General features: G+C 43.3%; 1 protein-coding gene and 1 pseudogene across 2 annotated transcripts; both read left to right on the plus strand.

Moving 5' to 3' along the window:
* The first annotated feature begins 14,557 nt into the window (after positions 1-14,557).
* LOC147447676 (AP-5 complex subunit zeta-1) lies at positions 14,558-99,103 on the plus strand. 2 transcript variants are annotated; one of them, XM_086523404.1, is made up of 16 exons: positions 14,558-14,779; positions 15,355-15,489; positions 75,841-75,932; positions 76,057-76,153; positions 76,238-76,281; positions 95,439-95,527; positions 95,700-95,791; positions 95,897-96,043; positions 96,178-96,325; positions 97,537-97,613; positions 97,692-97,754; positions 97,846-97,893; positions 97,971-98,098; positions 98,176-98,338; positions 98,412-98,616; positions 98,699-99,103. In XM_086523404.1, exons 1-16 carry the CDS (start codon positions 14,660-14,662, stop codon positions 98,746-98,748), a joined length of 1,698 nt encoding a protein of 565 aa, XP_086379530.1. In that variant the 5' UTR covers positions 14,558-14,659; the 3' UTR covers positions 98,749-99,103. The 2 variants fall into 2 exon arrangements, with proteins under 2 accessions (XP_086379530.1, XP_086379529.1); XM_086523403.1 differs by having other exon boundaries at positions 14,559-14,779; positions 97,683-97,754.
* Positions 99,104-127,839: 28,736 nt separating this feature from the next.
* Positions 127,840-130,320, plus strand: LOC147447677 (uncharacterized; annotated as a pseudogene).
* Positions 130,321-144,179: the final 13,859 nt, after the last annotated feature.

Consider the following 144,179-nt stretch of genomic DNA (forward strand, 5'->3'; position numbering starts at 1 on the left):
TCCCAAAAAGCATGTAAATCTGGCGGCAATGATCTCCCCTTGGAATAAAACAAGCCAAGATGTAAAGTGCCACTCAAGTAGTGAAAAATATTCTTGACAGCCTGCTAATGCTTAGACCCCTAGGCTATGCATAAATCTGCCAACCTGTGAGACTGTAAACTGAATACCCGGCCTCATGTTGCATACATAAATATGTTGCATACATAAATAAGGTAGCAAGGTAAAGAGTGACATCGACACCAATATCATGAATACTTAATTTCAAACGTGTTTCCATGGGAGTGGCAATATGTTTGCAATCCTCAAGTCCAAACTTACATAGTAATGTCTCTATGTAACTTGTCTGACACAAGGCAATACCACCATCACACTGCTTAAATTGTATGCCCAAGCTATGATGCAACAACCCTAAATCTTTCATCTTGAAAGTAACATTCAAATCTAGTACATGACATCAAGGTCTGAATAGAATCTTTTACAAACACAACATCCTATGAGACCAAGATAGGGCTTTTTTGCGGGTGATACAACCTATAACCTTTTCTTTCAACACTATAACCAACAAAATAACATTTGACAGCCTTATCATCCAATTTTGTGCGCTGTGTTTGTGGCATCAAAGCATATGGAAATAGTAAAAAACACACATGTGCTCAATAGGAGGCTTTCTATCATGCCATGCTTCATATGGAGTCATAGAATGCAAAGCTTTCATAGGACATCTGTTAAGTACATAAGTGGCACACATGATGGCCTCAAGCCAAAATGAATGCGGCAAAGCTTGACCTTTGACCATGCATCGTGCCATTTTCGTAAGTGACCTGTTTTTCCTCTCATCAACACCATTTTGCTAAGGCATATAAAGCACTGTACATTGGTGTTTTATCCCACGACTAGCCAAAAATGCATTAAATTCATGAGACATATACTCCCCCCTCGATCGGAACGGAGGGTGCCCATAGTACATTTCGAGACATTTTTTAGCCATAGCCAAAAAAAATTTGAAGCACAAAAACACTTTGGACTTCGCTTTAAGCAAATACACCCATGCATGCCTATAGTAATCATCAATGAAATTCACGAAATAAAGGTAATTTCCCAAGGACGGGGTTTGCATGGGACCATAAACATCCCTATGCACAAGTTACAACTGCATGTGGCCCTAACTAAACCATCCTTTGGAAACTTTGAACGTTGCATCTTACCCAAAAGACAACCTTCACAAACATGTTCGACAGGTACTTCAAGAGGTGGCAAAGAAACAACCATATCAGATTTTTGCAAACACAGCCAACTGGCAATATTTAGATGTCCAAAATGTGTATGCCAAAGTTTTGCATCTGAAATAGCCTTAGAATTCACAACTGCATTTGCAAAATTTTGTGCACACTTGTCATACAAAGTGAGCTTATACAACCCACGATATAAAATGCCGCATGCAACAATTTCATCACCAAAACTGAGATAACGTATTGTACATCTGTCATCCACAAATTTGACTACAAGTCCAAGTCTAGCAAGTGCAGATATAGACAAAAAATTCTTCTTGATCCCAGGTGCATAAAGTGCATCAACAAGTGTGAAAGAATTGCCATTTGCAGCAGTCAACACAATCATTCCAACTCCCTTAACAGGATAAGAGGCATTGTTGGCACGTGAAAGAATTCCCATGAGGGACATCCTCAAGGGAGGTAAACAACTCTCGATGAGAGGTAATGTGATTTATAGCACCACTGTCAAAGTACCACACATGAGCATGTGCAGCAATTGACATACATGCATCATGGACAATAGTATCATAAGTGCACTATGCACGAAAATCCCATTATGCATCAACATCAGCATCACAGTCTCCTTTCACAAAAGACTCAACAATAGCTGCATTTATAGTGGAACCAGCCTCTTTTTTTTTAGCCTCTTTGGCCTTCAACTTAGGACACTGTTGATCAAGTGATCATTAGCTTTACAATAATGGCAATGCATCTTCTTTTTGCCCTTATCACCATTTCTAGACGAATTGTTGCTAGCAGAAGCATTAGGAACAGGTGATTTTACCACTCGCAGAAGAACCGTGAGAAGTGGCTACATTGTTGTTACCACCTTTTCTTTGAGCAACAATAAAGGCATGTTCAAATGCATGTTGTCTAGTCCTGTTTTTTCTGGAAAGTGACTCTTTCAATGACAATGTGCATAATGCATCAAACTTGACAACTTCTAGATTTCCTTGGGTCATGAGTCTCCAAGTACTAGCAAAAGTCTCGTAAGAATCTCGCAAAGCATCAAGAACAGTCAGCACAAGGGAACTATCATAAATGACTTCGCCTGTAGAAATAAGTTGCTCATTAATATCCTTGACAATGACAAGGAAAGTGTCCATGTCATCTTCCTCATGCATAATCTTCGACTCCAACTCTTTACGCAGCAATGCAATTTTTCCCTCATTGCGACTTGCATAAAGACCAGCTAGAATATCCCAAACTTGTTTTGTAGATTTTGCTGAACAAATGTGAGGAGTAATAGTGCGCTTCACAGACAACACACTCAATGCATGAGCCATGCATCTTTTACATCCCAACGAGCTAGCTCAGCTGTAGGCAAAACAGCTCTGGCTTAGCAATTGGTAACGGAGGCCGAAATGAGCCCGACTCATAAATTTGAGCAGGCGGAGCTCTACCAATTCTCTTGAAGTATTTTTCAACCTGAGGGTGCTCGCCAAAGCTCACAAAAATCGGAGAAAGTTAGCAGGCATTTGTTGGAGTTGCCGGCGACGAAGCCGGAGAGGACACAATCTACTCTGATACCAATTGTTGGAATTAGGGTTGCAAGGAAACACACACAACTTGGAGAAGACGAAGGAAGCTCAAGGCACACAAATGCTCATTGGACCCCTTGGGAGACTGTTCAATAGTCTTCTAGAGAGCTTAATTTCTATTGGTTCTTTTATCAAGTGTTTTTAAATGAATTAAACTAAATGTACTCTAGCCTAATTCTCATTAGTCCACCTCTATGGCCATCCAATAGGATTTGAATGCACCTTGGGGGCAACTGGGCTAGGCAGCTGACATGTGTCCACTATTCCCTTTGTGTAAAGGGAGCTTGCAAGAGAGTGTGTGTGTTTCTCTCTCATCCCCTACAAAAAGGGCTCTCCCCCTCAAGGATAGGGATGTGGAAATACTTTTGAGTCTTCCCACAAGCATCCAATTTACCCTAAGCTTGACCATTGGACATAAGCTTTGAATTTTGGAACCTTAGCATTTTGGAAGTCTTAGGGTCTTTGAAGCCCATTGATGCACATGTCTCTTTTGCAGATGGCATCCCCTTTGGATCCCTATTTTCCCTCCTTTGGATCCCTACTGTGATCGGTCTACCAGCCTAACCAATATTCTAGCCTTTTCTCCCATGGTACTTCCCCATATTAAATGATCAGTTTAACATGAGAAAATCATTTAGGAGAATTAGATATTAGTTATTATGACATTCTTGAGTTCTCCTTTGGGAAGGAGATGTGTCGTCAAGTAGTAGATTTTTGAGCCCTTCGTACGGATCCTCTTCTTCTTCCCTTATCGGAGAGAGGCCTCTTTTAGAAGTCTCACAAGGAGGCTTCCTAGGTACTCTCTCTTCTTGGTGGGGAGTTTGGAGAATCCCTTGAGCAGGTAGTTGCCGTTGCACTTCACTTTGGAGGGATGGATTACCCATGGCTTGTTGAAGCCTAGAAACAAGGTAATTGACAAGCATAGGGACATCATTAATAGCCTGTTCAGTAGCAAAATCAAGGTTATCAACATTAATTTCACTCTCTTTACTATTGTTAGCCATTCTAACAAATTTTAGGTGTAAAATTTTTAAGCGTACTTTGGCACTTCAAGCCCTAGTTGCTACTCCTCTTAAGCCCTTTAGAAAAGCACTCAAGCTCCTGTACCCATGGCTCGAATATCATTAATTGTAAGGAATAGAAGAAAGGGTCTTTCACCACTAAAACAATACCGGCTCCTGTCAAGCTTCTAATAGCTCAATAGTGGTTAAGCCATAGGCAAGCCCCGTAGGACTCCACTATTAAGACCATAGCTCTCGACGGTGGTGCCCCGTTATCTGCACGAACCAGGCGCACTGCAAGGCTGAAAAATCCCTATTCTACTTACTCAGTTGCAATTAATAATACCAACCATTTATAGTTAGCTTGAGGACCTCTCTTCTTGAGCAAGAAAAGACAAACCTTGTGCTCTGATACCAATGTAACATTTAATGGTCTAGTAACTTGTGTGTAGTGAAAAATAGCATAGACATAGTGAGCATTTCATTAGAATAGATTCTGAATGAGCATAGCAAGAGTGCTTGGATGGAGAGAGCAACAAAAGCATAACACCTAGTTAGATAGGCATGAACAATACTTCAAAAAGAGAGAAATTAAGCTATTGACAACAGTTGAGGACCGGATTTTCATGGAACCGGTCTCCCCTTCAAAAGGCTTTGTATTATAGGTTTCCCCCATCAAGGGAGACATTTACAATACAATACTTTGTGTTCCTTCAATAACTTGCTGGTGCAATGAAGATAGAAGCTTCAAGCACCAAGCTCACACTTGTAAAACACAACATAAATTCCCTCGCGATCTCAAACCCAAGACCTCACACACCTTCGAAGATGGTGAGAGCTAGCAGGGTATGAGAGTAGATCGAGAGGAAGAAGGAGTATTCTTACGAGAAAGAAGCATGTATCCTCACATAATCACTCTTAATAGCTTAGCATAGCTTAGTAATTAGCATGGTAGAGGAGATGAGCATGCATTGAAGCTTGGCTCCTGGTTGGATTTGCATCACTAAGCCAAGAGTTATTGGTGTAGGCCTCCCTTCTCAAAAGCTTGGAGAAGATGATAAGATTTCCATTAAAGCTTGGAGAAGGAGACAGTCTTCTTTTCTTCACACATGAGCTTGTGGCAGTGTGTAACTGATAATGCCTTGCAAAAATCAACCCCCCCTCTCTCTCTCTCTCTTGGTTGACCCCTCTTGCTTTTTACTCATGTTGGCATCCTATTGGCCCCTGCAAAGCTTAGCCAATGATAATTAAGAAGCATAAGTGATAGCCTTGTGACATGTGTCCCCCTTTCCCCTTTTGTGAGAGCTTTAGGTATTTAAATAATACAATTAAACTTTCATTGGACCCTTTAATCTTCTTGCCAATAGGAATCAAGCAAGCCATTGGGCTGTTGAATGCTCATTGGACCCCTTGGGAGACTGTTCAATAGTCTTCTAGAAAGCTTAATTTCTATTGGTTCTTTTATCAAGTGTTTTTAAATGAATTAAACTAAATGTACTCTAGCCTAATTCTCATTGGTCCACCTCTATGGCCATCCAATAGGATTTGAATGCACCTTGGGGGCAACTGGGCTAGGGAGCTGACATGTGTCCACTATTCCCTTTGTGTAAAGGAAGTTTGCAAGAGTGTGTGTGTGTTTGTCTCTCATCCCCTACAAAAAAGGCTTGCCCCCTCAAGGATAGGGATGTGGGAAGACTTTTGACTCTTCCCACAAGCATCCAGTTTACCCTTATGTGAGTGCGCGGATGCTATGCGTGTGCGAGAGAGAGAGAGAGAGAGAGAGAGAGAGAGAGAGAGAGAGAGAGAGAGAGAGAGAGTACACAGGATGTGGGGTGGAGCTCCCAAATCTCACTGTGTGAGCACCATGTGAGAATGTGAGTGAGAGCTCCTTATTCTTTGTATGTATAAAGAATAAGGAGATAAATGTGGGCAGCCGGATACTGGCCGACGAACACGGGCAAAGCACGGTGAGGCACACCGCCTTTACCTAACATTCTCCCACTAAAGGCTGTGTGTCGATAAATGGCGAGAAGACTAGCCTACAACTAGTATATACAAGAGGTGAGAGAAGACGACTCTCAACCTATGCCCACTGGCTCACTCCAAACATGTTCTAGTGTAGATGCAACATGCATACCACTAGGACTAGAGCTACGATGACACTCATGATGCAGGTATTGAGTGGCGACCTGCATGGCTCCACAATGCACAATGCCAGTGTCAGTCATCGCACGACTGACAACTCTCACTGCAAATGCACCAACGCACAAGCAAGATCAGGTCTCGAAACCAAAAGGTCAGACATGAGAGACTCGAAAGCCGACGAAACATGCACTATGTGTGCCAACCTATCCCTGTCAGCAACCTCAGTGCCAAATGCATCCTCATCAGGAACCACCTGACTATGCATCACTATGTCAACATCATCTGGCAAAGGCATATCTGCTGAGAATGACTGCAAAACCGAAAAATCAGCACCATTGCAATCACACACAGCTGTCTGAAGGACATTGTCGCCCTCAAACGTATCAGTCGCATCATAGAACAATGCATCGATCTCTGGCTCAACTAATGTCACCTCAACCGATGACTGGCCAAGCTGTGCATCCCCAAAAATACCACTGTCTGCGTGAACGTCACCACAAGACAAATGCACAACCTGCTCTTCATGCAGCACATCCGCAAAAGAGAAACGCCTCGTCTCTCGCTCCAAACATGGCTGCAAATACACAGAGACTACATCGCCTCGTGTGTCAGAAATATGCAAAGGGTATACCATACCACTCCTAGCACCTCTGGCTATCACCAGTGATCCCCTATGCATCTGAAATGACCACTCTCCAAGCAGTACACGATGTCCACTACTCTGCAAAACTGACGCACTGAAATGAGACTCCGACTGAGTCCTGGTACATAACGTACATCTCGTAGCGTAAGCAATGCACCGCTAGGCAAGGACATACATACATCTCCAGCACCCTCTATGTCGTATGCTGAACCATTAGCAAACTGCACACAACCAAGTCTCCCACTAGAGAAAGAGCAAAACAAATCACGACGTGGCGTCACGTGAAAAATTCCATGCTCATCTAGTAGAAAACGCATAGACAATGTGCTATCCCAAGACACAAAGTAGTATGAAGGCAAGCTAGACTCAAAAGTGACATGCCCGTCATATGCATACTCTATAGCATCTGTCCTCATAGTAGCACCATGCATCTGCCTCTTCCGCTGCCTCATACGCCTAAAGCAACGGCGCCTAATATGCCCATCATGGCCGCAGTGCCAACATGTCAGTCGCGATTGTGAATGAGAATCGCCTTTAACCTGAAGCGTCTCCATGCCAAAACTATGGCAAACAATGCTCGAGATCACAAGACTCTCCCACCCGAGAGCAAACCACTCTCTTAAGCAAAGAAGGATACACAACTTGTCACTCTTGCGAGAGTGGATACAAAAACACAAAACTGTGTCCAAACTGACAAATCTGTCAAAGTGAGAGTAAACACTCGATCACAAACTATGGCGAGAATCTGGGAAAAATCCAACAGAGTTTCCCCAACTCAAGTACAATCTCTACCATAAACCATAACACTACTCAATGCCAATGAGTAGAAATGCCAAAATGGCTCTACATTTTCACATACAATGGCAATCCGCACTCAACGTACATCAACAGAGTGATCGCGCATAAGCAAGCGCCAAAAGAGTTGCGATCTGGAAACTTGATCAATGCGAAAACAATGCTCTTAAGAGAGCTCACCGGCACTTGAAAGTGCTCGCGAAAATGCATGTATAATGGACATCAACCATGCGCCATAACCATATGCAAACCCATTCACAAAGACCATGAATCCAAGCACAAAATCACTACCAAAGTATCCTGTGAAAACCAGTGAAAGAAGCTCCATCTGTGTACTCCAAAAACCGTGTCTCTCAAGAGACCGCTTTGATGGTGTGTAAATGCCTTCGTACTTCGTTGCCCAAATCTACCAAAACACCCTCAAACCATAAGCTCTGCACAAGCTGAAATTGCATCTTTAGCTCAGAATTTATGCACTTAACTTCGAGCACCTGCCGTACTTCCAAAAGTGCATCAATCTCGCACACTATGCGAAAACAAAAAATCTACAATTTCTGTATACAGTCAGTCTGAGCTGAATATCAGCAAAACGGTGAGGAATTTGCAAAACATTTCTTCTGCAAAGTTGTAGACCACGTCGAAATGGATGGGTCTCATGAACAGAATTCTCAGATCTGTATTCTACAAGGAGAAAAACGAATCTGAAAACAGTGCTGCTGCGCACACAGCTTTTAGGGCAGCACCTTCACTTACACACAATCTTCCACACTACTCTCTGAGCTTCCACAAGAGCATACATCACTCTCAACTGAGCTCACAAGCTCCCATTGCATTCTCACAAAGCTTCCAAGCTTTCTTAATCTCTCCACCGCCGAGAGCGAGCGAGCTATCACCTCGAAGCTCTCAAAGCCGTCGTGCTCTCCGCGGTCACCATAGCTCTGATACCAATTGTGAGTGTGCGGATGCGGTGCGTGTGCGGAGAGTGCGAAGGGGAGAGAGAGAGAGAGTACATAGGATGTGGGGTGAAGCTCCCAAATCTCACTGTGTGAGCACCATGTGAGAATGTGAGTGAGAGCTCCTTATCCTTTGTATGTATAAAGAATAAGGAGATAAATGTGGGCAGCCGGACACTAGCCGGCGGACACGGGTAAAGCACGGTGAGGCACACCGCCTTTACCTAACACCTAAGCTTGACCATTGGACATAAGCTTTGAATTTTGGAACCTTAGCATTTTGGAAGTCTTAATGGGCTGAACCTTAAAGTCTTTGAAGCCTATTGATGCACATTGCTCTTTTGCAGATGGCCCCCCCTTTGGATCCCTATTTTCCCTCCTTTGGATCCCTATTGTGACCAGTCTGTCACGCTAACCAATATTCTAGCTTTTTCTCCCATGGTACTTCCCCATATTAAACGATCAGTTAACATGAGAAAATCATTTAGGAGAATTAGATATTAGTTATTATGACATTCTTGTGTTCTTCTTTGGTAAGGAGATGTGTCGTCAAGTAGTAGATTTTTGAGCCCTTCGTACAGATCCTCTTCTTCCCTTATCAAAGAGAGGCCTCTTTTGGAAGTCTCACAAGGAGGCTTCCTAGGTACTCTATCTTCTTGCTGGAGAATTTGGAGAATCCCATGAGTACGTAGCTGTTGTTGCACTTCACTTTGGAGGGATGGATTGCCCATGGCTTGTTGAAGCCTACAAACAAGGTAATTGACAAGCATAGGGACATCATTAGGAGCCTGTTCATTAGTAAAATCAAAGCTATCAACATTAATTTCACTCTCTTTACTATTGTCAGCCATTCTAACAAATTTTAGGTGTAAAATTTTTAAGCGTACTTTAACACTTCAAGCCCTAGTTGCTACTCCTCTTAAGCCCTTTAGAAAAGCACTCAAGCTCTCGTACCCGTGGCTCAAATATCATTAATTGCAAGGAATAGAAGAGAGGATCTTTCACCACCAAAACAGTATCGCCCTACGTAACATAAGTTTTACATAGTGTTTTAAACTTTTTATTGTACGTTGGTGGGACGACTTGAATTAACGAGCGAAGCAAAGCCAGAAAGCTTGCCCCCCCCCGGTCTATAAAGGCCATGGGCGAAAGTCGAGGGATCTACGCCGGAGATTCAATCCACAGTTGATCCCATCTCTATGGGGCAAAAATTCTTGGGACTCCCACTCCCTATCCTACCCGCCTATTGCGACTGGTTGAAATGATAGTGACGACACTACTATAAAACTTCTCCCTCAGCCTGCGTTGATCCAACGGCCCAAAGCCTCTCCGTCCCGTTGAGAAACCGCTACACAATAAATCCCCTTACTCCGACAGTGCCCCCCCCTCCCCCCCCCCCCCCCCCCCCCACATACTCTCTCTCTCTCTCTCTCTCTCTCTCTCTCTCTCTCTCTCTCTCACACACACACACACACACACACACACACACACACACACACACACACACACACACACACACACACACTTACTTTAAAATAAAAATAAAAAATCTCATTACCCATGGGAAACCTCAAGACAAGGAAAACCCGTGAAAAATACTACAAACGGGAAATCAGAAACAGTCAAAATAAAGCTCGTAAGGACTGAGAATAATCTCATCCAAGTCATAAGCCACTCGGAGAGACTGCAACAGAGCCGTCTTGAAGAAGAAAACATAATCGACTCACATCTGTTGAAACATGAGGGAATTACGTACTCTCCACACCGTCCAAAGCGCCCAAAATCTGACCCAGCCAAAAAAGTATGTATACGGCCGAAGCAATGGCGGAAGTACTCCAAAGATCCAGAAAGATCTACCAAAATGCATGCCAGGAAAACGCATGCGAAGAGCAGTAGAGATGCAATCCACAAACTGCAGTGTATGAGAACAAGACCACACTAAATGCGGAATGGTCTCAACTATTGCACCACATCTAACACATCGTGAAGAGGCCAATCTCCTAGAACGTAGAAATTTGCCAATCGGGAGAACCTCAAGTACGCATCTCCACATAAACAGTCTCTCTTCAGAGGCAATTTCGCATGCCACACCTTCATGACCTTACTCCCCCACCAAATATCACTCTTGTTCATATTCCATACCTTATTACAGTGTTCGTACATCCAAGAAAACGATTGCAAATGACCATACACTTTCTTTGCAGAAATGAAAGAGACCGAAGAACCATGATAGTGCCAATCACAAATTTGGTTTTCTGCAACTAGCGGTGGAACAAGAGATATGGAATCAACCAAATTTTTAATGTTGTCCCACATACGCCTATAATGCATCCCAAGCCCAAAGATATGAGCAGCATGTCTGAACGAAAGCATCTGTCCATCAACATCCAGCACATCAATTACGTTGCAAATACCTTTTTGCGAGAGAAAATAAGCCTGTCTTGGAGAGCATTGAACAAGAGTTTGATAAAAAACCCGACTCCAATGTAAACTTTCTAACCGAAGCGAGTTGCCACATACGTCATCTCTACCATGCCACAACAAGTCCTGTGTGACTACTTTCCAATCCGCTACAAGACTGGAGGCAAAAGGACATCCAGGTATCGTGGCTTGAAACTTACCTAAAACCACATCCCAATACGATGGCTGCCAATGGCCAAAAGCCGGTGTAGAAACCGCATGAGAGCACAAAAACGTAAACATTTACGTCCAAGGCTGCTTTTGCTCAACCAACACCAACAACAATGTGGCTTTCTTGCTATAACATGAGAACCCAGATGCAGAATATCCAAACCACCACAACGCTTCGGAGTACATAATTTATCCATCGCAAGCAAACGCAGGCCCTTTTTCTGAAAAGAAGTAGACTAGAAGTGCTCCAGTATCTGAGACCCCCCCCCCCCCCCCCCCCCCCCCCCCCCACACACACACACACTCTGTTTTTACTTGGTGAGCCTAAGATACTTTTTCGAATTCTTGATGCAAGAAGAGGCCGCTTGGCGTGATCTCAGCCATTGGCTTTGATCCGAATCGCATGGCAAGCAGCTCCCAAGGATCTTTTTTAAGGTTTTTCTTAATCACGCGCTCGCAATTACTTTTTTTCCCCCCCGACTCCTGCACGCACAACAGAGCCCCTCCGCGCACAATGCCTTGACTGACATTCGTCTACCCTACAGGTCCCATGCTTGAAAATTCGCCAGGAAGCAAGGCGATATGAGGAAGCTCGAACACACACACACACATATATGTGGGCTTTTTTTTAATCACGCGCTCGCAATTGCTCTTTTTTTCCAACTCCTGCACAGAGCCCCTCTGCCTCTCCTAAACTCTATGCACTATGCCTTGATTGACATTCATCTACCCGGTCCCATGCTCAAAAATTTGCCAGGCAGCCAGGCGATATGAGGAAGCTCGAACACACACACACACACACACACACACACACACACACACACACACACACACACACACACACACACACACACACACACACACACACACACACACACACACACACACACACACACACACACACACACAGGGATATGTGGGCTTCAAAGGAGCAATAACTCAGAGAGGAAAAGATCAAGGAGCAGAGCAGCGCCAAGAAAGCAACAATCTCTTCTACGCAAGCAAACATGGAGACGAATAGATCAGCTCATGTCTCTCTAGATGCAATCATCTTTGAAGGCATGTGACAATATGGTCATATAAGATATCTGAGCACGCAGCTTCATTCATGTAGCCCAATTCTTTGACGTCAGATTAGTGGCAGCGCCGTACGATCAATTGAAGCCCCTCTATGCTCGCTTTTCAAATCTATGCTCGCTTTTCATAGCCAATTGTTGATACCTTTTCAAAGAGCTATATAATTTATTGGCAGTACGGTTTTAGAGCAGCACCAAGAAAGCAACAATATCTTCTATGCAAGCAAACATGGATACGAAGAGGTCAGCTCACTTAAAGCATATGCTTAGAAGTAGGATACATGCTGATTGCATGATATACTCAACAAGGGCAGGGACAAAAAGCTTTGGGCTGTTTTCAGTGGATGCAATGTGAGAGCATTTACCCAGATGCAATCACCAATGCTTGCATTTGCAGGCATGTGGCACTGTGCAGAATGCCAATATGGGCAAGATAATTCATGATGATATTGTTATTCAAGGGCAGTTGAAACAAAAATGTTGTGTGTGGCACTACCTTGGTTAACATGTATGCCAATTGTGGTGTACTTTAGAAAGCATTTGTGCTTCCTCACAAGCTTCTTGTCCGAAACATCATCTCTTGGAGCACAATATTGCAATGAATGAGAAGCAAAGACATCTCTCCATATGCAATCACCTTTGAAGGCATGTGACACTATGCAACATGTTCATATGGGCCAAAATATTCATAATGATATTGAGTCAAGGGTTGTTTCAAAACAACATAGTGCTTGGTACTGCCTTGGTCGACATGTATGCCAAATGTGGTGTACTTCAGAATGCACAAAGCTTGCGACAGGAGCTTCTCTTTCGGAATGTCATCTCTTGGAATGCATTGATTGGGGGATTGAGGGATATGCACAACAGGGATAAGGCTTTGATTGTTTTCAGTAGATGCAAAGCGAGTGCATTTCAATCACCTATGCTAGCAACTTGGAAGTGCTAGAGGAGCTTTTTGTCTAGAATGTCGTCTCTCGAAACGCACTGATTGTAGGATATACTCAACAGGGGTAGGGACATAAAGCTTTGGCCTGTTTTCAGTGAATGCAAAGTGAGGGCATTTATCTAGATGCAATCGCCTATTCTTGCATCGTGAAGGCATGTGGCACTATGCAGAACGCCCATATGGGCAATATAATTCATGATAATATTGTTAGTCAAGGGCTACTGAAACAAAATGTTGTCTAAAATGTCATCTCTTGGAGCACACTATTATAGCGGATGAGAAGCAAGGACCATGAAGCTACAAAACTCGCAGAACAGGATGGTTGCAGTTGGCTCTGGGACATGTCTGCATTATTCACATATTTATGGAGTACATTGGTGAGTGTGTATGCCCAAAGCTTCTCTTCCATCTTCTTTTTCGTATCCTTCACTCTTATTTTGACACGACCGCTTTTAATCACACTATTAGAGTCTTATTATCCGTTCATTATGATATAATTATGCAAATCTTGATTTTTAAATTTTGTGTTTGAAAGATGACGATGTTTTCTACCACTTGGGTATTTCTCCTTTCCAGGTCGTCCATTGAGCTTCACATTTACTGTCCATTGGATTCTTTTTGTCATCAAATTTACTTGCGCTCACCAACTGGATGTTACAAACTTCTTTCATGTAAACTGATGCAACGTCGGTCTTAACGTGTGTTTTGTGTTTGACAGAGACGACATATACTCACAACAGTGGACATTTCAATTGCACAAGCACGTCTCCAACTCAACAACACTGCAAGGTTCGTTATCTGCATTCAATTCTCCATGGCTATACGTTTGCTTGGTGCAACACATAAATGCTACGGGGCAGGGCACGGCTTCCGTTTCTTATAATTTTTGGAGAGACCACAGTGCCAACTCTCCACCATACTTTTGTATGGCACTTATGCATGACGTGCAGTGTATACTTTGTATTTTCAATGTATGACACTTCATTGTAAGGCGAAATGTTTAACTATTCACATTGGTTTTTTGTAGCTTCACTCAAATATTGGCCTGCAATTTGGACAATCGAAACGTACCTATACATCATTACAAGTCAGTAAAATACTTTATTTCTTATTGCAGTTCATTGATGCTTTATCCACTTGCTTGTTTTAGATTTTGCACGTTGCTTCCTTTAGTTACATTTACATGTATGTTTTCTTTAGAACTATACATTCAATGTCGATCGACATATGTACATATTAATTAAAGATGCAAGTCTTTGCATACGATTGCTAGCCGATGCATGTAATGTACTACAATAGTGAGTGCACCTTGTACATCTTTACTTTAGTCCTAAATAATTGATGCCACACTATATATGTCCTGGTCTCTCCGAGACGAGATCTATCAAAATCATGTTTGTTTAATGTTTCGTTAAGTTTAATTTAGCTACACTTTTTCCTCACTAGTACATGCTCAATCTCAATCATCGTATCTTTATATTTATAGATACACACTTCTTTTCTCATAGATGCTTGATGTCAATCTGCGTATGCCATAATATGTTCTATAGACGTTTTATAGCAACGCCCACTAAGCAAGACTAGTTAGTAATATCTCTCGCGCGCGCGAGGGAGGAGGAAAATTCATGACAGCATTCTATATTCTGTAGATTGCACGATGGCGTCGAAAAAAGCAGAGGATCGCGATTTTGCATACCATGTTCGCTTGCTCGCTCAAAGTGCTCGGGACACCTCCGCTTCTTCTGATGCCACGCAGGAAACTGCAATTCTAGATTCGGTAAGCATGTAAAAGTGAGACTGACTTTCCCAGTCTTGAATTTGCTGCTGTGACACATACACAGGAATGTACACACAAATACATACATATATCCCATACACGCACAAAATGCACAGAAGCTTTAAAATTGGTAGGAACTCTTTGCCCTAATGCTACAAAGAGGGAATTGAAACGCCTTGAGCACTATAGAAATGACTCTTCAATCATTCTTTTATAAACAAAACATTTCAGTGATGACATTACACAGACAAGCAAGAGACTTTGTATGATTCTTTTCATGATGAGATTTAATACCCTCACAAATACACATACATACATGCAATACGATACATCTACGTGTGTATGTACAATACATGTATATGTTATAGCTATGCCTATGCATATTGCGTATTGTATACACACATAGGTATGTGTGTAATTATGAATATATGTACAACCACTCATGTGTCCGTATGTGTTTAAGAGTGTTTGTGTTTGTGTGTGTGTGTGTGTGCACGTGTGTTGGTTGCAACGTATAGGGAATTGACAACATAGTTTGGTTTAGCTCCTGTTTAATTGTGTGTCTCACTTTACAGATTAAGCAACTTCATGCCATGTGCGAGGGTCACATTGACCTGGTTGGTACTATTAACACACCCATGAGCAAGCTTTTTCAACGTTGTTCAGCATCAATATCCCAATATCGATCGAGCACTTGTCTTCTGATGCTGGTATGTTGCAAGGTTATTAGCTTTGTGTGTGTGCATGAATAGTTATTTTCACAAGGTGTATGCTTTAGAGGGAAAGATTATCATTAGTCAATAAAAGTTTTCTGGTTTAATTTATTCTCTAGCTATAATGTTCTTGTAAACAACTGGTGAAAATTGGAAAAAGGGTTTGTGTACCAAGGAAGGCCTTAGCATACTAAACATTGTGCGCAATCATTAAAAGAGAGTTATTAAAATGGAAGGATTTTTACAAGTGCAAAAGCACCAAAAGGCAACTGCCATTAAAAACTAATGCACAAAAGTAGGAAAGTCAATGTTATAGGCTAGGACACCCAAGCGAGAAAATCAATAGCATCACACGAAAAGAAACTGCAACAATTGAACTCGAAGAGAGAGAGAGAGAGAGAGAGAGAGAGAGAGAGAGAGAGAGAGAGAGAGAGAGAGAGAGAGAGAGAGATGATGAAATGAAATGATATATTAATGTCTTTAAAAGGTTAAAAATCAGCCAGCGTAATTTTCGCAAATTGTACGGGCTGCCATGTCATCAACTCAGCGTGTTTTGCGGAGAATTGTACGGCATTGCCACGTCAGCCTGTCAGCGCGTTTTGCGGCGCATTTTTCGGGCATGCTGCCACGTGGCATGTCTTGCCGCAAGGAGTGTGTATCTAGGGGCCTGCCATGTCATCAATAGTTTGTGTCACCGAGAGTAACCACTGCTCAGACTTCTTAATACTCCCCCCGCAAATAACCACAAGGGTCCGGGCCATGAGTATGAACAAGCATTTTCAAACATCATTTCTCATTACTCCACCCGGGAGTAAATCATGAAGCATTGAAACCAATATTCAAACCAAAATCAAACAGTTCAAATCGGCACCAAGCCAGGTTCTAAACAAATACCATCCATTTCAAACAGATTCCAAACAAGATTACCAAACAAGTTCTCAAACAAATTCTCGAACAAAATTCAAACTTAAAAAGCAATCTCGACATCAGCTTAGCTCGAAAAGTTGATTGACTTTCCATCCTGAAACGTGCACCAAAAATTAGGGTTAGATTCCTTCCATTAGGTCCTAGCCGACCATAGCATTGTCCATCATCTCTTGGACAGACAATGTTCCTTTTGGGGCGATGGTAGTCCCAAGCATAGCAATCACACTGGACCTCCAAGGTTATGAACTCGAGAAGAGACACCTATTGTGAGGTGTCCAAAAGTTTGAAGTCGTATTCTGCTAGGGTTTGCGTGGCAAGCATTTCAGGATACCCTACTCTGCCAGAAGCTGCCAGAAACCATATAACTTCAGGCAAAAATTTCCCTGAAAGCTTGCCAAGTCCTTGGAGTGTGCGGCCTGGTAGCTATAGACATCCACAATTGCATGGCATTGCCTCTGAGAAAACCGGCAGCTCGAAAAAAATAATTTGATCCCTCTCTTCATGTGATCTTTAAGGCCTTATGCCCTGAAAGACAGAGCAATGAAGACGGGAGCGTGCCCGATGCGCAATGAAGTAAGGGTGGAGTGGCTAATAATTCCGGGCTCGGGACCCGAAGATACTTCAAATAAAAGTCCAGTAGACTTTGGAAGCGCCAGTTTGCTTTGTCTGCTCTTTGGTGGGACCGGTATGCTTTCAGAAAAGCACACGCCTGAAGCTCTGATACCACTGTCACAAGACGGACACCATGTGTCAATAGAAAAGAACAGATTGAACAAACTTTTAGCACTTCAATAACAACTGAAACTGAAAGAGAGAGACGACACGGGGAGTGGCGCAGTTCCGTCCCAGAGAGTATTGGCCCCAAACGTTGGCGCCCCTTTCGGCATTTCTTTATATTGCTTCAACTGGGTACAATGCCGGTACTCCAATCCCCACACCTTCACACTGAAGCGTGCCAGAGAATGAACCCTTTGTATATATTAAAAGGCCCTTGGCCTCAAAAGCAGTTACATGAAAAGTAGTAAACTCAAAAGAATAAGCAGGTGCTCAAAAGCTGCCAACGTGAATCATGGAAATCCGTACAAGTTGCCACGTCATCAGTCAACGCAAAAATTTGCATAGGTTGCCACGTCATCAGTCATCGCAAAATCCGAAGATCCGCATTGGCTGCCACGTCATCAGTTTTTTATGCTTCTGTGTGTGGAACTTCATTTGTTGCTGCCTCTGTTGCTTCTCTTAGGTTTTAGGCTCCTCGCTCGGGATCAGTAAGGCGGCTCCGTTCTTCAGTGACTTGACACGTCAGCAACTGTCACGTGACACATCCCAACCCTATGTGTTCGTGGACAAGCTACACCATAGCGGGTTCCCGTCAGCCAAGTCAGTTAGATTAGCAGTGATCTGGCACTTTTGTGAGTCTATTCGTAGACCGTGCATGCCCAGTCACTTAGCATAGATGCATATCCTCTGGTTGCACACAGTATGATCATCGGAATTCCCATCAGAATCCATTAGCATCAGTTAGGGGAATTTTCCAGTGCATTTAGCCTATTTTCCTATTTATTGGGATTTTCACTTATTATTTTTAAGTGACTTTCCAACAAAAGTAGGTAGGGCAATTTTGCTAAGTTAATATCTAAGCAAACCCAAGTTAGCACTTTCTGGCAGAAGAGGCAATAGGAGCTCCCCGCTCAACCCCCCCCCCCCCCCCCCCCCCCCCCCCCCCCCAAGGACCCCCCATCACCATACCTCCCTCATCCCTGGCGTTTTCACCATCAATAGCCATCGCCATCATTCCCAAGTGCTTGGCGTTTTCCCCCAGTTACCAGCAGCAGCAGGCTTTTAATAACGCTAGACAACCCCTGCCAAAGCTCAGCGATTTCAGCCGAAGGCCCAGCGTTTTTGGTTCTTTGATCCAGATCTGCCTGGCGTTTTTGGCAAGAGTTAATATCAGCCAGCGTTTTTGATATTCAGCCGAAATCTGCAGCAAACACATAGCATTTTCAGCTTATGGTACCGTAGCAGATCAGCCCTCGAATGGTTTGCAGATGTTCCCCCATTTTCAGCCATAAAAACGCAGCCAAAACAGTCATTTTCAGCCACTGAAACAGTCCCGAAATTCAGCGATTAGAAGATCTCAGATTTCAGCCATCAAGTCGTCGTCGTCACCACCGTCGTCGTCATCGGCATAGTCCCATTGCATCAGTCCATTGCATACGCATTGTATACCTTTGTGCAATCAAAGTAGACCACTTTCGCCGACGAGAGTGGGGCCTTCGGAGGAGGGTTTTACAACCTCTCGGGTGTTGTATCTCTTCTCTCTCCTTCTCTCAGTCTCATTCACTTGCACGCACAATCCACTCACTTTGTTCGTGATCATAGCACTCTCCACAAGACGGAAAGCTCTCTCTTTCCCTAAGAACTAAAAGGAACCTTGAGCAATAAAGATCACTAATCTTGAGAAAATACAACATTCATTCCGTTGCACCTAACATTGGTATCAGAGCTTTGGAAGTGTTTTGCATTACTCAAGGAAAGAACCACAAGAACCACAAGAATTTTTTTTTGCTTGTTGCGATCGCACGAACCCAAGGTTACTTGGGCGTGGCGATTCCTAATCGTGTTTTGTTGAAGAGTGACAGGAATCCCAAGAAAGAAGGGCTTGTCCAGCCTCCCCTTGTGTCTCTTTTCACTCATTGAGAGCGGACCGTGCACTTAGCGGCCGGCCAATCGACGTGAGGTGGGAAAAGCAATCTTGGTGTGAGCGCAAGGCCGCCAAGGGGTGCGCACGCAGAAAGGAGTAGAACTCGGGTGAAGAGAAGATCCTTCTCCAACGCGATTTGCAAGCGAAAGAAAACCTCAAGAACCCCAAGAACCTCAAGAACCCAGGATTCTCACGAATCAAGGACCTCAAGAACCTCAAGACCCTCAAGAACCCAAGTTCCTCGTTAACTTAAGAACACAAGAACCCACAAGAACCCACGATTGCAGAATGGTCATCACTCGAAGCTGAATGGATACTTCGCTTGGAAGTGATGAGCATGAGAGAGGCGAAGAAGAATTTTCCTCACCATGAGGTTTTTCCGACCCTCCCCCTTTCCCATCTACGTCAAGGATTGCACTAACTCCTATGGAGGCTTTGAACCAGATGTTTATGGAAAGGAAGTTAGAACGCTAAGCAAGAAATGCAGAATGAATGGCAGAATTTGATCGTGAATGCAAAGAAAGAAAAGAAGAAATGGAACGCAGACACGCAGAAAGAAAAGCAGAAATGGATCGCAAACACGCAGAAGACAAAGCAGAAAGAAAAGCAATACAAGAACAAAGCGATCGACAAAACAAAGAGTTCTGGCGACTCTATTCTCAAGTTCAGGCACAGATGCAAGAGATTTGGGGAAAGGAGACTCTCTCAGTCTCTTCTTCTCCAAAGCATGACACATAGAATTTGCATGATTATGAGAAGCATGATGATGATTTGAATGACAATGATTTGCAGGATGATTTGCATGATCAAGATGTGATTTCTCACAAGCATGATGAGTTGCATGAAGATGATGTGATTGTTCACAAGGATGATGTGTTAGTGGATGCTTTTTCTAGCAAAGCTAACCTCGTTGTAGAATCGATCAATCACAAAGAATCGATCTTTGCTTTCGAGTCGAGGTCCAAAGAACCCCCACAGGACGATTCGATCATTCAGGACGAACCGATCTTGGCTCTCGAGCCTTGGTCCAAAGAACCATCACAGGAAGTATTGTGTGTTTGCATGATTGATACGCACGCATTGTTCGAGTGTTTCATTCGTGACGATTTGCTGTATTTTAGTCAGCATCGTTATGTGATCCCTTTTACTAGGCATGACATATTGCATGTTGAGCACGTTTCTCTCATGGATGAGCTCGAATGTATGCGGATTGTTCATGAAAAGTTGAAAAGTCTGTATGTCAAGAACTCACATTCTATGTTCCTTCCTTGGCATGACACAGTTTCCGAACGAGCACATGATTGTATGAGCACCAAGCATGGGCATTTCCATTGTGATTTGCCACAGTTGATTGATTTTGATCAAACAGAAAAGATTCGACCTTATTGTTTGCATGTGTTTGATGAATGGGTTGTCACTCCGTCTCTATGTTCATCTACATTGCATACACAGTCTTTAGAGCCGACACGATTTTTTTCCTTCACTTTACATGGAATGGGTATGTTCATGGTTTTATGTTGGAGATGGTTTCAAGAATTTTCAGCCATGGAGATTCTTGAAGACGAAAGAAGCAGGACTCTAGACGAAGTTGAAGCAACAAAGGAGATTCAGAAGATTTTGTTTTGCTTTCGGCGCGGCCCAAGGAAGCAAGCGTTGCAGACCTTTATGAAGTTCAAGTACCGCACGACCCACACATCAGAGTGGGCCGGCGAAGAGTCTCTTCCAGGATTCCGGATGCTGTTGGCGATCTCCCTCGACGCCATACAGTTCGGTACCAGTACCTCACTTTGAAAAGGAGGAGATGTCACGTGACATCCAAACCCTATGTGTCCGTGTCCGTGGACAAGCTACACCATAGCAGGGTTCCCGTCAGCCAAGTCAGTTAGATTAGCAGTGATCTGGCACTTTTGTGAGTCTATTCGTAGACCGTGCATGCCCAGTCACTTAGCATAGATGCATATCCTCCGGTTGCACACAGTATGATCATCGGAATTCCCATCAGAATCCATTAGCATCAGTTAGGGGAATTTTCCAGTGCATTTAGCCTATTTTCCTATTTATTGGGATTTTCACTTATTATTTTTAAGTGACTTTCCAACAAAAGTAGGTAGGGCAATTTTGCTAAGTTAATATCTAAGCAAACCCAAGTTAGCACTTTCTGGCAGAAGAGGCAATAGGAGCTCCCCGCTCAACAGGCAACTTCTCAGCAGTTACCCCCCCCCCCCCCAAGGACCCCCCATCACCATACCTCCCTCATCCCTGGCGTTTTCACCATCAATAGCCATCGCCATCATTCCCAAGTGCTTGGCGTTTTCCCCCAGTTACCAGCAGCAGCAGGCTTTTAATAACGCTAGACAACCCCTGCCAAAGCTCAGCGATTTCAGCCGAAGGCCCAGCGTTTTTGGTTCTTTGATCCAGATCTGCCTGGCGTTTTTGGCAAGAGTTAATATCAGCCAGCGTTTTTGATATTCAGCCGAAATCTGCAGCAAACACATAGCGTTTTCAGCCTATGGTACCGTAGCAGATCAGCCCCCGAATGGTTGCAGATGTTCCCCCATTTTCAGCCATAAAAACGCAGCCAAAACAGTCATTTTCAGCCACTGAAACAGTCCCGAAATTCAGCGATTAGAAGATCTCAGATTTCAGCCATCAAGTCGTCGTCGTCACCACCGTCGTCGTCATCGGCATAGTCCCATTGCATCAGTCCATTGCATACGCATTGTACACCTTTGTGCAATCAAAGTAGACCACTTTCGCCGACGAGAGTGGGGCCTTCGGAGGAGGGTTTTACAACCTCTCGGGTGTCGTATCTCTTCTCTCTCCTTCTCTCAGTCTCATTCACTTGCACGCACAATCCACTCACTTTGTTCGTGATCATAGCACTCTCCACAAGACGGAAAGCTCTCTCTTTCCCTAAGAACTAAAAGGAACCTTGAGCAATAAAGATCACTAATCTTGAGAAAATACAACATTCATTCTGTTGCACCTAACAGAAACTTGTGAGCAATACAAGAGAAAGATATAGTGGGTGATGGATCCATCCTCATCTGTACTTTGGATGTCGAGATAGTATGGCTCGAATCCTCTATTGTAGTCTCCGTCGATGCTGTGAAGCTTCTCTCCTCAGTTGTGGGCGTCTCGATCTCCCTAGTTCCAATGCTCGATCAATGAGAGTACCGTAGGTGTGAGTATGAGTTGAGCTTTGCAGTGGTGGCTGCTCCTCTATCAGAAGAAATCAGTAATCTGTCTCTTGGATTGTCTCTCTCCAGGTCTCCTCAGTAAACTATCTCTATTTCTGTGTAACTCAAGTAGATTCAAGCCAATACATCTCTGGTCCTGATAGCTCATGACTCTTGAGAAGGGTCCGAAGCCTTCTCTGAATAGACGGTGGAAGCGACCCCGTATCTCGTAATACACTATGCACTGACATATATTATGTGTCTCCGTCTCTGGCTTTGTATGGCATAGGCGGCATATCCTGCTAGCTACTGGTGTCCCTCTGAATCTACCTATCTCAATCTCAAGTTGGTGTGATGTCATAAAATCTAATATCTAATATCTAACCAACCCAAATGATTTTCTCATATTAAATTGATCACTTAATGTGGGAGAAAAAACGGAAACAAGGGATAAGATATAGACATGTGCTTATAGATCTATCTCAACACGGGGCCAATGGTAAAGGAGCCCAAATGAGAGATGGTCTATCAAAGAGCAAGGTTAAACAATGGAGCATAAGACCTTAGGGTTAGCTTCATTGAAGACCTCCAATAATGTGTGAAAGTCCTTAGATCTGGGACCATAGTCAAGCTAGGTTTGAGCTTGAGGTGGGAACTCGGCCCAAGCTCGAGGTGCTTGTCCTGCTTGAGGTGCTTGATTAAGGTGCTTGAGGTACTTGACCTATTGCATGATTAAGGTGTTTGAGGTGCTTGACCTGCTGAATGATTAAGGTGCTTGAGGTGCTTTGACATGCTTGCCTGAGATGCTTGTGGGAACACCCCTAGTCTAAGTGCTTAGTCATGCTTGATGACTAAGGTGCTTGAGCACCCAAGGTCAAAAAGATCCCTACAAAGAGGGGGGGCGAGCCCTTTTCTTAGGGGTTAGAAAGAGAACACACACTCTCAAGGAAATCCCAAGCTTAAAGAGGCAGCAGGGACACATGGCAAGCCCCTATCCATGTTACCTCCATGAGGTGCTTGAACCCTATTGGCTAGGATTAAAAGGGATCCAATGATAATTTACAACAATTATCTAATTGTTTTTGCATTTATCAAGTCCTCTCTCTCTCTCTAAGGGGAAAGGGGGACACTTGTCCCAAGACTACACCTATTGCTAGAAATGGCCCAAGCTTGTGATTGGCTAGGCTTGGCACGAGCCAATGAGCTTCAATGATGAGCTAGAAGAGGGGGTTGACCTAGCAAGGAGGGGGGTTGCTTGCAAGGTATACTCACCCACTCACACTCACAAACACTCTCATTGTGTGCTATGCAAAGTGCAAGAGCTCCCTCTCCTTCTCCAAGCAAGTAGAGGTTGAGAGCCTACACCAACACTCTTGGCTATAGAGTGCAAATCCAACCAAGAGCCATGCTTCAATGCTTAAGCTTGCCATCTCCTTCTTCTTCATTACTATGCTATTATGTATGCTAGCAACAAGAGTTATGATAAGTGAGGAACTAATTCTTTCTCCTACGAAATGTTTCTTCTTCCTCTTCCCTACCCTCATTCCCTGCTAGCTCTCTCCACCTTCGAAGGTGTTTGAGGTCTTGGGACTGAGGCTTGGGATAGTTAAAGCTTTCTTCAAGTTTATGTTATGTTTGTGATGCATGAAGCTTTCCATCTTCATTGCATCACCTAGGTCACAAGGAACACAAAGATTGTATTGTAACAAGTCTCTCTTAATGGGAGAAATCATAATACAAATGCCTATTGGAGGGGGGACCGGCTCCACATAAATCCGGTCCTCAAGTGTTGTCATGTTCTCTAAATTCTCTCTCTTGCAAAAGTATTGTTCATGCCAAGTTAACTAATTGCTATGATTATGTTGCTATCTTCAATTATGTTCACCCGCTATGCTCACAAAGTCATTTCTCAAAAGTATTCTCATTAATTTCCGCTACTCTCAGATTAAATAGGCCAATTTCATTACATGTGAAGATGTCCGTATCTGACCAATGGCACACTGTAACCCATAAGATAGATGTGTCCGTATAGCTGGGACGAATCACAAACCCATCCCTTGTGAGTTGAAGAAGATGCTCTCTATAGAAAGCCATCTTCGTGCCCAACTCTTGTGTCGGCTCTATCCATGTCCTCTTGGTGTTCAATTGGGTCAGGTACTGGTAGAGACAACGATGGTGCATCAAGGGAGTACTGGAAGGGAGGCAAGCTGTCCATGCTGAAGCGCTGTATCTGGAACCATGATGACATTTGTGCATACGAGCATGGTGTCCCCCTGTAAAGCTAATTGTGTGGAGACTCTAGGGCCAATCTGGCATATCTGTCTCTGGTAGTATCCCATAAGCTGTGCATAAAGGAGACTGATGTGGTAAGCGTCTCTATCTCCATAGGGGGGGCCGCTAACTCCGCTCGAATGATCTCGTGTGGCACGGAGGCCTTGGCTCTAATCAACCGAGAGATCATAGATACCAAGGGTCTCTCCATACCTCTCCACCCATCCTAACCCACAGAGGGTCCTCAAACCTGAACCCCATAGAGCATTACTGAAGCTACCAAGGTATCAAAGAGCCAGAGCTTTGTTCGGGGTTCCTGGAATGGAACCTGTGAACACATCCTCTCCAATCCTCCCAAGGCCGCATATGCTCTTGTCAGTCTAGTCTCTGCTGCTCTCTTTAAAGAAAACTTTGGCCCAATGAAGACTTCCCCAAGATAAGTGTATGCATCTGTGTACTCCATAGTCTCCTGACCTTAAGTGAATGTAGGTGCTTATCTCCTGATCCACTGCCGGAGAGAGAGAGAGAGAGAGAGAGAGAGAGAGAGAGAGAGAGAGAGAGAGAGAGAGAGAGAGAGAGAGAGAGAGAGAGAGAGAGAGAGAGAGAGTAACAAACTTGGACACCCCAAGTCAAGATTCTACCGCGACAGAGCAGAGATTCACTTCAAAATAGTTAACAAAAGACGACACGACTTGGCGTAGTTCCGTACCAAGAGGTATTGGCCCCAAAGACTGGCGCCCCTTTCGGTATTTATTCTTATATTAATCTGTGTGCAAAGTACATAGAGCCTGCGGGTGCTCACTCTCAGTCTCTACGTCTAGATGCCCTAAGAAGTGAGACCTTGGGCTTATTTATTCTTACAAGGGATGCCCAAAAGCAGAGCTCCAAAAGGTTTTTAACTCAAAAGCAAACTTCTCCAAAAGCTGCCAGCAAAAAAGCAGCAGCGTAGATTGCGGGATTCCGTACGTTGCCACGTCAGCATGCCAACGCGTTTTGTGGGAATCTGCCACTTCAACCTGTCGACGCGTTTTGCGGGAATCTGCCACTTCAGCCTGTCGTGTTTTCCGGGGGTCTGCCAGGTCGCCCGTTTGTGACATATCCCCCTCTTGTAATTGCCCTCAATTACGCCTGCAAAATAGACAGAGGTCCATAAATAGTTTTAGTAGACACTGACTGTTAGTACCGACGCATGAGACGTGATACATCTAGCACTTGTACAAAACGACAGTCACATCACATGACAAATCACAGACAAATTCATTCCAAATCTCAGACCATGACCATCGGCAATGTATTTAGTAATCGCATCTAGATCCATTCCGGACCTCATGTATGTCCGATTAACTAATCCTTATTGCAATCACGTCTATAGAGATTTATGAGAGCGAAATGCTGCAGTCATTTCGTCTTTCAGTTCCTGCACTCAAACAAGTCAAGTACAAATCAATCATTTTCATTTTCGGAAATTCCTGTCATAAAGTCATACAATAGAATACTACTCAACCTGTTAGTATCCTGAAACCCAAAGGGGACATCAGTGACTCTATTCAAAATCGGGGTAATTTGTTGACAAAGGAGCGGAGTGACTCCCCTCTTGCGCAAACCCACTGCACTAGATTGACCCTTGCTAAAATCGGGGTTCTATCGGAGTAGACTAGCTAAATTGAATGCTTTAAAATAAAGTTCCAAAATCTGAGGAGTATCTGTTAGGTCCTCCTCCTCCATCCACTTTGCATCCAAAGCAAGATAGTTCTTGAATTTAACCAAGAACCGCCTAATAGCTTTACCTTTTATCTTCTGTGCTTGTGTGCCAAAATGTGTTTTGGAACGAGTGTCTCCTCGCTTTCCTCCACTTCGGGTTGCTCATCAGGCTCCCCGTCATCGAGCACATCGTCTTTAAAAGGCTTCAATAGACTCACATGAAAAGCATTGTGAATCTTCCAAGTATTGGGCAGCTTGAGTCCAAAGGAGACATCATTTATCTTTTCTTTTATCTAGAAAGGACAATTATACCTCATGCTAAGCTTTGGAAAAAGCCGTTGCTTTCCCTTTTTCTTTCTTAGGCATGCCTTCTCAAAACGTAAGAGCACCCAATCGTCTTCCTTTAATTTCAAATCTCGTCATGTCGATCTGCTGCCTTCTTGTGTTGTTCGTGAGATTTCGCTAAAGCCTCCCGGACCTTGGCAAATGCAATGTCCAAGTCCCTCGTGTATTGGTCGGCTACAAAAATCTTATCTTTAGTGCTTAGGAAGGGTGGAACCTTCGGAGCACCGTCAATGATCTTAAATGGTGCCGTCTTAGTCGAAGAGTGGATCGTGTTAGGGCAATTTTTTTTCCCATTGAGTCTTTTGATCAGAAATGTAAGACTTCAATAAATCTAGAAAGACCGAATTTGCAATCTCAGATTGCCCACCTGTCTGCGGGTAGAATGATGATGAGAACTGCAACCCGTGTGCCAATGTTCTCTCAAATAGCCCTACAAAACAAACTCGTGAATCAGGGATCTCTGTGGGAGACTATTGTCTCAGGTATGCCACGGAGTCTGAAATTCTGTGCTAAATCTGTTGATGAGAGTCGAAATGCCATGATGCCCACTCTGTGTCTTCGGGAGATTGAAAATGAAATCCATTGCAATACTTTCTTAGGGGCGAGTGGGAATGGGTAAAGGCTGTAACAATCCCTGTGCCTTATGCCTGTCAAACTTGACCTTCTGGCATACTAAACAACTGCGTACAAAGTCGTCCAAATCTTCTTGAGTCTCAGCCAAAAGAAGTAACGCTCCACACCTTTCAAGGTGGTGTTGATGCCGCGGTGACCCATAAAAGGTGGACAATGGCACTTAGTCAGAACCTTTTCCCTCAACGGCTGTGTGATGCACAATATCGTTTTCTTCATCAAGTAGCCATCCCGTATGGAACATCCCGCTACTACCTCCCCATTCTGAATTCGAGTGAATACATCGGAAAAATCCGGATCTATGGCATACTGATCAACCATGTCCTCGAAGCTTCTATGATGAATCGCGGAAATAGCCAAGACGAGGGGCTTCCGAGACAATGCATCTACACCAAGTTTTTCTGTCCTTGAACATGGACAATCTTGAAGTGAAACTGTGACAAGATGTTAACCCACCACATCTGCTTTTCCGAAAGTTGCTTCTGTGACAAGAAGTAGCGTAAACTTTGATGATCAGTAAAGACCGTGAAATCAGCTCCTAGTAGGTAATGTCGCCACTAAGTAAGAGCGTGGATCTTTGCCAAAAGCTCTTTCTCATAAATCTGTGCTGTCAATTCTGGCCTTGAAAACAATCGGCTTTCATAGGCAATCACATGGCCTTCTTGCATTAAGACCGCTCCCATACTATGACCACAAGCATCACAATATACTTCAAATGACTTTTGCAAGTCCGGCAAAGTCAACACTCGTCCAGTAGTCAGTTTTTCTTTAAGTGTCTGAAAGGCAGTCACCTCTGTCGGTCCCCACGCGAAAGGGACTACTTTTTGAATCAATATGTGCAAAGGGGAAGCTACCTTTGCAAACTTTCGAATGAACTGCCGGTAGTAAGAACACAAGGCCAAGAAGCTTCTAACTTCATGAAGATTCTTCAAATCTGGCCAATCACGTATAGTCTCAATCTTGGCCGGGTCCATCTGTACTCTTGTTGCTGAGACGATGTGTCCCAAAAAGTGTATCTTCGGCAATAAAAATTCACTCTTTTTGGCGTTAATAACTAATTTGTGATCACGCAATGCCTGAAAGACTTGTACCAGATGGTGTCGATGTTTAGCTTCATCCTTGGCGAAGACTATAATGTCATCAAATAAAGTGCTGACAAAAGATCGATACTCTTGGAAAATCCTATCTGTCATTCGATTGAAAGTTGCTGGAGCATTGGTAAGGCCAAAAGGCATCACCAAAAGTTCATGCAAATCGAAATTTGTCGGAAAGGCTGTCTTGTAGTGTAACAAACTTGGACACTCCAAGTCAAGAATCAACCGCGACAGCACCAAATAACCACTTCAAAACAATTCACAGATCACAATAGATTTGCACTGGCCCGGCGGAGTTCCGTGCCTAGAGATATTGGCCCCAAAGACTGGCGCCCCTTTCGGTATTTCTTTTTGTATTAATCAATCATCAAAGTACAAGAGAGCGGTTAGGGTTTCACTCTCAGACTCTGCGTCCAGATGCTCTGAGAAGTGAGGCCCTCACCACTAATTTAAAGGTTACAAGGGATGCCCAAAAGCAGAGCCCGAAAAGCTTTTAAAATCAAAAGCATCAGTTCTCTCTCTCTCTTAGAGAGTCTTTTCTCTTTTTTTTTTATAAAAAAAAAAGCAAAAGCAAAATTCGCGTCGCTCATCATTTTCCCAAAAAAAAAATAAAAAAAATATATATATTTTTTAATAATCCGCCTCCGCGATTTCCGGAATTTAGGGTTTTTGGCAAAAATTAGGGTTTGCAGGAATTTTAGGGTTTTTGGCAGAAATTAGGGTTTCTGCTGTCCGCCACGTCATCACTTTGTGACATACCCCCCTCTTGAAAGCATTGTAATCGACCGCGATTACGCCTGCAAAACCGACAAAAGCCATAAACCGTCTTAGCAGACACTGACTGTTAGTACCTACGTACTAGGAACACACATCTAGCACATGTACAAAATCGACAGTCACATCACACGACATCACAGGACATCACCAGACATCACAGGACATCACATGACATTCAACATTCATTCGGATCTTAGACCATGATTTATCGGCAATGTAGCTAGCAATCACATCTAGGTCCAATCGGGACCTCATCGATGTCCGATTGACTAACCCCTATTGCAACCATGTCTATTCGAGATCAATCAGACCAAAATGCTGCAGTCATTTCGGCTATCAGTTCCTGCACTCACAAGAAGTCAAGAACAAATCAGTATCATAATCAGGAATTCCATTTCATAAAGTCATCCAGCAGAATACTGTCAGCTCTCAGTATCCCTGAAGCTCAAAGAGACATCAGTGACTTTAGTATCAAAATCGAGGCATCTGTTGACAAAGGAGTGGAGCGACTCCCCTCTTGTGCATCCCACTGCACCAGATCTTCGGCCAAGCTGAGTTTCTGGGTTCCGTTTGGAGTAGACTATGCTAAACCAAAACATCGAGGTAAAGTTTCACAATCCGAGGAGTATCTGCTAGGTCCTCCTCCTCCATCCACTTCGCATCAAATGCAGGAAAGTTCTTGAACTTAACCAAGAACCGCCTTCGGACTTTACCTTTCTTCGTATCATTATGTGCCAAAATCTGTTCAGGAACAAGGATCTCCTCGTTTTCTTCCACTTCGGGTTGCTCATCAGGCTCCCCATCATCAGGCACATCACCCTTAACAGGGTTCAAGAGACTCACATGCAATGCATTATGAATCCTCCAAGTATCTGGCAGGTCCAATCGGAAGGAGACATCATTTATCTTGTCAGTAATCTGGAAAGGTCCGTAGTATCACATACTAAGCTTTGGAAAAAGCCTCTCCTTTCCCTTTTTTTTTCCTTAGGCGTGCCTTCTCAAAAGTAAGAGCACCCAATCATCCTCCTTCAGTTTCCAGTCGCGACGATGGCGATCCGCTGCCTTTTTCTGTCGTTCTTGAGACTTCTGTAAAGTCTCGTGAACCTTGGCAAAAGCCGTATCCAAATCTCGCGAATATTCATCCGCTTCAAATTTCTAATCTTTCGTGCTCAGGAAGGATGGAACCTTCGCAGCAGTTTCAACAATCTCTCATGGCGTCTTCCCCGTCGAAGAGTGTATCGTGTTATTGTAGGCAAATTCCACCAAAGGTAAGTTCTTTTCCCATTGAGTCTTCTGATGCGAGATACAAGACTTCAATAAATCTAAAATCACTGAATTGGCAATCTCAAATTGCCCGTCAGTCTGCAAGTGGAACGATGACGAGAACTGCAACCGCGTCCCAATGTTCTCCCAAATTGCCTTTCAAAACAAACTCATAAATCTGGGGTCTCTGTCGGAGACAATCGTCTCAGGCGTGCCATGTAATCGGAAAATCATCGTGATCATTCTGTATTCTCGGGAGATAAAAAAAAATGAAATCCATTTCAATATTTTCCTAGGGGCGGGTGGGTGGGTATGGGTAAAGGCTGTAACAATCCCTGTGCCTTATGCCTGTCAAACTTGACCTTCTAGCATACCAAGCAACTGCGCACAAACTCTTCCACATCCTTCTTCAGTCTCCGCCAAAAGAAATCTCTCTCTACCCCTTTCATGGTGGTAGCAATGCTGCGGTGACCCGTAAAAGGTGGACAGTGGCAATCAGTCATAACCTTTTCCCTCAACGGCTGTGTAACGCACAACATAGTCTTTTTCATCAAGTAGCCTTCCCAAAGGGAGTATCCAGCTACTGTCTCCCCATCCCGTATCCGTGTGAAAATATTTGCAAAATCTGTATCTGTGGCACACTGATCGACCATATCCTCGAAGCTCCTATGATGTATCGCGGAAATAGCCAGAACCAACGGTTTCCGAGACAAAGCATCTGCCACCACATTCTTCTGTCCCTGCACATGGACAATCTGGAAGTGAAACTGTGACAAGATGTTCGCCCACCGCATCTGCTTTTCCGAAAGCTGCTTCTGTGACAAGAAGTAGCGCAACTCTGATGGTCTGTAAAGACAATAAAATCCGCTCCGAGTAGGTAATGCCGCCACTGAGTAAGAGCATGGATAACCGCCAAAAGCTCTTTCTCATAAATCTGTGCTGTCATCTCCGGCCTAGAGAACAAACGGCTCTCGTAAGCTATGACATGGCCTTCTTGCATCAAGACCGCACCCAGACTACGACCACAAGCATCACAATATACTTCGAATGACTTCTGCAAGTCCGGCAAAGTCAAAATAGGTCCCGTAGTCAATTTCTCTTTCAATGTCTGAAAGGCAGTCACCTCTGTGGGTCCCCACGAAAAAGGTACTCCTTTCTGTGTCAAGATATGCAAAGGGGAAGCAACCTTTGCAAACTTTCGTATGAACCGCCTGTAGTATGAACATAGTCCCAAGAAGCTTCTAACTTCATGGACATTCCTCAAATTGGGCCAATCACGGATAGTCTCTATCTTGGCCGGGTCCATTTGCACTCCTGTTGTGTTGCTGACACAATGTGTCCCAAAAAGTGTATCCATGGTAGGAAAAAATTCACTTTTCTTTGCATTAATCACTAGCGTGTGATCTCGTAATGCCTAAAAGACTTGAAGCAGATGATCTCTGTGTTCTGCCTCATTCTTCTAGAAAACAATGATGTCGTCAAAGAAAGTGCCAACAAATAGCCTGTACTCTCGAAAAATCCTGTCCATCATCCGGTTAAATGTCGCAGGAGCATTGGTTAAGCCAAAAGGCATCACCAAAAACTCAAATAACCCAAAAGTCGTCCGAAAAGCTGTCTTGTAGACATCTCCTGGCGCTATCCTGATCTGATGATATCCACTCTTCAAGTCAATCCTGCTAAAGCACGAGGATCCCTGTAACCTGTCGAGTATATCATCGATCCTAGGAATCGGAAATCTGTTCTTGATGGTGATTTCGTTGAGAGTGCTATAATCGATGCACATTCTCCAAGATCTGTCTTTCTTCAAAATCAACAACACTGGAGAGCAATACGGTGAAGTACTAAGCTGGACAAGACCCTTTTCGAAGAGGTCTTTCACTGAGTTCATAATCTTTTCATTCTGTACTCGGCTCACACAATAAGGTGGCCGATTCGGTGGTGTGCTTCCAGATATCAGATCAATGGTATGATCTTCAGGCCCTCTCAAAAGCAATCGGCATGAGCGTGGAGAAAAAAATCTTGGCGTTCTTTTCTTCAGGTCAAAACATATTCAACTTTTATCCATGGTTCAGTTCTCCCAAAAGAATGAGTAAGAAAACTGAAGTTCATCAAGTACAATCTCTAAGCCCTTCATTTATCAAAGTCGCTTTCTCGGCCCGGTAGTCAACCACGGCGTAGTTCTTGTGGTACCAAGGGATCCCGAGTAGAACGTCACTCACGTGCCCTGAACACCCCTGTCATTGCAAACGAAGTTTGCCAATGCTCAGTGTAATGGCAACATCCCATCCGGGTGCCAGTCGAACTACCTCCGCCAGTGGCGTCAGTCTGTCGGGCGCAGTTCCAAATCGAGCCGCCAATTCCAAGTGAAAAGAAGTTGGCCTTGGCTCCTTCAAAAGAGCTTCTTGATCCTTCACTTTGCCCCAAAAAAAAACGGCAAAGTTTGTACTTTCATTCATTTGATTCGGTGCAAGTCCCACGCCATGTGGTACCAGTTCTGCTTTTCTATCTGCCTTTTCTGCCACATTCCTCAGCTGCTCTCGAACTCTCAGACCTGTCGTCGTCTTTATCATTCTGTTCTTTCTGTGCCTTATCAGGGCACTTTGCGGAAATATGTCCATGTTTCCCGCATCCAAAGCACTTCCCCTCTCTGATGAAGCGAGCTCTCTCCTCAGGAGTAAGCTTGGGTCGTGCATCCTTTTTTTTTCTCTGGGTTGCTCTTTTTCATTCTACTTTCATTCCCAGAAGTCTGTTTGGCTCGTTGTGTCATGGCCTCATCTGTGGGGTAGGTCAGACTGCCAGAGTGAATGGCAAAGCCCCGCTTCGCATGACTCATCAACTCCTGAATAGAAGCTGACTTCTGTTCCAAGCAGTGATCTCGGATCTCTGTAGGTAGACCCAAGGTAAACCGCTCAATTTGTTCTCTGAACGAGATCTTCTTGAATGAAGAGGCGGGTAGAAAAGAGCTCCAGAATCTTTCACAATAAGAATTCACTGTATCGCTCTTGGTCATCCGGAGATGGTTCCAAGCAGCTCGTATATCTCGCTCAAACTCTTGAGTCAACCAAGAAGAAATAAAAAGCCTCTTGAATTTCAGCCATGTAACTGGCACAGTCTTGCTTAATAGAAGCGTGGACCACCAAGTACGAGCATTCCCCTCAGAGTAAGAGGCAGCTCTCCGAATCTTGGAGTGCTCTGAATAGCGTCCTCCCGCGAAAGCGATGTCAAACTGCTGTATAAGAGACAAAGCCTTCGAAGCATCTGAGTATCCTGAAAAGTATCAAACTTGATCGAGTGGCCACCTTCCTTAAACTCTCGGACTTTCTTGCTGTTATCTTCGAGAAAGTCATACTGGTTGGCTTTGTAAAAATTCTTCTTGTTCGCATAAAACTTTCCGTCATCGGAATCTGAGCTGTCTGTAGACGAGTCCTCAGTAGAACTGTCAGTCTCTGGGCGCGATGTAGCCTTCTTTGCCTTTTTCTTGCCCGTTCCGAAGCTTTGTGTCTTGCTTCGCTTTTTGCTTTTTTTTTCTGTCTTCTTCGCTCTAATCCGAGGAGCTAGAAGAATTGTCAGAAGAAGAAGAAGAAGAACTGGGTACTCCTTCAAATCGAACACGCTTTTTCCGTTTCTTTGCTTTGTCGAATGTCGACTGACGACCCAAATATCCCGGGAAGTCAGTACCTTTGTTCTGCTTTTTGCCGTGCTTTTTGCCTTTCTTTTGCACGTCGAAAAGCTGAGCAATCCGTGCATCAACCACGTTCTCCAGTTCCTTCTCCGTATATTTCTTGGAGGTAGAAGGTTTCTTGAGAGCGGGTTTCGGGAGTGGTGTTGTGGTTCTCTGCCACTCCATCTGTACCTCTTTCAAAGAGGTCTGGTTCATATATTTTACCATCTTCGGGTCCTTGGCAAAATTGAGCATCATCTTTGTTGCATCGCCAATCAATTGACGATGCTCCATCTCTGTTTGCTCCGCCTGAGTAGGCCGAGGCGGGCCATACTCTCTGTCTGAATCTTCGTTGTGATCCCAGCCCGCATCTCCAGATGCAGAGGGAGTCGACTGATCATTGCCTGAAGCCATAGGTGCCGCGGAAAAAAAAATAAAATTCGGGGATCGGATTTCCCGTAGAAGAGAAATCGGCCGTGCTCTGATACCACTGTAACAAACTTGGACACTCCAAGTCAAGAATCAACCGCGACAGCACCAAATAACCACTTCAAAACAATTCACAGATCACAATAGATTTGCACTGGCCCGGCGGAGTTCCGTGCCTAGAGATATTGGCCCCAAAGACTGGCGCCCCTTTCGGTATTTCTTTTTGTATTAATCAATCATCAAAGTACAAGAGAGCGGTTAGGGTTTCACTCTCAGACTCTGCGTCCAGATGCTCTGAGAAGTGAGGCCCTCACCACTAATTTAAAGGTTACAAGGGATGCCCAAAAGCAGAGCCCGAAAAGCTTTTAAAATCAAAAGCATCAGTTCTCTCTCTCTCTTAGAGAGTCTTTTCTCTTTTTTTTTTATAAAAAAAAAAGCAAAAGCAAAATTCGCGTCGCTCATCATTTTCCCAAAAAAAAATAAAAAAATATATATATATATTTTAATAATCCGCCTCCGCGATTTCCGGAATTTAGGGTTTTTGGCAAAAATTAGGGTTTGCAGGAATTTTAGGGTTTCTGGCAGAAATTAGGGTTTCTGCTGTCCGCCACGTCATCACTTTGTGACATGTAGACATCTCCTGGAGCGATTCTGATTTGATGATATCCGCTTGTCAAATTAATCTTGTTGACACGAAAGGATCCCTGAAGTCGGTCAAGAATATCATCGATCCTTGGAATCAGAAATCTATTTTTGATAGAGATTTTATTGAGAGCTCTATAATCAATGCACATTCTCTAAGAACCGTCTTTCTTTAATACCAACAACACCAGAGAGCAGTAGGGTGAAGTACTCGGTTGGATAAGACCCCTTTCAAGAAGGTCTTTCACTTGGTTCATGATCTCTTCATTCTGGGCTCGACTAACACGGTAAGGTGGCCAGTTCGGTAGGAATGAAATCAATGGTGTAATCCTCAGGACGAGATGGGGGTAACGCGCCTTGCAGGCCCTCAGAGAAACAATCAATGTGTGTGTGGAGAAAATCTTGGCGTTCTTTGTCAAGCTCAGACATGTTCGTTCTATGTTCATCATTTAACTCTTTCAAGTAGATCGAGTAAACAAAGAGACCGGATTTCATTAATTTGGAAATGGCCGAAGCCGATACAATAGGGACGGACTCGCCCTTCAGTTTTACATCAAGTACAATTTTTCGGCCCTTTTCATTCTTCAAGGTTGCTTTCTTTGCTCAATAATCGACCATGGCGTTGTTCTTATGGTACCAAGGGACTCCTAGGAGGACGTCACACCCTTCCAAAGGGATGATGTAGAAGTCCTCGTGCCCTAAATACCCCTGACAATGCAATCGAAGTTTACCAATGACAGGTGTAATGGCTATGTCCCGTCCGGGTGCTGCTAGGACTGCCTCTGCTGGTGGTTTCATTCTGTCGGGTGTAATCTCGAGCCGCACCGCCAATTCAGGTGAAATGAAGTTGGCCTTGGCTCCTCCATTGAAGAAAATAAGGGCTTCTAGATCTTTCACTTTGCCCCAAGCTCGGCAAAGTTCTGTACTTTCATCAATTAGGCTTGGGTCAGTACCCGTGCAATCTGGTATTGATCTTGCTCTCATCTTGCCTTTTTTGCCACGTTCCTCTGCTGCTCTAGAACTCTTTGGTTTGTCTTCAGTGGTTCTTGCTGTGCCTTTTTGGGGCACTTTGCCGAGATGTGCTCTTGTTCCCCGCAACCAAAACACTTTCCCCTCTCTGATATAGTTAGCCCTCTCTCGAAGAGTCAGCCGGGGTCGTGTATCCTTATCCTTCTTTTCTTGGAACTCTTTTTCTTTCTACTTTGATTGTTGGAGGTCTTTCGGGTTCTCTGAGTCAGAATCTCATCAGTGGGGTAAGTCAAATTTCTTGAAACCCCGTTTCACATGATCCATTAATTCTTGAATAGAATTTGACTTTTGTTCAAGGCAGTAGTCTCGTATCTCTGTAGGGAGTTCGCAACAAAACCGCTCAATCTGTTCCTTAAAAGAGACCTTCTTAAATGAAGAGGTTGGTAGAAAAGAGTCCCAAAACCTCTTGCAATAAGCATCCAAAGAATCTCCCTTGGTCATCCGAAGATGGTTCCAAGCGGTTCGTATATCCTTTCGTACTCCCGAGTCAGCCAAGAAGAAATAAAGAGCCTTTTGAATTTCAACCCTTGACTGAAGCTTCTTTCCTTAGAAGAAGAATGGATCACCATGTTCGAGCATTTCCTTTGAGAAAAGATGCAGCCCTCCTAATCTTGGAGTGATCTGAGTAGTGCCCTCCGGAGAAGGCTATGTCAAAGTGCTAGATGAAGGCCAAAGCCCTCGGAGCATCTCGGAACCCAGAAAAGGATTCAAATTTTATGGACTGTCCACCTTCTTTGAATTCTTTATCTTTCTTGCTTTTGTCTTCGAGGAAGTCATATTGGTTGGCTTTGTAAAAGTGCTTCTTCTTTGCATAAAACATATGGTCATTGGAGTCCGAGTTGTCAGAGGATGATTCCTCTGTAGAGCTATTAGAAACTGGGCGGACTCTGGGTTTCTTTGCCTTTTTCTTGCCCTTTCCGAAGCTTTGCTTTTTGCTTCGCTTTTTGCCCTTTCTATCCTTCTCGCTCAAGTCCGAAGAGCTAGAAGAACTGTCAGAAGAAGAGGAAGAAGAAGAACTGGGTAGTCCTTCAAATCGTACACGTTTCTTCTGCTTTCTTGCAGATGCAAAAGAAGATTGACGGCCCAAATAACAAGGGTAGTCAGTCCCCTTGCGCTTTTTTACTTGCTTTTTGGATTGATTGTTATGAACCACCTCTTGCAGTTCTTGTTCTGTAAACATCCTCGAAGAAGGAGGTTTCTTGATTGCCGGTTTGATGGGTGGTTCGGTGGCTTTTTGCCAGTGAGTGTTGACTTTAGCAATGGATTGCTAAGACAAATTTTGCAAATTGAGGATCTTTCGCAAATTTAATCATCTGCTTTGTGCACTCATCAACCTGCTGTCGACGTTCCATCTCTTGAAGTTCGTACTGAGTAGTCCGAGGTGGCCCGTACTCTTCCTTTGTTAAGTCGTTTAAATCTTCTGCATGATCTCCTCCTGCATCAGCAAATGCAGAAGAAGTCGACTGGCTCTTTTTGGAATCCATAAGCGTCGCGAAATAAGGGATCGGATTTCCCGATAGAAGAGAAATCGATCGTGCTTTGATACCATGTAACAAACTTGGACACCCCAAGTCAAGATTCTACCGCGACACAGTAGAGATTCACTTCAAAACAGTTCACAAAAGACGACACGGCCTGGCGTATTTCTGTGCCAAGAGGTATGGCCCCAAAGACTGGCGCCCTTTTCTGTATTTATTTTTATATTAATGTGTGTGCAAAGTACAAAGAGCCCGCGGGTGCTCACTCTCAGTCTTTGCGTCCAGATACCCTGAGAAGTGAGGCCCTTGGGCTTATTTATTCTTACAAGGGATGCCCAAAAGAAGAGCCCCAAAAGCTTTTAACTCAAAAGCAAACTTCTCCAAAAGTTGCCAGCGCTAAATAAGCCAACAAAAAGTAGCAACGTAGATTGTGGAATTGTAACAAACTGCTGACGTGTCAAAACCTAAAGAATGGAGCCAACTTACAGTTGTGGCTCCCCGAGAGCAAAAACCCTAACCCTAATTTCTGCTAGAAACCCTAACTACTGAAACCCTAACCCTAAAACCTGCAAACCCTAATTCTAGAAACCCTAAGAAGAACAAGCAACAGAAGAAGAAGTCCTACCAACTTATGGGGACCCCGTCCGATGGGGCCCCAAGTGACATAAAGGCATTAAAAAATAAAGCAGAACACACTCAAAAGACTTTGCACATCAAAATTTGATGATGTGGCACCTGTACGGACGTCCCGGAATTCGCGGCGGATTTTTAGGGAAATCCCGAAATTTTAGGAAAGTGATTTTTTGGGGTCAGCTTTTCATATTTGATGCTTTTAGGCTTTGGGCCTTTAAATATGAGCCTTGGGGGTCCTCTCTGGCACTTTTTAGCACGCAGATTGCAGAGCAGGTGCTCCCCGGCTGTTGTACTTTGCGAATCAGCAGTAATATAAAGAAATACCGAAAGGGGCGCCAAGGTTTGGGGCCAATACTCTCTGGGGTGGAATTCCGCCACTCCGTGTCGCGTGTCGTCTCTCTCTCTCTCTTACAATTCAGTTGTTATTGACGTGCTAAAAGTCTGTTCAGTCTGTTCTTTTCTATTGGCACGTGGTGCTCGTCTTGTGACAGTGGTATCAAAGCATCAGGCGTGTGCTTTTCTGAAAGCATACCGGTCCTAGAAAAGAGCAGACACAGCTAGTGATGGAATTTTATTGGAGAGATTTTCGCCCTCGAACCTGGACTTATTAGCCACTCCCACCCTTACTTCATCGCACATCGGGCGTGCTCCCGTCTTCACCGCTCATGTCTTACAGTGTATAAGCCATTAAGATCACTTGCAAAAGAAGGATCCCAGATCTGTTTCGAGTCACTGTTTTTCTCAGAGGCAGTGCCATGCAGATGTTGATGTCTATAGCTACCAAGCCGCACACTTCCAAGGACTTGGCAAGCTTTCAAGATTTTTTTTTTTTGCCCGAAGTTATATGGTTTCTGACATTTTCCTTCGAAGTGCACTCTTCTGGCAGAGTGGGGTATCCTGAAATGCTTGCCATGGGAAACCTAGCAGATTATATCTTGAAATTTCTCGACATCTCTCAGTAGATGTCTCTTCACGAGCAGATGACCTTGGAGGTTTAGTGCGATTGCTATCTTGGGACTACCATCGCCGCCAAAGCAACACTGTTTGTCCAAGAGCTGACGGACCATGCTGTGCTCGGCTACGACCTCATGGAAGGAACCTAACCCTAATTTTTGGTGCAGGTTTCAAGATGGAAAGTCAGTCGACTTTTCGAGCTTGACTGATGTCGAGATTGCTTTTTAAGTTTGAGTTCTGTTTGATCTTGTTTGGTTATCCTGTTTGGAATTTGTTTGAAATGGATGGTATCTGTTTTGAACCTGTTTTGGTGCCGATTTGAATTGTTTGACTCTGGTTTGATACTGGTTTCAATGATTGGTGATTTTACTCCCGGGTGGAGAAATGAGAAATGATGTTTGAGAATGCTTGTTCATACTCATGACCCGGACCCTTGTGGTTATTTGCGGGGGGAGTATTGAATGATTGAAAAGTGCTGTTTTTTTTTACTCATGGCCCGGACCCTTGTGGTTATTTACAGGGGAAGTATTGTTGTCATCACTCATGGCCCGGACCCTTGTGGTTATTTACGGGGGGAGTACTGTTGTTGTTACTCATGGCCCGGACCTGGATGGTTATGCGGGAGGAGTATTAAGAAGTCTGAGCAGTGGTTACTCTCAACACCTCCAAACGACGCAAGCTGCGGTCTGGGGGGCGTTTGGTTGTAAAAGGCCTCTATATCTCATGGCCCGGACCTTTTTAGGTTATTTGCGGGAGGAGTGATGAGGGAGTCGTTGAACAGCTCATGGCCCGGACTTGGATGGTTATTTGCGGGGGGAGTGTTCATCGACGGCTTTGTGTTTCTATGTCTTGTAACATGCATATGTGAGCATTTGTGTTGCATTGTGATGTGCCAACCACTGAATATTCCTAATTGGATGAGATTGCCTGGGCATGTAATTTTAGTGCATCAAGACACCCGTGGAATCAGTACGGTCTGGGTGTGATGACTAATTTTACTACGCTGGAATATCAAGAGTTCCGATCTGGACGAAAGGAGAAGCTAACTCCTTGATCAAAACAGCCGATAGGAGCAACTAACTCCTTGATCAAAAGAGCAGAAAGGAGAAGCTAACTCCTTAATAAAAAGAGCAAACTGATTGTCCCTCGAAATGACCCTCGAAAATTTTTGAGCTAACTTGAGTTGTTTTCCAGATATGCTGTAATCGCGGACGATTACTCTCTTTCAAGAAGGGGAGATGTAACAAACTGCTGACGTGCCAAAACCTAAAGAATGGAGCCAACTTACAGTTGTGGCTGCCCGAGAGTAGAAACCCTAACCCTAATTTCTGCCAAAAACCCTAACTGTTGAAACCCTAACCCTAAAACCTGCAAACCCTAATTCTAGAAACCCTAAGAAGAACAAGCAACAGAAGAAGAAGTCCTACCAACTTATGGGGACCCCGTCCGATGGGGCCCCAAGTGACATAAAGGCATTAAAAATAAAGCAGAACACACTCAAAAGACTTTGCACATCAAAATTTGATGATGTGGCACCTTTACGGACGTCCCGGAATTCGCGGCGGATTTTTAGGGAAATCCCGAAATTTTAGGAAAGTGATTTTTTGGGGTCAGCTTTTCATATTTGATGCTTTTAGGCTTTGGGCCTTTAAATATGAGCCTTGGGGGCCCTCTCTGGCATTTTTTAGCGCGCAGATGGCAGAGCAGGTGCTCCCCGGCTGTTGTACTTTGCGAATCAGCAGTAATATAAAGAAATACCGAAAGGGGCGCCAAGGTTTGGGGCCAATACTCTCTGGGGTGGAATTCCGCCACTCCGTGTCGCATGTCGTCTCTCTCTCTCTTACAATTTAGTTGTTATTGACGTGCTAAAAGTTTGTTCAGTCTGTTCTTTTCTATTGGCACGTGGTGCCCGTCTTGTGACAGGAATTCCGTACGCTGCCACGTTAGCATGTCAGTGCGTTTTGCGGAAATCTGCCACGTCAGCCTGTCGTGTTGTCCGGGGGTCTGCCACGTCTCTAGTTTTTGAGAGAGAGAGAGAGAGAGAGAGAGAGAGAGAGAGAGAGAGAGAGAGAGAGAGAGAGAGAGAGAGAGAGAGAGAGAGAGAGAGAGAGAGAGAGAGAGAGAGAGACGGGACTATTGATACTCGTGCTTGAGTTCGTTGGTCCACGATCATTCGTCCTAGGTCAGAGGGAGGCCTTGGCATTATTGATCCGCGTCCTTCTTACCAAGCTTATTGTTCGGGGTCTTTTTCCCGAACAAGAACCTTGGAAGATGCTTCTTCAGGCCGCTCTTTGCGCAGTGACTCCACGACTCGGCACTAGAGATGGTCATACTTGGCAGACAGGGTATCGTTTTCTCTTTACTGATGCCCCCTTGTCCACCACCTCCCTCTCCCCCTTCATCCGATCACTCCTTCAGATTTGGGTTTCCATGCGACGGGCTATCATACGCTCACCTCCCTCATGTTGTGAGGAGATTGAGCGCCAACCTCTCAATTGGAATGTTGCAGTTCTTGATTCTTCGGTTGATCCACCCCGTCAGCTTGGAGAGAGGACTCACATTGATTGGGCTGCTGGGACGCTGGCCCTGCTGCCTCTATGCGGTTGTTTCATGAGACACGGATGCTAGATGCTGATTTTGTGGCAGAACATTATGACATTGGTCGCGGGGTGACAGACAGACTTCTTGAGATTGATTCCGCTGTTCCTTCACAGTGGGATGCAGTCATGAGAGGCACGGTTCAGATGCCTCCCCATTGTGGTTGGGAAGGCCTCTTTGCTCAGAGCACTCTCTTATTAGTTCGTTTAGACACCATGCTCTTCACAATTGATACTGACCAGTCTGAGGGGATTCATGTTAGATTGACATATGATGCCACCTTTCCGCACCTTGTCCTTCCCGGAGCTCGACGGGAGGCCATCAGAGTAGTTGGCTCCCGCGGGAAGCGTCGTTGTGTTGACCCTCGTTTCGCTTTCGCTAATGCTGCACTTTGGAGGCTTTGGGTGTGGGAGGGTCGTGCCCTATCTCAGCTTTATTGGGATCCAGGAGAGTGGCATTGGCCTCACTCTGACCCCACCTGTGCACCTGTATCCTTCTTTGAGTACACTGTCAGGATTGGACGGTTAGCATTGATGAGACAGCAGCCAGAGCAGCCCACTCGTATGCGTTTCTGGTTACATTCAGGTCTCTCTCATGCCTATCTGCAACAGTTTTGGTCTGCCATCTGGGATTTACATGCGGCTCGTCGTATTTCTTTTTTCATGTGGATGATTGCGCATGCGGGACTTCCAATTGGGACTTGGCTAGCTACTATGGGTCATGATCCGTTATGTACTCGCTGTCCTTTGCGAATCCTTGAGTCACCTGCACACTGTCTTTGGTCATGCTCAGCCTCCCATGTGTGGCTTGCAGTTTGCTTTCTACTTAGCAGAGCAGGTGTTCAGCATGGATTTCTTACTTGGGGATCTGTCTCATGGTTGATGTCGATGCCCGGCCCCCATCTTTTTTATGAGGGCTCAGACACAGATCCAGCCTTTATGCTTACCTCGGCTGGTTATCGGCGAGGGACTTTGGCTACGCTACCACAGATTGCTTGGCAGGGGGATTCTTAGACACGTGATGAGGTTTTTTCAGTCATCACTAGTATTACACTCTGGAATGTTTGGAGAGCTCGTTGTCTCCACATTCTCAGTGCGGCTCCACAGCTCCTTCAGGATACCCTCACTGCCATTTGGCTGGACATCATTCACACCCTGATTTGGTAGTGGGATTCTTCCTGAGGTGCATCTCGAGCAGCCAAGGCTCGCCGATTTGCCTTCCTTCGTCGTTGGGCACGATCCCCACTCTTCTTCACACTTACAGGTGGACAGATTACGTGGCATTATGCCCCTCCTCGCTGGTTTCTCCTCCACTCGTCACACCGACCACTATGAGATTGTTTTAGTCGAGTTGTCACTATAGTGGCTCTCCTCCTTACATTCAGCTTGTACACCCCACGTGATAGGCTATTTTGGCATCCGCTGGGGATTATATTGTACTCAGTAATATACAGACTTGACTTTTTCCAAAAAGAGAGAGAGAGAGAGAGAGAGAGAGAGAGAGAGAGAGAGAGAGAGAGAGAGAGAGAGAGAGAGAGAATTTTCCATTTGCTGCAATCGTCAGCCATGCCCTTCCCCCAAGTAAGGGTGCTTACCTGAACTATGATTCCTTTATGTTGGCCCGCCATGAGACTTCACGAGAGAGAGAGAGAGAGAGAGAGAGAGAGAGAGAGAGAGAGAGAGAGAGAGAGAGAGAGAGAGAAATGAAATGAAAGGATATATTAATGTCTTCAAAAGGCCAAAATTACCTATGAGACCTATCCGTTACAAACTTGTGAATCTCGTACCGTGTCTGAGTACAAAAACAAAGAAATACTAAAATGAATCTAGGTATATTTTTTAGTCGTATAGCGGACATGTAGACCTCACATTGTGAAGTTTTCGTCTAAGTTACGACCTGTTGATATTGTGCTAATTCTTTCTATCTTTTGTGGTGCGTATGCCCTATCAACTACCTTTTCTTTTGTGCTAATTTTTCCAATTTAACGCTTCTCTTAGTGCTAGGCTTCATTATGGCTGAGTCTGCCCTTGATCTCCGGAGTCATGACAGAAACTCAGCACGCTGAACTTCGTGTTGATGTATGCTCATGTGTGTGTGCGTGTGGTGTGTGTTGTGTTCCTAGTTCTACACCCACTATTGGGCACTGACGACGTTAGTGGGGATGTCGTGGTATTTAGTCAATACTATGCATGATGGAGCTGATGGTTATATTGTCTCGTGGGTGACTACCATGAGTCTATACCTTGCACTTTCCTTCAAGGGTGAATCTTGGTATATCCTGGATTCATCTAGGTATATATAAAATGAATCTAGAAGTGGTACTAGCTCGAACTGTTTGGTGTATGTGCAATCACTGATACAATGGGTGCCCAATAAATACAAGAGAGAGATACAATGGGTGATGGATCCATCCTCACCTGTAGTTTGGATGTCGAGATAGTAATGGCTCGAACCTTGGCTCGAATCCTTTGTTGTAGTCTCCGTCGATGCTGTGAAGCTCCTCTCCTCAGTCGTGGGCGTCTCGATCTCCCTAGTTTCAATGCTCGGTCAATGAGAGTACCGCGGTTGTGAGTATGAGCTGAGCTTTGCAGTGGTGGCTACTCCTCTATCTGTCTAGTGTTTGGTGTGAAGAAATTAGTAATCTATCTCCTGGATTGTCTCTCTCCAGAACTCCTCAGTAAACTATCTCTGTGTCTGTGTAACTCAAGTAGATACAAGCCAACACCATCTTTGGTCCTGATAGCTCATGACCCTCGAGAAGGGAACATTGGTTGCCTTTTAGAAAATTGAATTGTGGACCACACTACGTCCAAGAATCCCCATTCATGAACTGTGAACACATCACATCCAAGAATACTTCCAAGATAATGAACTTTGAAACACATCTTGTCTATAATCTGACCAACAACAATGGATTAGTGCACTTATCCATAGTGTTTTAGATACTTCTGATTGTTGGTTCCCTGCCAAATGCATGTGCCTTGAACTCCGACCTACGGGTTCAAACACCGATAACTTGAACTCCAACACAAGGGTTCAAATTAATTATACTGAACAATGTTTGCCCCTCTGCCACTCACAAGTCTCTCTCTAGCTGAAGCTAGTGGTGACAACTGCCCTTTGACTAGAAATCTGACGTCGAGGCCACTGTCTTTGTCTATCTGTGTGTTCCTGCTTTGCCTTTTGTCACATTTATGACAAGAGTTGTTGGACCTCGTGGGTAGTGAGGCAGCTAACTGAGTATTGGTACTGCTATCCGCGTCAAGCTTGCCTTTGCCTTTGTCCTCTAGTGAACTCGTCCATTTGCTTTTGGCTTCACAATCTCGAGCCAAAACTCTGCGGGTTTTCTTGAGAACCGTGGTTGAGCATAGGCTGCTAATTGGATGATTGATCTGCTATCCACAGCCGTTTGTTGGTATCGGTCGATGTCGTCGGCGTTCGAGTAAGGGTGGGCCATGTTGAAGTTGCAAGATCTAGAAATCTGTGAAGCCTTCTCGCACTCCAAAGGTGGCCGCACAAACCAAGTCGTAAAATTCTCCACCGCAAAATCTGCTATCCCTCTCTTGGGCTCCAATCTAATCGTCTCTCCCAAGCGGATCTCGGGTTTGCTGCCCTTCATGAACCTTTTGCTGCCCCTCTCTTGACTCCTTACTTTGAAGCCAAGGCTACTCCAAGCCACTCCCAAAACTTGCATCAATTGAGCCTTCAAGACCTTGTCAATGCCCAACGCTGCCCACTCACGGTGTTTCAAGACGCTAGTTGACAAACAGGGCGGGTAGGGGGGAAGTTTCCCTCGCCAATACTACCGGGGGTCGTCGCCGTCAAGAGGAGAAGCTAGATAGCATTTCAGCACGCTGTCGAAGCCAGAGGGGGTCGCTGTTGTCGCTTCCTCTGGGCGCCTTTCTAAAGGCAAGCGAAATGTTGCATTATCGTCCATTGTTGTCGCCAAGGGAGAGGAGAGGGAAAGCCACTGCCTGTGGTTGCGTCTCAGAAAGTGCTCATGAAACCTCCCGTGCCCTAGCGGTCCCCATTGCGAGCTCCTGTGGCGCGCTGCGTTTCAAAACGTACTGAAGATCACGGTGTCCACAACCGCTACCCTACCCAATAGCATTTTAAAATGCTAACACTCGGCTGCCAACGATAGGGACAATAGGGAGGGGGGGATAAGTGGCGTTGCCGGAGGCTTACCACCAGCGTTTTTGAACGCAGTTTGCAGAGGATAGGGATGGCGTCGCATTCTCTCCTCACGGATTCTCCTCATCTCCACGGGATGCCTTGCTCGCCAAGGTCACGAAGCACTAAGCTCTAATACCATGTCTAAAGTCGACGATGCGTAAGCGTAGAGAGAGAGAGAGAGAGAGAGAGAGAGAGAGAGAGAGAGAGAGAGAGAGAGAGAGAGAGAGAGAGAGAGAGAGAGAGAGAGAGAGAGAGAGAGAGAGAGAGAGAGAGAGAGAGAGAGAGAGAAGGGTTGCTTATATAGCAACCTAAGTAAATTTCCCTACCGTGACTTTGACAAATAAGTAAAATGAATACCTAAAAGCCAAACTAAATAATGGGATCACATTGGGTGGTTCACTTGAGATGCCAAAACTTTAACAGGAACAAGTATCGAGGAACTTGCAATATGCTATCCAAAGGGACTGAAGCTCATTGCATTTCAAAATGCAATCATGTTCCTTGCCTCGCACTCCGTTGTTGGCTTATGAGAAATTTCCTCTGCATTTCAAAAGGCTCAATGAGTGTTGCCATCGTGGGAATATCCTCATGGGAAACCACTTGACACCTTGCAGTCGTCTAGACTTGTCGCCTCTCAAAACACTGTCAACCACCCCTTGCTGTCCTCGTCACCTAGCCATGTAGCACCGCCGTTGCATATCAAAATGCAAGGGGGGATGCTGCTAGTAGTGTTGCCGATGTCACTTCCTAGCCCTGCCGGCGTTTCAAAACGCAGCGGCTGTCCAATCCGTGCGCTTCATAAATGCTCTGCCTGCGTATTGAAACACTGGCGAAGCTTGAACTTCCAGCAAAGCAAGCCTTCACACCTTATGAAGTGCGTATTAAAGGGCCAATAGCAAAGCCTCCTGTGCAGGCCAAGTCTACGCAGCTTCACAAATGCACGCGTTGCCAAGCTTGACCCTTGTTGCTCCTCTTCTCCACGTGTGCTGATCCTCTCCACTGCAATCAACAAGCACAAAGCTTTGATACCATGTCAAAGTCAACGATGCGGAAGCGTAGAGCAATGGGGAGAATACACGAGAGAGAGAGAAAGAGAGACTCTGCTGAACCAACCAACCTTGGCAATGAATTGATACATGTACAATGGGGTCAAGGGGTCACATATATACCCACCTCAATAAAGTGGCCTACCCAGACTTTTACAAATAAGTACAATTTTACAAATCAGTAAAATAAATACCTAAAAGCCAAAATAAATAATGAGATCACTTTGGGCAATTCACTTGAGATGCCAAAACTCTAATAAAAGGCATAAACTACTGGTATCTGGATTATTTTCCAACTTTCAAGTGCTCCATACCGTCAAGGAATGAATGAGAAACCTGCACCTCCAATCACATACCACATGCCAGAATTTCCAAGCTGCTACGGGAAGTTCAAAGAATGAGGACAACTGAGGCCATTGGAAATTGACTGTCTGATGACGAAGAACCAAAGAACTTATGAATAGCAAACTATATTTGAAGGAACTGCACTCGAAGTGAGAGTGAAAATTGCTATTGACTTCATCTGTCTGGAACACATCCCGAGAGAGTATCACCCCACTCTCAGAGTGAATTGGGAACAAATATCCAACAGAAAGGAACACACATCAATACTGAGACTGCAACTATTACGGCAAGATGAAGAGACCTTGCACCCAAGCTTTGCAAAAGAAGAACAAGGTGCTATAGAGAGCCACCATATAGACTATCCATCCTGTCCATTGCACATGGAACCACTAAAACTACCACGGAAACTAACTCCCAAGCTGGCTCCACATCCCCCTCTGAAGGAAGAACACCCAGACCATGGATCGTTGCCATAATTCTCCAACGGTCTCTACTTGTGTAATTGGATCACCCAAGGTAGGTGAATCCGAAAGAAAATATACCTGTGGAACCTAGAACCAAATTTGGGAGAATCTAGAAGACCGTCTCCCTTTGGTGAAGAATGCTCGAGCTAATTGTAATTGGTTCCTAGTCCAAGAAGGACCACTATCCACTTGCATAAAGCAACATGTTAGTTTTAGGATAAGGGGAGTAGGTGTGTCTTGAATGGTATAGTCTCCCGGGATCAATCTCGAAGACAAGACACCGAAACTACTGCTCGGATGCATTGGGAAGAGCAACCGTCACACCACAAATCCGAAAGACGAAGCAACCACGGAAGTGGATCAAGAGAACATCCGCCAAGATACTAATTGCACTGTGGGCTAAAGCACACCATCCAAAGTTACAAGAAATGGGCAAGGAGACCAAGGACTAGAAGACACCATGCATGGTACTCTACTGAATGGAGCACCGATAGTCGATTGAAGATAATAACCTAGAAGCCCCCTCTGAAAGAGAAGTATTCTCAGAAGGACGCTATGAGGTAACAATTGACTCAACCCACACATTGGAACAGAGCAAACATTGTCATTGAAAGCTCCAGTGTTGAAACCGAGAGCTCACCTTAAGATAAGAAGCCCCCTTCCCAGTCAATCCTAGGAAAAGAGAATAAGTATCACTTGAAAAGAAATATGAGACAACCCGAAGTAAAATTGCTTCCTTTATAATTGAATATTTAAAGGTACAAGGGGACCCTAGAACTCGGCGTCCCCAAAACCTTTAGGTGCTAAAAGCTAGACTTTTAAAGCTGTCGCCCGAAAGCTGCCGAAATTGGCCGTACAACCATGTCAGCCAGCCAACGTGGTTTGGAGTGTAAATTAGCAGCCATGTCATCAGTGCACAAGATTTAGAGTTTTCTGCTTTTTTGGTTTTTGCCTGGCTTCCACTGGTCCACTGGACCTAATTCCTTATGAGAGTATGCCATGGCATCACACATGTGACATACCCTCCTCTTGAAAGAAGAGTAATCGCCCTCGATTACGCTTACAAAACAGACAAAGGACAAAAACTAGCCCAGTAGACATCGACTCTATTCTCCCATGCTCGAGATTGCACACATCTAGCACTTGCACAAAGACACGAGTGAGTGAACACCAATTGCTGACGTGTCAAGCCACTGAAGACCCGAGCCAACTTGCAGATTTTGGCCGAGGGGCCTAAACTAAGAGTAGAAGCAGCAGAAGAAGTAACATCAGCAAAAGAAGTAACAGGAGCAGTAGAAGTCTTATCAACTTACAGAGTTTTGCCGAGTGGCCTAAACTTTAAAGGTTAGGATTAAAAATCCTAACCCTCCCAACTTATAAGGTCCCGTGCGATGGGGCCTAAACATTCAAATAAAGCAAGATCCACCATCACACACTTATGTAGCCTCATGCTAACGTGGTAGTTGTTGTACGGACATAGCCCACATATCGTGCGGATAGTGCTAACGTGGCACTTGTACGGAATTCCGCATATCGTGCTGCCAGATTTTTGGTTGTTTTCGCGTGGAGACCGGATGCTTTTAGAGTTGAATGCTTTTCATGCACGGCTTTTGGATAGGCCGAGGACCTATAAATATGTGCCATGGGCTCAGTCTCTTACATGTTTTCCACGTGGAAGTACATAGAGCTGAGCATCGGGGTTGTACTGAGTTGAAGCAATATAAAGAAATACCGAAAGGGGCGCCAGGGTTTGGGGCGAGTGCTCTCTTGGGGTGCCCTCCCGTTACGTTGGTATCAGGGCTTCGACCATGTGCTTTTCTAAAGGCATACAGGTTCTTCAAGAGCAAAGAGAGCAAGTTATTAAAGAATCTTCGTGTCCCTGCCTCGGTATTATTAGCCACTCCCACCCTTAGTCCATTGCGCATCGAGTGCACAGTCGTCTTCATCGCTCTGTCTTAAGGGGCATAAGCAATAAAGAACCCAAAACCACATGGCGTTCATGGATTCAGCAGAGTACCTGTAGTTTATCCTCGACGAGCTTCACGATATTCTTTCACGGCATCCGCAGTAGAATTTTCCAATGCTGCTGTAACAAACTGCTGACGTGTCGACCTACTGAAGAACGGAGCTACTGGCCGAGGGGCCTAAACCCTAGAAGAAGTAGAAGCAGCAACAGATTCCGATAGTTGCTGATGACGTGGCAGATTTTGGAAAATCACGATGGCTGATGATGTGGCATGCTGTACGGATTTCCGCGTTTTGCTCTGCCTGTTGATGTGGCAGCTATACGGAATTCCGGATTTTATGCTGGCACCTTTTGAGCATTGCTTTTTGGACCAGATGCTTTTGAGTTTGAAGGCTTTTCATTGTAATTGCTTTTTAGGCCAAGGGCCTTTAAATATGAGGTTAGCGCTCATTCTCTGGCATGCTTTCCTGGAGGAGGTGCAGAGTTTGGAGTACCAGCTTGTACTCTGTTGATGCAATATAAAGAAAATATCGAAAGGGGCGCCAAGGTTTGGGGCCAATACTCTCTGGGGTGGAATTCTGCCACTCCGTGTTGCGTGTCGTCTCTCTCTCTCTCTCTCTCTTAGTTGAATTGTTAATAAAGTGCTAAAAGTCTGTTCAGTCTGTTATTTTCTCTTGGCTCGTGGTGCCCGTCTTGTGACAGTGGTATCAGAGCATTAGACGCGTGCTTTTCTGAAAGCATACCGGTCCTACCAAAGAGCAGACAGAGCAAGATTGCACTTCCAAAGTTCATTGGAAATTTTGGCTTCGTGCTGCGACCCTGGACGTATTAGCCACTCCCACCCTTACTACATCGCGCATCGGGCGTGCTCCCGTCTTCACCGCTCATGTCTTATAGGGCATAAGCCATAAAGATCACTTACAAGAGAAGGATCCAAGATCTGTTTTGAGGCAGTGCTTTTCTCAGAGGCAGTGCTATGCAGATGTTGATAGCTACCAAGTAGCATACTCCAAGTACTTGGCAAGCTTTCAAGAAATTTTTATGGTTTCTGACACCTTCCTTCGGAGTGCAACTTCTAGCAGAGTGGGGTATCTTGCCATGGAAACCCTAGCAGATTATAACTTGAAATTTCTCGACATCTCTCAGTAGATGTCTCTTCACGAGCAGATGACCTTGGAGGTCCAGTGCGATTGCTATCTTGGGGCTACCATTGCTGCCATAGAAACACTGTTCCAGGATGGAAAGCCAATCGACTTTTCGAGCTCGGCTAATGTCGACATTGCTTTTAAAGTTAGAAATCTGTTTGAGAACTTGTTTGGTGATCCTGTTTGGAATTTGTTTGAAATGGATTGTATCTGTTTTGAACCTGTCTTGGTGCTGATTTGAAATGTTTGACTCTGGTTTTTAATATTGGTTTCAATAATTGGTGATTTTACTCCCGGGTGGAGAAGTGAGAAATACTGTTTTGGTGTAGTTTGAACCTCAGAATGATGCAGACTGATGCTTGGGGAGCGTTCTGTTTTATGCTAGAAAACCTCCGAACGACGCAGGCCGATGCTTGGGGAGCGTTTGGTTGTATGCTTGAACCTCCAAGCGACGCAGATTGCGGTCTGGGGAGCGTTTGGTTGTACAGTCCTCTGAGCCCATGGCCCGGAGCTTTTTAGGTTATTTGCGGGGGGAGTGATGAGGTAGTCGTTGAGTAGCTTCATACTGCAGACCGTTTGTCTCGGGGGAGTGCTCAACGGCGCTGTTTGTTGGATCTTGTAACATGCATATGTAAGCAATTTGTGTTGCATTGTGATGTGCCAACTACTGAATATTCCTAATTGGATGAGATTGCCTGGTTATGTAATTTTAGTGCATCAAGACACCCGTGGAAGATCAGTACGGTCTGGGTGTGATGGCTAATTTTATTACGCCGGAATATCAAGAGTTCCGATTTGGATGAAAGGAGAGGCTAACTCAAGGTTGTAAGGTACGTAGTATTCGGTACGTGTTCGGTACGTACTGTACGTTGTACCGTATGGATTGGGCCATAAGGTACGTAAAATTCGTAGTATATTTTTTAAAAGCTAAAAATACAAAGAATTTCAAATTTATATACAACCTATCTAGTTTAAAAACACTGCACAATACTTAAACATAGCCACAACTTTCAAAAAACACTTAAAATCACCCCACAAGTTAAGTAACCGCTAGATAACTCTGCAACACAATTAACGGACACTTCCAAGTTGAATACAAAACTTACAATCTTTCGCGAGGTCAGGACTCTAGAGTGCCTCCTTGCAGACTCCAAACACAAAGAGAAGGAGGGAGGGAGGGAGAAAGAACCTTATCAGTGGCGGCAAATCCTTCCTTGGTCTCTGTGCAGAGACTCTGTTCTACTCTCTGATTCTCTGTTGTGATAATAACCAGTATAGGATAGGTGGACTTATTAAAGGCCTCGCCCACCTAATCCAACCACGGGGAATAGGCACTGTTGGCGATTTTTTTTTTCCAGAGGTTTATTTTTTTAGAGGTTTTTTTTTTTAAAAAAAAAAAATTTAATGTACGGAATCGTACGGTGCGTACGGATACCGTACGGACGTACCGTACGGTACGGAACCATACCGTACGTACGTACGGAAACAACCTTGGGCTAACTCCTTGATCAAAAGAGCTGAAAGGAGAAGCTAACTCCTTAACAAAAAGAGCAAACTGAATGTCCCTCGGAATGACCCTCGGATTTTTTTTTTTTTGAGCTAACTTGAGTTGTTTTGCAGATATGCTGTAGTCGCGGACGATTACTCTCTTTCAAGAAGGGGAGATGTAACAAACTGCTAACGTGTCGACCTACTGAAGAACGGAGCTATCGGCCGAGGGGCCTAAACCCTAGAAGAAGCAGGCCAGCAACAGATTTTCGAATATTGTGTAGCTGCTGATGACGTGGCAAATTTTCAAAAATCACGTTGGCTGATGACATGGCATGCTGTACGGATTTCCGTGTTTTGTGTTGCCTGCTGACGTGGCAGCTGTACGGAATTCCGGATTTTACGCTGGCAGCTTTTGAGCATTGCTTTTTGGACCAGATGCTTTTGAGTTTGAAGGCTTTTCACTGTAATTGCTTTTTAGGCCAAGGGCCTTTAAATATGAGGTTACGGCTCATTCTCTGGCATGATTGCTGGAGAAGGTGCAGAGTTACGAGTACCGCCTTGTACAGTGTTGATGCAATATAAAGAAATACCGAAAGGGGTGCCAAGGTTTGGGGCCAATACTCTCTGGGGTGGAATTCCGCCACTCCGTGTCGTGTGTCGTCTCTCTCTTTCAGTTCAAGTGTTAATGAAGTGCTAAAAGTCTGTTCAGTTTGTTCTTTTCTCTTGGCACGTGGTGCCCGTCTTGTGACAGTTGCAAGGTTTCCAATAGTTTTTGAACTACATGTTATCTCCTCTGATGCCCCAGGTGGTACCTCCTCCAACACCAGAAAGTGCGAGAGCTTCCAACCGGCAACCTTCCAAGCGGTCTGCTCTGATCGGGAGAGTCTTTTGGAATATGGTGCAGCCATCTGACCCTGAGCCAATGCAACCGTCTTTGCCACCGGCGTTGCCACCACCTCCCCACCAGGTTACAATGGTTGGAGCCCGTTTTGATACCCTTACCATCCGTACCCAAGGTACGTGCCTAACCGGCCGAAGGATTTCAAAGATGGCGGCATGACAATAAAATTTTTCACCTTTTTTGGGGCGAAAGATCGGAAGAAAGCAATAAAATCCCGACAGTAATTCGGCAACATCTATGCCTTGGGAAACTATACAGAAGAATCCAATATTTATCGAGCAGCGGATTTCTTAAAGATAATGCTATGCAGTGGTGGAGTTCAATTGCCACACAACCGCATGCTCCAAGGACCTCAAGGCAATATTTGCAAGGAGCTACATGACTTCTCTCTTTGAAGTCCAGATCTTGTCAGAATTGGGCAATTTGAAAATGCTTGCCACACAAACCATGGGTGACTATAACTAAAGGTTCTCGACATCTATCTTCCAGTGGCCTTCTCTAAGTTCATTCCCTTGGAGGACCAATGCGATCAATATACCATTGGACTACCATCACCATTGCAAGAATATTGTCTGTCGAATCAAGTCTCAACCATGCAAGAGCCTATGGACCATACCGCAGTTGGCTACAAACTGATGGAAGGAAAGCTGGAGTTTACCACAGAAGCAACTCCGGCCACTAACCAAAACTCCCGGCAGCAACGACCAAATCCACGAGAGTCTTGCGAACGCCGAAACTTAACCTCGTTTGATGCAGCATCAATAAGAAACCCGATGCTTCGAGTGTTTTCAAAGAGGGCATACATTTAATACAGGTCCTCACCAACCTTCCGCTCCAACGGCAGAAAGATCCTCAGGGCCACCTCTGGCTAAGAGAGCTGGACCCGCTATTGGACTAGTACCTAATATTTATGGCATAAACCTCGAGAGTACAAATGAATTGTGTAGAGCTTATGGAAAAGTCAATGACTTTAAAAGCCCCGATCTTCTTTGACCCTGGAGCTACAAAAAACTTCATCCATCCGGAATTCTTGAAGCAGATTGACTTTTTACGATTTACAAGGTGGCGAACTTGAGGCCAAGCTAGCTACCGGACAAACTCCGAAAGTAGTATCGCTGAGCCCGCAAATTGTGCTTACAGTGCTGATGTGGCACCTGTACGAAATTCCACATATTGCGTTGACAGTGATGACGTGGCACCTGGTGGCAGATTTTTGGCTGTTTCTGCGTGGGCTTTTTGGAGGCCAGAAGCTTTTAGAGCTGAATGCTTTTCATGTATGGCTTTGGATAGAACCAGGGCCTTTAAATATGTGCCATGGGCTCATATTTAACATAGAGACTGTGTATGCAATGTAGATGAACATAGAGACGGAGTGACAACCCGTTCATCAAACACATGCAAACAATGAGGTCGAATCTTTTAGAGCTGAATGCTTTTCATGTATGGCTTTGGATAGAACCAGGGCCTTTAAATATGTGCCATGGGCTCAGTCTTTGCATGTTTTCCACGTGGAAGTGCAGAGAGCTGAGCACCGGCATTGTACTGAGTTGAAGCAATATAAAGAAATACCGAAAGGGGTGCCAGGATTTGGGGCTAGTGCTCTCTTGGGGTGGAACTCCGCCACTCCTTGTCTTGTGTGTCGCATCTCTTTCTCAGTTCAGTTGTTTTGAAGTGTTTAAAGTTCTCTCGTCTATTCTTTTCTGTTGGCACGTGGTGCCCTCTTGTTACAGTGAACAATCACATCACATTTCCGTCGAGATCTTAGATACGGAATCACGATCATTGTAACTTATTTAGCAATCACATCCAGATTGAGGTGATCTGTTCATGGATGACTTGATCTACCACTATCACATTCATATTTTTTCTCAATATTTCATGGAGACGTTCCAATGACCATCCCAATAAGAAAGTAAATTTACAATGAGTGTATCCTACAAATAAGTCACAAAGTTTATACTGAACTCTCAGATGCAAACACTTAATCTAGCAATCTCATCTAGTCGAGAACTATCGATGCACATAGATCACTATCCAGCTATCTTATCCTTTCGGAACTTTGGATGCACTAAGATCACTATCGAGTCATCTCATCCAGATAGAACTCTTGATGCACTAGGATCACATTCTTAAATTATTTGGCCATCACATCCAGATCTCACCAGTCTCCAGCAGACATCTAGATGCACTAAGTTCATCATATCAATCATTGATAAAATGTTGTAGTCACGTACTTAAACAATACATACATGAAAGAGCACATGTCACAGGGACAGGCACTACGTGCCAACAGAAAAGAACAGACTTAACAATTGTAAGCACTTCAAATAACAACTGAATTGAAAGAGTTAGAGAGTGCACGACACACGAGACAGGAAGTGGCAGAGCTCCACCCCAAGAGAGCACTGGCCCCAAACCTTGGCACCCATTTGGGTATTTTTTTATATTGCTTGAACTCATTACATCGCCGGTACTCCATCCTTTGCACCTTCACACCAAAGCGTGCCAGAGAATGAGCCCATGGCACATATTTAAAGGCCCTGGCCATGAAAAGCAGTTACAATGAAAAGCTTCAAGTTCTAAAAGCATTTGGTCCCAAAAGCTGGCGCTGAAATTAGACAACAAAAATTCTCGAAATCCATGGTGTGCCATGCCTATAATCAATGGAAATTCCAGAAACTATGTAAGTGTACCACGTCAGCAAATCAGCGAAAATTTTGGAAACTCTGTAGAGTGTATAACGTCAGCAAATCAGCGGAAATTGCGGCAGTTGTCACCAGCGTGTGACTACTATCTATCCTTTTTGTTGATTTCTTTCTTATTATCTATTTACTTTCACTTTTTTGGAAACACCCCTCGGGAAATCTAACTGCCCTGCATTGCATAGCTAGTGTGGAACTGTCCAGAGGGAGTCCAGGCCTGAGGGCAAGAGAGCACTAAGGTTGGACAAGGACTATGGTTAGCCAAGTGGGGTCATTGACTAGCCAAAGTGGAATCCTTTGCTACAGAGGCTACATTTCAGTTCTGGATGTGGCCGCAGTGTACAAAGAGGGTCGGATGACCTAGAAAGATACAATGGCAGCATCTCCTAAAATTTAGGGAACTGCTATTTTGGGACCTGAAAATGTGTTGGCGTCATTACCTCCGGAATGACAAGGGGAACATTTTCTTACTCTGGCGTGAAGTCAACTGGGCAACCGGTTGGGAGATTTTTAGGCGGCAACCCCGAAACGGGAAAATGCTTATAAATGTGCCAAGTGGCACCTTCTGGTGCACTTGCCTCATGCAACAAGAAGTGGCGCTGAATTTAGGAGGGGGAGAGCCTCATTTTCAGATTTGTCACAGGTTAAGAGCTATGGAGTGCTTGCTTTCCCTCTTATGCACAGTGCGGTGCCAGGAGTGATGCCCTGCACGCTACGCACTGCCCTCTCTCTCCCCTTTGGCAGTATGTTATGCCCCTCTAGTGGGCTCTTCATTTGACCAATGTACAGTTGGGTGGGTTCATGCGCGATTGCCGAGGCAAGAGCCTCTTGCACAGGTACTGGATTAGCTAGCGGCTAATCCCCCCGCAGGTACAGGTGAATTCGGAGAGGTTTCACGCCAGAAATCTCGTCCGATTCAAAGGGCAAGTAGCCCTACAGGTGCGGGAGCTCGAGGACTTGCTACGGATGCGACCGGCATGCGAAACGGAGCCCGAAACAGTAAATTACAGCCTGCTGTGTATTTTTGCAGGTTTAGGGTTTTGGCCCTAAACGGACCCTAATACCCCCAGGAGGTTCGGGGACGCAAGGGGACCACTTTACAGGTGATCTGGCGCATTTTCAGGGCTGAAAACAGAGAATTCAGCGTGCTGCAGATTCTCGCCAGGTTTTGCAAAGTGCCCGTATGCATCGGGAAAGTCAGTCAATGCGTGGGAATACTGTCTGTGAAGGGTCCTAGTACAGTTATGTTGTCGAAATCAGGCCGGAACAGTTGAAATTCAGCCAAGTTTGTGCGGGGCAGCTGGTAGGGATCCACAACATTTATTCCCTCTTTTGAACAAAAAAGAAATATCGAAAGGGGCGCCTAAGTTAGGGGCCAATCTGGTGTCGGTCTACTCATACAGGTGCAATCTAGCAGCCTGTATCCCTCTCCCCTTTGTTGTGTCTTGAAAGTACAGGTAAAATAGACGACTATTAATGGGTGAAAGCTAAATCAAGGTTTGAAGTAAAGTCTACCGCCCTTTTTGGATTGAACAGGCCGGTTACAGCAGTCCATATAGTGCCTGCCACGTCATCATCGTTTACGCTAGGTCTTCTGTGGGTGTGAGTGGGTCTTGCTTTATTTATTGTCTATAGGCACTTGGGCCCCATCGGACGGGGTCTCATAAGTTGGTGGGAACTTCTTCTGCTTCTTCTTCTTCTTCTTCAGTTGTTGCTGCTGCTTCTTAGAGTTTAGGCCCCTCGGTCGGGATGTGCAGGTTGGTTGTGTTCTTCAATGGCTTGACACGTTAGCAGTTTGTGACCACATGTAACAAGTTCATTCTAGGAATTCCAATTTCAATGTACATCTTTCATAAAGTCATTCCATAGAATACTGTCAGCATGTCAGTACCCCTAAAATCTCATGGATAAATTGGTGACTTTGTTCTATCTAGGCAAAGTGTAACAAAGGAGTGGAGTGCCTCCCCTCTTGTGCAGCACGCATGGCACCAAATTCAACTCTCTGATTAGGAATAGATTGTGCTAAACCAAAAGCCTCAGGTACAACTCTAGTAACCAAGGAGAATCTGCCTAGGTTCTCCCCCTCCATCCACTTTGCATCAAGATCTGGATAGTTCCTGTTGTTGACCAAATTATTGGTGGACCAGCTCACCCTTCAATATCTTTTCCTTGTGCCCTAGGACTTGATGGTTGTTGCTCTAGCGCCCTGTCCACCAACAAATTAGTCGAATCTTCGGAACTTTCTAATTTATCATCAGCTGTTTCCTTTGTTTCTTTCTTGGGACATTGCCCGTACTCGTTGCAGCCATAACACTTTCCCTCTTTGAAGTACGTAGCACGCTGCTCTTATGTCAATTTAGGCCTTGTGGATTTCTTCTTCTAGTTCTTGCCCTTCTTCTCCTTCTTGGTAGATTCCTTCCCCGTTGACTTGGACACCTCGTCCGCTGCATAAGTCAAGGAATGAGCTTGAGTGCATGGAGAAACCATCACTCGCGTGTTCCATGAGCTTGTGAATGCTCTTGGACTTTTGATTCAAGCAGTATCGCCGGATCTCTTTAGGCAATCTACAACAAAACCCTTTCTAAAAGAAGCAAATGGCAAAAAAGTCCAAAATCATTGAAATACATAGCCAAGGTATCGTCTTTCCGCATCTTCAAATGGTTCCAAGCCATATCACATCTTGTTCGTACTCCTCTGTCAGCCATACCAAAGTGAAAACTTTCTTGAACTTCACCCACGTTTTCAGAGCTTTACTGTAGAGAAGCAGCGTCGACCACCATGTCTGAGCATTGCCCTTCATAAAAGATGCCACCTTTCATACTCTGGAGGCTTCAGAGAAGTTGCCCCTAGAGAAAGCAGTGTCATACTGTAGTATGTAAGAACGGGCTCGATAGGAATCCCTGTAGCTCAAAAAAGTTTCAAACCTTACTACTTGGACCCCATCGTTGAACTCTATGGTCTTCTTTTTCTTCTTTTCAAGGTGATCATACTGAGTGGCTCTTAATAGGTGATTCTGCTTCCTAACAAAAATGGTACAAAAGTGTGGGTATCACTATCAAATTTGTCGGAAGAGGATGAGGTCTCCTCCTTGGAACTGCTAGGCTTCTTCTTGGATTTGCTTTTCTTTCTCTTTCTCCGCTTCTTCTGCCTTTTCTCATCCTCACTAAACTTGAGGAATAGGAATTATCGGGATGCTCGCAAATCTTCTAACTTGTTTTTCTTTCGAGAGTGTTGGGTTGCTTTCATCATTTGACCGATCTTCTGCTCAAGAGCTTTGTCAAACTCTTCTTGTGTGTATACTTTTCAGTTTTTTACACCCGACTTTGCGCTAGTCTTCATGGCCGACTTGATAGGTGAGTGGATGGCGTTCTGCCATTATGAGTGAGCCTTATCAAGCGGATGATTCTTCAAATATTTCACATAGTTTTGGTCCTTGGACTAGTTTATAATTTGTTTGGCATAGGTGTTAACTTGAAGTCGATGCTTGTACTCTACTTTGTTGAGATCCCCGCCAGAAAGTTGCCGTTGTCTTCTCTTGATTCTTGGGAAGGAGGTTTGTGTAACGGGAATGGGCACCATGTGCTGTCACAAAATGATGACGTGGCAAGCAGAGTAAAGACGCTGATGCGTCACGTTATATGGATTCCCTTAAATCGCGGTGACTGGCTGACATGGCACAGCGTACGGATTTCTGCTTTTCGTGCTGACATGCTGACGTGGCTTGCTGTACGGAATTCCGAAACTTACGTTGGTTGCTTTTGGCAGATTTTAGAGCCAGTCGCTTTTGGGACTTATTGTTTTTGAGTTTCATTGCTTTTGGGAGCTCTGCTTTTGGCATCCCTGTGTAAGAATAAAAGAAGCCCAAGGGCCTCACTTCTCAGGGCATGTGGACGCAAAGTCTGAGATATGAGGACCTGCGGGAGTTGTACTTTGCTCAAAGATTAATACAAAAAGAAATACCGAAAGGGGCGCCAATCTTTGGGGCCAATCTCTCTTGGCACGGAAATACGCCGGGCCGTGTGAACTCAAATTGTGAAGTGTTTTTAAGTGAATTTCTCTCGTGTCGCGACAAATTCTAGACTTGGGGTGCCCAAGTTTGTTACATGTGCCAACGCAAAAGAATAGATTGAACAACTTTAAGCACTTCAAACAACATTGAAGTGAAAGAGATGCACGACACACGAGTCGGGGAGTGGCGAAGTTCCACCCCAAGAGAGCACTAGCTCCAAACCTTGACGCCCCGTATTTCTTTATATTGCTTCAACTCAGTACAAGCCGGTACCCTGTCCTCTGCACTTCCAGGCGGAGACGTGCCAAAGATTGAGCCCATGGCACATATTTAAAGGCCCTTGGCCTCTCAAAAGCAGTTACATGAAAAGCATCAAGTTCTAAAAGCATTAGGCCTCCAAAAAGCAGCCAGTGCTACTCATGGAAATCCGTACAATTGCCACAGCAGCATGCAATTACGTCAAATACGAAAATCCGTATAGGCTGCCACGTGGCACTGTCAACGCAAATCGCAGGCGTCTATACAACTGCCATGTCATCATCTTTTTACGCCTTTTGTGGGTTCTGCTTCTAGTTTCTTGGGCCCCATCGAATGGGGCCCCATAAGTTGGTACAAACTTCTTCAATATTAGGCTCACTTGGCGAGGACTTGTAAGTTGGTGAAAACTTCTTTTGCTGCTTCTTCATAGGGTTTAGGCCTCTCGGCCTGGATCTGCAGGTTGGCTCCGTTCTTCATTGGCTTGACACGTCACCAGTTTGTGACAGTTTTCTACCATTTGATTCCTTGTTGGTTCTTTCCGTGTCTCCACTGGGGGTGGAGTGCTTTTCATCCTCTTGCACACGTGTAGTCGGTGGGATGGTCTTCTGTGCCGGATTCACTGCTAGAACCCATGTGCACTACAGAAAAAGGATCGGATCTTTCGTAGGAGAAGAATCGTCTAAGCTCTGATACCACTATAAAAGGTGTGGACACCCAAGTGAGAAAATTAATAGCGGTACACGACAATAAATTGCAACAATTGAACTTGAATAAAGAGAAAGAATAGTCCATTCCCAGAAGCACTGGCGTCCCAAAGACTGGGGTCCCTTCCAGTATTTCTTTCTTGATTGATGATCACAAAGTACAACTTGCCGTGGGTCTCTCCTCTCTGTAGGGCTCCCAAACTCATTTGCCAGAGAAAGAGCCATAGGCTCATATTTAAAGGTACAAGGGAGCCCTAAAACTGGGCACCCCCAAAAGTCAAGTGCTAAAAGCTAGACTTTCAAAAGCTGTCGCTCAAAAGTTACCAAAACTGTCTGTAGAGCCACGTCAACAAGCCAGCGTGATTTGTGACGCTATTTGCGGAAATTACTAGCCACTTCATCAGTTGGCAAGATTTCGAGTTTTCTGCTTTTTTACTTTCTGTTTGTCCACTGGTCCACTGGACCTAATCCCTTATGAGAGTATGCTATGTCATCACACTTGTGATAGTTAAGGTTTTCATAATTGACTGGAACTCTCCCCTCCCACACCTAGGTGCCACGTTAACAGCTTTACATTTTCCGCTGCAGATCTTACTTTTCTTCCCGTGATTTGCAATGTGAATTTGGGTGGCTTGGGTATGGCCTTCCCGTGTCGTGTCTTCTCCTCTGTCCGACGTCAAGTAATGCCACATTATCACTTAGTGAACACACCTCCGCCCCCCCTCCTGTGAAGGGTGCAGTGGAAAGGGGTTACAAGTGACAAACTTGTCTACAACACCGAGAAAACCTCCTCTCAAGACCAGGCAGCTAATGGATCTCGGATCAATTGCGACAAATCTCCTCGTACACAGACTCCTAGTGCGTACCGCCCACCGAACGGGCACTTGTAGCCAAGGACGCATGAGACTGCACGTGTAGGGGCTCAACTTGGAGGGGAAAGGGAGCGCTAGAGAGAGATGGAGTGATTGTTGGAGAAAAACCAATGCATATGAATACAAGGGACTCCCTTTTCACCATTCAACATTAAAAACTAATAGTTTCACAATCAACTCCACAATTCATAGATATATGCCCTCCAAATCTGTCTGCACACAATTTGCTAGGTTTCCATAGCCATAACCTGCAAAGAACTAGTCGTAACCTTGAAGAGCAAAACTCCAATTGGGGAATTTTAAAGCTTGGAAGAAATATTGAAAAATGAATGGGAAGAGATATGAAGATAATCAAAATTATTTCTACAGGCCGCTATGTGAAAAATTGGTGTGAATAGAGAGATGTCTCGGTACGACTACATGTAGAGAAGGCAAGACGAGGGTAAAACGTTTCATCCCAAAAGCATCAACGAGACACAACGAGATAGAACCTGAATTTTTTTGAAATTTGGAGTAATTTTTTTAAGCTTTTTAATGAGTTTTAGCTTTATACAAGTTTCACTTCAAAAAACTCACTAGCGGGTACTTATAGTAACCCGACAGAGCTCGCACTACAGTAGCGACTTGTCGTGCATGTGCATGTGCTTAATAAAGCAAGCTAAAAAAACCACAAAAAGAAATCCACACTTCCTTTTGACATCGGGTGGCATGTTCATATGTATAAAGCTACAAAAAAGGGGTGTCAAAAATGAGTCCAACAACATCTACGAACCAAACCTTCCAATTTGAGTGCTTAAATCACTGCTTTTTTACCATTTGACCATATGAAAGTGTTCCTAGACCATAGGGAAACCTTTTTGGATAGTTCTATTGCAATTTTTATTACGTGGAGCATGATGGATTGTGATCCATGTACCTTGAAAACGCCTCATAGAGGTCGATGGTGGAGAGAGGAAACGCTAGAGAGAGAATGTGGCGCACACACTCCAAAACGCTAGCAAACTGCAAAACCATAGAGAGAGAGTGTGTGCCCTAACGTCGGAACTTTGCACTCACTAGAATGCCAAACATACAAGGGGGTGGGTTTCATATATCGGCAATTAGGAAATTTGCCCTACCTACCATCCACGATCATGATAAATGGCTAAAAGTGCTAATAAATATGTGAACTCACTGAAAGTGAGTTGACACACATATTTACTAGCAGAACTGCAGAGCACTTGAGACTTTGACCCTGGGAGACCCTAGGAATGGGGGTCCTGCCTCATGCCAGCCTACTGGGTGAGCAACACCATGGAGTGCATTGCCGAGAACAGGTACGTCTACCTCGGATACGGCCGGGCACAGCCACAAAACAGCCCTCACTACCTAATCTGCTCCTGGGAGACATTGGAGCCACCATCGGATAGGAATCTAAACTCTTAACACCCCCTCTCAGCTCCTGGACGGGAAACAAGTCCAAGGGAGCTGGTATGAGAGGATAATGTCGCCTGTGGTAGAGGTTATCAATAGAGTTATCTGACGTCGGGATGTACACTAGTCGGATAGAGCCATCCTTGGTCTTCTCACGAACAAAATGGTACCGTATCTGTATATGCTTGGTTCGGGCATGGAACACTGGGTTTCTCGCATTGGCTATACAACTCTGGTTGTCAGAGTACATGATGTTCGTTTGCTGGGGAAAACCCATGTCCAAAAGTAGCCTCTGTATCCACATTGACTCACAAGTAGCACTGCAAACAGCCTTGTACTTTGCCTTTGTGGAAGATAAGGCAACTACAGGTTGTTTCTTATTGCTCCATGAAACTGCTCTTGAGCCAAAAGAAAAGGTGTAACCTGTAGTCAACCATCGTCCATTTGGATCTCCACCACAATCTGAATCACTCCATCCTCGTAGAATGATCCGGGAGTCTGTACCTCTAGCCGCATAGTGAATGCCTCGCCTTCAAATACCGCACAGTCCAAAGAGCCTCCTGCATGAAAGAACTGAGAAATCTCACTTGGAAACTGACATCAAACCGAGTGTTGAGAACCCAAATAAGAGAACCGACCAGTTTCCGATACTTTGTAGCATCTGCTACATCTAGGGAATCACACTGTGCCAACTGATTGGGATCCATAGGGGTTGAGATAGGTTTACAATCAATCATGCCAAATGCTTCCAACAATTCTGGGATATAGCGCTGTTGGGAGAGAAAGATGCCCCTCTCTGTCTGCCATATCTCCAATCCAAGAAAGTAGTGAAGCAAGCCAAGATCTGTCATCTGAAACTCCTTAGCCAAGGTCTCCATAGTACTGCGGATGTGCTCAACATGGCTACTTGTAATCACAAAAGATCGTGGAAAGGAGTGTCGTAGGAAGAAAGAGTCTTATCTTTTGGTACCACGCTTGAGGGGCTTGCTTCATGCCATAGAGAACCATGTCTGCAAAGTTTGGATCTGAAATTACCTTTTTTTCTTCTTGTAACCATGTGTGCAGGTGAAAATTAGTGTTCTTTTGCTGATTTTTGGTAAAAATCAGCAATTTAACAGGTGGAAATGCTGAAAATCAGAAGCTTTTTTATTAATTTTACTGATTTTTTCGATGAAAATCAGGCAATTGTTTACTAATTTGCTGATTTACAATCAAATTAAACTACAGTATTTTGTTTGATCTTTCTTTGCACTATGTGCGAAGCATAGAGAGAGAAAGAGAGAGAGAGAAGAGGGGGAGAGAGAGAGAGAGGGAAAAGGAAGAGAGAAAGAAAGAAAGAATTTTTAACGTCCATAGGAGGCCGAAATCGGCCTATGAGACAAATCAAAGTACATGGGGTGGGTGTCCTCTGGATATCCTGTGAAGGATGAAAAGGTACAAAGCAAAAATAGCTATCCTGTGTAAGGACTGAGGGAGGAGGGAGGTGGTACAAGGGGGGGGTTCTTAAAAAGAGGGGAGAGATGCAATCCTATATGCTGGGGTATATACAATCATGAAAGAAATGCTATCATATCTCTAGCTCCATCCTGTCCCGTAATCAGGGTGTAAGACATGGTGCATGGGTGAGTGAGGTGTGAACAATCCCCGTAGGATGGCGGCTGGATTTGCAAAAGCTCGGATGCGTCTCTCCTCTAGAGATCTGTAGTAGCGCTCCTGGATCTCCTGGATCTCTCTGGTGAAGTCGGGGTGCCCTACGCCCATGGGGACGTGGACGTCTGCGAGCTCGGACCTCCTCAGCCTGCTGTAGAGTCACTCCTCTCTGAGTAGTCTAGGATGGTGGTACTACTGTGCCCCTCTGGAAGAAATCTGTAAGCTGTGTCTGGCACTCGTCTCTCACGACTGATGATGTTTGAAGGAGAGAGTCCCTGTGCTGCTGTGCCTCTATGAGGAAGCGGCCGAAAAGTCGCTCGTCTCTGGACTGAAGAATCTGGTGTAAGGTGGGCTGATCTGCAAACAAAGTCGGAAATCTGCCTTTGATCCCCTCATATGCTCTACATCTGCACACAAAATGCTTCTCACTCTCAATGTCTGCTGTGCAAATTCTGCATATCCTCTCTGCCCTGGGGACATGTGCAGCTCTCCCTGCCTCAATCTCTAGCTGGTGTGATGATACTCTGAGCTGTCCAATGGCAACCCGTGCTCTATGTGGCATGTGGACAGCCATGTATCTCGGTCTCTGGATGAAACCATCTGCTAGGATGGTCAGGAAGTGGTCTCTGTAGTATTGCCTCTTCGTAGGAAGAGGCTCTCTTGGTGTGATCCATGTCTCTCGGATGTATAGTTGCCAGAGATCCTGTCTGAGAACTCGATTCCTCTCATGGTGTGAGAGGCGTATGTATGGGGAGTCAAGATCATACTGAAAAGGGGGCAAGTCTGTGATGTCCAAGCCATGGGATGTGAACCACTCTGTGACCTGTGAGTACCATGCTCTGGTGTCCCCCTCCTGATGTAGTTGTATCAATGCCTCGAAAGCTCTGCGTGTGAGTCTGTCTGGTGGAAGCTCTCGCATGCGCTGGATGAAGCAAACTGTCTGGAAGAGGGCGTCTACTAGCATCGGGGGTGCCGCTAGCTCTGCTCTGATGATGTCGTGTGGTACTGATGGTTTGCTATGGAGCAAACGAGAGATCATAATGATCTGTGGGCGCTCTATCTGTGTCCAGAGAGATGCTGAGAGTCCTGGTGCCCATACTGCGGCAACGTACATCATGGCAGGTGTAACTAACGTGTCAAAAAGCCACCCTTTGGTGCGGGGCTCCTGGAAGTGCTCCTGGTGGCATCTGCGCTCTAAGGTGGCCAATGCTGCATATCCTCGTGTAAGCCGGTCTCTGGCTACCTGGGTCATGGAAAATCTGCTCGTGGTGCCAGTGAAAGTCACCCCCAAATATACAAATGAATCAACTACCTCAACCTGTCCACTTGCTACCATGAGCACTGCTCTACTCCGGACTGTCCTGGAGGTGTGGAAGATCATGACCTTGGTCTTGCCAAGGTTCACTGTGAGCCCTCGATGTGTGCAGAAATCATCCAAGGTGTGTAGGTGGCTCTGTAGTCCCTCCTGTGTCTTAGAAACTAGAATAATATCATCTGCATAGAGCATAATATGGACTGGTGTACGTGTCAAGTTGGAGCCCGCCCCGCTTGCTCGTAGGATGTAATCTGCTATCTCGTCCATGTAGAGGCCAAATAGGGTCGGGGAGAGGGGGCATCCTTGCTTCACACCAATGGTGCTAGCAATGGGGTCCGATACTCCACCTGGGCACCGCACTCTACCTATGACCTGTGCATACAAAGAATGAATGGCCCATATCATCTCAGATGGTATCTGTAGCTCCTGGAGACGCTGAAAGAGTCTCTCTCTAGGGATGGTGTCAAAAGCCTTGCGGAAATCCACAAAGCAGCAGTAGAGTCGTCTCTTCCGTGCTTTCGCTCTGTCGATCAGGCAGCGAAGCACGAAGATGTGATCGATGGTCGAGAAAGTGCGTCGAAACCTTGCCTATCTTGGTGCACGTAGCCCTGATGCCTCTGCATATGTGTTGAGCTCTGCCTCAAGAACTGCCCCATATAGTTTGGCCAATGTGTGGCCAATCATGATAGTCCTGTAGTTCCCTGGGTCCAAGGTGTCGCCAGATTTGTGGATCGGCACAATGGTGTGCATGGTCCACTCCCCTGGTAGTCCCTCAACCAAAGCGCGGTTGAAGAGACGTGCTAGAGAGAGAGAGAGAGAGAGAGAGAGAGAGAGAGAGAGAGAGAGAGAGAGAGAGAGAGAGAGAGAGAGAGAGAGAGAGATTCCCTCTCTGCAACGTGACCTGAATCCTTGCGCAAGAGAAGAATCGAAATGCAGACGCTGCCGTGGATAGAATTGTGTAGCGTTGGCTCTTGCGTGGCTTTTTTTCGTGTGTTGGGCACAAAGGGGCACACACTCAACAAAGTCTTCCCTCTTCTTATGTCCACTATGAGTTGCAGAGAGGGTGTTAAAGTTATGGCATCTCAAGTGAATCGCCCAATGTGATGCCAATATTTATTTTGGCTTCTAGGTATTTATTTCACTTATTTGTCAAAGTTTGGGTAGGACAATTTAGTGAGGTGGGGGTATATATACAACCCATTGCCCCCATTGTATTTGTATCAATTCATTGACAAGTTCCACCCATTCGAAGCACCCTCTTCGAATTTTTTGACCTTTTTCCCTTGTCACTGGAGTCTGAAGAAGATGAGTTGTCCGAGCTGTCAGAAGAAGATGAGGACAAACTAGACAATCCTTCGAAGCGTACACGCTTCTTCTGTCGTTTTCAAACAAGGATTTTTGGCCCAAGTAACCGAAGAAATCAATTCCCCTGTTATGTTTCTTCAGTTGCTTTTCTTTTGACACAATAGTTGGTTGACTCGTTTTTCAACAACGTCCTCGAGTTCATCTTTCGTAAACATCCGTGGAACAAAAGGTCGCTTGAGGGCTGACTTGATTGGGGTATCGATGGCTTTCTGCCAATGGGTGGCACCTCGTCAATCGGGTGCCGCGTCAAAAATTTGGCATACTGAGGATCCTCCGCAAATTTGATCATCTGCCTTGCACACTCATCAACCTGCTGTTGACATTGCATCTCCATTAGCTGACTTTGCGTAGGACGACGTGGCCCATATTTGTATTCTACTAATCCATTCAAATTTTCCGTACTGCCTCCCATTTAAGAAGTATCGGAAGAAGGGTTCGTCTGGTTCTTGCGGGATTCGTCATTTGAATCCATGTGTGTCATGGTAAGAGGATCAAATTCCCCAGTAGAAGAGAAATCGGCCGTGCTCTGATACCATGGTCACAATCTTGGTCCCCTCCAAGAAGAGAATCCAACACGACACACGAGAGAATCACTTGAATTATTTCACAACTTTAAAAATCACAGTTTACTTTGGTCGACATGGCCCGACGTAGTTCAGTGCCCAGAGAAATTGGCCCCAAAGACTGGCGCCCTTTCGGTATTTCTTTAATATCAATGCTTGCTCAAAGTACAACTCCCGCGGGTCCTCGGCTCTCGGACTCTGCGTCCAGATGCTCTGAAGAGTGAGGCCCTTGGGCCCTTTTTATTCTTACAAGGGATGCCAAATGCAGAGCCCCAAAAGCAGTTAAACTCAAAAGTAAACTGGCTTAAAAGCAACTGGTTCCCAAAAGCTGCCAAAAGTAGTCAGCGCAGATTACGAAAATCCGTATAATCTGCCACGCAGTTGCACGTTTCGCAAAAAGTTAGTACTGCCACGTCAGCTACCTCTCAGTGTGTTTGTAGGCTTCCGTACTGTTTGCCACGTCATCATCTGTTCTACTGCCATGTTCGTACTGTGTGCCCACGTCATCCTGTGGGTAGGAGTGCCACGTCATCATTTTGTGATAGTTTCCATAGGCGTGCCTTCAATCACCTTCCTTCAGTTGCGTTACGTTGATGCCTGTCTGTTGCCTTCTTATGCCCTACTTGAGACTTCTCCAAAGCCTCCCGTACCTTGGCAAAAGTAGTGTCCACATCCTGTGTATACTGACAGTTTCCATAGGCGTGCCTTCAATCATCTTCCTTCAGTTGCGTTACGTTGATGCTTGTCTGCTGCCTTTACTTGAGACTTCTCCAAAGCCTCCCGTACCTTGGATTGACCTGCTTTAAAAAAATTATCTTTGGTGAGTTGAGTACTTTTTAGGGTTGCGAGATGCTCCCAAGGCTTTTGCCTTTATCAAACAATTTGATATAGCATTTTCTAGAGGCCGTTGTAAAGAGCACTCCAAGATCGGACGGGCAACATCCTTTCTGAAAGGCAATGCAGAGACATGGTAATCCACTCTTTTGTTAAGGAAACAAGCATTGACAAAGTGGTTGAAATTCAAGAAACTCTTTATTTCTTCTTGGTTGACTCAGGAGTATGAACGAGATGTGAGAACCGATTGGAACCACCTTCGGATGACTGGGGGTGACACTTTGGATGCTTACTGTGAAAGGTTTTGGGATGCTTTCCTTGTCACAAGACGGGCACCACGTGCCAATAGAAAAAAACAGACTGAACAGACTTTTAGCACTTCAATAACAACTGAAACTGAAAGAGAGAGAGCACACGCGACACAGAGTGGTGGAATTCCACCCCAGAGAGTATTGGCCCCAAACCTTGGCGCCCCTTTCGGTATTTCTTTCTATTGCATCATCAAAGTACAAGCCCGTACTCCATCCTTTGCACCTTCGTCCGAAAGCATACAAGAGAATGAGCCCTAGCCTCAAATTTAAAGGCCCTTGGCCATTAAAAGCAGTTTACATGAAAAGCCTTCAAAATCAAAAGCATTTGGTCCAAAAGAGATGCCCAAAAGCTACCAACGTGATTTACGGAAATCCGTACAAGTGCCACGTCAGCAGCGCAAATCGCGCAAATTTGTACAGTTTGCCACATCAGCAGTCAACGTGAAACGCGGGATTCCATACAGGCTGCCACGTCAACAGTGGGCGCAAAATCCGGGTTGTCCATACAGTTGCCACGTCATCAGTTTCTGTTGCTTCTGCTTCTTAGGGTTTAGGCGCCTCGGCCGGTGATCTGCAAGTCGGCTCCGTTCTTTAGTGGCTTGACACGTCAGCAATCGTGACATCCCTCCTTGAAAGAGAGTAATCGCCCGCGATTACAGCATATCTGCAAAACAATTCAAGTAAGCTTAAAAATTTTCGAGGGTCATTCCGAGGGACAATCAGTTTGCTCCTTTTTTTTGTTAAGGAGTTGGCTTCTCCTTTCGTCCAGATTGGAACTCTTGATATGCCCGCGTAGTAAAAGTAGCCATCACACCTAGACCGCACTAATCTTCCATGGTTGTCTTGATGCACTAAAATTACATACCCAGGCAATCTCATCCAATTAGGAATGTTCAGTGGTTGGCACATCACAATGCAACACAAATGCTCACATATGCATGTTACAGACACAACAAACAGCGCCCCAAGACAAACGGTCTACTTTATGAAGCTACTCAACGACTACCTCGTCACTCCCCCCACAAATAACCTAAAAAGGTCCGGGCCATGAGCTCAGAAGACTGTACAACCAAGCGCTCCCCAGACCGCAGCCTACGTCGCTTGGAGGTTCAAGTATACAACCGAACGCTCCCCAGACATCCCGTTTGCGTCATTCGGAGGTTTTCTAGCATACAGCGAAACACTCCCTAGACATCCCGTCTGCATCATTGCGAGCTTTTCAAGCATACAACGAAATGCTCCCAGACATCCCGTCTGCGTCGTTCCAAGGTTCAAACAATACCAAAACAGCATTTCTCACTACTCCAATCGGGAGTAAAATCACCAATTATTGAAACCATTATTAAAACCAGAGTCAAACATTTTAAATCTGCACCAAGATAGGTTCAAAACAAATACCATCTATTCGAAAAATTCCAAACATGATCACCAAACAAGTTCTCAAGCAAAACTCAAACTTAAAAAGCAATCTCGACATCAGTCAAGCTCGAAAAGTCGACTGACTTCCATCCTGAAACTTGCACCAAAAATTAGGGTTAGATTCCTTCCATAAGGTCGTAGCCAACCATAGCATGGTCCATCAGCTCTTGGACAGACAGTCTTCCTCTGGCTTCAATGGTAGTCCCAAGACATAGCAATCACACTGAACCTCCAAGGTTATCAGCTCGAGAAGAGACACCTACGGAGAGATATTGAGAAATTTCAAGTTATAATCTGCTAGGGTTTCCATGGCAAGCATTTTAGGATGCCCCACTCTGTCAGAAGTTGCACTTTGAAGGAAGATGTCAGAACCCATATAACTTCGGGCAAATTTTTTTCTTGAAAGCTTGCCAAGTCCTTGGAGTGTGCGGCTTGGTAGCTATAGACATCAACATCTGCATGGCACTGCTTTTGAGAAAAACAGTGACTCGAAACAAATCTTGGATCCTTCTCTTGTAAGTGATCTTTTTGGCTTATGCCCTGTAAGACAGGAGCGCGCCCGATGCGCGATGAAGTAAGGGTGGGGAGTGCCTAGTAAGTCCGGGATCGAGGCCCGAAGATACTTAAAATAAAATTCCAATAGTCTCTGGTTTGCTTTGTTTGCTCTTTTGTAGAACCGGTATGCTTTCAGAAAAGCACATGCCTGATGCTCTGATACCAGTGTCACAATACGGGCACCACGTGCCAATAGAAAAGAATAGACTGAACAGACTTTTAGCACTTCAATAACAATTGAAATTGAAAGAGAGAGCACACGTGACATGGAGTGGCGGAATTCCACCCCGGAGAGTATTGGCCCCAAACCTTGGCGCCCCTTTCGGTATTTCGTTATATTGCATCATCAAAGTACAAGCCGTTTACTCCATCCTCTGCACCTTAGTCCAGAAGCATACTAGAGAATGAGCCCTAGCCTCATATTTAAAGGCCCTTGGCCATTAAAAGCAGTTTACATGAAAAGCCTTCAAACTCAAAAGCATTTGGTCCAAAAGCAGATGTCCAAAAGCTGCCAGCGTGATTTACAGAAATCCTTACAATTGCCACGTCAGCTACGCAAGTCGCGCAAATCCGTACAGTCTGCCACGTTAGTAGTCCGCGTGAAAAGTGGGATTCCGTACAGGCTGCCATATCAGCAGTCAGCGCAAAATCTGGGCTGTCTATACAGTTGCCACGTCATCAGTTTCTGCTGCTTCCCCTTCTTAGGGTTTAGGCCCCTCGGCCGGTGATCTGCAAGTCGGCTCCGTTCTTCAATGGCTTAAACGTCAGCAGTTTGTGACATTCCTTCCGACCTCTTCTTTCTAGGAGCAGATTGAGAGGTTTTGTTGTGGACTTTCCAAAGAAATTCGAGACTACTGTCTTGAGAAGAAGTCAGAGTCCATTCAACAATTGACTTACCTACCAGATGAACCTTGGACAAGTCAGAACAAAAACACACGACAAAGAGATACACGATCTTGATTGACAGAAGAACATGGATTGACAAAAAAACAGGTGGAGGAATATTTCAAAAGCAGGAAAATGTTTTGAATGTGGAGAACAAGGACATATCGTTAGGAGATACTCGTTCCAGAACAGATATTAGAAAATCATGGATAGCATTACTTTGCTTTATGAAAATAGAAGATGATTTTGAATTTTGAATGAAACTAATGTTGTATGAAAGAACCTGCTATTTGTGAACATATAACAGGATTAAGAATGAGATGATGATGACTTTGGAGCAGTGGCAACTCCCGAATGAACCAGAATTGGAAGAGGGTGAGGAAATACTCGTGTTGGAACAAATACTGGAAAGGAAAGAGAAAGGTAAAGTGAACGGTAGTTCTTAGTTAAGAACCATCCGGCATTGAATGTGAAGTTGATGGAGGAGGACCTATCAGATACTCCTCAGATTTGGAACTTTACCTTGACGCTTTCGGTCTAGCTTTGGCTATTCCAAGAGTTCTCGGAGATCAGCGTGTTGAATTTAGTGCAGGTGGGACTGCACAAGAGGGGATTTACACCGCTTCTTTGTCACAGATTGCTTGGATGGAATACAGTCATTGATTTTCCTTTGGACTTCAGGGATACTGATGTGCTGAGAGTATTTTGCTAGATGACTTTATGAAAGAAGTACTTCGACATGGGATGATTACTTGCACACGACAGTGCTAGAGTGCAGAAATCTATGGACATGATGGCAATATGGGGTTAGTCAATCCGACATCAGTGAGATCTGAGATAGATCTAGATGCGGTTGCTAAATACGTTGCCAAGAATCATGCTCCTAGATCAGAACCGAATCCATGGACGTGATTGAGATATGGGATTAGTTAATCGACAACAGTGAGTTCCCGTGCGGATCTAGATGCGATTACTAAATACGTCGCCACGAAGCATGGTCCTAGATTCAATGTGATGTGATTTGAATGTGATCTGAATGTCATGTGATGTGACTGTCGTCTTTGTACAAGTGTTGGATTTGTGTCGTTTAGTGCGTCGGTACTTAGTGGTTTATGGCTTATGTCTCATTTTGTAGGCGTAATCAAGGGCGATTACAATTCTTTCAAGAGGGGGTATGTCACAAAATGATGACGTGGCACTGGTGCCCGCATGATGACGTGGACACACTGTACGTACATGCAGTACTACAGATGATGACGTGGCAAACAATACGGAAGCCTGCAAAATGCGCTGACGGCAGTTGATGTGGCAGTACGGGCTTCCGCGAAACGTGCTGCTGATGTGGCAGATTGTACGGATTTTCGTAATCTGCACTGATTGCTTTTGGCAGCCTTTGGGAACCAGTTGCTTTTAAGCGAATTTACTTTTGAGTTTAACTGCTTTTGGGGCTCTGCTTTTGGCATCCCTTGTAAGAATAAAAAGGGCCCAAGGGCCTCACTCTTTAGAGCATCTGGACGCAAAGTCTGGGAGCCGAGGTCCCACGGGAGTTGTAATTTGAGTAAGCATTAATATAAAAGAAATACCGAAAGAGGCGCCAGTCTTTGGGGCCAATCTCTCTGGGCGCAGAACTACGCCGGGCCATGTCGACCAAAGTGAACTGCGATTTTTAAAAAGTTGTGAAATAATTCAAGTGATTCTCTCGTGTGTCGTGTTAGGGGACCAAGATTGTGACAAAAACGAAAGAGTAAGAAGAGGCTTTTTCCAAAGCTAAGTATGCGATTCTATGGACCGGTCATTTGTGGACACCTTTGTCGACGACATCATGGTATTCTCCAAGAGTGAGGGAGAGCACAGACACTTGAGCACTAACGATAAGATTTTTGAAGCAGATCAATATACACAGGATCTGGACACTGCTTTTGCCAAGGTACGGGAGGCTTTGGAGAAGTCTCAAGCAAGGCATAAGAAGGTAGCAAACAAGCATCGACGTGACTTGCAGCTGAAGGAAGATGATTGAGTGCTACTACGGTTTGAGAAGGCACGCCTATGGAAACGGAAGGTCTTTTTCCAAAGCTATGTATGCAATGCTATGGACCTTTCTAGACACAAGAAAAGATAAATGATGTATCGTTCAGACTGAAGGTACCGGATACTTGGAAGATTCACAATGCATTTCATGGGAGTCCATCAAGACCTTTCAAAAGTAAAGTGCCAATGGACAAGGAACTAGATGAGCAGCCCGAAGTAGAAGAGACAGAGGAGATTCTCATTCTTGAACAGGCTTGGCTCACAAGGAAAGGAAAGTGAAAGGTAAGCTGACACAATGGTATTTGGTCAAGTTCAAGAATTATCTGGCTCTTGATGCCAAGTGGATGGAGGAGGAGGACCTAGCAGATACTCGAGGTTTACTTTGAAGCTTTTGGTTTAGCATCGACTATTCCAAGAGTTGCTGATGAATCAGCTGTTTGAATATGGTGCGGTGCGGATTGCACAAGAGAGGAGTTACTCTACTCCTTTGTCACAGGTTACCTCGATGGAGTAAAGTCATTGATTTCTTTTGAGATTTCAGGCATATTGACGGGCTGACAGTTTTCTATTGAATGACTTTACGTAAAGAAGTACTTTGAAATGGTAATTTCAAAATGAATGTGCTACATGTGCTCTCTTGTGTGTAATTTTTGAGTGCATGTTTAAAAGGCGAAATGACTGCAATATTTTTTCTTGCTCACATGAGGGGTGATGTGGATATAATAGTAACGAGATTTAGTAGATCAAGACATCCGTGAAAAGACCAACACGGTGTGGATGTGATTGCTAAATAAGTAACAAGGATCATGATCTCATCTAAGATCTCAACGGGGATAGTGATGTGAATGTTCAATGATTGTCGTCTTCGTGCAAGTGTTGGATATATGTCGTCTAGTACGTCTGTACTTAGAGGCAGTGTCTGTTGAACTAGTTTTTGTCCTATTTTTGTTTTGCAGGCGTAATCGAGGGCGATTACAATTCTTTCAAGAGGGGGGTATGTCACAAAGTGATGACATGGCATAGCCTAAAGGACAAAGGCTGGACAGAAGGGGGCCTAAGCCCTAGAGAAAGAGCTAGAAGAAGGTTTATCAACTTACAGAACTTATCCGAGTGGCCCTGGGGGTTAGGAATTAAAACCCTAACCCTCCCGACTCTTGGAACCCAGCTGAGGGGCCTAAAACCTTTTAAAATAAAAGGTAGGCCCAAAAATTGCACGTGGCAGCGCTATACGGTTTCCCGCATTTTGCGCCACAAAGCGTGCTGACAGTGCTGCTGTGATGCCTTTGAGCAAGGCCAGGGGCCTTCAAAAGTGTGCCAGGGCCTCTTCTCAGGGCAGAGTAGCTTGGAAGCTTACTTGAGAGAGGACCCTCGGACATGTTGAAGCTTAATAAATAGAAATACCGAGAAGGGGCATGAGTCTTTGGGGCCAGTGTTTTTGGGCGCGGAACTCCACTGTACTCTCTCTCTCTCTCTCTCTCTCTCTCCCCCACACACACAGTTGTTTTCAGTTTCTGTCACGTGTTGCTCTAGATCTTCGGCTTGGGGTGTCCAAGTCTATTACATTGTTCTGTGGAATTCTTCTCTCATTGCATTTTGCTCTCTGTTGTTCTGTTTATCAGGCTATGCTTCAGTTCTACCTCGATTTTGGAGACTATGTACTACATGACGCTGATCCAAGTTTGAATATTTTTTTCAAGTCCTGTTTGAGTCGGTAAGTACTCGCAATTCAAGGAATGACTGTGTTCTAACCATTTCTATATTTTTAAAATCCTTACTGGTTTCTCTCTTTTTTGGGGGTTGGCTTACTTGATTGGTTTATCTGGTTCCCTCAACAGACTATATGCTGATCGAACTGTAGCTTGTGCAACACTTGATTTTTTAAATCACAATAAAAGAAAACTCTTGCTTTCACATCCAGCATTACTCCCTCAGGTACATAGTTTGTTCTTATTAGGTTTTACTTGCTGAATCCAAATTGGCATATTAGATTTTAAACTTCCAAGTCTGTGCCTGCAGTATTTCCCTCTTCTACTTAAAATCATTGCATGGAACGGGACTATGTAAGAGCTCTTCTCATTTCTTGGACTATATGAGTTTTGGGTTACTAAGTTGTATGGACTCTTCTCTGTTTTGTTTGTAATGTGCATAGATAAATCACAATGAAAAACTGTGGTGAAGAGACCACTTGCACAATAACAAAAGGACCACGATGTGATATGCAAAATATGTGGAAATGGACATGCAAGGGAATCATGACATGAATATTTCAACCGAGATGCCTAAGCAGTCATGCTAGGAAATCATGACATGAATGTTGCAGCCTTGATTGCCATCCTTCCAAACTCATACATTTTCCTAGAAAACTACCCCTGAAGGCGTGACTTAAGAGACATCCAGAACAGAATGCCTTTCAACTAGAAAACATTTGTTTGAAACACCATTGACATTATATAAAATTGAAAGCATTTGTGGTGGTTCAAATATGCGCCCACCAAAGAAACATCTTTGCCTTGTGTGAGAGAGCTTGCCAAGACAACCCCACACTCTCCCATCTACCTGGACCCACCATTTGTTGGACTTGTGGGCCCAACCTCTATAGCCTGCTACATACTTTGCACCACCCTGGAAGACTCACATAAATTTTGATTGGGTTACATGTGTTCCTTTTTGGCATGCCACACACCTTCGACAAATAAATCTTTGGAAACCTCCATTTTTGGTACCCCTACCATATGAAGTATTGTTCTCTCTTTGTTCTCTTGCTCATATGGACTTCAGAGTTGGGCCCCTCCCTTCCACTTTATCCCTTAACTTGTTCCCACCAAATCTTGCCTATCCCTCCTCCCCCCCCCCCGGGTGCACCACTCTATACTCCCATAATTTTGCCTATTCTCCCCCTCCCCCGTGACACCACTCTATAATCCCATAATTGTTGGCTTACCTCCTTTAATTGTGCCACGGATCACTCTGATCGGATGGAGGTGCATCTGACTTTTAAAGGATGAGATATTGTTTTATATACGGAGACTCGTCAATGTAAGGCGAGACTCGAGGACCTTGCCGACAGTCTATACCCATAGATGGAATTAAGTGGCTAGGAAAAAAGCTTGTGGGGTACCAGTAGAAGATAGGGAGGGTTTGCCATGCTTTACATGGAGGAGTTACATCCTATCATACAGGTATTACAGAGGGATGAACATGCTCGTTTTATATGGATTAGAGTTAGGCAGAGGATTGTCGCCCTCTTTATATTTCCATATGCTACTTTGCTCTACCTCTAAATATAGTAGCCCAGAGGCGGAATTGCTTTATGTGATCATGGATGAGTATAAACAGCCTCTACATAGTAGAGGGCGGTACTTACTCAATTATCTGTTAATTTTACACAGAGCATTGAGAAGAAAAGAGAACACAGGTGCGTCCAACAACTAGAATGTCACTGCGCACGCGAAGACCGACATCTTGTAGGCCCCAATGACTGGCGCCCCTTTCGGTATTTCTTTATTCAATTAAGAACAAACGTTTTAAACTCATAGATCAAAGCTGTCCAAACCTGAGGAGGGCTGAAATTGCAGGTTTTTGACCCAATTTCGGAAGCATAACGACGCCAAATTCCCTGTGTCTAGGACGGATTCCCTCGCAATTTAGCAGCTTTTTGGCAAGCTGTAACAGAATTTCAGCGTGCTGTAATTTCCTGTTTTGTCACTGCCAGGTGCCCTGGTGTTTTCTTGCAGTTTAGGTGCGAAACCCTAAACCTGCAAAAAAACACAGCAGGCTGTAATTCTCTGTTTTGGATCGTTTTTAGCGGAGCGAACAAGTCTACGCGTGTTCCAAGGGGCTCTTGCATGCAATAGGACAATCCTCCTATGATTTGAACGAGTTTTCAAGCAAGAAAACTCTCCAAATTCGTAATCTTCCGCGATGGAACTGTGCATACCTATGGGGGATTAGCAATTGGCTAATCCGGTTCCTGTTCAGAAGGCTCTTGCCTTGGCAAACGCGCATAAAACCCCAAAACTGTACATACTCCACCGAGAAGCCCAACTAGTGGCGCATTACCATATATGCAAAGGGGAGAGAGAGATGCGCGAGAGCAAATCATCGCGCTACATGAGACAAAGGAGAAGGCAAGCTTTTCATTAAAGCTGTGAACCTGCACCCATTACTTAGTACTCACACACACTTTCTAAATGCACTTATGAAAAAATCAGCCTTCTCTCTTAGTTTTGGGCGCCCTCTCTTGGGATGAGAGTCGTGTGAGTGTGTGTTGACCTGCAGGTTGCTCTTCTACTGCCTTGTGTCGAGTTTGCCTCTTAATTCCCTAGTTCCCATCAACTTATATAGTTGTTACTGGCCGAGTAGCCCAAATTCCACTAGGCGCACACAGGCTTCCATACTCATCAGAATTCAGTGCTAACTGGCCCGACCAGTCCCTAACCGACCGACCTAGATTTTCGATGTGAGAAATCTGTTTGGCCGCAGCGGTTTCACACTGGCCATGTAATGTCCACTTGCACCTTTTCAAGGGTTCCGTGGAAAACAAGTAAAATTAGAATAAATCAAAATATGTAGTATATTTAAAGAAGGCAACAAGAAAAATACACCTCCTGGTGACACACCCACCCTTGAAATACTGCAAGCGACCTACCTTGCATGCCAATAATACATGCTGATATCTCTTGATATCACATATATTCTATGATGGGAATCAAGGACATGATTAGACAATCCCACCAACCTGGCTACCACATATATATCAAGCATAGAAGTCTTCTGGTGTACTCTGAAGCACAAACTTCTTCATCAAGTCACTGGGGATTCTGTCACAAACTGGTGATGTGGCAGAGCCTCCCGGACATAAACACACACAACATGCTGACGTGGCAGCAAATACGGACGCCCGGAAAATGCACCGACAAGCTAACGTGGGTGTACGGATGTCCGAGATACGCGCTGACTGTGCTGATGTGGTAGCAAGGTACGGACTCCCCGCTTTTTTGCTGACTGTACGAACATTCGGCGTTTTACGAACAGCAGTACGGAATTCCGCTTTTAGTGCTGGCAGCTTTTGGGATGGTTTGTTTTTAATTTTAGATGCTTTTGGGGGACTCTACTTTTAGCAACCCTTGTAACTTTTTATAAGGACCCTCTGGGGCTCACTCTGCAGAGCATCTGGACGCAGAGTTTGACAGTGAGCAGTCGCGGGCTTGGTTGTACTTTGCTCAAAGATTAATATAAAAATAAATACCGAAAGGGGCGCCAATCTTTGGGGCCAATATCTCTTGGCACGGAACTATGTCGGGCCGTGTCGACCCTCTTGTGATCTGTGAATAAATTTGAAGTGAATCCCTGCTGTGTCGCGGTAGAATCTTGACTTGGGGTGTCCAAGTTTGTTACAGTGGTATCAGAGCATGGCCGATTTCTCTTCTACCGGGAAATCCGATCCCTTATTTTACGACACTTATGGATTCAAAAAGAATCAGTCGACTTCTTTTGCATCTGCTGATGCGGGAGGAGACCACGCGTAAGATTTTAATGAATTAACAGAGGAAGAGTATGTGCCACCTCGGCCTACTCAGTATGAACTTCAAGAGATGTAGCGTCGACAATAGGTTGACGAGTGCACAAAGCAGATGATTAAATTTGCGAAAGACCCTCAATTTGCAAAATTTTTGTCTTAGTAATCCATCGTTGAAGTGCACACTCAGTGGCAGAAAGCCACCGAACCACCAATCAAAGCGGCACTCAAGAAACCTCCTCCTTCGAGGATGTTTATAGAACAAGAACTTCAAGAGGTGGTTCAGACTCAGATTAGTCAGCTTTTGGACACGAAAAATCAATCCAAAAAGCAATTGAAAAAGTGTAAGAAGGGGACTGATTACCCTGGTTATTTGGGTCGTCAATCTTCTTTTGCATCTGCAGGAAAGCAGAAGAAGCGTGTATGCTTTTCTTCTTCTTCCTCTTCTTCTGACAGTTCTTTTAGCTCTTCTGACTCAGAGCGAGGAGGACAGAAAGGGTAAAAAGTGAAGCAAAAAGCAAAGCTTCGAAAAGAGCAAGAAAAAGGCAAAGAAACTCAGATTTTGACCAGTTTCTGATAGCTCTACGGAGGAGTCATCCTCTGACAGTTCGGACTTCGATGACCATATGTTTTATGCAAAGAAGAAGCACTTCTACAGAGCCAACCAATATGACTTCCTCGAAGACAAGAGCAAGAAAGCAAAAGAATTTAAAGGTGGACAATCCATAAAATTTGAATCCTTTTCTGGATTCTGAGATGCTCCGAGGGCTTTGGCCTTCATCCAGCAGTTTGACATAGCCTTCTTTGGAGGGCATTACGCAGAGCACTCCAAGATTAGGAGGGCTGCATCTTTTCTCAAATGAAATGCTCGAACATGGTGGTCCACTCTTCTTCAGAGGAAAGAAGCTCTAGTCAAGTGGTTGAAATTCAAAAGGCTCTTTATTTCTTCTTGGCTGACCCGGGAGTATGAATGGGATATAAGAACCGCTTGGAACCATCTTCGGATGACCAAGGGAGATTCTTTGGATGCTTATTGCGAGAGGTTTTGGGACTCTTTTCTACCAACCTCTTCATTTAAGAAGGTCACTTTAAGGAACAGATTGAGCGGTTTTGTTGCGGACTCCCTACAGAGATCCGAGACTACTGCCTTGAACAAAAGTCCAATTCTATCCAAGCATTAATGGGTCATGCGAAACAGGGATTCTCCATACATTCGGGGAATTTGACTTACCCCACTGATGAGATCTTGATTCAGAGAACCAGACAGACCTCTAATAATGAAAGTAGAAAGAAAAAGAGTTCCCAAGAAAAGAAGGATACATGATCTCGACTGACTCTTCGAGAAAGGGCTAACTATATCAAAGAGGAGAAGTGTTTTGGTTGCGGGGAACAAGGGCACATCTCCGCAAAGTGCCCCAAAAAGGCACACCAAGGACAGATTGAAGACATGCCAGAGAGTTCAAGAGCAGCAGAGGAACGTGGTAGAAAAGGCAAGATGAAAGCAGGACTGGTACCAGATTGTATGGGTACTGACCCAAGCTAGATAGATGAAAGTACAGAACTTTGCTGAGCTTGAGGGAAAGTGAAAGATCAAGAAGCCCTCATCTTTTTCAATGGAGGAGCCAAGGCCAACTTCATTTCACTTGAATTGGCGTCGCGGCTCGAGATTACACCCGACAGGATGGGACTACCAGCAGAGGCAGTTCTAGCGGTGCCCGGACGCGACATAACCATCACGCCTGTCATTGGCAAACTTCGTTTGCATTGTCAGGGGTATTTAGGGCACGAGGACTTCTACATCATGCCTTTGGTAGGGTGTGACGCCCTCCTAGGAGGCCCTTGGTACCATAAGAACAACGCCATGGTCGATTATCGGGCAAAGAAAGCAACCTTGATGAATGAAAAGGGTCGAAAAATTGTACTTGATGTAAAACTGAAGGGCGAGTCCGTCCCTGTTGTATCGGCTTCGGCGATTTTCAAATTAATGGAATCAAGTCTCTTTGTTTACTCGATCCATTTGAAAGAGTTGAATGATGAACACAAAACAAACATGTCTAAGCTTGACAAAGAATGCCAAGATTTTCTCCACACACACGTTGATTGTTTCTCTGAGGGCCTACAAGGCGCGTTGCCCCCGTCTCGTCCTGAGGATCACACCATTCATTTGATTCTAGCGAATTGGCCACCTTACCGTGTTAGTCGAGCCTAGAATGAAGAGATCATGAACTAAGTGAAAGACCTTCTAGAAAAGGGTATTATCGAGCCGAGTACTTCACCCTACTGCTCTCCGGTGTTGTTGGTATTAAAGAAAGACGGATCTCGGAGAATGTGCATTGATTATAGAGCTCTCAATAAAATCGCTATCAAAAATAGATTTCCGACTCCAAGGATCGATGATATTCTTGACCGACTTTAGGGATCCTTTTGATTCAGCAAAATTGATTTGACAAGCGGATATCATCAGATCATAATCGCTCCGGGAGCTGTCTACAAGACAGCCTTCCGGACAAGTTTCGGTTTGTATGAATTTTTGGTGATGCCTTTTGGCCTTACCAATGCTCCAGCAACTTTCAGCCGAATGATGGATAGGATTTTCCGAGAGTATCGATCTTTTGTTGGCACTTTCTTTGATGACATTATAGTCTTCGCCAAGGATGAAGTAGAACATCGACACCATCTGCTACAGGTCTTTCAGGCATTGCGTGATCACAAATTAGTTATCAATGCCAAAAAGAGTGAATTTTTCTTGCCGGAGATACACTTTTTGAGACACATCGTCTCAGCAGCAGGAGTACAGATGGACCCGGCCAAGATTGAGACTATACGTGACTGGCCAGATTTGAAGAATGTTCATGAAGTTAGAAGCTTCTTGGGCTTGTGTTCTTACTACCGGCGGTTCAGTCGAAAGTTTGCAGAGGTAGCCTCCGCTTTGCACATATTGACTCAGAAAGTAGTCCCTTTCTCGTGGGGACCGACAGAGGTGATTGCCTTTCAGACACTTAAAGAAAAATAGACTACTGGACCAGTGTTGACTTTGCTGGACTTGCAAAGGTCATTTAAAGTATATTGTGATGCTTGTGGTCATAGTCTGGGAGCGGTCGTAATGCAAGAAGGCCATGTGATTGCCTATGACAGCCGATTGTTTTCAAGGCCAGAATTGACAGCACAGATTTATGAGAGAGTTTTTGGCAATGATCCATGCTATTACTTAGTGGCGACATTACCTACTAGGAGCTGATTTTACGGTCTTTACTGATCATCAGAGTTTACACTACTTCTTGTCACAGAAGCACCTTTCGGAAAAGCAGATGCGGTGGGTAACATCTTGTCACAGTTTCACTTCAAGATTGTCCATGTTCAGGGACATAAACACTTGGTGGTAAAGTGTGGAGCGTTACTTGTTTTGGCCAAGACTTAAGAAAGATGTGGACGAATTTGTTCGTAGTTATTTAGTATGCCAGAAGGTCAAGCTTGACAGGTATAAGGCAAAGAGATTACTACAGCCTTTACCCATTCACACCCGCCTTGGGAAAGCATTGCAATGGATTTCATTTTTGATCTCCCGAAGACATAGAGTGGGCATGATGGCATTTGGACTGTCATCGACAGATTTAGCAAGCAAGCTCACTTCATTCCAGTGAAGAAAACAATCAAGCCGGATCATTTAGTGAAACTGTTCATTGCACATATTTGTCGACTACATTGCATGCCTGAGACAATAGTCTCTGACAGAGATCCCCGATTCACGAGTTTATTTTGGAGGGCTTTTTGGGAGAACATTGGCACACAGTTGCAGTTCTCGTCATCATTCCACCCGTAGACAGATAGGCAATCTGAGATTGCAAATTCAGTTGTTTTGGAGTTATTGAAGTCTTACATCTCTGATCAAAAGACTCAATGGGAATTTTTTTTGCCCTAGGTGGAATTTGCCTACGATTCACTCTTATGGGGAAGGGGCCATTGGAGATCATTGAAGGTGCTCCGAAGGTTCCACCCTTAGCACTAAAGATAAGATTTTTGTAGCCGACCAGTACACAAGGGACTTGGACACTGATTTTGCCAAGGTCTGGGAGGCTTTAGCGAAATCTCAAGAATGTGTAAGAAGGCAGCAGATCGACATCGACGAGATTTGAAATTAAAGGAAGACGATTGGGTGCTCTTACATTTTGAGAAGGCACGCCTAAGAAAACGAAAAGGAAAGGAGCGGCTTTTTTGAAAGCTTAGCATGAGGTATTATGGCCCTTTTCAGATAAAAGAAAAGATAAATGATGTTTTCTTTAGACTCAAGCTGCCGGATACTTGGAAGATTCACAATGCATTCCATGTGAGTCTATTGAAGCCTTTTAAAGGCGATGTGTCAGTTGATGGGGAGCCTGATGAGCAACCCGAAGTGGAAGAAAGCGAGGAGATACTCGTTCCAGAATAGATTTTGGCACACAAGGACCAAAAGATAAAAGGTAAAGCGATTAGGCGGTTCTTGGTTAAATTCAAGAACTATCCTGCATTGGATGCGAAGTGGATGGAGGAGGAGGACCTAGCCGATACTCCTCAGATTTTGGAACTTTACCTTAAAGCATTCGATTTAGCAAAGTCTACTCTGAAAGAACCCCGAATTGAGTGAGGGTGAATCTAGTGCAGCGGGTTTGCACAAGAGGGGAGTTACTCCGCTCCTGTGTCAACAGGTTACCCCGATTTTTGAATAAGGTCAGTGATGTCCCCTTTGGGTTTCAGGGATACTAATGGGCTGACTAGTATTCTGTTGTATGACTTTATGATAGGAATTTCCGAAAATGAATATGATATATTTTGTACTTTACTTGTCTGAGTGCAGGAATTGAAAGACGAAATGATTGCAACATTTCGGTCTCATAAATCTCTATAGACATGATTGCAATAAGGATTAGTTAATTGGGCATCAGTGAGGTCCGAAATGGATCTAGATGCAATTACTAAATACATTGCCGATGGTCATGGTCTGAGATTTGGAATGAATTTTTTTGTGATTTGTCATATGATGTCCTGTGATGTCGAGTGATGTCCTGTGGTGTGACTGTCGTTTTGTACAAGTGCTAGATGTGTCGTGTCTAGTGCGTCGGTACTAACAGTCAGTGTCTACTAAGACAGTTTATGGCCTCTGTCTGTTTTGCAAGCGTAATCGAGGGCGATTACAATTCTTTCAAGAGGGGGGTATGTCACAAATTGGTGACGTGGCAGAACCTGGACACACACACACAGCATGCTGACGTGGCAGCAGATACGGACGCCCGAAAAATGTGTCGACAGGTTGACGTGGCTGTACGGATGTCCTCGATACCTGCTGACTGTGTTGACGTGGCAGCAACATACGAAATCCCCGCTTTTTACACTGACTGTACGGACGTTCTGCGTTTTACGGACAACAGTATGTAATTCCGCTTTTAGCGCTGGCAGCTTTTGGGACAATTTGTTTTTAATTGTAGATGCTTTTGGGGGCTCTGCTTTTAGCAACCCTTGTAACTCTTTGTAAGGATCGTAGGGGCTCACTCTGCATAGCATCTAGACACAGAGTTTGAGAGCGAGCACCCGCGGGCTTAATTGTACTTTGCTCAAAGATTAATATAAAAATAATTACTGAAAGGGCCGCCAATCTTTGGGGCCAATATCTCTTGGTACGGAACTACGCCGGGCCGTGTCGACTCTCTTGTGATCTGTGAATAAATTTGAAGTGAATCCCTGTTGTGTCGCGGTAGAATTTTGACTTGGGGTATCCAAGTTCGTTACAGGTTTTATCTAAAAGGCTTCAAGGTATAGTTGCAATAGCTGAGGTGAATCAACCAATTTAGACTCTTCCATCCATTTAGCATCCAAAGACGAATAGTTCTTGAACTTCATCAGATAGCCTCTTGCAACCTTTCCTCTAACCTTCCTTTCCTTATGTGCCAATATCTGTTCAGGAACAATCATATCATCCAATTCTTCCACTACGGGTTGTTCCTCATCAAGCATATTCTTTGGCACATCACCAATAAAGGGCCTTAGAAGGTTGACATGAAAAGCATTACGTATTTTCTAGCCTTCTGGTAGCTTCAACCTATAAGCTACATCGCCGATCTTCTCTAAAATCTGAAAAGGACCATAAGATCGCATGATGAACTTAGGAAACAAACGCTCCTTGCCTTTCCTTTTCCTTAACCTGGCCTTTTCAAAGCGCAGAAGTACCCAATCACCAAGTGAAAATACAAGTTCACGACTGTGACAATCATCAACTTTCTTTTGCTTAGCCCGAGTCTTCTTAAGAGCAATCTTCATCTTCCTGTATGTTGTATCCATATCTTGCACATATTTGTCTGCCTCAAATATTGCAAAATGGGTGGGACTTTCTTCCCTCCTACTACTATCTCAAATGGTGCCTTGCCTGTTGACATATGCACAGTGTTAGTGTAAGCATATTCAACCAATGGGAGATGGTGTTCCCGAGTTGCCTTGTGCTTTGACACATAACATTTGAGCAGATCTAGTCCAGTAGAATTTGCCACTTCTGACTGTCCATCAGTTTGTGGATGAAACGAAGATGAGAACTTTAGCGTAGTGCCCATGTTCTCAAACAATGCCTTCTAGAAAAGACTCGTCATACGCGGATCCCTGTCACTGACAATTGACTGAGGCATCCGGTGATACTTAAAGATATTGCTCATAAATATCTTGACCATGTGTTCTGGCTTTAATTGTTCCTAACAGGAATGAATTGTGCTTGCTTACGGAACCTACAAATGATAGTCCAAATCCCATCATTGCCTGTTTGCGTTTTGGAAGTCAAAGATGAAGTCCATCGCTATGCTTTCCCATGGCCTATCAGGGATCGGCAATGGTTGCAACAATCCCGGTTGCTTTTGCCTGTCAAATTTTAACTTTTTGGCATACTAAGCATGATCTTACAAATGTATCAACACCTTGACGTAAAGCTGGCCAATAGAAGAATGCCTCAACCCCTTTCACTGTTGCATCAATTCCACGATGCCCAACATATGGTGGAGCACGACTTCCATCAAAACCTTTGGCCGTTTACTAGCATAACTTTCCATGCATCATGAGAAAGTCATTCTTAAGCATATAGTGCTCATGATGTTCCCCATCAACAAGCTGATCATAAATCCTTGCAAAATCTGAATCTTGAGCATATTGTGTCTTCATTTTGTTTAGTTCACAATGGTACGGAATTGACACTGCCGAAATTTGGGGCTTTCGTGACAACGCATCAGCCACCACGCTCTTTTTTCCTTCCACATGCATAATTTGAAAATGGAACATTGACAAGATGTTTGCCCATCGCATGTGTTTCTCAGACAATTTCGTTTGTGTGAGAAAGTATCGCAAGGTTTGATGATTTGTTTGGACAACAAAATCAGCCCCTGGCAGATAGTGTTTTCAACTAGTGAGAGCGTAAATTACTGTCAGCAATTCCTTTTGATAAGCTTGCAAGTTCCTTTTGGCCTTCAAAAGAATTCTGCTCTCATATGCGACTACTCGGCCATTCTGCATTAGAACTACACCAAGACTGTGGCCACATGCATCACATTAAACCACAAAAGGTTTTGAAAGATCTGGCAAAATGATTACCGGATCTGAAGTCAGCTTCTCTTTCAAGTGTTTGAAGGCTAAAATTTCCTTGGTTGTGCTTGAAAGGAACTCCTTTCCCTTGCAGTGCATGGAGTGGAGAAGCAACCTCCTGTAGTAGGAACATAAGCCTAGAAAGCTTCGAATGTCATGTACGGACTTCAAGTCTGGCCATGACCTAATTGCCTCCACTTTTGCAGGATCCATGCGTACCCCATCCTTTGAAACAATGTGCCCAAGGAAGTGAATCTATCCTTGGTATGGGGAACCTGTTCTTGATCGTATTCTTATTCAAAGCGCAGTATTGAATGCACACGCGCCATGAACCATCCTCTTCTGCACTAGGAGTACAAGCGAACAAAAAGGGGATGAATTGGGCTTAATCAATTATCAGCCCCTTCTCTAAAAGCTCATTGACTTGACTCATAATCTCCTTCTACTGGGGTGCACTAACCATGTACGGTGGTCTATTCGGTGGACTAGAATCTGACTCAAGATCTATGATATGATCCTCAGGTCTCTCAGGAGGTAACTCCCCTGGCAAAGAGTCCGAAAAACAATCACTGAAAGAACTTAGAAAAGACGACCTATCTTTATCTAAGGTAGACAAATTAGATACAACTTCAGGTACTTCTTTTGCAAAGATCAAGTACGCAGAAAGATGATTCTTTATTACAAATGAAATAGCAGAAGCAAAAACTACTGGAATAGACTCGCCTTGAAGCTTTACATCAAGGACATGAGTCTTTTCTCTATGTACACGGGTAATCTTTTTGTTATAAGTATCCACCATAGCATGCAACTTCTAACACCATGGGATACCCAATAACACATCACAGTCCTCAAGTGGCATAATATTATATTCTTCCGCATCCATATAACTGTCACGTGACACATCCCAACCCTATGTGTTCGTGGACAGGCTACAGCATGATAGGGTTTAGTCAGTCCAGTTAGTCTAGATTTAGCTGTGATCTGGCACTTTTGTGAGTCTATTCGTACACCGTGCATGCCCAATCACTTAGCATAGATGCATATTCTCTGGTTGCACACAGAATTCCCATTAGAATCCATTAGAATCAGTCAAGGGAATTTTCCAGTGCATTTAGCCTATTTTCCCTATTTTTGATATTTTTCACTTATTAATTTTAAGTGACTTTCCAACAAAAGTAGGTAGGGCAATTTTGCTAAGTTAATATATAAGCAAATCCAAGTTAGCACTTTCTGGCAGAAGAGGCAGTAGGAGAACAGGCAATCTTCTCATCAAGAACCCCCAAGCACCCACCCCAGGCGTTTTTGGCCTCCATCCTCGCCACACACTCAGCCCTAGCGTTTTCCAGTTTGTAGCCTCGCTAGAAGCACCAGATCATTGGCGTTTGCACCAACACATCCTCGCCATCACACCTGCAAGCCTAGCGTTTCTCGATCGCCATCAAGCCTTGCAGCAGCCAGCGTTTTTCAACATTAGCAGCCAGCGTTTTTCAGCATACAAAAACGCAGCTTTGGACCCGCATTTGGGCATCGTTTTCAGCCCTCAATCGTCGCATCAAACCAACGCTTCAAAGTCAAGGACAACAGCCATTTTCAGCCATAAAAACGCAGCCAAAACAGAGATTTTCAGCCACCCAAACAGTCCAAAGATTAGCAGATTTTCAGCAGTTAGAAGACCACAGATTTTAGCCTTATGGTCGTCGTCGTCATCATCGGCATAGTCCCAGATTGCATCAGTCCATTGCATCGTCATTGTACCACTTTGTGCAATCAATAAGTAGACCACTCTCGCGGACGAGAGTGGGGCCTTCGGAGGAGGGTTTTACAACATGTCTGGTGTCGTATCTCTCTTCTCTCTCTATCTCTCAGTCTCATACACTTGCACGCACAGTGTCCATTCACTTTGTTTGTGATCATAGCACTTTCCATTAAGAACGGAAGGCTCTCCCTTCCATAAGAACTAAGAGGAACCTTGAGCACAGTTCGGAGCACTCATCTTGAGTAAAGCGCAAACAATCATTCCGTTGCACCTAACATTGGTATCAAAGCTTTGGCAGTGTTTTGTATCACTCAAGGAAAGAACCACAATAATCACAATAATTTTTTTGCTTGTTGAGGTCGCATGAACCCAAGTTCGCTTGGGCGTGTCGATTCCTAATCGTGTTTTGTTGAAGAGGGACAGGAATCCCAAGAAAGAAGGGCTTGTCCAGCCTCCCCTTGTGTCTCTTTTCACTGATTGAGAGCGGACTGTGCACTTAGCGGCCAGCCAATCGACGTGAGGTGGGAAAAAGCAACCTTGGTGTGAGCGCAAGGTCGCCAAGGGGTGCGCCTGCAGAAAGGAGTAGAACTCGAGTGAAGAGAAGATCCTTCTCAAACGCGGTTTGCAAGCGAAAGAAAACCTCAAGAATCTCAAGAACCTCAAGACCCTCAAGAACCCAAGTTCCTCGTGGAGTTAAGAACCAAAGATCATAGTGCATGGTCGTCACCCGAAGCGGAATGGATACTTCGCATACAGGTGATGAGCATGAGAGAGGCGACGAAGACTTTTCCCCACCAGGAGATTTTTTCAACCCTCCCCCTTCGCCATCTACGCCACCAAGTGTACCAAACCCTATGGAGGCAATGGTCAAGCATATGATAGCCATGATGGATAGACAAGAAGCAAATCGCCTTGCTCAGGACCGTGAGCGCGACGAAAGAAATGCAAGACTTGCCGCACAACAAGAAGACAATCGCCTTGCTTTAGCACGCGAGCGCGACGCATGCAAAGAACGAAAACCACAAAGAAAGGCAGACGAGGCGGCTCAAAGATTGGCTTTGGAGATCGAGCGTGAAGTTCAAAGAGAGCTACGCACTCAAGAATTGCTTCGACAAGCGCTAGCCTCGAAAACCGAACCACCCAAAGATCGTGGGAGTTCCTCAAGTGGTGTAAGCCACGACGCGGATTCCAACCATCCAGTCACACAGAAGTTGACTTTCAGTAAGTATGACGGTAAGATGGATGCTACGCTTATTCATTCTTGGTTGCATCAATTTAATGCTTATTTTGCGACAACTAAGAAGACGGGAAATAGCAAAGTTTTGACGACAGCTATGTACCTTGCCGGTGATGCCATCAATTGGTACCACGCATGGCAAGAGGCACAGCTAGCCGCGCACCTAGAGCAAGCCGACGGATTCACGTCCCTTTCCTTCAATTGGGCTGATTTCCAAGACAAGCTCAAGGCGCGTTTTATGCCATGTCAGTACTACGCACGATTGAAGGACGATTGGCACTCTCTCAAGCAAAATGGTATGCCAATCATGTCTTTTTCTAATCGTGTTTTGCAGCTAGGCACTCAATTACGAAAATCGGATGATGAGCGCAAAGAGGTTTTTCTCTTTGGATTGGACGAGTATATCAAGTACGATGTCGAGGTGCTCGATCCAATCGATCTCAACAAGGCGGTAGCGATTGCTCTCGCACAAGAAATGAAGCACAACAAGGGAAACCCTAAGGAGAACAAGACTTCCACAAGTACCTCGGAGACTTCTCAGAACCCTCAGAACGGTAAGAATGGTAACTCTGCTAACCAATCTTCCAACAGTCTCTCAGAAAAGAATTCTTTTAATGAATCTAAGGGTAAGGCTAACACAATTGCTAAACCTAAGCTTACTCCGGATGAAAAGGTAGCACAAGGAATTGTAGGAGGATACATCACGTCGGAAGAGCAAAGCACTTATTCTAAGGAAGGTCGTTGTGTTCATTGTCACATTAAAGGTCACATAAAAAGAACATGTCCTAAGCTTGAATCGAATGAATCTAAAGAATCCACAGAACCCACTTCCTCTGTCAATGCAATGAATGATAACACGAGTGTGCCCCAAGTTTCTCATGACCATCCCATTGATGATTCTCTCATTAAACGTTATGGTTGTATGTCGGGGCAGCGTTTTGTCATATTGTTTTACCCAGGTAGTATGCATGATGTGATCAATTTCTCTCTTGTTGAGAGAGCCCGCCTTGAAGTTAGTCCAAGATCTCTTATCGAGGTCTCTGGCTTTCGTCCCCGTATGGACGCTCTCATCACGAAGGAGTGCCTTCATGTGTTGTTTGCAATTCAACAGACTACCTTCACTAGAAGATTTGTTGTTTCTCCTCTCTCAGGATGTGATATGATTTTGGGCATTCGATGGTTTTGTGATAATGACGCTTTCATGAAATTTGCGGCTAACACTATAACTCTCAATGCCGACAGTGATTCTCCTATTGTCATTCATGGAGAGGACATTGCTCATTCTCCATCTCTCATTGCTAATATGTAGGACAAGATTGAAAGGATTCAGGAAAAGGAGACTCTCTCAGTCTCTTTTTCGCCACAGCATGACACACAGAATTTGCATGATTATGAGAAGCATGATGATTTGATTGACAATGATCAGCATGATGATATGGATGATAAAGACAAGCATGATGATTTGCATGATCAAGATGTGATTTCTCACAAGCATGATGAGTTGCATGAAGATGATGTGATTGTTTACAAGGATGATGTGTTAGTGGATGCTTTTTCTAGCAAAGCTAACCTCGTTGTAGATTCGATCAATCACGAAGAACCGATCTTGGCTTTGGAGTCGAGGTCCAAAGAACCTCCACAGGACGCTTCGATCATTCAAGAAGAACCGATCTTGGCTCTTGAGCTTCGGTCCAAAGAACCCTCACAGGAAGTATTATGTGTTCACATGATTGATACACACGCATTGTTCGAATGTTTCATTCGTGATCGTTTCCTGTATTTTAGTCAGCATCGTTATGTGATCTCTTTTCCTAGGCATGACATATTGTATGTTGAGCACGTTTCTCTCATGGATGAGCACGAATGTATGCGGATTTTTCATGAAAAGCTGAAAAGTATGTATGTCAGGAAGTCACATTCCATGTCTCTTCCTTGGCATGACACAATTTCTGGACGAGCACATGACAGTATGAGCACCAAGCATGGGCATTTCTGTTGTGAATTGCCACAGTTGATTGCTCTAAATCATAAGAGAAAGATTTGATCTCATTGTTTGCATGTGTTTGATGTACGGGTTGTCACTCCGTCTCTATGTTCATCTACATTGCATGCACAGTCTTTGAGGAAGACAAGATTTTTTCCACTCACTTTACATGGAATATGTAGGTTTATGTTTTTGTGTTGGAAGCGGTTTCAGGAATTTTCAGCCATGGAGATTCTTGAAGAAGAAAGAAGCATGACACTCGACGAAGTTGAAGCATCGAAGGAGCCACATAAGACTTTGTGTCGCTTTCGGCGCGGCCCAAAGAAGCAAGCGTTGCAGACCTTATGAAGTTCAAGTACCGCACGACCCACACATCAAAGTGGGCCGACGAAGAGTCCCTTCCAGGATTGCGGATGTTATTGGCGATCTCCCTCGACGCCATACAGTTCGGTACTAGTACCTCACTTTGAAAAGGAGGGGATGTCATGTGACACATCCCAACCCTATGTGTCCGTGGATAGGTTACAGCATGATCAGGGTTCAGTCAGTCCAGTCAGTCTAGATTTAGCAGCGATCTTGCACTTTTGTGAGTCTATTCGTAGACCGTGCATGCCTAGTCACTTAGCATAGATGCATATCCTCTGGTTGCACACATCATGATCATCAGAATTCCCATTAGAATCCATTAGAATCAGTCAGGGGAATTTTTTAGTGCATTTAGCCTATTTTCCTTATTTTTGGTATTTTTCACTTATTAATTTTAAGTGACTTTCCTACAAAAGTAGGTAGGGCAATTTTGCTAAGTTAATATATAAGCAAATCCAAGTTAGCACTTTCTGGCAGAAGAGGCAGCAAGAGCTTCCCACTCAACAGGCATTCTTCTCAGCAAGAACCCCCAAGCACCCACCCCAGGCGTTTTTGGTCTCCATCCTCGCCACACACTCAGCCCTAGCGTTTTCCAGTTTGTAGCCTCGCCAGAGGCACCAGATCATTGGCGTTTGCGCCAGCATATCCTCGCCATCACACCTGCAAGCCTAGCGTTTCTGGATCGCCATCAAGCCTTGCAGCAGCCAGCGTTTTTCAACATTAGCAGCCAGCGTTTTCCAGCATAAAAAAACGCAGTTTCGGACCCGCATTTGGGCAGCGTTTCCAGCCCTCAATCGCCGCATCAAACCAGCGTTTCAAAGTCAAGGACAGTAGCCATTTTCAGCCATAAAAACGCAGCCAAAACAGAGATTTTCAGCCACCCAAACAGTCCAAAGATTAGCAGATTTTCAGCAGTTAGAAGACCACAGATTTCAGCCTTAAAGTCGTTGTCGTCATGACCGTCGTCGTCATCGGCATAGTCCTAGATTGCATCAGTCCATTGCATCGTCATTGTACCACTTTGTGCAATCAATAAGTGGACCACTCTCGCCGACGAGAGTGGGGCCTTGGGAGGAGGGTTTTACAGCGTCTCTGGTGTCGTATCTCTCTTCTCTCTCTATCTCTCAGTCTCATACACTTGCACGCGCAGTGTCCATTCACTTTGTTTGTGATCATAGCACTTTTCATTAAGAACGGAAGGCTCTCCCTTCCATAAGAACTAAAAGGAACCTTGAGCACAGTTCGGAGCACTCATCTTGAGCAAAGCGCAAACAATCATTCCGCTGCACCTAACAATAACTCTAATTATGCAAACGAAGTCTCCCCAAAATGGGAGTAACAAGCTCTAAATGACCTGGACATGCCAAACCTGCTTCACCTGTCATAGCCATCTCCTCTGCATGAATGCCCAACTTTGATGCCAATTCTGGTACAAAGGAAAAGGCAAGCCTTCCATTAAAGCTGTGAACTTGCACCCACTACTCGCACACACTATGTAAATGCTTTTATGAGAAAATCGGCTCTCTCCCAGTTTTGGAACCCCCTCTTGGGATGAGAGTCTTGGAAGTGTGTGTTGACTTGCAGGTTGCTCTCCTACTGCCATGTGTCGAGTTTGCCTCTTTTGGGTTAATTCCCTAGTTCCCATCAACTTATAAAGTTGCAAGTGACTTGCCGAGTGGCCCAAATTCCATTTGGCGCACACATGCTTCCATACTCATCAGAATTTAGTGCTAACTGCCTGACCAGTCCCAGACCGCCCGACCAGTCGCAAACCGACAGACCGACCTAGATTCCCGATGTTAGAAACCCATTCAGCCGCAACCGTTTCACATTGGCCATGCAATGTCCACTTGCACCTTTTCAAGGGTTCCAGGGAAAACAAGTAAAAATAAAATAAATCAAAATATGTGACAGATGGTGTTTTGCCGGTTACATCATCTACATGAAGGTTGATCGATTCTAGGATTACTGCTCCTTTATCGAGGGATAGATTCATCTTGATTTAATTGCATCTTTTGTCACTTGCCCGTGGTAATGATAATCTCAGAAGTATACATGGATCAACAAAGGGGATATGTATGATGCTTGCACACATATAGTGATAAAATAGATAGGGGGTCATATGTGTATGATTAGAGCCGTACAAGGAAAAACATGGTGTATGTCTGTTAGAGTTTTCTTCCTTTTAATTTCTATCACACTGAATGGCGTGTATTTACCTATACAAGTGTGATGTGCCAGAGTATCACTTTGTAAGCAGTCATGCTACACTATGATAGATTCTGACATTTCAATAGACCAAGCCCAGTGTTAATGGGAGTTCAGGTTGTAAAATTTGAGCTCACAAGATTTAAGGCTTAGGATTTCGTGTTTTGCATGCAACAAACTTGAGAATGGTGGAGAGCTAAGAGAATCGGATGCTGCAGGCAAGATCTTGATAGCTCTTACCTCCTTAAGGGTAAGGATCTTGTTTTCAGCAGATAGGGTAGTTTCATTCAATCAATATGGGTTACAACGAAACTTTTCTAGAGGTCGGTGTTTCTTTGTTCGGTGAAGGTCAACGTTGCCTTGAGAAGTGTGCCAATTGATTGTTATGCTTTGATTGATTTCTTTTATTCTCTCATAAGCCCAAAAGGTTTTGCGCTTGTCTAATTTGTTTGCATTAAGCAGAGTGGCCAAATCATTCCTTGTTATGCTTTGATTAATTTCTTTTGTTCTCTCATAAGCCCAAAAGGTTTTGCACTTGTCTAATTTGTTTACATTAAGCAGAGTGGCCGAATCATTCCTTCAGCTTTTCCCTGCCTTAATGGGACCGTCCTCATTCTTACCTCTGTTTCTGGCATTACTTGATCTTCCAAGTAAGTAGTCATCTTTAAAATTTTGGTACAGATCGTATCTGATGCTTCTAGTAATTAAGTGAAAAAAGCTTCAATACCTGGTGGCTTAAATTACTTGTATGCACCTGCCTTATTCTTATCTTAGAAGTTTGTATAAGCCTGGTATTGAGGATCTATTATTGTGCATTTGTAGCTCTAGTTCTAGCCCTCGAAAACCTTGAGTGTCGTTCTGGATCATTGTTGAGTAACAATGTGAGCATGATTCAGAAAAGCCCAGCTCCAGAGGTATTTGTACTGTTATTCCTTGTACAATTTATAATGATACAAAGTAAACCTTTGTAAATTTTATGAAACTGTTTGTAATTGTCCTGTTTGGAGTCTAATATGCAGGCGTTGCTGGCACTAATGGATGAGGCTTATACAGGTTCAAGTACACCAGATCAGGGTGGTGATTCTGGTGACGAGAGCTCAACCTCAAAGGATGAGGCCGAAGCACTGTTTGCTGATCTTTTAAGAGATGAGAATGACGGCTTGGCGGTATGGAATGTCCATATTTGTGTAGCTGTTTTGAACCTCTTTAATTTTCTTCGATTATAGCAACTTAGGGTTCAGCTTCAGTCATTTTTATTGAAAAGCAAGAACAGCAAGACTGTCGTTTTTATATGACACAGGAGCGTCATTGGACCTTTCCAGGGATGGCAGCAGCTCTTGAAGCTGTTATGGGTTCTGCTCGTTCAGATCGGTTAAAGCAATCAATAAATCTTGCACCCAGACTGCTTCAGTTATATTTCCAAGTTGCAATTAGGGATGTTGATGATTGTAAGTTATCTTTGTTTTCCAAAAAAATTGCTACTCTGTTTCATGCTTCAGGGTCTGCATTTCTTACATTTGAAATAGTAACCTACTGCCTTCTTGTGAATGCTATCAGGACCTGCAGTGCTCGTTTTGCGTATTTCCAAACCATTTTTGTGATGTCCATTTGTTTGTTTGCTATTCATGTATTTTTAAGAGTGATCATTCGAAAGTTTAGAGATAATTACAAAACACGGTACAGCTCAGGCTGTATACTGGTAGTGTCGTAGGAGTCGCAAACTGCTGCATCACAAAATGGCATTTTGGCATATTTGTATGGCTAGTTTGATGTCCTGGGCTGGCCACTTGTGCGCTTGGTGGTTCAGAGCATGTTTGTCATATATGATTTTTCACCATGCTGGGATTGCTACAGCCTACGTCAAGACTATGGACAGGGGAGTTTGATCTACTCATTTTGAGGCCGTCTTATTTCGCTTCTCTAGATGGCAGGAGTCACTCTATAGCACCCCTCTGCTCTCCATTTCAGATTCTTTGTGGGTGCAGTCTTTGCATTGCAGCAGCCGCCAAGCACATCAGCCTTGATGCTTGGTGGCAACAATCATCTTCACATTGGAGCTTGAATAATCAGCCTTTGTGGAAGCATTCATTGTGGTCCAGTTTGGCCTTCAGTAGAGCGTATGTGCATTTTTCTTTTCGAAGACATCTTTGCAATTAAGATACTTGGGATAACATTGCCTCTAGAGTCTTGTCTGTCCGTCTTCATATCTAGATTGTCATTATAAATGGCCACATTTTGCTTTTTGAGAAATTGACTGCCATGGGTCCAGAATTTGAATGATTGCTGATTGTTTCGTTTCGCTCTGCTCTATGTGTTGCTGTCTAGTCTTTTTCTACAAAGAAACCCGCTTTTTCAGAGGTATGTGAAGTTTGTTTTATTTTCTTGTGGAAATAGAATGCTGTGGAGCACTCATCTATGAAGTAGAGAAAATGGTATTTCCTCTTAGATAACAGATCTCGAGTTCAAAATGCATTAGATGGATATTTAAGGTCTCTTTGCTTTTGAGGTTTTGTAACTGTGGCCATCTTTTAGATTGTACAGGATCTTTTGATTTTAAGCGCCATTAAGATGATGCCTTCTCATGAAAGTAGAGAAATGGAGCGGTAGTTTTTTGCGATCAGTCTAATAAACTTCAATGATCATTTGTTGTTTCTTTTAGCCCTACTCTGTGCGCTGCTGCCTACTCTTTTTCTGCGAATAGATGCCATGTTTCCTGACAAGAATTTTTCTTCGGAGGTACGTAAAGCTTGTTTGTATCTCTCTTGGGGAGTGTTCATCTTTAGATGCTGAAAGGCTTTCTTATAGGCACAAAAGAAGTGTCTGGAGTTCATGCTCGCAGCCTTTCAAAGATCACCAGAGCTGATATCCATAGTTAAGGTTGTTATAATCTTACCTTACAACCAAGTTGCCAACTGTTTAGCTAAACGTGCTCGATTATGATTGAGCGTTTCTTTGATTATGTTAACAGAAACCTATTATTGACAAGATTGGGCAGCCCTACTCCAGTCCTGCAAAGGTCTTGTTCTTCTTTGTTTTAGATTTATGGCAGGAATCCAACACCATATTGACAAGCTACAGGTTTGCTATTTATAGGCAGAACTTGCCCTTCAGCTTTGTTGGGCGGTTGGGGAATATGGGGGTGGGGGCCCATCTCACAAAGCTGCAGCAAGGGAGCTCTTTGAGTGTCTTGAGCTACTTCTTTATGAAAATCTCTCGTCCAGGTATGTAAAGCATGTGTGGTTGGTGGGTGCTTTCTTGACAAGTTTCGATATCTGTTGTTGTGATGCCTATTATGTAGAAATGCAAGACGAGTGGGTGATCCATCACGGGTTTTGTCCGAGGGAACTATTCATGAGAGAGCTTCTCAAGCTCGTTTGCTTTCTGTGGTTGTGACGGCAATCACCAAGCTTGCCACTTGCCATCGAGAATTAGTGCCAAGAGCTCATGTGTGCTTAGCAAAGGTTAGTACCATTTTGTGGCTGTGAGATAGTTACGAGACAATATATGGCAATGGTTTTTGTGGGAGTTGATCAGGTGGCAAGGTCTCATCAAGTCCTAGACAAAATCGTGTGGAGACGAGCACGGGATTACCTAGGGTTGATGCATGAACCTGCAATTTGCTCTTCTATCCTGGGGCCAACAAGCGGAAACAATGATCAAGCAGGAACTATACGATGGGCTGATGCCAACTCGAAGGCCGTCACCCACATTCCTTTCTTTCTGCTACAGGAAAAAGAAGGTAATCCCTTTGCAATCATAGTTATATGATAGTGGTACGTTTTGTTGCTCGAAACAAAAGGTCTCTTTGTTTGCTAATGCAGGCCCTCCATTTCACGACTTCACTTTGTCAGACCTTCTGGGTCTGGCATAAGCAGCTTTTTCAGTATTTTGGGTGACCTTGAAGACACACAGAAATCTGCTGGCACTTGTCCATGGGGCCATATTCTGAGAAAAGCAGCAGCCTCTTATTTGGCTGCCACCTTGACAGATTGCTTTAAGTCACGGGCAAGAATTGAATTTCACATCATAAGAGGAAAGCTCTAAGCACCTACAAAGCTATAAATATACCATCAATGCCATGTTTGTGTGTTACCGCAACTTTTTAGGAATGGAAGACGTGTACATATTTATGCAGTTGTAATTCCTGGTGCTTGTATTTTTATTGATGGAAAAACTTCTGTGAATCACCTAAGGACTAAATGAAATCTACTATGGACTTTGGGTGACATTGTTTTCTTTGTGATAATTAACGCCAATGTCCTTTTTTTTTTCTTCTTTCACTCATAAAGATGATGGTACTGTTATTACAGTAAGTGAACGCTTCACATAGAAAATATGGTGTTATTCCCCTTACCTAAGATATTGTGTCATGCATATTACCTGCTCTTTATTTAATGTTTGTGAGATGACATCACTTTTAAGTCATAAATTAGGTTTCACATAATTTTGGGCTTCCAACATCTTTCTTCTTTTCAAAGTTCCTGGTTTAGCTCTACTACCACAGTACAGCAAGTCACAAAAGCTATGTGGTTGTCAAGTCCATACTAACAAGTTTGTTTAGATTGAACCATATTTTTTACTGAATAAACATGAATTTTATGATCATAATGAATATCATATGTTTTACTATGAAATTGAAATGATGGCAAAGAGGTTAGTGATGAAATCACGAGGCCTGCCAGGCTAAGAGAAAAGTTTGCACAATTTTCTCCATCAAAAGAACTAGTGAAAGATTGGTAGATCAAGAAGCATTCTTTGTGTGGGGACATGTCATGGGTACCTGCGGTAGTCAGGTATTGGCCACATCCAAGCTGATCACAGAGGCATTGCATGCATGTGAAGGGGAAAGACTGGTAATCAATAATGTGGAGGAGAGTGGAGGGTCATTGAAGGGGGTGATGTTGTAGAGGCTAAGTGCACGAGTGATAATGGTGATAGGGCCAAGATGCGAGGCCATTAGGCCCTCTTTTTTTCGAGTCTTTGCATAGCAATTTCTAATGCCTCCAAGGCGAGTTTGGGACTTGTGAGAGGACAGCAGAGGATTAAGGTAGAGAGGTTGCAATGCAGTCTTTGCACCAATATGCGGGAGATGATCTTTTCTAGTCAGTATTCTCATTGCAACTTTAGTATCTCTATGAGATGGTATGAAGAGTCATGAGTGTAATGCCTTGGAAACAATGCAAACCAAGATCCATTCTCAATACATGAGAACACTCTGTAGCTTGAAGTTAGCCTTGATCATATGTAGGATGACCTTTGGCTACCTAACTTGGAAGGATTGTGCAACCATATGGGCAATTAATTTTTTAAGTAGAGGCATGTTGATTAAGATATTGTGCAAACATGTATGAACAGAGAGAACCATCCATTTCAAAGATCCATTTGTGAATATGACTCCAACTTGAGAGGATCTGCTTAATCCATAGCACCTGGTGTGTTTATAGAAGCAAATTTCTTGAGTATGACCTAACTTGTGAATGACAAAATCACCTAATGTTGATGGTCGCTTTTGGGCCTCTTCGCACTTGGGCTTTTAAGGAAAGACCTTCTCAATTGCCAAAGGGTAGTGACTAAGTGCATCATACCAAAATGTGTGCGCAATCACTAGTGGTAGCACATTAGTTTGTGTTGGTCTCAGCTACAACCCTCATTTGTGTGAGCTAGGCTAGAACTTGAGACTACATTGGGTGTGAACCTTCCTTCCGCCATTATTGTCATCATCTATAAAGGATTGAATCTCTTGTTCTTTACAATTGCGATCATCTTCATCACAACAAGCACTAGTATTTGTTGGTTGTCCTCATCCAAAGGGGGAAGAGAAGATGCATTAGCTATCCGACCAAAAGTCCCTAAAGATGTAGATCAAGCAGCATAGATAGCTGCTTTAGCGTCTTGGTATCTCTTTTGTATCTCTCGACCGTGAGAGGAAGGTAAGAGGTGCCCCCTTCAACAACCTTCAAGGTTTGATTCTGTAACTCATACTAAGCTTGAGAGATCTAACATCAGCTTGAGCTAGCGATTTTCCTTTGGGATCGTTCATGTCAAGGAGAGTAAACTACAAGAGGTTCATCTAAGTCAGGTTATGATTTCTATGCACATCTCATAATTTTATGATTGGGAGCTATTGTGATATGAAGGGATTCCCCCAATATGAATTTTCCCATCTCTGTACCATTTGTGGATGTTGGGTTCAAGCAATTAATCTCTCCTCTTTGCCCCAACACATAGCAACTAGCGAGGGCATTGTTGAAGGTTTTATAAGCCCTAGTCTTGGCTTGATTTCGTGTATATGAGTATCAAGCCCTAGAAGGCTAAAAGCTGAGTGATTGCGGAGGTCGGATCCTTCCTCAATTGGGACCCCAGTCCCACCAACATGGGTGGTTGACCAGAATTTAACTCAAATTGAGGAGTTACATTACTTCAAAATGGAAGCTATGAATGGTGATAAGAAATGGGCAGCCAAGTAATTGTCACCTTTGGCAATATGATAAATTACCCAGCTTAGATGAAAATTTGATACGCTACGTTAACTCTAGGAATGGCGAGGCGGATGATTGGCCAAGGATTGTGGGGGATTTCAGAAGTCTCTTCTATATTGAAAGCATGTCCTTGATGGGGGCCATGTATCAAGGAATGCTTGTGCATGACCACATCATCAAGCACTGACTCGAGTCAAATTCGATTGTTGCGATCAACGCGTTGATAGATTTGCATGTGAAGTGTGATTGCATGCGTGAGGCAAGTAATGTGAGGAAAGCTCCTTAGAATGGTGGTGTTGTCTCATGGGTGTGTATTTACCAGACTCAGTACATATTTTACCAAGGATGTATGTAGTGTTATAAAATAATATTGAATTAATTATGTATCATTGATCTACATTAGATATAGGTAGCTCTACACTTTCACACAAGTATAGCATCAAGGGATTTATCCGCCTAAATAAAATAAATCGTATTCAGTCAAAAATTATTAGATAGCTATGAGGTGATCTCCAAAATGTAACGATAGATCAAATCATTTTGACGTTGCTCTTGAGAAGAGCAGTTGATAATCAATGAGGTTATTAGATAGCTATGAGGTAATCGATGAAATATAATGATAAATTTAATAATTTGGATACCCATAACACTATCATTTTGGAAGCAACTGCTCGTGTCAAAAGTGCCTTGTGATTATCGACAATAGATACCTCTGCTGGTTTTGGTAACAACTATAGCTACAAACACAATTTTCCTTCCTTGTAGAAGTGGATAAAACTACTCAATTGGCTTGCACATTCGGATGTATTGTGCCAACACAAACATGGAATTTTATTCTCTTTTTTTTTATCTCTCTCATGTTCTTCAATACAAGTTCCACATTTAATTTAGGCATGGTTAGAGGTCAACTTTGAGTCGAAAGATGGAATTTGTAGTCCAATGCATGTGCTCTTTGTGGGGGGTGATTTGTAGTGACCAGTTTATTTGGAGTAGGTACCTATGTAGGGTGGAAGTTGCCTAGCCCAATTGATGGATTGCCATCCCTCTTAGTTGGTGTCATGCCCCCTAACATAGTGACGTGTGGTGCATATATCAAAATTAATTTTTGCCTCTTATTGTTTCATGCTAGATTTATTTGGTTTAATAGGGACTTTAAAACCTAAAAGGTATTTTTGCCTTGCAATCCAACCTCAATTTAATTCCATTGTACATATGTCATCTAATAGGGGCTCAAACATAAGGAGTATATCTTCTAGATTGCAATTTTATGACAATCCATAATCAATATTGAGCCTTTTGGTGCAATCATTGTCTGTGATGTATTGCATATATGGGGCTATATGTGAATGAAATTTGCTAAATCATAGTATAGTAGTCATTTTAGAAGCCTTTATTCATGAAGCCCTATGTGAATGCAGGATGTAGATACCTAGTGGGTACTAATGATGTAAAAAGGAGAGCTTCTATGTGTCTTTTGTAAAAATTTCATTAAGTGTGTGTTTTATCCAATAAGTTTGTAGCACTCCACCTTCAATTGTGCTTTCTTCTCCCGATTATCTTGGAATACTCCATCATTTATTTGTTTTTATCATTTTAATATCTCTTTGTCCTCTTTATGTCAATCAAAAGACATTTTGAGTTTGATAGAACAACAATCATTCATACATGCATTAGTTTTGCCAAGCCCGTTTTGAATATTACCATTATTTTCCAATACACTTTTGCAAAAAAAAATATGTTTTGAAAATGCTCAACATACAATGTATTTATCAAGACATCTTTGTACCTACATTTGACCAATCCAAATCATGCCTTAACGGAGCCAAATTGATTACTTAATAATGTAAACTTATAAAGTTAGACGTGCAATCGTATGTGCTGGTCTTGCTAGCATTGATTTCACTACTCAATTGAGCTGCAAATTAATTACTCATGAAAATTCCAAGCTTGATAACTATGGAAATTAAGTTGGGTTACATAAGCAAGAAATGAATGAATTAATAAGTGACACAATATCAAAAAATGGGGATTTTTGAGGTTGCCTCTCTTTAAACTAAATTCTTCATGGATTTGGAATCCGCACTTTGCAGTGGAAAAAACATGATAGCATACTTTTTTTTGGGGGGGGGGGGGGGGGAGAGGAACTTGAGGGAGGAAACTAGCCTTCAATAAGGGATAATTATGGTAGGGCATTTTCGGGCCTAGCTACCCTTTTCAGGGGGCTCATTGATGGCTATAGCAAGAGTATTCTATAAAATATGGAAAAAAATAAAAATTATTGACTATTTTTTCATTTTCCACCAATTAAAAAATAGAAAATCTCTACACACACACACCCCAAATATGTAATTGTGAACTATTTTGGCTCTTACAAACCCAACATTTTTATCCACATGGCACTTCCCCATTTGGCTATTTCTTAATCACCTTAATTAATCTTGGGGAAATTAAAATGCCTAAGAATACTCTTTTGAGTTTTGTCCATTTTCTCATTCAGTAGCACTGGAGGAGCTTGCTACCTACAAGTGTCATGCCTTCGTCTGAGTGTGGCAAGTCCACACTAGAAAATATTTTGTTGCCAGTTTTTAGCTTTTCCATTAATGGTTTGTGGATTTCATTGCTATATCATAACTCTCAAATCCTACTTTGCAATGTTCTCATCTAGTTCCAATGTTGGACATTTCATAAATGAAGCTCTTTCATTTGTCATGAATTGGTCGTTTTCTCTATTTTTGTAGGAGACATTAGGCACAACCTCTTGTTCTTTAGTGCACTCATGGCAAAGATCAAGAGAGCTAGAATTATCTAAAGAGCAAGGCTAGAAAATATAGTACGAGGAGCAAGGGCATACAAACAAGGGAACTAGTAGCTAAAGAACAAGAGGTTGTGCCTAATGTCTCCTACAAAAATAGAGAAAACCACCAATTCATGACAAATGAAAGAGCTTCATTTATGAAATGTCCAACATTGGAACTAGTTGAGAACATTGCAAAGTAGGATTTGAGAGTTATGATATAGCAATAAAATCCACAAACCGTTAATGGAAAAGCTAAAAACTGGCAACAAAATATTTTCTAGTGTGGACTTGCCACACTCAGACAAAGGCATGACACTTATAGGTAGCAAGCTCCTCCAGTGCTACTGAATGAGAAAATGGACAAAACTCAAAAGAGTATTCTTAGGCAATTTAATTTCCCCAAGATTAATTAAGGTGATTAAGAAATAGACAAATGGGGAAGTGCCATGTGGATAAAAATGTTGGGTTATTAAGAGCCAAAATAGTTCACAGTTACATATTTGGGATGTGTGTTTGTAGGGATTTTCTATTTTTTAATTGGTGGAAAATGAAAAAATAATTAATAATTTTAATTTTTTTCCATATTTTATAGAATACTCTTGCTATAGCCATCAATCAGCCCCCTGAAAAGGGTAGCTAGGCCCGAAAATGCCCTACCATAATTATCCCTTATTGAAGGCTAGTTTCCTCCCTCAAGTTACTCTCTCTCTCTCTCTCTCTCCCCCCCCCCCCCCCCCCCCCCCTCCCCCTCCCCCCTAGATTTGGACCCTTCTTCTCTCTTCATGTACCAAACCTGGTTTTTACTCTTGTTGTAGATGAAAGAGTGTCTTTTTACCTTTTCACACTCTCACCATACTATCCCTTCACTCCCAAACTTAGATATGAGATTCTGCACCAAAACTAAGCTATGGAGAGCTTCATCAAAACTCCACATACTCTCTACATAGCTCCCAACATCTCTGCCTTTCTCATAGAGCGCTTGCCTTGGTGCTCAAGTTCCATAGATGTAGTGTAGAACAACTCATACATGAGAATTGTGGATTAGTAGAACATCAAGCCCATATTACCCACCCTTTTACTTGTGGAATTTCTTCTTTTTCATCATTGTCAAACAATCCACCACCATGAACTATAGACCTTTGTCAAGGATTGAATTCTTCTACATCAACAATGGCCAAGATGAGGATGACCATTGAACCACCACAATGTACGGAAAGTGGACATGGGTGGCAATGCAAACCATCACGAGGTGCTCATAAGGTCTCCTGTTGGTGCATTGGTTTGCAAACACATCACTGGAAAGGATTCATTAGAGACCTCAAGAAATCCAATGATGGAAGCAAGATATTGAAGGTTCAATATGTTCACAAGGCCATGCAAATGTGGCTTGTTGAGAATGACAAGCAACAATTGCTTGCAAATTGTGGATCCCCCTTCCTTCTTGCCATATTTTTGAATTTAATTGTTATCTCTTATCTATGCTTGTGTCAATATCTCTTATATATGCTCGTGTCAATATTTTTATGTGAGAAGGTTTTCATCCTTGTGATGCAAAGATCTTCCCATCAACCTTCATAAAATAAGAGCTTTTAGAAGCTCTCACAAGAACCTTTGAGGCACACCGGTTGACTTTGGAAAGTTGGTCTACTCAAGACGCATGACATCAAAGTTCATAAAGCGAGAAGTCCTTTTTTATGTGGCAGTATATGTTGGTCCCTAATTAAGAAATGGATGGGGAAGGTGAGAGTCAATGCCCACACCTACGCTTGGCAGCATGAAGCAGCTAATTCCCATCAAGGCATCAATGAATTTGGTGAGTCGGCTCTTCTTTTTTCTCTTTTGTTGAGTCATGCCTTGTCTTTGTCTTATTCTTAGGAGGTGACTAGGTACTCTCTTCCTTTATGGCTAGGTGCTCTCTTCCTTTAGTGGCCTCTTCTTTGGGGGTAGTTTCCATCGTTTGTACTTAATGTGTTTGCCTCTCTAAGTCTTCTTCTAGCTATCCTATGTCAGTGATCTTTTTACCTCAAGCAAGTATTTGAGGGTTTGTCTCTTATCCACCAAACATGGTTTTCATGGAAGCAGTCCTTGCTATAAGAAAATTAGTACTTGATTAGCTCTCCATGTTTTTGAGAATAAAACATAAGCAAATTTGATAAAATGTCCAAAAGAAATAATAGTGATAATATTCCTCTTCGATAGGGAAACAACTACCCTCAACTTTTCAAAAAATAGAGAAAACTAGGAATTTTCAAAATTTGTGTGGAGACGAGGCAGATTTCCACATGATATATGTTCACTCAATTAAAGTACTCAAAGCGAACTTCCCATTGCTCATCATAATATCTTGAAAAGAGGAAACCAAAAAGGTAAGTGCAATCCACATATCAAAATATTTACAAAATTGAAAAATATCCCTATTTGTGAGCCCTCTAATAAAGACAAGAAGAGCTTAACAAGAGTGAAAAGCAATCACCTTTTACATTGTTCAAAGGGTAAACCTCAATCAAGTATTGCTCTAAATGATGCAGTAAATAGCTATTAAAGGGTGAACCTCAGGTATCAAATACCACAAACTAAGAGTCAAAGGGCAAACCTCAACATCAAATCACCACCAAATGAACTGTCAAAGGGCAAACCTCAGATATGAATTACCTCAGCCATTAGCCAAAGGGAAAACCTCATGTAAAGAATGAAAACTTTCAGCTTCTAGAAGTTTGATATGCTTCTAGGATACTACGATGGGAGCCAAAAAACATCTCTGACATCCACTTGGCACTTTCAAGGCCATGATTCTTATAATTATGCAAATACTTGCAATGTCTATGATGGTCTCAGGTACAAGATTATAGAATCTTCTTATAAAAGGGGTGCATCATCAATGATAAAGAGTGATGGTAAAGAACCTTCGAAACAACGAAGAAAACTTATGTGAAATGTGTTGTGAATTTTCCAAGAGTCAAGGAGAGCTAAGCAAAAGGAATTAGCATTAATATGGTTGGTGATTTTCATGGCCTCATAATACCATGGTGCTAGCTTGAGAACATGACTGATCTCTACACTCTTAAGACATCGCTTTTCAATGCAAAGCATCACAAAATCTCTCTTTTTGAATTCCATAAGTTGTCTCTTTTTATTTTCTTATTTCATGTATGAATGTTATGTTTTGTGATTTTTTTTTGCTTGCTCCAATATTTTGGTATGTTGTCAAGTAATTTCATCAGCATGTGGTACTTCATGAGAGAAATCTGAGACAAAGGAGTAAGCGATGGGTACCCATATACAAATTGAAATTGTTGACGAATGAGAAGTGTTTTTGTATGAAAATTGAAGCAAATGGAAGTATGTTTCCCAAGTTCTTGGTCTCCCATGAATGTATGTTCTTAAAATATCTAGGATGGTGCTTTTGATTGCTTTTGTTTGTCCATTAGATTTCGAATGAAATGCAAAAGTGAAGTCTATTTGAGTTCCCAAATTTGTGAAAAGTGTTACCCAAAAATCATTGCAAAAACATCTATCTTGATTAGATATGATAGATTTAGGCATTCCATGCAAAATAAAAACATGTTGAAGAAACAATAGAGCTACTTGCTTAGCTGAGAGGGTCTTCTTACAGGGTACAACAAGGTAGAAAGCGACTCTATCTTGCTAAATATATCTATGATGGTCCAAATCAGATCATTTTGTGCCCAAGTGAGTGGCAATTTAGTGATAAAGCCCATAGAAATGTGTTGCTAAGAGGAGTCAAGAATAAGTAAAGGCTTCAACAAAACATATTGCTTACCATAATAACGCTTGATTGGTTGACAAAAAAAAATTGTGCAACATATGTAACAACATCTTTTCAAAGGTAGAGCCAATACAATTGAGGTTCTATGTGAATAGCTGTGGTAATCCCACAATGTGGTTCATGGCACTCTTTAAGGACAAAATGCAATGGTTACGCACAATTAAGAACAAATACCCATCATAAAAGGAGTATTGTGCATGAACAAAAGATGTATGGTTACAAAAGTAAGCATAATTGTTAGCAAAGTTAGAGTCATGAGCATAAGTATCAACTAATTTTTTTAAAGTTTCAATGACACAACAAAAATGTTATTAAGAATTGATGGCATACAACTTAGTGTGTCTACAATCCTAATTAATGAGTAGATGAGAACTTTGATTAAATGATATCCACTTTATATGAGGATCACAGATGGTTGGTTGTGAAAGCCAATGACAAATGCTTTGTCGATCAGTTTTAATCAAAAATTCAAAAGCCATCAAGTAATGTTTTCACAATTTCAAAAGCACAACAACTAACAATTCATTGTTATAAGTGCTATAACCGATTCAACTTTCATATACAATGGATTGATTATCTTGCATTAATAAAACATCAATCTCACATCCACTAGTATCAATTGTAACGAAAAAGAAGAATCTTTTGAAATTAGAAATTTGTAAGATAAGGGTATGTGTGAGTGTATATTTTGAGTGTTTAAAAAGATTTTTAATGTTAGTCATTTCAAGTGAAAGATGTGTTCTTTTTATAAAAAAATTGTAAGTGGTAAAGCCAAGTATGAAAAAATTTGAATAAATTTTCTATAATAACTATACAAACCAAGAGAAAAACAAATCTCATGAATATATTGATGTTTAGGCCATTCATTGATATAATTAGTCTTCTTAGGATCCACACAAATTTTTTCATCATATACAATGTGACCTAAATATTCAATCTCAATTTTGAACAACGAGATTTTCTTCATATTTTAAAAAAGTTGATTTTTGTGTAACAATTTCAAAACCAAATCCAAACGTGCATAATGGTCTCTTTCATTCTTACTAAAATCAAACTGTCATCAAAGAAAACCACAACACAATCTTGATGCTTCAAAAAGATGCAATTCATCATGAGTAGAAATATGGTAGGTTCATTTAATAAACCAAATGGCATTACAAGAAATTCATAATGACCAAATTGTATTTGAAATGCAGTTTTATGAATACCACTTTCCATCATACACACTGCATGATATTCAAACTGAAGTTTTATCTTACTAAAAATACCACTTAAGCTATCAAGCAAGTCATCAATACGAAGAATAAGAAAACGATTCTTTATTGTAAATTTATTGGGTGCTCTATAGTCAATGCACAAAGGATAAGTACCATTTTTCATTTTGATTAAGAGAACTGACACACCAAAAGATGAACTACTTGGATTAATTAAATCACAATTTAATAATCATTTTTCTTTTTCATTGCACCAAAAGATCAACTACTTGGCTTAATTAAATCACAATTTAATAATTCCTTAATTCAATGTTAAATTTCTCTTTGCTCAATTTAGTTTTGATAATATGATCCTCAACAAGGTGGTGCACTACCTACAATCAATTCTATTTTGTGGTCTTTCACTTTAGAAGGAGGTAATCGTAGAGATAGATCTTAACAACAAAAAAAACATCAAAAAGTTCTCTTTGAGAAGAAGACAATTGGTCTTTGTGTGTTTCAATTTCATTGATTAAAATAAAAATTTATTTGTTATCTTTTTGAGCTAACCTTTTAGCTTGAGTGGGACTAAGAAGGGGTTTTAGTTTTAGCTTTTGGTTAGCTTGTAATATGAAAGATTTTTCATTATCTGTGACAATGAACGTATGCTTATCATAAGTCAATTTTTGGATTAAAATGGTGTCTTCAAGGCATATCCAAAATTAAATCTGTATTTTATAATGGTTCTATTAAAAAATGTCATGATTCAATGAAGTCTCATAATTAGTATTGCAAATCTTTTACTATATACACACAATTTAATTTGGTCCTTGGGAAGCTACTTTAACTTTATCATTTGTGGGGAGTCATATGCAATTTTAACTTTTGTGAAACATGTGCATAAATGAAATCATATGTGCTTTCAATGTCATGTAGCAACTTAAAGCATTATCCCCGATATTAACTTGTATATGTAAGAGACTATGTAGCGACAAGTAGGAGTACTTGCCTGATCTTGGTAGCTTTTGTGGGGAGTCATATGCAATTTTAACTTTTGTGAAACATGTGCATAAATGAAATCATATGTGCTTTCAATGTCATGTAGCAACTTAAAGCATTATCCCCGATATTAACTTGTATATGTAAGAGACTATGTAGCGACAAGTAGGAGTACTTGCCTGATCTTGGTAGCTTGAGTTACCTTGAGGTTCTTGATTGCATTTGAAAGTTGGCCCATAAAAAAAGAATCTTGAGTGGTCATAATTGGTTAACTGAAGCGAAAGAAAAGTAAGAATATAGATGCAAATCCAGAATATACGTAAGAGTTTACGTTGAAAAAAGAAAAAGACCAGAAAAAAAAAGATGATATCTTTGTATATTGAACGAGCCAAAAGAATTCCAAGAAGACATCTAGTGAATATGCAAAGCCTTTAACCAATCCAAAATGGTAGATAGAAGCTGTTGAGAGGGCATCTTTTTATGTTGTTGATAATTGTAGGTATTTTGATCAATTTTAAGATTAATTATCACCACTTTCTGATTGTTTATTGAGAGTGTAAGTGATGGATGAATGCCTTTGTTTCTTTCCTTCAATTTCTTGTATTGTTTTCTTCAACGTAGGTTGCTCGTAGTTGTGATTGAAACTATTGAGATGAATAAGCTTGTTATTCTTGCAAAGAGAGAGCCTTTCAAAAGTCTTTGTTTATTGAGAGTGTAAGTGATGGATGAATGCCTTTGTTTCTTTCCTTCAATTTCTTGTATTGTTTTCTTCAACGTAGGTTGCTCGTAGTTGTGATTGAAACTATTGAGATGAATAAACTTGTTATTCTTGCAAAGAGAGAGCCTTTCAAAAGTCTTTGTGAGAGTCTTCATGCTGAAAGTTACTTGATTTGCCCACAAGAAGCACTCTTCTTTGTTTTACATACTGTTTGGAGAATTTTAAAAGTTTTGATATCACTATTGGCTTCTTGATATCTTCCCGACACTTTCAACACAATTTCAATTCATTGAATCAAAATAAATTTTGCAAAACAATTGATTGAATAATCACAACATATGAAGAGAAAAACATAAACAATAATAAAAACAGAAGACACCATATTGGGTACCAACCGTCCCCTATGATTTAGTATTACCTTCCACTATTTTATTCATCTCATGAAGCATAAATTAAAATAAGATAAATATATAAAAGATAAGAGAGCATGAAGTACATAATCAAGAGAGTGTATGGCATGATCAAGAAATAAAACTAGCATAAAAGGGAGCAAAAGTATATCTTTTGCAGCCTGGCACTAATAAAATATTTTGATGGATTAGTTGGCTTTGAAAGGGGGGTAAAATCTCACCTTACCTGATTAGGATACTCTTGAAGCACTTGTCTTCCTTGTGGAGGGTCAAGAAGATAATTCCTGCTAAGATAGTGCGGTATGCCCGATGATGCAAGTTTGAGATTCTCTCTCTCTCTCTCTCTCTCTCTCTCTCTCTCTCTCTCTCTCTCTCTCTCTCTCTCTCTCTCTCTCTCTCTATCTATCACTTGCATGTATTCATTTAAAATAGAGCGGGTTGCTTTTCACTCAAACTCTTAGAATAGTAAGTAAAGTGGATTTCTATTTACATTTCTTCTTTTGAATGGTTTTTGAACATAAAAAACATAAGTAAAATCGATAAAATGTTCAAAAGTCGTAATAGTGATAATAAAATCACCTTAGAAAGATCTAATGATATAAAAAGGAGAGCGGAATCTCACTCACAAACTTCATGGTGTCGAACTCTCTACATATGGCATGTCAGAGTGGAAGAAGGATGCATTTGGTAAGGCACCCTATCAATACAAGACAAAGCTTTCCCATTTACAACCTTACAAATGTGATGGTTAGGAAGTTCACACAAAGGATCATGCTTGATTCCATCCCATATAATGTGAATTGTTCTTGGGAAGATCCCATGCCAAAAATAAGAGATTGGCGTCTCACTCAAGACCTCACTTGTGGAAATTGTCAAAAATATAGATGGTTCCCTTCATAGAGTAGTAATGGAACAATCTTATTCTGGCCAAAAAGATGAGAGATAATAGTAGTCATTAGAATTGTGGTGACATAAGCTACACATAGGTACTCATAGACTTCAGTTTCAGGCACTTCCAAAATTCTACTCGTCGTCATACACGTTTTTCGCAGCTGGGTATAGAGTGAGGATTTTGGAGGAGAGTCATTCTTGGAAAGATTCCATGCCAAAAACTAGAGAATGGTCATTTTAGAAAGTTGTAATGATACAATCTCTTCTATCCAAAAAGAGGAAAGAGATGTGAGATAAGTGGCAAAGGACCATGCTTGATTCCATCTTGTATGAGTTGAATTGTCCTTAGAAAGATCCTTGGAACTTCATGGTGTTTGGCCCTTGATGTAGGACATGTTGTAGCAATAGAAGGATGTCACTTGTAAAAATTGTTAGAAATCCAGATGGTTCGCTTCAAGGAGTTGTAATGACACAATATGTATTGTCATTGGGAAGATCACATTATAGAATTAGGAGAGCAACATCTCACTCATGAACTTTGTGGAGTCGGACTCTCTGTGTACGACATGTAGACGGCCAATGTAATTGGTGAGGCACCGACATTTTCCCAACAGTGTCAGAGAGTATTGACTAGATCAGTCAAGTATTGACTAGATCAGTCAAGCACCTCAATAAAGCTGAAACGGCAAGGTAAGGGTTTTTTGGAAACATTGGAATGTGATTCAATCCCTTATTAATGATATTTTTAACAATAGGATTATTAAAAATTCAAAGATAACAAGTGCAAACATGCTTACCTAAATCACCAAAGTCTTTACAAAAAACATCATATTCTTTACAAGAACATTCTGGAATGTCATTGTTCCGTAAAAATTCACTGTTGTAAAGCAGATTCTTAATAGGTTGATGATATCTCAATCCTACCATGACATTTTTCAGTAAGTTATGGTTGCCAAAAAGTATATTAAAACATTCACAAAAGATAGACTTGGGCAAAAACCATGAGATTTCCCTCTATTAAAGCTAGTAGAAGTGACAGGTGTTAAAAAGGATGTAAAAGAACTATTGGGGGTAGTTAGTGAGTTAGATCTTTTGAGGGCTAGAGAGTCATCATCCTCAATGCAGCGTTTGAGTAATCTAGTGGCAATTTTGACACCTTTGTAGTTGGCATAGGTGGTGAGGTAAGTTCCAAGCTGATCAGATTTAAGTTCCTTAAGAATGTCCAGCATCAAGCTTCGAAAGGCATTGAAAGAAATCTAAGCTATAACAAGGGATTTAATCTTGCCCACCAAGCCAAGTGCAAATTAGAGATAAATGAAAGTCTTCAGGTTTTTCAGGAAAAAGTTGTTCCACATGGTTGAGAATGTACCAAATAGCGTGATTAAACCACATAATACTAGAATCACATGAAGCTTTTGCGTCAAGGAATTTGCAAGCACATTTCAAGTAAGGACGAAAGACATTCCAAATTGACTCTGTGTAGGAGTTAGGATTGCTCTTGGCAAACTCCATATTTATTTTCGTGCAAATGTAAAGGCCAACATTAGAGGCACATTTAGTTTCATCAATAAAGTTGAAATTAAAAGGGGCTTTAATGAGCTTCCCTTTGTTAAAAAGTTGTTTTCCTTTTAATATTTTGAGTCTATAGTCTTCAACTATAGATGCTGATAGGTTGGCAAGATAGACCCAAGTTTCACTAAGAATAGGTGCCGAAAAAGCTTTGTTAGGAAGAATCAACAGCTGATGGTCTACACCAAAAGATTCTACTTCAATTTGTCTGATCGATAAGAAAGGGAAAACTTTAGAGACTTTTGAAACCATCTTTAAAAGGGTAGAGTCACTAAGGGTGCACAAGTTATTTTGGAATTCCTTAATAGCTTTGAGAGTAGCACTATCTCTAAAAAAAGAGGCCTCCAGTTTGTGGAACAATAGGAGTAGTAGGGGTACTAATGAAAGCACGATTAAGGCCACATAATTTTTTGAGAAAATTGGCAAGTTTAGCACCAGAGGAAGAAAATTGAGCAAGATCTTGATTGTATTGAAGGGTTGATACACGAAGTTGAGAGAGATATTGAGAAATCATAGCCACCCCATCATTAGTATCTTTGTCCAGAGTAGCCAAAATTTTTACCCAATCATTGAAGGAAAGCATTGAAGGAAATTTTTGTCAATTGCGAGGGTAGAATATAGATCAATTGTGATGCATCCAAGCTACTTACACATCAAAGGACAAGGGAGCTAGCCACAGAAAGAGGTTTTGAAGCAACCTCAAGACCTGGGAAAGGGATAAGCCATGTAACAAAAGTTTGAAAGATTAGGATGTGTTTACTTTGGATAAGAGATCACTTTACTTTTTGCTTTCCGAGTAAGAAACGATATAGTTCTAGATGGTTGGGCTTTGTAAGTGAGGTGGTCATTTAAAAATTGTGTAATTTGTTCCATAATCTTTATGTTGTTCACTGGGTCATGGATGACTCTTATGTGTGCAGTCATCTTGTCATTAATGTGTACATCAAATACCAATTAGAGCCTACAAACTTAAAATCGACAACATCCAAAGACTATGATAGTCGTGAGCATGAATCCAGAACTACAATCTAAGATGGACACCCTAACATTAGTCAACCTGCACAGGAACTATAGATAGTGGGTCCATCATAGCTCTATAGTCCTATAGATTTCTAAAGCCAGTGTCCCAATCTTCCAAAAATCTGAAAGAAACCTTGTGATTAGGACGTGTGTGTTTCTATTTTTAAGCTAATACTTATGCACAAACATAACAATTCAAAAGAAAGCTGGCTTTACAAGAGGGACAAGGAGTAGCACAAAAACGACTCAGTCTTTGATTCATTTTTGCACATTAAAGTAACAATGAGGTATCATTCAAGTGTTTTTGTACATAGGATAATAGGACTAATTTATTCAAAGAGTGATGGAGGACAGGTGAATCAATGACAGATAGCATCTAAGCCAAAAATATCCTAAGTAAAGATAGAGTCCTCACATGTATCCATGTAACAAGACAACACATTTGTTAGCCTTGAATACATATTACAGGTGTCGATGAACCCTATCAGTTGTTATCCATGTCCTACTTAAAACCTTTTTAAACATACACCTACTATCCAAAACATAACTCTGGGAATCATCCTTAAAACCATGAAGCTGTCATTTGTTTTACTGTACTCAAAGAGCCATTTCCCTTCTATTTAAGTGCAAGTTGTGTTTTTTTAAACTAGTGATTATAAGGTCATCACTTCCTTAACATCCAAGTGAGATAATAGGTTATAAATAAGGTTAACAGTTATCCCAATTTTTAAAGAATCTATACATATTTATTAAGATAAAGTTTTGATCAGAAGGCCATCACCCCTTCTGATCCAAGTGTCTTACCCACAATTTTGACCCGTGGAATTTGTGTTTATGAAGTTTATGTAAAGTTACTTCTAGTTTTCCAAGGTTTATGTTTACAAGATGTATCTAAGTTATGCTCTCTCAAACACAGCTAGTGCTAGCAAGGTAGCTTTGTGATTTTGAGTACTCAATAACTGCCAAAGTCAATCTTTTTTATCAGGCAGACAAGGGAAATTCCAGAATTATTCTAGCAGTACCGAGTTTTATCAAAAACCACCGTGTCTCAAAACTCAAATTAGAAGTAATCCGGCTACTTTACATATTTTGCACTCAAATTTGCAATTTGGTAAAAAAAGACAGGCTGTCAATCATTTTTTGAATATTTGTACAAAACAAAAAGAACTTGTAATAACTGGTTTTATTTGGAATGTAGTTTAAGAATCATTCCTAATCATAACGATAAAAACAGAACCAGCTACGCCAAAAAAAGATATGTTATAGTGATCTGAGCAACCTTTCTATAAGAGAAATAAGTATAATAAAAAGATTGCATCACCCATAGCTTAAATTTTAGGGCTTCAATCGCAACTATTTATAGTAATCACCCATTAGATTTCTCCTTTTTAAGGTTACTATCCTAGCCCTAGGGAAGTTTCATGCCAAAAAAATCCAACAATACCAGAGGTTGCATCAATCCCATCCCCCCCTTTTTAGCATGGTTTGAAGTATGACCACTCCATATCACCAACTACCTTGAGGCTACAATAAGTCAACAGCACAGTAAAGTTTTTATTCAAAAAAACCATTTTCACTAAGAAGGAGCTTACAATTGTTGAATCAATCTCATGACATTATAAGTTAAAAGGAATTTGAAAAATACTTGTGGAGTGTCGTTTCTTATCACAAATTACTGATAGTTCAAAGCAAGTCACACAAACTTAATCAAATGCTAAGGTCCAGGATACTTTACACCTTTCAAAAAAATTAGTATTAGGAAGCATTCACTGATAAGTGTTTCAAAAAAACTTTGCTATTAATCAGTCCAAGTAGCAAACAACAAAAGCTCAACCCACAAAGAGAGAAACCAGTTCAGCTTCAGCAAGTAAGGAGATAGGTATTTTCCCACCAATTTAAATCAAATTATTGAATTATCTAAAGTCGCAAAAAAATAAGCAAAAAGTGTACTACAATTTTTTTTATAAAAAAAACATGCATAGTCTAGCACTGACCCGAGAGGCGGTGCCCTGCTTGGCCAGCCATGATATGCTAATGTAGGGCATACAAGCAGGTGTATGGAAATGGTAGAAGAGTGAGGGTAAGAGAGAGTGCACGGAGGCAACTGGGGCAGCCACAGAGCATGAGGGGCAAGGAAGGGTTGATGACCATCATGATTGGGAGAAGAGTCCTCATAAAAGGCCACGTTGGTGCAACCAAAGTTGGTTGATGCCAAGAGTGGTGTTATGCAGTGTTGAGGCTGCAGACAGATGCAAGCCTAAGTGCTTAAGCAGGTATATGAGGCAAGTAAGTGGCAGTGGAAATGTATGCCCAATGCGGTTTTTCGAGCCAAGAAGGCTCCAGTAAAGTGCTAATTGGGATGGTAGGTCAAAGTACCTGAAATGTTGAGTTGGTGCATTGGAGTGTAGTGCTCAAGGTGCTCTAGAAACCCATCTAGACGGCTCCTTCAACGAAGCCACGGTGTGAAAGATATGCAAGTCCAAACTTAGAACGCTTTACAGATCCCGATGGATAGGGAAGGCACGAACATGTGGCTAGAGCTAGAGTGAGCAGGTAGAGTGAAGAGCTCAAGTTGTGGAGCATGCCGATCTTCTTGAATTGCTAATCAAAGCTCTAGAGGGAAAGTTATTGCAGAGACCGAAGGTTTGCCGCCGACTGCTTTGGAAGGTGTGCTATCTAGAGTTTTTTGGGCTTTGTCGGGGTTTGAGAAAGTGGTAGACATCACGTGAAGTCAGCAGGAACTGGAGGCTTGCCAATCAGACTCATAGACAGTAAGATATGACAAATTGAAGGTGGATGCAAGTATCAGAGGGACGGTGCTCGAGGTTTCTTCTCTATTTTTGGACCCTCAGTTCACATGGTTCAAGGTTGGCGGCTTTTGATCAAATGCAACGGCTTGGTCATGGGTTCCTTGAGCATCAAATGGTTGGATGCCGGGGGGGGGGGGGGGGGGGGAATGGAATTTTATAATGCTTTTGGAGTGATTTTTTGAAGGGCTTAGGAGGCCAGTCAAGCTTGGCTTGCCATGTGGTAGCGAGGATGAACCCACATGCATAAGCACGGCCATACAGCCTAGTTTATAACACCTAGCGCGTGAGCCCCTCGTTGTGACACATTGGGAGAGAGAGGAGAGCTTTGTCACCCCGTAGCTATGGAGGTTCTCCATTGTTGCTGCACGGGGCCATGCGGCGCAGGGGCTGCAATTGAGCCATTTTGGCTGAGCCGACGGCTTTGAGTGGAAGCAGACGGCATCCCTGGTGGACGAGCAGCGGAGTGTGGTGCTGAATGTGGCATCCAGGCCAACAACAGGTAGTTCACACATGGCCCTCGGTCAATAATTTTGAAGGCAAGGGTGCATGAGGCACTAGCACTAGTGCTAGTGCCCCCCCCTTGGAATGCAGTGAGATAGACAGTAGAGGAAGTTGCCCACGGCTTGCCTGACTTGCCAAAATGGGCCAATAAAATCCGAGTTGCAAAAAGCGCTTAAAATTCTGTACAATGCAAATTTTTGGATTATTTTTTAAGGCTCTCTCATCTGCTGACCAAGGGTTGTTTTGAGGAGGCCAAAAGAAGTGTTTTTTTTTGTTCCCGCAGAGGGTGTACCCGCGGAGCCAGTGCATCGTGCAAGCAGCGGAGCAATGAGGAGCCAACGAGGGCTTCCCCCCCATGGTTTTTTGCGAAGTAAAGCTTGGATGGTGTGATGTTTTCCAAGCCAACCGTGTTTTGGTTCTTGTGCCTCTGTAAAGGGCCTTTTTTTTTTGAAGGAAAAGAGCATTCATTGCACCTTGTTGGTGTTGATTCTCCCCTTCCTCCTTCTCTTTCTCCTGCTCTTGTCTTTTTCCCACGGTGTCAGCTTATGGAAGTGTGTGCCCACCCGAACCGTTGGTTCTTATGTGTGGAGAGAGTGAGTCAGATCATTGGTGTGTGTGGTGTGAGGGTAGAGATGTATGGCGGTGCAATGTGAGTGTGATGTGGTGTTCTGTTCATGCATGTGTGCGTCAAGTGGTGTACAAAGAGAGGTTTGCATGTCTGAGTGTAGAGTTTCAAAGGTGAACTCTAGTGGATTGGGGGGTGATGTGTATATCCTGCACTATAGAGAGGAATATGCTTGTGTGTCGGGGGTGTTCCCCTTCTCCATCTTTTGGGGCCCCCACAGAGGAGTGCATTGGTGCTCCTGTTTGAAGTCAAAGTCGTGGATTTTGCGATGCCAAAGGTGTAGTCTTTGAAGAGCAGGTATTGCTCAGGATGGTGTGGTGGGGATTTCCAATCTTTACAGCTATTGAAGATGCAAAAGTGTGGCTATAGGATTACCGCTTGTTCCTATTGGAAAGTGGCTTTTCATGAGAGGAGGGAGTGACCCAAGCATTCCCACTCCTGGTTCGAGGAGAGCAAAGCTTTGGTACAATGATCTATGCTATGAAGAAAAGACAGGTTGGGAAGCTCTGGAAGTGGCATTTTGGTGCAGGTTTGTGTCGAGTGCACAGCTCAATGAGGTGAAGCAAAAGCTGGATGGATTGAAGCAGAGCTTGGATGGGGATTTCCAAATGTTCGAGTGGGAATTCACGGCTCTTTGGGGGGCAACTTGTGAAGGTAACTATTGTAGAGGATGTCAAGTTTTGAAATTAATCAAATTTATGGAGTGCTTACATGCGGATATTTGTGATAAAGTGGAGGTCAATGGGCTCGTGTCATATGCAGAGACAGTGGCTTTTGCAAGAGGCCACACAAAGAATCTTTTAAAGAAGCATCGAACAGGGCGAGGATGGTCCAATCTGATGGTGTTGAAGCCATTTGAAGCGAAGGAAACAAAGATGGAACCAATGCTAGAGAGTCTACAAGTGCAAGAAGATCCAAGGGTGCTATGGATACGGAGAGATGGGGTCATTCCTATGCCCAAAATGCTAGGTAGAAAGGTTCCAGCTGTTGAAGAGGTGTCGGTGATTCCAGAACAAAGAAAGGTGTTGGTAAATGCAGCAGTGGATAGTCGAATCCCTTGGGAGTGTGCTCGTGGCCGGAAGGTAAAATTTGCTGATGAGATTGAAGTGATAGAAGTGGACGATGTTCCAATCTTGAGAGAGAGGGAGAACACGAGTCAAGCTGCAGCATGTATTTGGATGGAGATACAAGCTAGGAGATGGATTCATCCTACTTGAGGTATGAAGAGTTTGAACCTATGCATGTGGGTGAGAATGCAGTAGGTGCCAATGAAAAGCAGATCAAAGGGCAAGCAGGTATGCTGCATGAAATCCAAGAGGAGGAATCCTTGCCTACCAATGAGGGTATGCGGTGGAATGGAGATAAAGTCCAAGGCAAAGGTGCAGGCCATATGCCTATGGATTACAGGGAGGATGTTGTGGAGATTGGTTCCATTGACCCGATATGTTCTGATTGCGCGGCTGATTGGGGGTTCAATGACCCGGTGGTTGACATGGACGAGGAATCACATGTACTTGTTGAGAAGGATCTAGCGAGGATACAAGTTAAAGGTAGCCTTGTGCTTTATCCACCACTATGCGAGGAGAAGCTTGAAAAGCAGGTACAAGTAGTTGATCTACAAAAAGTGGTGGTAGACCTCCATGAGAAAAATGGTGCAGGTATAGGAGATGAGTATAGAAATGATGATAGCAGGGGTGCCTATGCTAAAAGGGTTTCCAACTAAGCAAAGTGGTCCTTTTGAGCATGGAGAAAAATTCCAAGGGTGTGGACTTGATCGAGCTATCAAGGGAGGCTTGTGCATAATGGTTGATAGGTATGCTTATAAATGTAGCAGTGCATTGGGCCATCAGCCAATTGCAAGAGTTTGTGAAGGGGATCTCCACTCTACATGGTTGGGAGCAGGAGTCAGATATGTCTGGTAAAAGCGGTGGTGTGTATTGGGATCATGATGGTATGCTCAGTGATTCTTTTTTGGAAGTGGAAAATATGCCTATGGGTGCTTGGAGCGGTGCAAGTATGCCCAGGGCAGTTTATGTGGATGGTTGGCTAGATGCATGGGTATGGCACTATGGTAAGGTGTTGCATGTGGATGGAAGTGATAAGAGTCAATTGTTTGACCAAGAGGAAGCTATGCAGTAAAGCAGGGGGTTGGGTAACCCGCTTGAAAGGATGCGGGTGACAGGATATAGGTTTTGTGCATATGGAAGCGTGTTTTGTGGTGTACAGAGTGCTTGTTTTCGTGTGTAATTTCTTAGGTGCAATAAGCATATGTGTGGTTGAACATAGATGTTCAACAAGGGGGTGGGCAACGATGATGAAGCCAAAGTTGGTCGATGCCAAGAGTGGTGCTATGCACTGATGAGGCTACAGATAGATGCAAGACCAAGTGCTTAAGCAGGTATATGAGGCCTGGGCAGGTAATGGGCAATGGAAATGTATGCCCAATGCGGTTTTTTGGGCCAATAAGGCTCCAGCAAGTGCTAATTGGGATGGAAAGTCAAAGTATCTGAAGTGCTGAGTTGGTGCCCTGGAATGTAGTGCTCGAGGTGCTCTAGAAGCCGGTCTAGATGGCTCCTCAACCGGAGCCACGGTGTGAAAGATATGCCAGTCCAAAGTTAGAAGGCTTTGCAGATCCCTGACGGATAGGGCAGACATGGACAGGTGGCTAGAGCTGGAGTGACCAAGTAGAGTGACGAGATCGAGTTGTGGAGCATGTTGTTCTTCTCGAATTGCTGATCAAAGCTCCAAAGGGAAAGTTATTGCAGATGGAAGGTTTGTCGGGGTTAGTTACATGCCCACCCGACTGCTTTGGAAGGCATGCCATTTGGACTTTTTTAGACTTTGCTGAGGTTTGAGAGAAAGTGGTAGACATCACATGAACTTAGCAGGAACTAGCAGCTCGCCAATTGGTGTCATAGATAGCAAGATATGGCCAATTGAAGGTGGAAGCAAGTACCAAAAGGAAGGTGCCCGATGTATTTTCTTGATTTTTGGACCCTTAATTGGTGGTCTTAGGAGCATCGAAATGCGATGGAGTTTACATGGTTCAAGGTTGGCAATGATGGCTTTCAATTGAATGCAACAGCATGGTCATGGGGTCCTTGAGCATGAGATGGTTGGACCAAGAGGGGGGGGGGGGGGGGGGGGGGGGGGGGGGGGGATGGATGTTTATGGGTACTTTTGGGGTGATTTTTTGAAGGGCTTAGGAGGCCAGTCAAGCAGGCTTGCCCCTCCGTCACCTCATAGCTATGGCAGTACCCTATTGGCACTGTGCACAGCCGTGCAGGGGCGGCAGTTAGGCTATTTTGGCAGAGCCGATGGCTCTGAGCGACGTCAAACGACGTCCATGGTGGCCAGGTGGCGGAGGATGCCAACAACAGGCAGTTCACACACGATCCCCCAGCCAACAATTTTGAAGGCAAGGGTGCATGAGCACTAGTGCCCCCCCTTGGAATGAAGTGAGATAGAGAGTGGAGGAAGTCGACCACGGCTTGCCCGACTTGCCAAATTGAGAGTTAGAATGGGCCAATAAAATCCGAGTTGCCAAAAGGGCTTAAATTCTCTATAAAGGAAAATTTTGGATCATTTATTAGGTCTCTCATTTGCCGACCAGGGTCCTTTTGAGGAGGCCAAAGGAGTGTTTTTTTGAGGTTGTTCCCGCGGAGGGTGTACCTGCAGAGCCAGGTGCATTGTAGAAGCACCGGAGAAGCGAGGAGCCAACGAGGGCTCACCCCCCATTGTTTTTCATGAAGTAAAGCTTGGATGGTGTGTTGTTTGCTGAGCCAACCGTGTTTTGGTGCTCATGCCCGTGTAAAGAGGTTTTTTTTTTAAAGGAAAAGAGCATTCATTGCATCGTGTTGGCGTCGATTCTCCCCTTCCCCCTTCTCTTTCTCGTGCTCTCATCTTTTTCCCACGGTGTCGGCTTGTGTGCCCCACCCAAACCGGCAGTCCTTGTGTGTTGAGAGAATGAGTCTGAGCATTGGTGTGTGGTGTGAGAGGGTAGAGATGTACGACGGTGCAATGTGAGTGCAATATGGTGTTATGTTCATGCGTGTGTGCATCAAGTGGTGTGCAAACAGAGGTTTGCTTGTGTGTGTGTATAGTTTTGAAGGTGAACTCTAGTGGATTGGGGTGATGTGTATATCCTAATACAGAGGAAATCTACTTGTGTGTCGAGTGTGTTCCCCCTGTCTTATCTGGGCTATAGTTTAAATCCATGATCAGATTTATAATTTGAGTCACAAGTTTTAAGGTATAAAATAAGCACTAGATATACCCTAGGTGAATTGTGTGTGTGTGTGTGTGTTTATTACTGCTAATTATCCAAGGTAATCACCCACCAGATAATCCATCTATCAACTATATCAATGGTTTAAGTATAAGTGTGTGTGACTAGATGTAGCAATGAAAGTCACAAACAGTGATAAATTTGTGTGTGTGTGTGTATGTGTTGGGGGGGGGGGGGGGGGGGGGGGGGGGGGGGGGGGGGAGGGAGGGGAGAAAGAAAAGAAGGGAAGGGAAGATGAGAGAGAAGAGAGGGAGGGAGCATACCTAGCTCTCCCTCCTCTCCTCCTGTGTGTGCGTGCGTGCGTGTATGAGAGGAAGGTGAGGGCATATACCTGTTTTCATCGTCGATTACCTGAGGGCACCAAAACTCAGCACAGATCTGAGTTTTGGCGCTCTTGAATTATTTTTACCCATAGAGTCACCTTCTGTATAGGCATCGCTATATAGCGACGCTCATAGCATCGTCGTGAGTTTTGTGTGTTGCACAATGAGCGTTGCTAAACTTAAGCACCTCTTGTATTGATGATGTAATGCTTTCTATAAATTATGAATGTCCATCGTTTAAAGCTTGGTATTTTGTTGTTCAAGATCTTAGTGATCGATGATGTATTTTTTCACTTGTGATATGTACCTCCATCTCTCACACGATCAACACCCTCTCTCTCTCTCTCTCTCTCTCTCTCTCTCTCTCTCTCTCTCTCTCTCTCTGAATGAAGAGGGTGAGGGTGAGAGGGTGGGAGAGTGAAAAAAATAGATCAGATTGGTCTTTGTGGTATTCATTCTCTCTATTTCTCTCTCTGTCTCTCATATTCTCTCTCTAGAATCTTTTTAGAATCTGCTCGTTGGATTCCAAAATGCGCTTGCTAGAAAATGCTGACCAAAAAATAAACCACATCAGGAAGTTAGCTTGCAACTTGGCTTGCATTAGCTTTTCCATAGCGAGTGTCTCGGAGCGGTCTTTATATGTAAAACGTATATATCGCGTGTGTTCAAGTACTATTTATAAAACCCCTTAGCTATGAATTTCTCACCAATAAAAGGGGCCCTTTTCTTAGTCAATATGTTTTTAAAAAATTAAGATCATTTTTCAACACCTTTTTGTATGTAAAAATATAAAAAGATATATATAATAAAATAATCCGTAATGTTGAACCCACGTGATATGCATGTTTTATTGTAGTGAAAACCCCCCCCAACCCCCCCTTTCATCAGGCGAGTATGTCTCTCCATACAAAATTTTGGTTAAAAAACATTGCTGTTTTTTGGATCGCACTCATTGCAGAGTATATCGACACAAGGGGACAAAGTGTGAGTGCGTGGATGCGGTGCGTGTGCTCAGAGAGTGCAAAGGGGAAAGTGGGAGAGAGAGTACACAGGATGTGGGTGAAGCTCCCAAATATCATTGTATGAGTACCATGCGAGAATGTGAGTGAGAGCTCCTTATTCTTTGTATGTATAAAGAATAAGGAGATAAATGTGGGTGGCCGCCGGACACTGGCCGGTGGACATGGGCAAAGCACGGTGAGGCACACCGGCTTTACCTGACATTATCCCACTAAAGGTTGTGTGCCGATAAGTGGCAAGAAGACTAGCCTACAACTAGTATATACAAGAGGTGAGAGAAGATGACTCTCAACCTATGCCCACTAGCTCACTCCAAACATGCTCTAGTGTAGATGCAACATGCATACCACTAGGGCTAGAGCTACGATGACACTCATGATGCAAGTACCGAGTGACGACCTGCATGGCTCCACAATGCACAATGCCAGTGTTAGTCATCGCATGACTGACAACTCCCACTTCAAATGCACCAACCGCATAAGCAAGATCAGGTCTCGAAACCAAAAGGTCAGACATGAGAGACCCGAAAGCCGACGAAACATGCACTGTGTGTGCCAACCTATCTCTATCAGCAATCTCAGTGCCATATGCATCCTCATCAGTAACCACCTGACTATGCATTACCATGTCAGCATCTGCTGGCAAAGGCATATCTACTGAAAAAGATTGCAAAACCAAAAAATCAGCACCACTGCAATCACACACAGCTGTCTGAAGGACACTGTTGCCCTCAAACGTATCAGACGCATCATAGAACAATGCATCAGTCTCTAGCTCAACTGATGTCACCTCAACTGATGACTGACAAAGTTGTGCATTCCCAGAGATACCATTGTCTGTGTGAACGTCACCACAAGACAAATGTACAACCTACTCTCCATGCAGCACATCCGCAAAAGAGACACACCTCGTCTCTCACTCCAAAAATGGCTGTAAATACAAAGAGACTACACCACCTCGTGTGTCAAAAATATGCAAAGGGTATACTACACCACTCCTAGCACCTCTGGCTATCACTAGTGATCCCCTATGCATCTGAAATGACCACTCTCCAAGCAGTACACAATGTCCACTACTCTGCAAAACTGATGCACTGAAATGAGACTCTGACTGAGTCCTGGTACATGACGTACATCTTGTAGCGTACAATGCACCGCTAGGTAAATACATGCATACATCTCCAACACCCTCTATGTCATATGATGAACCATCAAAAAACTGCACACAACCAAGTCTCCCACTAGAGAAAGAGCAAAACAAATCACGACGTGGCATCACGTGAAAAACTGCATGCTCGTCTAGTAGAAAACGCGTAGACAATGTGCTATCCCAAGACACAAAGTAGTCTGAAGGTAAGCTAAACTCAAAAGTGACATGCCCGTCACATGCATACTCTCTAGCATCTATCCTCATAGTAGCACCATGCATCTACCTCTTCCGCTGCCTTATATGCCTGAAGCAACGACGCCTAATATGCCCATCATGGCCGCAGTACCAACATGTCAGTCGCGATCCTGAACGAGAACCGCCTCTAACCTGAAGCTGCTCCATGCCAAAACTATGGCAAACAATTCTCGAGATCACAAGACTCTCCCACCCAAGAGAAAACAATGCTCGAGATCACAAGACTCTCCCACCCAAGAGCAAACCATTGTCTCAAGCAAAGAAGGATACACAACCTCTCACTCTTGCGAGAGTGGATACAAAAACACAAAACTGTGTCGAAATTGACAAAACCTGTCAAAGTGAGAGTAAACACTCGATCACAAACTATGGCGAGAATCTGGGAAAAATCCAGCAGAGTTTCTCGTGAAAACTGACCAAAAAAATCAAGTACAATCTCTACCATAAACCATAACACTACTCAATGCCAATGAGTAGAAATGCCAAAATGGCTCCACATTTTCACATACAATGGCAATCCGCACTCAACGTACATCAACGGAGTGACCGTGCATAAGCAAGCGCCAAAAAATTTGCAATCCGGAAACTTGATCAATGCGAAAACAATGCTCTCATGAGAGCTCAGCGGCACTTGAAAGTGCTCGCCAAAATGCAGATATAATGGGCATCAACCATGCGCCATAACCATATGCAAACCATCCGCAAAGACCATGAATCCAAGCACAAAATCACTGCCAAAGTATCCTGTGAAAACCAATGAAAGAAGCTCCACCTGTATGCTCCAAAAACCATGTCTCTCAAGAGACCGCTTCGGTGGTGCGTAAACGCCTCCGTACTTCGTTGCCCAAATCTACCAAAAACCCTCAAACTACAAGCTCTGCACAAGCTCAAATTGCATCTTCAGCTTAGAATTGATGCACCTAACTTCGAGCACCTGTCGTGCTTCCAAAAGTGCATCAAACTCTCACACTATGCGAAAACAAAAAACCTGCAATTTCTGTATACAGTCAATCTGAGCTGAATATCAACAAAACGGTGAGGAATTTTCAAAACATTTTTTCTGCAAAGTTGTAGACCACATGAAAATGGATGGGATTAGCGGACAGAATTCTTAGATCTGCATTCTACAAGGAGAAAATTGAATTTGAAGACAGTGCTGCTGCGCACACAGTTTTTAGGGCAGCACCTTCACTTACACACAATCTTCCACACTCCTTTCTGAGCTTCCACAAGAGCATACATCACTCTCAACTAAACTCACAAGCTCCCATTTCATTCTCACAAAGCTTCCAAGCTTTCTTAATCTCTCCACCGTCGAGAGCGAGTGAGCTATCGCCTCCAAGCTCTCAAAGCCATCGTGCTCTCCGCGGTCACCATGGCTCTGATATCAGCTGTGAGTGCATGGATGCGGTCCGTGTGCGCAGAGAGTGCAAAGGGGAAAGAGGGAGAGAGAGTACACATGTGGGTGGAGCTCCCAAATATCACTGTATGAGTACCATGTGAGAATGTGAGTGAAAGCTCCTTATTCTTTGTATGTATAAAGAATAAGGAGATAAATGTGGGCGGCCGTCGGACACTGGTCGGCAAACATGGGCAAAGCACGGTGAGGCACACCGCCTTTACCTAACACAAAGAATGTCTAGGTTATATTCATCTCCACTTAAAATATAATGGCAAAGAGCTTGCGCTTTACAAGTGTCAACAAATGCGAGCCCAATAGCTTTCTAGACTAAAGTCCTATCTGCAAGGTGAGGGCATCAAAGACTAAAAGTGTGTGGCTACAAAGCACATTATCAAGTTATTATTTCTTGAAGGAAAGTGTGGCCTTAGGACTAAGTAACACCCAGCCTTTAATGGGGGGTGGCAATGGGATCAAGGGATGAGAAGTGGACGCACGGCTATCGGGGGGATCTGGAGCGTTCGCACTTGAAAACTAAACCCGGACAGGCATGCCCGCCTAGCGGTCCACATCAGCAAAAAACTAAACCCGAATAGGTGGGGCCACGTGGCGGGGTCAAAAGGGTGAAAGGATCCACACTGGCGCGTGGGAAATTGACGGGCATGCAGGAGAATTAAAATTCGGTTTTTGGGTGGTGTTGGAGGTTAACTTGCAAGAAAGGGGGAGAGGATGGACCTGAATGCAAGCTGAGTGGAAGAGGAGGTAATGCAAGGCAAAGAGAGGATCAAAGATGCTTACAGCTTCGATCTCAATGTGACCTGGTAGGAAGAAGGATAACTGGCAGGAAGAAGAAGCCATGAAGAGTAAAATGGATGGGCCTATACCTGATTTGAATGAGGGTATAGAGGTGAGCAGCGAATTTGAATCAGATTCAAGCCAGGATTCTGAGGATTCGTTGGGTTTTAATACTGGTTGGCTGAATGAAGGGAACTCAAGCAGTGCCGACCATACAGAAGATGGAGCCCAATTCCCTCAAAAGCAACCATGTGGGGCCTCAAATGGGGACTCAATCCACATGGTCAAACCTAGGATCCTGTCTCCTGATCCATCCTTGCATCTTTCCCACCACTTCTTTAGTTTTGATCGAGCAAGCTACGACCTAATGCTTCAAGATATGAAGGGGATTTGCAACCCAAGTTTGGCTACACTTCGAGAAGTAGGTGTCCATGACATAAAGAGATGGAACAAGATGTAGGACAATCTATGTATTCGAGGACCCGAACATGATGGATCGACCAAGCTCTTCTTGAAGATGCCTCTCCTGGAAATTGCACCAACTGAGCAATGGGCAGCTATCATAGAAGAATGTCACATTGATCCACAAGGGGCTCACCTTGGCATGTCAAAAAGTATTGATATTGTCAAATTGGAATGGTGTACAGATGTGAGAAAGCATGGCATACATATTTCCTTTATCAAAGACGTGATTAGATCTTGCAAAGTGTGCAGCAAGGGTCCAACACTCCCTCCCCAATTGCTTATGTCAAATAAGGTTGAAGGAAAGTTGAATGCTGATGTGAATAACCCAAGTGTGAAAATTTTAACAGATAAAGCCCACGTGAATGATGCACTAGAGAGTATTGCGCTTAAGCATAAGGTGAGACTTGTCAAGATAAGATAGGTCCAAGTAAGTTTTGGTAAGGTAGAGGACATCTACGTTTGTCATCGTGGTGGTTCAAGAAGGCATCATGGAGGAGACAAGCGCAGAGAGAGAAAAACAAAGAAGTGTGGTTCTCTTTTCAAGGCACGAGTGCAATTCAAAGAAGAAGTCGACAAAGTCAGTATTGTTCTCCATGCCCAGCATCACGGCCATGTTCCTGGCTGTCGGCTTGACTTATACTATCTACCGGTTCATCCACAAGTGCTTCACTATTGCATGGAAGATTACTTTGATGTGGGTACATCCCGCCACGTTGCCAAAATGTCTGTCTCAAAACAAAACTTCCACATGCAACAAGTGCCTCCAGTAGATTGCGTGACTTTTTGATTCTTCATGATCCCAAAGGAGGTCCGATAGGTCGCATATAGCTTGCGACTTCAAGGTAGTACTTTTCATTGCTTATGGTCCCAACCTATATAGCATTTTCTTGACCTAAAATATTTTTTTAAGGTCGAGCATCAGAAAATGATTGGTCGGGGATGTATATGGAGGCTTTGAAGTTACAAGCTGATGGGAAGGTAGCTTATTTTACAGCAATAGTTTCATTTTCACTTTTATATGTTGTCCTTGCATCCTTATGTAGATGCTTGTTGCTTTTGAAAGGTTGCATATGTCCAGCCATACAATCCAAATGCATTGCAAGACATCCAGAAGCCTTTTGTTATCATCATTCAAGATAGTTGGATGTTGGAGATGTGTATTCGCTTCTCACGACATAACGCATGGGCTGTGGACAACACATTCAAGACAAATGTGCATGGGTTGCCATTATATGCAGTCGTTTTGCCTAATCAAGCTGGGATCGGGTTGCTTGTGTGGTTGATGATATGCACATGTAACCCTGGGACATGTCAGGAGAGCATTGCCCTTGAATTGACGATCCGCGTAATATTTTCAAGGATGGGTAGCATTTGGCCGAATGCAATTATAATAGATAAGTGCCCTCAAGAGCTGAATGCTATCTTGAGAGCCATTAGGGATGATGATGCTTGTTGGGCTCAAGACAACAGAGGGTGACGAGTGCAAGTTGCATGCCATATCATGCTTTGCTAGTTTCATGCCAAGAAGGCTTGGGTAGATAATCTTTTGCCCGAAGTGCCAAAAGACTTGCGAGATCAAGTATATTCTACGATGTGCAACCTTATGCATTCAAAGTGTGAGGATGATTTCGAAGCTCGCTTTCAGAAACTCTTATTGGACTACTCCAAGCATGTAAATATTCAACGTTATGTATCCAACGGATGGTGCTCAAAGTCATGTATATGGCATGAGCGTTGGCCAAAGTTTGGGCGCTTATTTCCCCATGGTAATGTGGACACTAAAAATCTCGTGGAGAGATTATGGCAGTACATTAAGTACACTTTGTTGGATGCAAGGATAAATAGGTCAGTGCTTGACCTATTGCATGCACTTGTTGGTGATGCAAGGAGTGGAACCTGGATGGGAGGAACTCTATTGGAGTTCTTCAAGCAGAAGCAAGAGCTAGGTGAGCATTAATCATTTTCTCCTTGCATTTTTATATCAGCTACTTTTCCTAAACAAGTTCATTGTGTGTATGTCAATAGTGGACTCTGAACGTTTTGTTGTGTATGGCTCAAGCAAGAGTGCAACCAAATCACTAGCAGGTGGGGAGAAGTTATTTCAGTGATATGAGACTAATCCATCTACGCTTCAGGTGGTGAACAAATCTACGTTGCTATTCAAGATTCAGAGCATGTCTTCGGACACTTGGTATCACGTGAGTTTACAATCCTCCTATTGTGATTGCCCAGATTGGTCCTCCCAATGCAAGCATCTATACGGAGTGCGCCTAATACTACAAAGCCGGTTTTCGATGCTACATGCAATTTTGCCTATTGTGGATAGTTTGTATGCAATGGTTGAACAACCTACAAACAATGGAATGCAAGAATGTCCTTAGGCTGAAGGAGGTAGAGACTGGTTTTGATGGCGCAGAATTGGGTGTTGACATGCATAGCTTTGAGCAAGATATGGATAGGATTGATACGGAGATAGTTTCTTGTATTGAGGAGTTTAGAGATATCTTGCAACAGCTTCCGAATAATTTGTCCACATGGACATTGGTGCAAAAGGAGATAGCTCTTGGACAACTGAAGATCTCTATGCAGAACCTAAAAAATCTCCATGAGCCAAAGAAGGCGAGCATGCCATGTAGGGGTAGCATTAAACAAATTCAAGCCAACGTCACGCAAACACAGCTTGGGCATGGCACACTGTCAAGTATCATTGATCCTCTTTCGGATGCACTCGATGGTAGCCCCCAGCCAAACAAGACTAGGAGACTCACAGGTTCGCTGAGGCACAAACACCAGCGAGGACGAAGTCGTGTGCGCTTCGAAAAATGGTGACGTATTTGTTGTCCTCATTGTTGCAGTAAGACTCTTCTTGTTGATGAATCTTGCATAATATGCTGCCATACATGCCATGCTTTGTTGCCTTTATCTCAAAAACATTTGGCTACATCTTCTACTGCTCAAATCATGGACCACCTAGTGCAGTTATGGGATGGCAACAGCTCAGTCAAAGGTTCTATCATCACGCGTGACTATGAGGAGTCACTTGAAGGAAGTGAACGGCATTTCACAGTGAAGCTTGATGATGGCAGAATCTATGAAAAGGTCTATGCATCAAGAATACTCATAACCCTTATGTGATGAACATGTAGGGCCTTTACATCCGCCATTATTGCAGGATCAGTCAGGCAGCCAAGAGGAGGCTTGTCAGATATGCAAGAATGACAAGTATATATGGGAGTGTTGTGCATTAGCCATGTAGGCATTTTGAGTAGTCATTGCGGCATGTATATACAAACCGGCCTTGTTTGTGTGCGGGTGATCGTGGTGGTCTTGTTTCTTCTCACTGGTTTTTGCTACAAGAGTTTGTGCTGGGCTATGAGCACTCGAGCCCCTTGTCAAGTTTATGCATTGCCATTGTGTGGGTTTAGACAATTTGCAGGATCAACCAGCCAACAGGAGGCTTGTCAGACATGCAAGCACTATGTGTATATGGGAGTGTTGTGCATTAGCCATGTAGGCATTTTGAGTAGTCATTGCGGCATGTTGTTGTGGCGGTTACGCCGCTAGCAGTGGCTATGATAGCGAGAACTCAACCGACAAACAAGAATGTCAGACGTGAAGGAGTACGAGCGGAAGTGCGACGCGAGAGAGAGTGCGAGAAGAAGAGCACGACGATATGGTGAACTCGCTCTACTGTAATGTGTAGAGCATAGTGAGTTCTTATTAGGTTTTTACAAAAGAATATGTGTACATACCTGGCGGCCCGCCCACTTACCTGGGCGACCACATTGGGCTTTATACCCCAACAACCTCCCACTTAAAGTCCAATGTGGTACTTTAAGTGTGAGAGAAGCTACTATACAAGCTAATATACAAGAGATGTAGAGAAGTGATGTACTACCCTACACCTAACTGCTTGCGAAAATGCGCAAAGCTCTCTGAGGGAAGCCCTTTTGTAAGTAGATCAGTAGGATTTTCTGTGGTGTGAACTTTGACAAGCTGAAGTTGCTTATCCTCGAGCATTTCCCTGATGAAATGATACTTCACATCCACATGCTTTGTCTTTGAGTGATAAACTGGATTGCGAGCCAATTGTATAGCACTTTGACTATCACAATATAACACAGGCATCTCTTCTTTGATTCCCAAATCTATTACTAGTCGATTAAGCCAAATTGATTCTTTGCATGCCTCTGATGCTGCAACATATTCAGCCTTTGTAGTAGACTGAGTAACACAATCTTGTAATCTAGAACGCCAGGATACTGCTCCACCAGCCAATGTAAAGACATACCCTGACGTAGACCTTCGGTTGTCTAAGTCACCTGCATAATCTGAGTCTGTAAAACCCTTTACACTTAGCTCTTGACTCCCATAGCATATACGCATACTCTTTGTAGCTTTCAGGTATCTCAATATTCCTTTCACTGCCTCCCAATGTTTCTTGCCTGGGTTTGACATGTATCGACTTACTACTCCCACTGCAAATGCAATGTCTGGGCGAGTAGCAATCATTGCATACATCAAACTACCCACTGCAGACGCATATGGAATCTTATCCATTTCAGCCTTTTCTTCCTCAGACATAGGACAATCTTGTTTGCTAAGTTTCACATATGGTGGCAATGGAACACTCAGTGCCTTTCCCTTCTCCATATTGAAACGTTGCAAAACCTTGTCAATATACTCTGTTTGAGATAACCAAATCAACTTCTTTGATCTGTCTCTCTCAATGCGCATACCAAGTATATGACTTGCCTCACCCATGTCTTTCATGTCAAACGATTTTGCCATCTTTGACTTCAAAGCTGAAATTTCTTCCAAGTGCTTGCCAGCAATCAACATGTCATCCACTTACAAAATAAGGATCAGCCAACTACCATCCTTAGCCTTCTTTGTATATAGACAGTGATCGAACTCACTACGTTTGTAGCCTTGAGAAAGCATAAACTTGTGGAATTTATGGTACCATGCCCTCGGTGATTGTTTTAAGCCATAAAGACTCTTTAACAACTGGCATACCCAATCTTCCTTGCCTTTCTCAACAAACCCTTCTGGCTGCTGCATGTAAATTTCCACATCTAAATCACCATGCAAGAACGTTGTCTTGACATCCATTTGGTGCAACACCAAATCTAATATGGCAACCAATGCAAGAAAGCATCTCAATGTAGTCATTTTGACCACCGGAGAGAAGACTTCATCAAAGTCAATGCCTTGTTCTTGCTTAAAGACCTTGGCAACAAGCCTTGCTTTGTACTTTGGCTGACTATCATGAGCGGTGATCTTATACCTGTAAACCCATTTACAAGGTAGAGCCTTTTTGCCCTGTGGTAATTTAACTAGCTTCCATGTCTTGTTTTTATGCAAAGCTGTCATCTCTGACTGCATGGCCAATTGCCAATTCCTGGGTCCTTCATTTGCACTGCTTCCTTGTCACATGGAGGCTCATTGCAATCAGTCAACATGACATAGTTCATAGATGGAACAAACCTATCAGGAGGTCGCGTGACACGTCCAGATCTACGCACAATAGGTGGCTCAGGCTCAGCCACAACCTGTGGTTCCAATCTATCCTGTCCTTGCTCCTCTTGAGCCCTGACATTTTGTCTTGCACGTGCAGGTCCATCTTCTTGGAAGACAACTCTTCTAATCTCCTCAACCCTCTCTGGTTTAGAATGATATTTGGATCCATTAAAGTGAACATCATTGCTGCGGACAACCTTTCTGGATTCGGGATCCCAAAGTCTGTACCCCATCTCACCAAAATTACCATAGCCTAGAAAGATGCACTTTCTACTCTTTGGCTCAAGTTTGTTCCTAAATTCCTTTGGAACGTGAGTATATGCCTCACAACCAAAGACTCTGAGATGCTTGTATGAGGGCATTTTGCCTGACCATACCATCTTTGGCACTGAATCCTTCTGCAAAACCTTGCTAGGAGATCTATTTACAAGATGAACAGCTGTTGATACAGCTTCAGCCCAAAACCCATTTGGCAGCTGTGCATTAGACAACATACTTCTGACCTTCTCTTGTATGGTCCTATTCATCCTCTCAACAACACCATTTTGAGGAGGATTGTAAGGAGCAGTAAGTTCACGTTTTATACCTTTTGACTCACAAAAGTCTTGAAAGGCCTTTGAAACATACTCTCCACCATTGTCAGTGCGTAAGCATTTAAGCTTCTTGCCACTCTGATTCTCCACAAGTGTCACAAACTTTTTGAAAACACTAAACGCTTCATCCTTGTGCTTGAGAAAGTAAACCCATACTTTCCTCGAGTAATCATCTATAAATGTCATAAAGTAAGAAGCTCCCCCTAGAGATAGGTTAGGCATAGGTCCACACAAATCACTATGAACAAGTGCCAACTGTGTATCTCTTCTACTGCTTCTATGCTTATGTGGCTGCTGTGTTTGCTTACCATACAGACAATGTTCACAGAATTCAAAATCATTAAATGAAAAGCCAGGAAAATAACCAGAATGAGACAAGATTTCCATTCCCTTCTTGGACATATGTCCTAATCGGCTATGCACAAAGAAACGTTCGGCTGCTCGGTTACATTGATTACATTTTTAGAGACATTTGATACATAAATCATGTAAAGTCCTCCAGACTTTACTCCATGTGCTACTGTCATAGAACCCTTGGATATCTTCCACATGTTCTGTCCAAAAGTGGTGAGGTAGCCAGCATCATCAAGTAAACCTGTGTTGATCAAGCTCTTTGTAATTGCGGGAACATGTCTCACATTCTTCAGCGTGAAAGAAGAGCCATTCTGAAACTTCAATTGAACATCTCCAACACCTAAGATCTCACATGTCTGCCCATTGCCTAGCCGAACATGATCTTTAGTGGTCACATAAGAGGTAAACCACTCCTTGTTTGGAGACACATGAAGTGATGCCCCTGAGTCTATAATCCAGTCACTCAGTGCATTTCCATCAGATGCTATAAGAAAAGCTGATTCCATTGTATTCTTCAAGAAGTAGATGTCTCCTGACACTAGACTGTCATCCTCTGCAACAATGTTTGTCACATTTATTTCTTGAATCTTCACTGAGGACTTGTTCTTCTCACTATGGTCTTCAGCTTTCTCTTTGCCTTTTTGTGCTTTCCATTCTCTGCAGTCTCTTTTCATGTGACCCTTCTTGCCACAATGGTAGCATTCTATGTCACTCTTGCCTTTAGCACTGCGGGACTTGCTACGAGACTGATTCCTCTTTCCACCTTTGTACTTTTCTTTGGTCCTTCCCCTGACAACTAAGGTTGTTCCTTTGCCTTTGTCCATTGTCTTTCTATTGGTTTCTTCAATAAGCAGACTTCCTTCTACACCTGCTATGTTCAAACCATCTGGAGGTGCAGAATTACTCAAAGCTGTGCGAAAAGTGTCCCAACTTTCCGGCAATGTGATCAACAGGAACATAGCTCTAACAGGTTCATCAAACTTGACACCTTGAGCTGACAACTGACTATAGATTGTGTTGAATTCATTCAAATGATTAAACATAGGTGTCCCTTCTTTCATCTTCAAGTCAACAAGCTTCTTAAGCCAGTACACCTGTGAAGCTGCACTCTGCTTCTCATAAAGATCACTCAGCTTTAACCATGCTTGATAAGCTGAAATCTCATCTGCTACATTGAAGTAAACGCTTTCTGCCAAAGTCAGCATAATGGTAGAAAGTGCCAATTCATCCATTTTGCTCCATTCATCTTCGTCCATATCTTCTGGTTTTATCCCCTTGAGCTTTATAGGTTTTATCTGCTTCTTTTGTACCAACACGTGCCAAATCTGCTTCTTCCACAATGGGAAATTGGTTCCATCCAGCTTCTTGATATTGTAAAGAGCAGTGTCCTGTGATCTAGCCATAGCTACGCTTCACAGTAGTTTACTTTTCTGGGAAAAATTCGACAGAGTTTTCCCTGTAAACTGACCTCTGAACCAATATCAACCTATCAAATGAACCAAGAAAGCTTCAAATTCTGCAAAAAATTTTGCAGAGTCTCCTTTGTAAAATGGCTCTGGTGTACTAAAAACAGACCAAAAAACAGCTCAAAAAACCATTGTCTCTCTAACACTGTAAGCTGTGGGTAAACCTGTCCTGCACCTGTACTGTCTCTGACTGTCCTCTCACTGTCCTGTAAGCATAGACTACGACAATGCCTCAACGGCAGTAAAGCAAAGATGCAATCCCAACTTTCTAACTCACAGTCAATACATCCTAGCTGCCTATCTAAGGGTGCTCGAGGGATCGCTCCAAGACCTGTATCACCGAAAGGATCTCAACATTCGAGAATCCCCCAGCTCAATAAAACCTCACTCGACCCTCAACAAAGGCTGCAGTAAATCTGACAGTACATAGACTTCCCACAAAGTCATACATCCACAAATTTCCCATTGTATACTGTAACCGCTGCGGCGGTTGTTTGCTGCGTGACTCACAGCCAGCAAACCCTTAACAGACATACATCATCTCTCACAATACATCCCATGTGGAAGTACCTGCAATGTCAGGATGAAATCTGGAATATCAAGCAGCAAACACAAGCTACCTGATGAACTAGTGGATGTCGCCTACAGTCTGTGTGTAGATGCGCCTGTGTCGTATGTGACACGCCTCCAAGAACTGTGAGCCGTCCTTCGATGTGTAGACAGCCACAAATCAACACTCTGGGAGTGTCGATATCCTCAGCACTTGCAGTCGTAGGCCGAAAACCCCAGATTTGCAGAGTCGGATCTGCACCCGCTCAGACCACGTAGTCGAAAATGGCCTGCGTAGACCTTCGTTGAAGCCGAACGGTGGCCGAGATGACCTCAGAAGGAAATTATGACAACACCAAGCCCTTAGGGCTCGCCCACGAGATTTGGGGCCATGTCTTCGCCTGTCGAATTTCACTCCAATCTGAGTTGGTGACTCTAGCCTCCTGCAGTGCTGCCCCGAGCCTCGATCTGAGCTCTGATACCAGTTGAAGGAGTACGAGCGGAAGTGCGACGCGAGAGAGAGTGCGAGAAGAAGAGCACGACGATATGGTGAACTCACTCTACTGTAATGTGTAGAGCATAGTGAGTTCTTATTAGGTTTTTACAAAAGAATATGTGTACATACCTGGCGGCCCGCCCACTTACCTGGGCGACCACATTGGGCTTTATACCCCAACAAGATGAGGACGGAGCTTGACCCGCAGGCCCATGGAAACAAATAGATGAATGTCAAATCACCTACTCGACCTTCTAGCGACAATCACTACCAAGGAAATCAAATCTAAGTTCTCAAATACGCAAGTGACTGAAATCCGTACTACGAACGAATGCTATCCAAAACATGATCTAGAGTCATCGAATCAGCCTCAAACTCTAAGGGGGGTCTCTACACTAGGTAAGGACAATACCATATGAATCTACAATACAATCTCAACCTGTAACCACTCCGTGCGGTAAACGCGTATGAAGACAGGCCGAAAAATACAGGTGACCCAATCTCAACTCCGATGGTACTAATGTGTAGCTCTACTCGCAGCGGTTCTATAGATATATGGCACGCTCAATTCCGACACACAGGTAGGGAGAAAACTCACATAGAAGCTCGTGGGAGCTCAACTCGCGTAGAAGCCTAATGCGCGCACGCTTGGTATTGGTGTGTAGCTCTTGCCGTTGCTAACACAATGGCGGTGTCGCTTCTCCAATGGCGGCTCCGTAGCTCGTGTAGCAAGAGGATAGACTCTCTCTCTCTCTCTCTCTCTCTCTCTCTCTCTCTCTCTCTCTCTCTCTCTCTCTCTCTCTCTCTCTCTCTCTCAAACACAGTCACGGCGCTCAAAAACTCACCTTGATTTATGATTCAAAATTGTGTCCTTAGGTTTACAAAAATTGTCTCTTATACCTCAGCCTTGGAGGTGTGAAAACGTCTCTAACCTAATTACATAAGCAGGTGAAACTACTTGGGGAATACAAGTTGGAAACTCAACCGAGTCCCGCTAATTACAATGAATCAGCTCCATGAAGAAAATGAAATGTCGGAAAGACATTTATTACAATAAGTGTTTACAAAAACATGAGTGTGAGCAAAAATGTATAGATGTGGTCCTCCGCACAACACTCCCCCCTCCGCGTTCATGTCGTCCCTGACATGACATGCTTGCTTTGTCTTTAGTGGAGTTCCGTCGATTTCAGCATCTGAAGATGTGACTCGTATCTCAGGTTTCCAATGGTCAGTGTAGGGCCGAATATCTTACTTTCATGAGTAAAGAAACCAGTGTAGAATGCCTCCTCAAAGGCCTGCATGTGGAAGCTCAGCATAAACATGATTCTCTGATAAAAGAGGTGTAATACTTTTGGAGATGGCTGCAAGGCTAGATCATACATCATATATGTCACTGTGTCGACCGTTGACAACAATGTTGAGCTGGTAGCTTTATCCGGCGCGAACACTTCAATGCCACCAATAATGTTCTGCAAATCTTTTTGAGCATTTGACACGAAAGGTCAGGAGATCCAATAAAGAGCTTAATGGTGCCCGTTAGGGTTTTCACCATGTAGGCCTTACTTATTCTCTCTCCCACCTTCGGTCCTGACATTCTGGGGTAATTAAGCCAATTTGGCTTCTTTGCTGTGATTCTGCCATGCTCTTGCCAACTCCATACTCGTGGCACTAGACAGAATGTTGCATCTTCTCTAACTTCCTTGGGTGCCTCCACCAAATAGATTAGGTAGGTTGGGTACTTTGTTAACCACCTTTCCTCCATCTCGGTTGGGAGTCTACTATCTTCTTTGATTCCTCCTCTTTTGTGATGTCGCCTTCGTATAGCGCGACATACTGCTCCTCTTCTATCCTTTTCTTTGTTTTCATAACTTCAAACTTTAGTAGAGGAAGGGGCAATGTAAGTTGCATCCACTGTTCTTGCAGCACCTTAGTATCCAACCCTTGAAGTCCGATGGAGAACAGGAGTCTTCTTTCCCACTGCATGGCCGCCTTTGCACTCTCCTCTGTTGCGTGCTCTATCTACTCATGAAATTTGTTTTCCTCCTCCTCAGTAAGTCTTGATGTTGTGGCCTCTTCTTGTACTGGGGCTGGATATTCAATAGTTGTGGCTTCCCCAGTCTCTGGTAGCTCCACGGCTGCCCCGCCGGTTTCTTCTTGCTGAACCTATGTATCTTATCATTTTGTCTTGCAGATCTTGGAGCTGCTTTCGGAGGGCCTCATTCTCCGCTCTCAGTGCTTGGTTCTCTGATGTAAGTCATTCTTCTACAGCCAATGAGCCCTCCGCATTGTGCAATCTCTGCACTTGCTCTAGCCGTAATTCTCTTTGCAAGCTCCAGACTTGATCTTCCAAAACGGGGACTATTGCTCCCTCTGGCTCTACTCCTGCTCTGCTAGCTTTTGGTGTGGATCTAAGCCTTAGGATTGTTCTCTCCTACAGCTCCATCCTTTCTCGTAGCTCAATGAGCTCGTCCTTTGTATCTTCCAATTGATCTTCAATTCTTTCTTTGGCTTCTTGTGCACTAGCCACCTCTCTTGAAGCATCAGCAAGTTGGAGGATTAGTCCATCTCTTTCATTTTCTTCTTCTTCTCTGCTATCTCTCATTGTCTTTGATCGGGTTTTGATCTGCTGCAATAGTTGATGCACTTTCTGGATATCTCTTTCATCCTCATCCTCAAGCTCAAGTGCTCTTTCTACTACAGTCTCCTTTAGCTTCAACTCATCCTTTGCCTTCTCAGGTACTAACCTCTGCTCTCTGTCTAATCTATTCTTGGTCCTCCTCTCCGTTTCTCTCGGTTCTTCTTGTGCTAAGGCAATGCCATACACAACCTTGAGGGCCTCTTGTTGAGTATATCATGTGTCTATTAGAGCATCATATTGCTCTTTCTTCTCTTGAACTGGATCCATTGCCTTCTCCTCTTGCTGTATTTCGGGCTTTTCTAGCACATCCACCTCAACTTCAGTAGTCGTCTCCTCCACTATCTTTTCGTTTCCTTTAGGACTTGGCTCCTCTACCTTGCCCTTGCCCTTGTCACCTCTTTTTGATTTAGCTTTAAGGTGTTGAACTTCTGCTTCAGTGTATGGCTCTACTGGTTGCTGCCCCAAGATAGCTTCTGATTCTTCATAAGCCTTGATATATTGATCGTAATGATCAATATTTGGTCTTGTTGAGCTTGCTCGGGTCTGGTACCCACTTTTCCTCAAAATCTCCTTTTAAAGATCGCTCGACTCTAAACTGTTCAATCAGCCTCTCCATTCTGGCGGCTTTCTGGCTCTTAGCTTGCTTTGGAGTGGGTTTCTTCTTGGTCTTCTTCTTGAAGGGCTCGTCTTCTTCTTCTTCTGGCTCGGAAACAATTTTTAGTTTCCGCCTTACCCTTGTTGACACTCTCTTTGTGACCTCTGGCTGGTCTTCATCTTCATCTATCTCTTTTAGCCATTGGTTTTGCGAGGGAGCCTTTGGCCACTGGTCCCTTGCTTTGATAGCTTCATAAGCTATCTTAGTCAACACTTCGGCTCCTCCAATGTACTTTGGCTTCTCGTTCTGCAAAGCAATTACTTGCTCATGAATGTGCTGAGCATAATTGACTTCCTTCGGGATGTTGCTCTTTATTGCCCAAGTGATTGTTGTGGCAATAGCATGTGGTGATGTGGTATACTTTTGTTGCCTTTTGCTGCATATGTGTAAAAACTAGTTGTAGAGCCGGCAAAGCTTTGCCGCTCTCGGATTTGCTATGTCTTCATAGGTGGCATTTTGCTTCTTTGGCCCATACACTTATATGGCTTCCCATTTTTCTCTGACTGAGCATCCTTTGTTGTGCAACTTCAGAGCATCTGCAATGAGCTAAGGAGTGATAACCACTTCAACCTTTTCCCCGTCCAAGGCTGTGAGTGTAGCCTTTCCGTCTTTCTGTATGGTGGTTGCCAACTCATACACTCTTTGAGTGTCTACTCTTGATGGTCTGGAAGTGAAAAAACTGTGGAGATCTGCCCTTTCCAGGTATCTGCTTATCTCCTCTGTTCTGTTGTAGTCCACCAGTTCTTGGGGAATCATTGGGATATCCACTGTTTGTCCCCGTGGGTCTCTGAAAGTACCTTGGTATATCTTTATCCCATGTTCTTCTAACACTGCTTCTTCTACCCAAGTCTTTGTGGTCTTGAGAGTCTCTGGGGGAATAGAAAATGGCTCGGCTTTTGCTATTACTTCTTTGAGTGTCGGTCTCTTTCTCTTTGCTGACGACTTACCTGAATCCATGGATCCTGTAACTCCAATTTCAGAAGTTAGCGTCTTTTTCAGTACTGAAAGCCGAAATTAATCTTTTAACTATCCAAATGACTTAAAAATTGAAACATGAGCTATTCAGGGCCTAAGGATGCAATGCATGTGGAAAAATGTGCAATTTGGGTGCAAAATCATGTTGGAGACATCATACGCATATGATGTCTTTTGTTTCAAATGGCTTGATATTGGTTGTGTTTTTAGCTGATAGTGCATACATCCATTCTATATACCTGGATTTGAATTTGGGTCCCATTTGGTCAAGTTATGGCCATTTTAGTTCTGGTCAGGCTCTTTGCAAGATATTGAGAGGGAATTGGATTTTGTGACCCAAATTGGATGAAACTTGGTGGTTTGCTCTCAAATGGCATGTAGATCACTTCTGTGTGGTAGTTGCAACTCTGAAATGCAAAAATCAAGTAGGGAGACATCATACGCGTATGATGTCTTTTTGGGTAAAATTGAACCATTTTGCATTGTAAGCTTGGATTTGGCTTTATATAGGCTTAGATAATGATTTTATGAAATTTGGGTATAGTTTGGACCAAAATTGGCTCTGGAGACATCATACGCGTATGATGTCTTTTGTGTCATTTTTGCATGAGATTGATTATGTGGGCTCCTCATATGATAGTAAAGGACTATGTGTACTCAAATCTTGACTTGAAGTTGAGTATGATGAATTTTGGCAAGATTAGGCTTTAAATAGAGGATTTTTTGCTAATTGGGCTAATGGAGTGATCTCCTTGACCAAATGGTTCCAAACTTCATATTTGGCATGTATTTGATATAGATAATGGATATATGATGAGAAATGATCAATTTTGGCTCTGTATGTGCAAAGTGACATCATACGCGTATGATGTCTTTTTGGCCAAAATGGTACTTTTTGATTCCAGATAGCTTGTGCATGTGTTGAAAAACAATCCTACAAAGTTTCATTGTGTTTGGAGCTATTTTGGCAAATTTAGGGCCATAAGTCGGTTTTATGCCCTACTTTGCATCTTTTTAGTTTCCAATTCGTTTTTCAACTCCAAATCTCATGATACTTTGTACATTTGATATTGTTAGCATATACAAAGAGGCTATGCATTCATGTGTTCAAGATGATGTGAAAATTATGCTGTGAGACATCATACGCGTATGATGTCTATTCTTGATAAAAAGTGTTTTTTGTGCAAAGCATGGTTTGTGCTAGTTCCCTAAGCCCTCCTAACTAGTTTTCAACCTTAAAAATCATCAGTTTAGTTAAAAGCCCCCTTTGTAGGCATTTCAGTCTCCGAAGTCGTCTTTTGGTGTTGGAGTTGATTTTCCTCGATCTTTCCCCTCGAGAGTTGCATCCCAAGCTCATTTGAGGTGTTGGGAAGTTGTCTATGTGGTTGGACTCGACTTTGGTTCCTTCTTTTCTACCTTTAGCCATTTGGTTGCCCGAAAGCGCCTTTTTCACCATTGGTAAGTGAAACGGCTTTCTCTTGGGTTTTGCTCGTACACATGTGTCATTGATGGCTATTTGAAGCTGCTTGTGAAGTTTCATGGCAATCGGTCGTCCACTTTGGCCGTTAGGCCAAAATGACGCTTTGTGTGTTTGCCGTCGAATCGGTTGTTCCGACCGACTTTTGGTGGTCCAAACCTGGAGATACTCCATGGTTGCATTGTCCTCGATGTTGTTAATCTTCTTGTGAAGTTTTGTGTCATTTCGACAACTTTTTCCTGTTTGCCGCTTGCAGGCTCTATTGACCTAGGGTTTTTTCAGCTGGTCTTTCTCGTACTTTGAGAGTTAGGAACTCATCTTCTACACTAGGGTAAGCCACCTATTGGTTCTTTATGGTTTGGTTAGGCGGTTGTGCCTCTACCCAGCATTCTACCCATTTCCCCGTCTGCTCTTGTTTCTTTGTTTTGGTTAGTTTTCGCGACAAAAGTTAGTGGTAAGCATCAAAAGCTTATGGCAACGAGTCTACCTCTTAAAACTGGAGTCCTCTGAGCTCTCGTCGCAGTCGTAGAAGGCTGTAGAAGGTCGGATGCTCATGTGTGCTCTTTGCTCTCTCCAAGTGGATAATAGTGCAAATGAGCTTGTAAGTGAAGTCAAAAATACTTAACTTTGGACTTCCCGGCTCACTTGTTACCAAATTTGACATGTGCTCCTATCTCGTCGTGAAATGCCCTTTAGGATTTGAAATTTCTCGATTTGGACTCCGTTTGACCTGTTTCTGAGAAATCTGTCTACTTTGCCAAAATTCTGTCATTTCGGGCTTTCCGTAACTTTTTCCGAATTGTACCCAATTTTTACCATGGGTTGCCCTTGTCATTAGGATCATCACCATCTATTCTTTTCTTTTTTCTGATCTCGTTTCACCTGCTTTTTTATTTTTCTTTTACTTTTATTAAGAAAATCCTTAAAAATAAAGGAAAATAGCAAATTGAAGCCAAAAATTTCCAAAAATACACAATAATTAGCTTGTAACCCTGTGTATATGTATATACACTTATTTGTGGTTTCTCGGCTTGGATTACCACTTTTTTTCACTTTTTGGCTCCAAAAACACGCATATTTAGT

This window comes from Adiantum capillus-veneris, chromosome 11, assembly GCF_014529385.1.
Source record: "Adiantum capillus-veneris isolate H3 chromosome 11, ASM1452938v2, whole genome shotgun sequence".
In the NCBI taxonomy this organism is placed as follows: Eukaryota; Viridiplantae; Streptophyta; class Polypodiopsida; order Polypodiales; family Pteridaceae; genus Adiantum; species Adiantum capillus-veneris.

Excerpts from the sequence above, each read along its gene's own strand:
- LOC147447676 (XM_086523403.1), top strand. The coding sequence starts at position 14,660 with ATGGCGTCGAAAAAAGCAGAGGATCGCGATTTTGCATACCATGTTCGC. Across the intron at positions 15,490-75,840 it reads GCACTTGTCTTCTGATGCTG|GCTATGCTTCAGTTCTACCT; the intron begins GTATGTTGCAAG and ends TCTGTTTATCAG. Across the intron at positions 98,339-98,411 it reads CTCATGTGTGCTTAGCAAAG|GTGGCAAGGTCTCATCAAGT; the intron begins GTTAGTACCATT and ends GGAGTTGATCAG.